The following is a 139,196-nucleotide window of genomic DNA, read 5'->3' as shown; positions in this document are numbered from 1 at the left end:
ACAAGGTAGACCCCAAAAGAAAGTCACCAAGACATATTACAATCAAACTTGCCAAAACCAAAGATAAAGAGAGAAATTTAAGAGCGGCTAGAGATAAACGAAAGTCACCTACAAAGGAGAGTCAATAAGAACAAACTCAAACTATTCAGCAGAAACTATGCAGGCGAGAAGACAATGAGATGACTTATACAAAGCATTGAAGGAAAAAAATTGCCAGCTGAGAAACATATACCCAGAAAAACTGCCTCTCAAATAAGAAGGCAAAATTAGGGCATTTCCAGATAAACAGAAGTTTAGGGAATTTGCAAAAACCAAACCAAAGCTATAAAAAATACAAAAGGAAGTCATCTGGCTAGAAAATCAATAATATCAGGTAACAACCCAAGACTAAAACACAAGACAGAGAAACCAGATATCAACCCAGGTAAGGAAATAACAAAAATAAATCAAGATAAAAAAACACACAAAATGGGGAAACAGACACCATTATGTAAAAGATGACAACATTAAATCAATAATGAGGGACTAAAAAATGTAGTCATAGATCTTTCATATGGAGAGGAAGTCAAGGTGATATAGAGAGATAAAAGTTTGGTTTAGACTTAGAAAAATAGGGGTAAATAATAAGGCAACCACGAAAGAAACTAACAATGATACACATCAAAATAAAATACAAGAAAAACGTAAAGACTCAGTAAAAACAAAATCAATAATGAGAAACAGAAAAAGACAATTTATAAAGAGAAACTAGCCAGCACAAAAAATTACGTGGAAAAAAGAAACTGTCAGCAACACATGAAAAAAAACATCAAAATGACAGCACCAAACTTAGCCATAATTATGCTGAATGTAAATGGACTAAACACACCAATAAAAAGACAGAGAGTGGCAGAATGGATTAAAACAAACACGATCCATCCATATGCTGCCTATAAGAGACACACCTTAGACATGGAGACACAAACAAACTAAAACTCAAAGGATTGAAAAAATTATATCAAGCAAACAACAATCAAAAAAGAACTGGAGTGGAAATACCATATTTCTGACAAAATAGACTTTAAAGTTAAATCCACCACAAAGGATAAGGAAGGACACTATGTAATGATTAAAGGGACAATATACCAGGAGGATATTACCATATTAAATATTTACGCACCCAAAGACAGGGCTTCAAGATACATGAAACAAACTCTAACAGCATTGAAAAGTGAGATAGATAGCTTCACAATAATAGTGGGAAACTTCAACACACCACTTTCAGCAAAGGACAGAACATCCAGAAAGAAGCTCAGTAAAGACATGGAAGATCTAAATGCCAAAATAAACCAACTTGACCTCTTAGACATATACAGAACACTCCACCCAACAGCAGACAAGTATACTTTCTTTTCCAATGCACATGGAACATTCTCTCGAATAGACTGCATATTAGGTCATAAAGCAAGCCTTAACAGAATTCAAAACATCGAAATGTTACAAAGCATCTTCTCTGACCATAAAGCCATAAAAGTAGAAATCGATAACAGAAAAAGCAGGGAAAAGAAATCAACCACATGGAAACTAAACAAAACCTTGATCAAAAATGACTGAAATTAAGGACCGAATAAAGAAATTCATAGAATCAAATGAGAATGAAAGCGCTTCCTTTCAGAATCTTTGGGACAGAGCTAAAGCAATCCTCAGAGGTCAATTTATATCAATAAATGGACACAGCCAAAACAAAGAAGAGCCAATATCAAAGAATTATCCCTACAACTTGAACAAATAAAATGCAACAAAAGGAACCCTCAGGCACCAGAAGAAAATAATAAAAATTAGAGCAGAATTAAAGGAAATAGAGAACAGAAAAACAATTGAAAGAGTTAATAAGACCAAAAGCTGGTTCTTTGAAAAGATTAGCAAAATCGATAAACCACTGGTCAGACTGGCAAAAGAAAAACAGAAGATGGTGCAAATAACCCGAATAAGAAATAAGATGGGCGATGTCACGACAGAACCAACTGCAATTAAAAGAATCATATCAGCTTACTACAAAAAATTGTGCTTTAACAAATTTGAAAACCTAGAAGAAATGGACAAATTTCTAGAAACAAATTACCTACCTAAACTGACAGAGGTAGAATGACTAAATAAACCCATAACAAAAAAAGATCAAAAAGGTATTTTAAAAACTCCCAACAACAACAACAACAAAAAGCCCTGGCCCTGACGGCTTCATTGGAGAATTCTACCAAACTTTCAGCGAAGACGTAACACCACTACTGCTAAAGGTATTTCAGAGCATAGAAAAGGATGGAACACTCCCAAACTCATTCTCTGATACCAAAACCAGGTAAAGACACCACAAAAAAAGGAAAATTACAGACCTGTATCTCTCATGAACTTAGATGCAAAAATCCTCAACAAAATTCTAGCCAATAGAATTCAACAACATATCAAAAAAAATAATTCACCATGACCAAGTGGGATTCATACCAGGCATGCAGGGACGGTTCAACGTTAGAAAAAAAAACAATGTAATCCACTATATAAATAAAACAAAAGACAAGAACCACATAATCTTATCAATTGATATAGAAAAGCCATTTGACAAAGTCCAACACATATTCATGATAAAAAAAAAAAAACCCTCAGCAAAATAAGAATAGAAGGAAAATTCTTCAACATAATAAAGGGCATTTATACAAAGCAAACAGCCAACATCACCCTAAATGTGAGAGTCTAAAAGCATTCCTCTTGAGAAGGGGAACCAGACAAGGATGCCCTTTATCACCACTCTTATTCAACATTATGCTGGCGGTCCTAGCCAGAGCAATTAGGCTAGATAAAGAAATAAAGGGCATCCAAATTGGCAAAGAAGTAAAAGTATCTCTGTTTGCAGATGACATGATCTTATACACAGAAAACCCTAAAGAATCCTCAAGAAAACTACTGAAACTAATAGAAGAGTTCAGTAGAGTATCAGGATACAAGATAAACATACAAAAATCAGTTGGATTCCTCTGCACCAACAAAAAGAACATTGAAGAGGAAGTCACCAAATCAATACCATTTACAAAAGCCCCCAAGAAGATAAAATACTTAGGAATAAATCTAACCAGAGACATAAAAGACCTGTACAAGGTAATCTAGAAGACACTACTGCAGGAAACCAAAAGAGACCCAAGTAAGTGGAAAAACATACCTTGCTCATGGATAGGAAGACTCAACATTGTAAAAATGTCTATTCTACTAAAAGCAATCTATAGATACAATGCAACCCTGATCCAAATACCAATGACATTTTTTATTGAGATGGAGAAACAGATCACCAACTTCCTATGGAAGGGAAAGAAGCCCCGGATAAGTAAAGCATTACTGAAAAAGAAGAACAAAGTGGGAGGCCTCACACTACCTGATTTTAGAACCTATTACACTGCCATAGTAGTCAAAACAGCCTTTTACTGGTACAACAACAGATACTTAGACCAATGGAACAGAATTGAGAATCCAGACATAAATCTATCCACATATGAGTAGCTGATATTTGACAAAGATCCCAAGTCTGTTAAATTGGGAAAAGACAGTCTCTTTAGCAAATGGTGCTCACATAACTGGATATCCATTTGCAAAAAAAAATGAAACAAGATCCATACCTCACACCATGCACAAAAACTAACTCAAAATGGATCAAAGACCTAAATATAAAAACTAAAATGATAAAGATCATGGAAAAAAATTGGGACAATGCTAGGAGCCCTAATACATGTCATAAACAGTATACAAAACATTACCAACAATGCACAGACACCAGAAGAGAAACTAGATAACTGGGAGCTCCTAAAAATCAAAGACTTATGCCCATCCAAAGACTTCACCAAAAAAGTAAAAAGATTACCTACAGACTGGGAAAATGTTTTTGGCTATGACAGTTCTGATCAGCATCTGATCTCTAAAATCTGGATGATACTGCAAAAACTCAACAACAAAAAGACAAAAAAAAAAAAAACAATTAAAAAACGGGCAAAGAATATGAACAGGCATTTCATCAAAGAAGACATTCGACCAGCTAACAGATACACGAGGAAATGCTCACAATCATTAGCCATTAGAGAAATGCAAATTAAAACTACAATGAGGTACCATCTTACCCCAACAAGGCCAGCACTAATCCAAAAAACACAAAATAATAAATGTTAGAGAGGTTGTGGGGAGACTGGAACACTTATGCACTACTGGTGGGAATATAAAATGGTACAACCACTTTGGAAATTGATTTGGCACTTTTTTTAAAAAGCTGGAAATAGAACTACCATAGATCCAGCAATCCTACTCCTTGGAATATATCCTAAAGAAATAAGAGCCCTCACAGGAACAGATATATGCACACCCATGCTCATTGCAGCACTGTTTACAATAGCAAATAATGGAAGCAACCAAGGTGCGCATCGACGGATGAATGGATAAATAAATTATGGTATATTCACATAACAGAATATCAGGCAGTGATTAAGAACAACAATGAAGCCGTGAAACATCTGATAACATGGAGGAATCTAGAAGACGTTATGCTGAGTGAAATCAGTTGCAAAAGGACAAATATTGTATGAGACCACTATTATAAGGACTCAAGAAAAAGTTTGAACACCGAAGAAAATATTCTTTGATTTTTATGAGGGTGGGGAGGGAAAGAGAGGGTATTCACTAAATATATAGTAGACAAGAACTATTTTAGGTGAAGTGAAAGACAACACACAGTACAGGACAGATCACCACTAGTGAACTAAACCAAAAGCAGTTTCCTGAATGCAACCGAAGGATTCAAAGTCCAGAGTAGTAGGGTGAGGGGTATAGGGATCATGGTTTCAGGGGACATCTAAGTCAATTGGAATAACAAAACGTTTGAGAAAATGTTCTGCATCCCACTTTGGTGAGCGGTGACTGGGGTTAAACACTAGCAAGAGGTCATCTAAGATGCATCAATTGGTCTCAACCCACCTGGAGGAAAGGAGGATAAAGAACAAAGACAAGGTAAAGATGAGCCCAAGAGACAGAAAGGACGACATAAACCAGAAACTACATCAGCCCAAGACCAGAATTAAATGGTGCCCGGCTACCACAGATGACTGGCCTGACAGGACACACAATAGAGAATCTCTGAAGGAGCAAGAGGACAGTGGGATGTGGATCTCAAATTCTTGTTAAAAGACCAGACTTACTGGTCTGACTGAGACTAGAGGGACCCCAAAGGTCATGGTCCCCATACCTTCTGTTAGCCCAAGACAGGAACCATTTCCGAAGCCAACTCTTCAGACAGGGATTGGACTGGAGTACAAGGCAGAAAATGATACTAGTAAGGAATGAGCTTCTTGAATCAAGTAGACACATGAGACTATGTGGGCAGCTCCTGTCTGGAGAGGAGATGAGAAGGCAGAGGGGGACAGGAGCTGGTTGAATGGACATGGGGAATACAGGGTGGAGAGAAGGAGTGTGCTGTCTCATTAGGGGAAGAGCAGCTAGGAGTATATAGCAAAGTGTATGTAAATTTTTGTATGAGAGACTGACTTGATTTGTAAACTTTCACTTAAAGCACAATTAAAAAAAGAAAACCCTGTGGAGCACTTCTACTCTGTAACACATGGGGTTACCATGAGTTTGGATTGACTTGATGGCAATGGGTTTTTGGTGTTTTGTTTTGTTTTTATTCATACCAGCAGAAAATTCTTGTGAGACGGGAAGAAAGACATTATGTACAGCTGTGGACAGACAGGGAAGATCAAAACTCATTATAAATTAATAATCTGGCAGTCTGTGAATATAATTTATTTAAATGGGGGAAAATGTACTTGAACTAAAGTCTAATAATAAAATAACATAAAATAAATGAATGTAGCTATCTAGTTGCCACTGATAATTATGCTTTCCTTCTTCCCTGAAATCTCAATTTCGTTCAAGGTGATTCACTAACCAGACAAATGACTATGTATTGAAATCTCCTTACAGGAAGACATGGCTGGTTTACATGATGTGAGACTTCCAGGATGAACCAGTTAGAGGTGGACAGATAGCTGGTATATATCCTTTTCGCCCTCCCCCCTTCGTCCTTCCTGCTGCCTGGAACTTAAACACAATGGCAGGATCTCCAGTAGCCATTTTGGACCTGAGGGACCTTAAGAATAGAAGCTATATGCTAAGGAGGGTGCAGCATAAAAATAGTATGAGCTTAGGTCCCTGATGATACCATAGAGCTACTGTGTCAACTCTGGACTACCTATCTTCAGACTTCTCTGAAAAATAAGCTTCTATTTTGTTTAGGCCATTATAGTTCAGTCTCTGCTATTCATAGCTAAATTTAGTATACCATCTTTAGTAGGAATCCATCCTCAAAGACAAATTTTACATGTGTTACAGAGGAAACCTAGGCAGCAATATCCAAGATGGATGGAAGTTTCCAGAATATCTACAGTACTGGAATATAGCAATAAAAACAGCAACAACAATAACCTGTTATCTAAATAACTGTCTTGAAACAGCTAGCAGAAGAACAATGATCAGCATCTAGTCTCCAAAAAAAAGGGATAGCAAGGACAAAGAAAGTATCTGCATTTATCTCAGTTTTTTTAAGGAAACAGGTCACTGTACTTGTTAAATGCACGTGTTCTGGCTGCTAGACAGTATGCTGTACTGGAGAAGGAGTACATCCATAAGTCTTTTCCACAGCACGGATAAAATTTCCCTCAAGTCTGTCCAATTCCTTTTGGTCTGATCAGTTTTCCCATAACTTAATTAGGGCTCTTTTGATTGCAAGGAATAAGCTCCCCCAAAGTAGTTCAAGCATAAGTGTGTGTATATGAGGGGGAGGCGTTGAAAGAGTGTTACTGTATAGACACTGAGAAGTTTCTAGGGAATCTAGAAAAGGATATTCAGGCCTCAGGTATATCAGAAACCAGGCAGGAGCCTGCTTGTAAGAAACGAACTGGAGGGGGAATTAAGAAGTTCTGGTGGGATGTCCTAGAGGTTGGGGAAAAGGAAAAGGCACCTGCCACACAAAGAGCTGTGATGTCAGCACTAGTCAGGTAAGACGTGATCCTCAGGGAGCCAAAACATGAGCTAGCAGGCAAGTAGGGAGGAGGAGAGGAACTAGATGGTCAAAACAGATTTCTCCCACCCCTGTCCCCACTCCCATCCCCACTGGTACCAAACCTGGAAGATAGAGGAGAAGGGTAGAATCTTTTAATTGGATAGGGGTCAAATTTTGATTTATATTGGACCGGATTCTTTGATTCCTAAGAATTAGATTGTCGTTAAACCCAAGAGTGACCGGTACTGCTGTAGATCTACTCAGCTCCTCGTGAGGTGGGAAGAACTAACAACGCAGGCTTGAAGAAGGCTGTGGTGGGACAGAACCACGTGTTCAGTACAGGGATTACACAAAATAGAGCGCAACCAACCATTGTATTGACGAATGCCAACAGCAGGTTCAAATGAACGGAAAGATCAGACACAGATACCATACAGATAAATCACTAAGATGTACTGATGTAACCTTCTTTAAGACAGAATGAGCAGCAAACTTCCAAACCCTAAAATTCTGATAGAGTGAGGATCACATTGACCTCCTGGAAACAAAATACTCTATCTCCCTCCAGCCTAGTGTAAGGCTGAGGCAGTCCTGCCTGTGGGCTAACCCAGGTAGGTACACTTTGCTGGGCTGGGTGAACCTCCTCAATGTCAGAGCTATAGAGTACAAAATATGATCAGTTGAATATGGTATCCAGCTCCTAAAGACGAGCTAACGCTTCATCCTTCACTTCCATCTTCCTAGTGAATACAGCTTGATCCAAATGCACCTCTGAACTCACGGCTGAAGAACTGGAATGAGGGTTAGCAGGTATCCGGACATTTCTGAGGGTCCGAGGATTCCTTCTGTTTCACGCACACATGCACACACACAACTATTCTTCACTGAGCATTTATTGACCTGTGCTAACTATTTTCATTCATTATTTCTTTTAATCACCTGCAAATAACTCAAGAAAACCCTGGTGGCATAGTGGTTAAGAGCTACATCTGCTAACCAAAAGGTCGGCAGTTGAAATCCACCAGGCGCTCCTTGGAAACTCTATGGGGCAGTTCTACTCTGTCGATAGGGTTGCCATGAGCTGGAAGTGAAGGCAACGAGCCTTTTAAAAATAACTCAGTGGGGTAGATAACTGTAAGTATCACTTTTTATAGATAAATTAAGTAATTTGACTAATGTCACACAGATAGTAGATGGCAGAAATGAGATCTGAATTCAGGTATCTTTGATTCCCGAGCTAGTTCTGATCATATGCCTTCACATTCTAGCATAAAATACTGAGAAATGTAATGAAGTGAAATAGTCTAGCTTTTTTAAATGATTTATGCTTATTTAAGAAGCACCAAGATTAGAAAGTATGATTGCTTTTATACCATTCCATTAGCTGGTAAACAATACACATAATCATAAAAATATCAACATTTGCTTTTTTAAATGTGAAATGTTTTCTCACATGACAATCATAGTATCAGACATCACTTCTAAAAGGGAACTTATTTTTTTTAATAGTCTAAGAATAAACACTAATCATAGGGAGAGGAGAAACTGATTCCTCATTATTTCGAACCACCGTGATTGTTTACTTGATTTTTTGTGTACTTGCTACTTTTTGATGCAAAACAAAACAAAACACTCCATCTTTAATTTAAACTCAGGGCCAATTAAGAAAATGATTTTTTATTAAATTCATCAATAACCATCACTTAATGAATTCAAGTTGTTTTTTGTGGGTACCTATACGGCAAATGTCTAGGTGTCCCCAAGAATGTGGACACTGAAGAAAATTATAATGACATGCATCAAAATGAAAATGATTCAAAGCACAGATGTGTTGAGTCTCCTTTAAAAGACAGCATGGTGTCTAGACTATGGGTGGACAGGAACTTAACTGACTGAGTGGAATATCTGAAGAAAGAAGAAGCTCTTGGAAGATGGGTTGATCAGCAATGAAGCCCAGACAGAGAAATTTGTCTTTGCTGTTGGTACATTTCAATAGTGTATACAAATACATCAAGATCTTGGCTGTTCCACCAGACTGAGTCCAGTGCAACTAGATGGTGCCTGGCTACCACCAGTGACTGTTCTGACAGTGATCACAATAGAGGGTCCTGGACAGAGCCAGAGAAAAATGTAGAACAAAATTCTAACTTACGAAAAAAGACCAGACTTACTGGCCTGATGGAGACTGGAGAAACCCTGAGTCTATGGCCCCTGGACACCCTTTTAACTCAGTACTGGAGTCAGTGACAAGGTTTACCCTTCAGCCAAAGATTACACAGGCCCATGAAACAAAATGAGACTAAAGGGGCACAACAGCCCAGGGACAAAGACTAGAGGACAAGAGGGGACAGGAAAGTTGGTAATAGGGAACCCAAGGTCAAGAAGAGTGTTGACATGTCGTGGGGTTGTTAACCAACGTCATAAAACAATATGTGTGCTGTTTAATGAGAAGCTAGTTTGTTCTATAAACCTTCATCTAAAGTACAATTTAAAAAAATAATAAAAAATAAAAAAGATCTTGGCTGAATGACAATGGCCTCACATGTCAACTAGCTAATTTCCCTTGCTCTGAATTCATGCTAACTAAGCAAACATCTTAATTGCAACTTGCCTTATAGCTTTACGGGAAGACAACACACTAATCCTCAAGCCACTTTGCTTTAAACATGCCTGTGTTTCTCATGGTAAATGATTAAGTTGGTATTCTGATATTCATTGGTCTAGTTAACCCTAAAGAACAGATCTATCCTTGGCTGCTGATATTCTTTTGATTAGTTGCAAGTCACAGTGAACTCTTCTACCATATTAAGTGTAACTATTTCAAGTGCCCTCTTTGCATAAAAGAGGTGATCAGGACAGCAGAGAATATTTAATCTGAGGTTTATTGCAAACGAAGGTTTTAAGGGAAGGCTAGGATTCAGAAACAGTGGTGCACATACAATCTGCTTAAACTGGATCATGTGCTTTATAAACATTTGTAATAAAACAAATTCCAATGAATGGACCTCTGCTCCTTTCTAACATCTCTTTATTTCACTTCAGTAAGCCCTCCCCTCTTGGGGTGACAAGGGAAATGGGGCTCTTTGTGTTTTGCAGTGATCACCAGGGGAAGAGCTAGCGACAGAGAAGCACTGCCATTTGGCCCAGATCATTTGGACCATATATGGTGCCCAACTGGGGCTTCTATTCAGGCTCTCGTACTGCTGCTGACATAAGGGCTGGTTCCAAAGCTCCTTGTTCCTGCTCACAGGCACAAGACATTCAAATACTGCCTTGGGGATCCCCAGAAAAACTGCCAAGTCCCCACTCTGTTGTTCTATAGTGAAGTTCACTATTTAGGGTTAGTTAGATGGATGATTTTCAGAATTCCAATTTAATCATTTACCAAAAGAAGCAGAAGTTGAAAGCAGACTGGACTGAAGATCAGCATGTTCTCTTCCTGCAGCTCTTAGAGAAAAAATTCTGATGGGAAAGTGAGAGAACAAAACCAATCTAAATGGAATGTGTTGTTGCTGGGTGCTGTCGAGTGGAGTCCGAATCATAGTAACCCCATGTATATCAGAGTAGAACTGTAATCCATAGCATTTGTTGGGATGAAATCATTATGGAGGAGCCCTGGTGGCACAGTGCCTAAGAGCTCAGACTGCTATCCAAAAGGTTAGCAGTTCAAATCCACCAGCCACCCCTTGGAAACCCTATGGGGCAGTTCTACTCTGTCCTATAGGGTGGCCATGAGTCAGAATTGACTGGTCATCAACAGGTTAATCTTTACAGAAGCAGATTGTCAGATCTTTCCTGTGGAGCTGCTGGGTGGGTGTGAACTGTTAACCTTTTAGTTAGCAGCTGAGCACTTATCCGTTTTGCCACCAAGTCTCCTTAGATGGAACCTAGAGAAAATAAATATAACTTAGGAAACGAAAGAAACAATAAAAACTATTGTACGCTTAGAGAGATGAGAAGATCTTACATCCACAAAATAAGAACAGGGTGCCATAAACGAAGAAAATTTATGTTTTTTTTTTTTTTAAAAAAAGAGCTCTAGGCCTAGAAGCAACAACATTCCAGTAGCAATGAGCACATCCAGCACCCAGATTTTGGTTTCTAATATCATTCTCCACTGAAAGGAACCTGGGCTCCTTAGACAATGGCTGTTCCTAGGACTGGAGCAGGAAAGATGCAAGATAAGCCTGGAGCATCTTGCAGAGCCAGAAATTTAGGAAGTGTTCCCCACCTCCTACCTCCTACCCAGATGGATGGGGCTATGTCAAAAGGCACAGAAGCCAACTGAAAGAGCTCCCAAGATCAAAGTTGGAACAATTTGAGCAAGAAATAAAGAAATGTTGGACTATAACCTAAAGTATAAAGAAAATCACTATGAGTCCACACTGGTATAAATAAGTGGATAAATACATAAATGGGAGAGAATAAACAAATCTCCCTTGCAGAATTCCAAATAATTTTTGTAGAAACTCCACTCTCAAGTAGTAGAAGCATAACTCTCTGCTCCTTGGGTGTGGGCTGTGCATAATGACCTCCTGCCAAAGAATGCAGCATGGAAATGGGAAGCTGGACTTTATGAAGAACAACACGTGATCAGGATTGGAGGAAGACCCATTAACAATCTGCAATATGCAGATGACACAACCTTGCCTGCTGAAAGTGAGGAGTACAGAAAGCATTTACTGATGAAGATCAAGCCTTCAGTATAGATTACACTCAACATAAAGAAAATAAAAATCCTCACAACTGGATCAATAAGCAACATCATGATAAACAGAGAAAAGATTGAAGTTGTCAAGGATTTCATTCTACTTGGATTCACAATCAACACCCATGGAAACAGCAGTCAAGAAATCAAACAATGTATTGCATTAGGCAAATCTGCTGAAAAAGACCTCTTTAAAGTGCTGAAAAGCAAAGATGTCACTTTGGGAATAAGGTGTGCCTGACCCAAGCCGTGGTGTTTTCAATAGCCTCATATGCATGCAAAAGCTGGACAATGAATAGGGAAGACCAGAGAAAAATTAATGCCCTTGCATTATACTGTTGGTGAAGAATATTGACTATACCATGGGCTGCTAGAAAAACAAACAAGTCTGTCTTGTACAGCTGGAGTCATGTTATCAGGAAGGCCCAGTCCCTGGAGAAGGACATCATGCTTGGTAAAGCAGAGGGTCAGTGAAAAAGAGGAAGACCCTCAACAAGCTAGATTGACAGAGCAGCTGCAACAATGGGCTCAAACACAGCAACAACATGAGGATGGTGCAGTTTTTCCTTTGGTTGTATGTAGGGTAGCTATGAGTCGGAACTGACTTGGCGGCACCTAACAACAACAACATTATTTTAGCACTTAACCATAGAAATTAAAACATGTAAACATAACTTGTTAGAGGCTCAAACTAACCAACACTCTTTTCCAGGAAAATACGGGGATTCTAGGACACTGTATCTTGCTTACTCCTGACTCAGATATTTGAATTCTTTTTTTAACCTCACAAAACTTTATTACTATTGTTTTACAGTCAATGTTTGCTTACATTTACTTATTTATATGCATTTTTACAAATCTTAAAGATAAGCTAGATAACTGGGATCGTCTAAAAATTAAACATGCTCATCAAAAGACTTCACCAAAAGACGAAAAAGAGAACCTACAGACTGGGAAAAAAAATTGGCTATGACATATCTGACAAAGGTTTAATTTCTAAAATATATAGGAAAATCCAACACTTCTACAACAAAGAGACAAATAATCCAATTAAGAAACGGGTTTTCTAGTTATGTAGAGCTACTATAACAGAAGTATCACAAGGGGATGGCTTTAACAAAAAGAAGTGTACTTTCTCACAGTAAAGTAGGCTAAAATTCTAAATTCAGGCTATCAGCTCCAGGGGAAGGCTTTCTCTCTCTCTTGGCTTTCTCATCAATCTTCCCCCAGACTAGGAGCTTCTCTGAACAAGGACCATGGGTCCAAAGGACACACTGTGCTCCCAGCACCTCTTTCCTGGTGATATAAAGTCCCCTGTCTCTCTGTTTGCTTCTTTCTTTTATATCTTTTATATCTCAAGAGGCTGCCTCAAGACACAATCCAATCTTGTAGGTTGAGTCCTGTCTCACTAACACAACTGCTGCCCATCCTCCCTCATTAACATCATAGAGGCAGGATTTACAACACATAGGAAAAACACACAATGTTGGGCATCAGGGCCTAGCCAAATTGATACACACATTTCTGGGGGGACATAATTCAATCCATGACATTGGGCAAAGGATATGAACAGACACTTCACCAAAGAAGACATTTAGGCGGCTAACAGACACATGAGGAAATGCTTTCGATTACTAGACATTAGAGAAATGAAAATCAAAACTACAATGAAACACCATCTCACCCTGACATTATTGGCACGGATCAAAAAAACATAAAATAACAAATGTTGGAGAGGCTGCAGAGAGACTGAAACTCGTATGCAGTGCTGTTGGGAATGCAAAATGGTACAACCACTCTGGAAGAGAACATGAAGCTTCCTTAAAAAGCTAGAAATAGAAACACCATATGATCCAGCAATCCCACTCCTAGGAATATATCCTAGAGAAATAAGTGCCATCATATGAATAGACATACGCACACTCCTGTTCATTGCAGCATTATTCACGATAGCAAAAAGATGGAAACAAGTGCCCATTAACAGATGAATGGATAAACAAATTATGGTACATACAAGCAATGTAATACTATGCAATGGTAAAGAACAATGATGGAGCAGCAAAACATCTCACAACATGGATGAATCTGGAGGGCATTATGCTGAGTGAAATAAGTCATTCACAAAAGGACAACTATTGTATGAGACCTTTATTATAAAAACTCATGAAAAGGTTTACACACAGAACAATCTTTGATGGTTACAAGGGAGGGGAGGGAAAAACACTAGACAATAGATAAGTGCTAACTTTGGTGAAGGGTAAGACATCACACAATACTGGGGAAGTTAGCACAACCTGACCAAGGCAAAGTCATAGAAGATTCATAGACACTTTCAGACTCCGTGATGACCGAATTACTGGGTTGGGCACGGGGACCGTGGTCTTGGGGAACATGTAGCTCAACTGGCATAACATAGTTTATAAAGGAAATGTTCTACATCCAACTGTGGTGAGTAGCATCTGGGGTCTTAAAAGCTTGGAAGCAGCCATCTATGATATGGCTGCTGATACCACCCCATCCGGAGCAAGGGAGAGTGAAGGAAACCAAAGACACAAGGGAAAGATTAGTCCAAAGGACTAATAGACCACAACTACCACAGCCTCCCAGACTGAGTCCAGTACAACAAGACGGTGCTAGCCTATCACTGCTCTGACAGGGATCACACTAGGGGATCTTGGACAGAGCTGGAGAAAACTGTGGAACAAAATTCTAACTCTTACATACACCAAAGACCAGGCTTACTGGTCTGACAGAGACTAGAGAAACCCCAAGAGTGTGGCCCCTGGACACCTTTTTAACTCAGTACTGAAGTCACTCCTGAGGTTCACCCTTCAGCCAAAGATTAGACAAGCCTATAAAACAAACAATAACACATGTAGTTTAACCATGTATACGAGATTGAATGTGTACACCAGCCCAGTGTTGAGGAGGAGAAGGCCGGGGGCGGGGGGAAGGGGACAGGAAAGCTGGACGTATGGAAATGGGGAACCCAAGGCTGAGAAGGTGAGAGTGTTGACACATCACAGTGTTGGCAACCAATACCAAAAAACAATATGTGTATTTTTTAAAAAGAAACTAATTTGCTCTGTAAACTTGCACCTAAAGCGCAACTTAAAAAAATCTTAATTTCTTTTGTATCGTAGGTCTTCCATCTGTGATTACGTCCCTTGTCTTGAAATATACTTCTAGGATGTTCTTTAGTATGGGTCTGCTCATAGGAAACTCCCTTTTAGCAGTATTTGTGTTTCTTCTGAGGCGTGATGCCGTACCAAGACCAGTTTCCAGTTGGCGCAATCTAATTCTTATTACATATGTACCTCACAAGAGGAAGCAATTCCATGACACAGAATGCAGTATCTATCAAGCATCTCCAGTGCTTTGGCAATTTGTCTCAAAACAAACACAAAAAGAAGATCATTTGTATAAAATGAATGAATGAACTGTAGGCAAAGTGAAATAAAATATTTAACTATAAAGGAAAATCAGAGAGGACTCTGTAACAGACACAGTAAGAAAGATATAAGAATTTCCTTCTTTGACTTTTAAAACCAACATTCCCTAATTACAAAAGTGAAACTGCTCAGTACAGAACATTCGGAAAACAGGATTCTCAACCACCGCGCTACTGACATGTTGAGCTGAGAGTTCTAGAGTCCAGTAGCACCCTCTACCCCTCACACAGCTGTACCCCCTGGGAGGCAAAATTGTTCCAGATTGAGAACCACGGACACAGAGGAATTTAAAAAATCACCTATAATCCTACCACTTAAAAATGTTAACTTTTTGTTTACAGAAATAAAAATTACAAAACACGACATTGCACTTACTGTTGTGTAGCTGGTGTTTTTGTTTTGTCTTTTTACTCAGTAATACAGCATCAACAGCTGTTTCTTCTCATTTTGGGTTGTGCCACATCAGTAAATGAAGGTCCCGAAAGCTTTACTACATCCACATCATTAAGGTCAACTCTACTTTGAGGAGGCATCTCTTCCCCAGTCATCTTTTGAGTGCCTTCCAACAACCTGGGGGGCTCATCTTCCAGCACTATATCAGACAGTGTTCCGCTGCTATTTATAAGGTTTTCACTGGCTAAGGCTTTTCAGAAGTAGACTGCCAGGTCCTTCTTCCTAGTCTGTCTTAGTCTGGAAGCTCAGCTGAAACCTGTCCTCCTTGCGTGACCCTGCTGGTGTCTGAACACCGGTGGCAGAGCTTCCAGCATCACAGCAACACACAAGCCCCCACAGTACGACAAACTGACAGACACGTAGGGGCACAACTCAAAATGAGAAGAAACAGCTGCAAACATCCATTAATAATCGGAACCTTGAATGTACGCAGTATGAATCTAGGAAAATTGGAAATCGTGAAAAATGAAACGGAACGCATAAACATCGATATCCTAGGCATTAGTGAGCTGAAATGGACTGGCATTGGCCGTTCTGAATTGGACAATCATATAGTCTACTATGCTGGGAATGACAACTCGAAGAGGAATGGTGTTGCATTCATCATCAAAAAGAAAATTTCAAGATCTATCCTGAAGTACAGTGCTGTCAGTGATAGGATAACATCCATACACCTACAAGGAAGACCAGTTAATATGACTATTATTCAAATTTACGAACCAACCAATAGGGCCAAAGATGAAGAAATAGAAGATTTTTATCAGCTGCTTCAGTCTGAAATTGATCGAACATGCAATCAAGATGCATTGATAATTACTGGTGATTGGAATGCAAAAGTTGGAAACCAAGAAGAAGGATCAGTAGATGGAAAATATGGCCTTGGTGACAGAAACAATGCTGGAGATGGAATGATAGAATTTTGCAAGACCAATGACTTATTCATCGCAAATACCTTCTTTCACCAACATAAATGGCGACTATACACATGGACCTCACCAGATGGAACACACAGAAATCAAATTGACTACATCTGTGGAAAGAGACAATGGAAAAGCTCAATCTCATCAGTCAGAACAAGGCCAGGGACCGTCTGTGGAACAGACCATCAATTGCTCATATGCAAGTTCAAGCTGAAACTGAAGAAAATCAGACGAAGTCCATGAGAGCCAAAATATGACCTTGAGTACATCCCACCTGAATTTAGAGACCATCTCAAGAAGAGATTTGATGCATTGAACACTAGTGACCGAAGACCAGATGAGCTGTGGAATGACATCAAGGACATCATCCATGAAGAAAGCAAGAGGTCATTGAAAAGACAGGAAAGAAAGAAAAGACCAAGATGGTTGTCAGAGGAGACTCTGAAACTTGCTCTTGAGCATTCTGCAGCTAAAGCAAAAGGAAGAATTGATGAGGTAAAAGAACTGAACAGAAGATTTCAAAGGGCGTCTCGAGAAGACAAAGTAAAGTATTATAATGACATGTGCGAAGAGCTGGAGATGGAAAACCAAAAGCCAAGAACACGTTCGACGTTTCTCAAGCTGAAAGAACTGAAGAAAAAATTCAAGCCTCGAGTTGCAATAGCGAAGGATTCCATGGGGAAAATATTAAATGATGCAGGAAGCATCAAAACAAGATGGAAGGAATACACAGTTATTAAACCAAAAAGAATTAGTCGATTTTCAACCATTTCAAGAGGTGGCATACGATCAGGAACCGATGGTACTGAAGGAAGACGTCCAAGCTGCTCTGAAGGCATTGCCGAAAAACAGGGCTCCAGGAGTTGATGGAATATCAATTGAGATGTTTCAACAAACAGATGCAGCGCTGGAGGTGCTCACTCATCTATGCCAAGAAATATGGAAGACAGCTTCCTGGCCAACTGACTGGAAGAGATCCATATTTATGCCTATTCCCAAGAAAGGTGATCCAACTGAACTTGGAAATTATAGAACAATATCATTAATGTCACACACAAGCAAAATTTTGCTGAAGATCATTCAAAAACAGCTGAGGCAGTATATTGACAGGGAACTGCCAGAAATTCAGGCCAGTTTCAGAAGAGGATGTGCAAACGGGGATATCATTGCTGATGTCAGATGCATCCTGGCTGAAAGCAGAGAATACCAGAAGGATGTTTACCTGTGTTTTGTTGACTATGCAAAGGCATTCAACTGTGTGAATCATAGCAAATTATGGATAACACTGCGAAGAATGGGAATTCCAGAAGACTTAATTGTGCTCATGAGGAACCTTTATGTAGATCAAGAGGCAGTTGTTCGGGCAGAACAAGGGGATACTGATTGGTTTAAAGTCAGGAAAGGTGTGTGTCAGGGTTGTATTCTTTCACCATACCTATTTAATCTGTATGTTGAACAAATAATACGAGAAGCTGGACTATATGAAGAACTGGGCATCAGGATTGGAGGAAGACTCATTAACAACCTGCGTTGTGCAGACGACACAACCTTGCTTGCTGAAAGTGAAGAGGACTTGAAGCACTTACTAATGAAGCTCAAAGACCACAGCCTTCAGTATGGATTACACCTCAACATAAAGAAAACAAAAATCCTCACAACTGGACCAATGAGGAACATCATGATAAACGGAGAAAAGACTGAAGTTGTCAAGGATTTCATTTTACTTGGATCCACAATCAACAGCCATGGAAGCAGCAGTCAAGAAATCAAAAGACGCATTGCATTGGGCAGATCTGCTGCAAAGGACCTCTTCAAACTGTTGAAGAGCAAAGATGTCACCTTGAAGACTAAGGTGTGCCTTACTCAAGCCAGGGTTATTTTCAATCACATCATATACATGTGAAAGCTGGACAATGAATAAGGAAGACCGAAGAAGAGTTGATGCCTTTGAATTGTGGTGTTGGCGAAGAACATTGAATATACCACGGACTGCCAAAAGAAGGAACAAATCTGTCTTGGATGAAGTGGGGCCAGAATGCTCCTTAGAGGCAAGGATGGCAAGACTGCGTCTTATGTACTTTGGACATGTTGTCAGGAGGGATCAGTCCCTGGAGAAGGACATCATGCTAGGCAGAGTACAGGGTAGGTAGAAAAGAGGAAGACCCTCAACAAGGTGGATTGACACAGTGACTGCAACAACGAGCTCAAGCATAACAACGATCGTAATGATGGCGGAGGACCGGGCAGTGTTTCGTTCTGTTGTGCACATGGTCGCTATAAGTTGGAACCAACTCGACGGCACCTAACAACAACAACAACACAGCATCAACATTTTTGTTATGTAATGTCCCTCTACAGTATGATTTTTCACGGATGTTAGTGCTAACACTGTATAAAGAAAAACCAAGTCCACTGCCATCGAACCAATTCCGACTCATAGCGACCCTATAGGACAGGGTAGAACTGCCCTGTAGAGTTTCCAGGGAGTGCCTGGCGGATTCAAACTGCCCACCCTTTGGTTAGCAGCTGTAGCACTTAACCACTACGCCACCAGGGTTTCCTAACATTGTATAGACATGCCATAATTCAGATAACTAATTCTCTAGTATGGGAGAATTTGTTTCAAATTTTCCTCTCACGAGTAACGCTACACTAAAAGTGCTTAAAGAGCCCTGGTGCCATAGTGGTTGGGAGCTCTGCTGCTGACCAAAAGGTCAGCAGTTCGAATCCACCAGCCGAAGGAGCCCTGGTGGCGAGGTAATTAAGTGCCAGGCTGGTAACTGAAGTCTTGGCGGTTTGAACCTACCTAGCGGGCTCAGCAGGGGAAAGACCTGTCAGCTCCCTTAAAGACTACAGCCTACGAAACTCTATGATTCTACTGTCAGGTGGGGTGACTATGAGTCGAAATAGACTTCACGGGCACACAAGAGCAACAAATGTATTTGATTATTTCTTTAGAACAAATTCTTACTCGTAGAATTGCCTCTCGAACTCGAAAGAAACTATTTAAATTTAGTGCTGTCCGCTGGAATAGTGATATTCTTCAGTGACATCCATTTTCGCCTTCCCCCTCCAATTACTCTTCACGGAAACATGATCCATTTTCGCGCGGAGAAAAGGCCTTTTCCAGACTCGCCCGGTACTCTCCCGCCCTCGGCTAGCTGGAGCACAAAACCCCACTGCTGCACCCAGCCAGTAACCCAGAGGGCGGTATTTGGACCGAGATTGGTGAAGCGTATCATTCCTCCACTAGCAGGGGGCGCTGTGGGCGCTCGCCTCAGCGAACGCCCCGCCCCGCCCTGCCCCTTCCGCGGCGGCCGGGCTTGCGGAAGTGTTTCTAGGAGACGGCGCTCGCCGGCTGCGCCTGCGCAGTGGACGTTAGCCGGGGCGGGCTGACGGGCTGAGGCGCTGGCCGGCTGAGGAGTCTTGGTCTCTGTCGCCGCTGGTTTTCTCTCGTTTCCTGGGGCGCCCGTGAGGCGGGCTGCCGGCAGACGTCTCCTCGGCATGGAGCACATCCGAACGACCAAGGTAGTCGGGCGCGGGAGAGTTGGCGGAGGCGGGGGGTGACGAAGGCTCGGCCGCCGGCCGGGGTTGGGGACGGCCGGGCGGGGCCGACTCCGGGCGGGGGCCTGGCCGGGCGGGGGCCTGGCCGGGCGCGGGTCTGGGTGGGGAGGCGCGGCGGGCCAGGGCGTGCTCGCCGCGGGCGGGCGGACGGGCGGGCGGGCGCGGAGAACGCTGTGTCGGTAGGAGCCGAGCCTCGCTGCAGCCCCCGGTGTCGGGGTGCGTACTGTTGGGGCTGCGGGGGGAAGTCGCGGGAAATTAGGCGCCGCCCTCGCAGCTCGGCACTTCGTCGACCACATTGGGGGCGGAGGCCAACATCGCGGCTCCCAGCTGTGGGCCGCCTCCGGTACAGGAAAGCCAGTAAATGATACGGTGCTGTAGAGCTTGCACGGGTTCGTGCTTTATTGTCCCGGGTCACAGATTCTTGTGGCAAGTTTGGGAGCAGCCGACATCGACAACACTCCGATGTGGGTCGCTTTCTTGTCTTTCCCCAGTCACTTAGATTTGTTTTTTCCATCTCTGCCGGACTCGTTAAGGAGCTCTGGTGGCACAGTGGTTAAGCGCTCGGCTGCTAACCGAAAGATCGGCGGTTCGAGTCCACCAGCCGCTCCTCGGGAGAACGATGTGGCAGTCTACTGCTATACAGGTTACAGCCTTGGAAACCCTATGAGGCAGTTCTCCTGTGCCCTATGGGTTCGCTAGGAGTCGGAATCGTCTGGATGGCATTGGGTTTGGCTTGACTATTCAGTCGTTGTGTTAAGTGTCAGTAAACCAAACCAGTTGCCGACCAGTCAATTCCGACTCCTGGCGACCCTGTAGGACAGAATAGAACTTTCCCATAGTGTTTCCAAGGTTGTAATCTTTACGGAAGTAACGAAAACAGATCGCCACATCTTCCTCCCGCGGAGCTGGTGGGTTCTCTAACAGCCAGCCTTTTGGTTAGCAGCCAAGTGCACAACCATTGTGCCGCCAGGACCCTTTTTAATTGTCAATAGTCAGCTTTGTAAAGGAGTTATGGAGAAGGCAGAAATATATATTCTAAATGTTACTGTTGGAATTGTTCAGTGGGATTTATTAAATTCCATGCTTAATTTTCGTGTGAAAGACATTTAATTCGAAAACAAATATTTAAAAGTAAACTGAAGGAACTGACATCAACATATTACCCAATTACTAAGAACATTTAAGTTAAACCTCAGCTTTGGGAAGGAGAAAAACATAAACCGGGACCAGAAGAATTGAATCATCTGATTTTAAGATCTCTCTGAGCCTAACAAAATCTGGAAGAGGACCCACCTGTGAAGCCTGACTTTCTTGTTTTGCTGAAACCATCAGTCAGGTAATACTCATCTTACAGGTGCCATTCATTTAGGGGAAAGTCAGACAAAAGTTTTCTTTGTAAGTTCAAAGAAGAATTTGAGATCTGTGCTGTTAAAATGTTCCAAAGATCTTATAAGGTGCACATGGAGTTTTATTAGAGCTCATTTTGACATTGTGTATACTATACTGAAAAAAATGGAAGATGTTAAAAATTGACTCCTTTTTAAAAAAATCACTTTTTTTTTTTTTTTTTAAGAAAAGGCAAAAACTAGTAGGAGGTTCAGAGGTGGAAAAGAAGACTAAAGCATGAATCAGGTCAGGTTCTTGTCCTGGTTCCATGCTTCCAAACCAAAAAAGAAACCCAGTGCCGTCAAGTCGATTCCGACTCATAGCGACCCTATAGGACAGAGTAGAACTGCCCCATAGAGTTTCCAAGGAGCGCCTGGTGGATTTGAACTGCCGACCTCTTGGTTAGCAGCCGTAGCACTTAACCACTACTCCACCAGGGTTTTGCGTATTATATAGTAGTTGTGTACACATGCTTCCTTCTGTACACATGGAACCTCGTCTTTGCACCTTTCATCATGCTTGCTAACAGTGAATACTACATGTAGAAAGCCAGTAAGAGTGAATTAAACAAAAGTTAATTGGCTGGAATAACCCTATTCCTAGGTGATTAGGATGAACAGAATTTTGGAAAATCTGTAGGAGCCTTTGCTTATTTTAAGCCCTTACTCCTTAAGTCTATGGTAAATACGTATCTTTGTTTTTACTTTTGTAGTTGTAGTCCCTCTACTTATTTCCTTGAAGATTGCTGCTGGTGACTTTCATTTCATTTTCATGTTCTTCCTCTACCTACCTATAACTTTCTTCAGTTAATCTTTGATGTAGTCTTATGTTTTCACAATGGGCCTATGCTGATTGTTTAGTAAGGTCCTTTTTTATGCCTTTTTAAAGACTAAAATATTTATGACTAATTTTAAATTAAAATTGCTTCTCAAGTGTGTGATTTTATTACTTCGGCTTATTTTTCTAGCATTTGACTACTACTATGAATAATCTTAAGTGGGTGCATGTAGATGACAGTTAAATACTTACTAGGTACCTATTACTACTAGGTTGTTAGGAGTCGGAATCAACTTGATGGCAATCGGTTTGGTTTGCTTTTGGTTACTATGTGGCAGGTACTGTACTAGACACTGGAATATAATAGTGAACAAGATACACCTCAGAATACATTCTGATAATTGTTGTACAGACTATAACATTTTCTTAAATTATTAAGAATTTATTAGGAGAATAACTTATTCTTAAGAGGCCAGTTTGGACAGCGCCAACTTTTATTTCTGTTGGGCATATCCTTCACCTGAACATAGTTAATTTGCTGCAAAAATAATTTGTAAATATTGCAAAACCAAAAATGGATTGTTTTAGGTTTATTTGCTGTTTCGAACTCTGTAGTTTATAGTCAGTGTGATCAAGAATTAACAGTAAAGTACTGTATAACAATTTGGTGATTTGTTCTATGTTGCTGACATAGCTGTACTTGAAAAGTACTAATTATCATTTATTGAGCAACTGTGTGTCAGTATAGTCAGATACAGTATTATTCTGTTAATTTCACAGTATAATGTGATATGTTAATTTATATAATATTTTAAATAATCCTGCCAGTTGGGTATTATTACATCCATTTACAACTGAGGAGTAGATGTTAGAGAGCTTAAGTAACTTGCCCAATTAGCTTATAAGGAGTAGAACCAAATAACCAAACCCGTTGATGTCGAGTGGATTCTGACTCATGGCGACCCTAAAGGATGGAGTGGAACTGCTCTGTAGGGTTTCCACAGAGCGCCTCATGGATTCAAACTGCCGACCTTTTGGTTAACAGCCCTAGCTCTTAACCACTATGTCCCAGGGTTTCCATAAGGAGTAGACTTGGGATTTGAACAGGTTGTCTAACTGTGAAGACTGTGTATACTTTTTCCATTGCCTCCCTAGTTTTAATTTAATTGTTAAATTTTTATTAATTTTCAGTCATTAATAAATCCTAATAATAGGCCTCAAAGCCTTTCCTTCCCCAAACCTCTTCTTGACAGACGTAAATAATAATTAGTATTTTTAAAATTGTTTGGGGTCACTGTTTAATCTCTTGTTAAACGCAGTGTTTAAGCTGAGTATTAGTTAAATGGCTTTATAGTTCTAAAGTTAAGGAACAGGTGTATCCTCTTGTTTTGGGCCATCAGTTAAAGGAGGAACATGAGCACAAATGAAAGAGCGTTTCCAAGATAGTCTTAGGAATTGTGTAGCTACCGCTTATCACTTGAGCTCTGGTTTTGCTATAGTGAGATAGTCCTGCCAAGAAGCAATGAGAAATATGCAGAGCCAGTTCCCCTTTATACAGCCTTCCTCCTTTCCTGCCTGGCTTTGGAATTTTGGATGACATCATATCTTGGTGTCAAATGATATTGTGCTATTTGTGAATGGAACTTTACAGAATGGAATGGAAGATTGTTTTCCTAAGCCATAGGTAAAAGAGTGCTTCCTAGAGTTTGTTACAGAATAGAATGTCCCATGAGTATCTGACTCTTCTAGGGCTCAAATTGAGTTCTTCCAAAAGTAGTGCACAATTTGTTCTTAATTTATGCCCTCTTTTTGTCATTAGTATGTGAGATCGTACATATATGTATATTATAAATATATTATCTGTTATGAAGAGGGAAGGAGACATAAAATTAAGAATGAACCAATAAGAAGAAACTGATATTATCTTGTCTATGAAATAAGAACCAGTAGGTTTTGTGGAGATCTGAATACCTCCCCAAGTAAACTACTGTTTTTGTCTGTCAGTTTTATTGTCTCCATTTTACAGATGAGAAAAGAGGTAAGGTCTTTGGCCTTATGGTGCTTATGTTCCACTTCACAAAGGGCAACTTGATGTACTCTTTCTTTTTGGTAGTTAATTCTTGGCAAGATGTCAGTGCTATAGGATGTGGAATAAAGATTCTAAGAGTCTCAAATGGGTGCCTGGCATAGGGAGGGAACACAAGCCAGAGGAGAAGAGTATTTTCACTTGATAGCCAATACATTTTTTTTTCTTTAAATAATTTTTATTGTGCTTTAAGTGAAAGTTTACAAATCAAGTCAGTCTCTCACACAAGAACCCATTTACACCTTGCTAAAAAAAAAAAAAAATTTTACACTCCCAATTACTCTCCCCCTAATGAGACAGCTCGCCCTCTCCCTCCACTCTCTCTTTTCATGTCCATTTCGCCAGCTTCTAACCCCTTCCACGCTCTCATCTCCTTTCCAGGCAGGAGATGCCAACATAGTCTCAAGTATCCACCTGATCCAAGAAACTCACTCCTCACCAGCATCCCTCTCCAACCCACTGTCCAGTCCAATCCCTGTCTGAAGAGTTGGCTTAGGGAATGGTTCCTGTCCTGGGCCAGCAGACGGTCTGGGGGCCATGACCATCGCGGTCCTTCCAGTCTCAGTCAGACCATGAAGTTTGGTCTTATGAGAATTTGGGGTCTTCATCCCACTGCTCTCCTGTTTCCTCAGGGGTTCTCTGTTGTATTCCCTGACAGGGCAGTCATCGGTTGTAGCCAGGCACCAACTAGTTCTTCTGGTCTCAGGATAATGTAGTTTCTGGTTCATTTGGCCCTTTCTGTCTCTTGGGCTTATAATTACCTTCTGTCCTTGGTGCTCTTCATTCTCCTTTGATCCAGGTGGGTTGAGACCAATGGATGCATCTTAGATGGCTGCTTGCTAGCGTTTAAGACCCCAGATGCCACTCTTCAAAGTGGGATGCAGAATGTTTTCTTAATAGATTTTATTATGCCAGTTGACTTGGATGTCCCCTGAAACCATGGTCCCCAGACCCCTGCCCCTGCTACGCTGGTCTTCGAAGCATTCAGTTTATTCAGGAATCTTCTTTACTTTTGGTTTAGTCCAATTGTGCTGACCTCCCCTGTATTGTGTGCTGTCTTTCCCTTCACCTAACCTAGTTCTTACCTAGTATCTAATTAGTGGATGCGCCTCTCCCACCCTCTCTCCCTCCCTCCTCTCTTAACCACAAAAGAATGTTTTCTTCTCAGTTTAAACTATTTCTCAAGTTCTTATAATAGTGGTCTTATACAACATTTGTCCTTTTGCAACTAATTTCACTCAGCATAATGCCCTCCAGGTTCCTCCATGTTTTGAAATGTTTCACAGGTTCCTCACTGTTCTTTATTGATGCGTAGTATTCCATTGTGTGAATATACCATAATTTATTTATCCATTCATCCATTGATGGGCACCTTGGTTGCTTCCGTCTTTTTGCTATTGTAACAGTGCTGCAGTAAACATGGGTGTGCATATATCTGTTCGTGTAAAGGCTCTTATTTCGCTAGGATCTATTCCAAGGAGTGGGATTGCTGGATTGTATGGTAGTTCTATTTCTAGCTTTTTAAGGAAGCGCCAAATCGATTTCCAAAGTGGTTGTACCATTTTACATTCCCAACAGCAGTGTAGAAGTGTTCCAGTCTCTCCACATCCTCTCGAACATTTATTATTTTATGTTTTTTGGATTAATGCCAGCCTTGTTGGGGTGAAATGAAATCTCATTGTAGTTTTGATCTGCACTTCTCTAATGGCTAATGATCGTGAACATTTCCTTGTGTATCTGTTAGCTGCCTGAATGTCTTCTTTAGTGAAGTGTCTATTCAAATCTTTAGCCCATTTTTTAATGGGGTTATTTGTCTTTTTGCAGTTGAGTTTTTGTAGTATCATGTAGACTTTAGACATCAGGCGCTGATCAGAAATGTCATAGCTAAAAACTTTTTCCAGTATGTAGGTAGTCTTTTATGAGTCGGAATAGACTCGACAGTACTGGGTTTCTGGTTAGGTAGTCTTTTTACTCTTTTGGTGAAGTCTTTGGATGAGCACAGGTGTTTCATTTTTAGGAGCTCCCAGTCATCTAGTTTTTCTTCTACATTCCTTATAATGTTTTGTATACTGTTAATGCCATGTATTAGGGCTCCTAATGTTGTCCCTATTTTTTCCTCCATGATCTTTATCGTTTTAAATTTTATATTTAGGTCTTTGATCCATTTTGAGTTAGTTTTTGTGCATGGAGTGAGGTATGGGCCTTGTTTCATTTTTTTGCAGATGGCTATCCAGTTATGCCAGCACCATTTGTTAAAGAGACTGTCTTTTCCCCATTTAACTGTTTTGGGGCCTTTGTCATATATCAACTGCTCATATGTGGATGGATTTCTGTCTGGATTCTCAATTCTGTTCCATTGGTCCATGTATCTGTTGTTGTACCAGTACCAGGCTGTTTTGACTACTGTGGTGGTATAATAGGTTCTAAAATCAGATAAAGTAAGGCCTCCCACTTTGTTCTTCTTTTTCAGTAATGTGTTATTTATCTGGGGCCTTTTGCCCTTCCATATGAAGCTGGTGATTTGTTTCTCCATCTCATTAAAGAACGTCCTTGGGATCTGGATTGGAATTGCATTAAATGTATAGATCGCTTTTGGTAGAATAGACATTTTTATAATGCTAAGTCTTCCTATCCACGAGCAAGGTATGTTCTTCCACTTATATAAGTCTCTTTTGGTTCCTTGCAGAAGTGTACTGCAGTTTTCTATGTATAAGTCTTTTACATCTGTGGTAAGATTTATTCCTAAGTATTTTATTTTCTTGGGGGCTACTGTAAATGGCATTGATTTGGTGATGTTCTTTTTTTTTGGTGTAGAGGAATCCATCTGATTTTTGTATGTTTATCTTGTATCCCGATACTCTGCTGAACTCTTCCATTAGTTTCAGTAGTTTTCTGGAGAATTCCTTAGGAATTTTCTGTGTATAAGATCATGTCATCTGTAAATGAAGATACTTTTACTTCTTCCTTGCCAATCTGGATGCCCTTTATTTCTTTATCTAGCCTAATTGCTCTGGCTAGGACTTCCAGCACAATGTTGAATAAGAGTGGTGATAAGGGGCATCCTTGTCTGGTTCCCGTTCTCAATGGGAATGTTTTCAGGCTCTCTCCATTTAGGGTGATGTTGGCTTTTGGCTTTGTATAAATGCCATTTATTTTGTTGAGAAATTTTCCTTCTAGTCCTATTTTACTGAGAGTTTTTATCATTGAATGAGTGTTGAACTTTGTCAAATGCCTTTTCTGCATCAGTTGATAAAATCATGTGATTCTTGTCTTTTGTCTTATTTATGTGGTGGATTACATTAATCGTTTTTCTAGTGTTGAACCATCCCTGCATACCTGGTATGAATCTCACTCGGTCATGGTGAATTATTTTTTTGATATGTTGTTGAATTCTGTTGGCTAGAATTTTGTTGAGTATTTTTGCATCTACATTCATGAGGGATATAGGTCCATAATTTTCTTTTCTTGTGGTGTCTTTACCTGGTTTTGGTATCAGGGATATGGTGGCTTCATTGAATGAGTTTGGTAGTATTCCATCCTTTTCTATGCTCTGAAATACCTTTAGTAGTAGTGGTGTTAACTCTTCTCTGAAAGTTTGGTAGAACTCTGCAGTGAAGCCCTCTGGACCAGGGCTTTTTTTTTGTTAGGAGTTTTTTGATTACCTTTCAATCTCTTCTTTTGTTATGGATCTATTTAGTTGTTCTACCTCTGTTTGTGTTAGTTTAGGTAGGTAGTTTGTTTCTAGGAATTTATCCATTTCTTCTAGGTTTTCAAATTTGAGTATAGTTTTTCATAGTAATCTGATATGATTCTTTTAATTTCAGTTGGGTCTGTTGTAATATCGCCCATCTCATTTCTTATTTGGGTTATTTGCTTCCTCTCCTGTTTTTCTTTTGTCAGTTTGGCCAGTGATTTATCAATTTTGTTGAGTTTTTCAAAAAACTAGCTTTTGGTCTTGTTAACTCTTTCCATTTTTTTTTTTTTTGTATTCTAATTCATTTAGTTCAGCTCTAATTTTTATTATTTGTTTTCTTCTGGTGCCTGAGGGTTTCTTTTGTTGCTCTCTTTCTGTTTGCTCAAGTTGTAGGGATAATTCTTTGATTTTGGCCCTTTCTTTTTGGATGTGTGTATTGATTGATATAAATTGGCCTGTGAGCACTGCTTTTGCTGTGTCCCAAAGGTTCTGATAGGAAGTGTTTTCATTCTCATTGGATTCTATGAGTTTCTTTATTCCATCCTTAATGTCTTCTATAATCCAGTCTTTTTTGAGCAGGCCAATACATTTTTATATGTAGGGCTACAACTGTTGATTACAGAATGTAGATTAAGGATGGCCCTTGGTCCCTGTCTGTCTCCCTGAGGCAATTTTTTCCCCTTGAAGGTAGATAGGAGTCTGGATTTTCTGAATGTGATTCTGTGTGTATGATTTCCCATCTGTTCCATCCCCAACTTTGTAATCAGATGAAATTTGAACTTCCTGCTCAGACCATTAAAGTACCTTTTAGTGCAGGCCCATACTTGGCAGTGATTCCACTAAATGACCCTTAAGGTAAAATGTGTTGGTATTTACTGTCCCTCACAATTACAACTGTGCCCTCCAATTCCTTTCTCCCTGCCCCATTTTTTTCTTCTTTGCTAATTTTTTTCTCATAACCTTCCCACCTTCCCCATTTAGACTTTGCCTGTTGGTAAAACCTGTAATTAAAGGAGCTTAACACTCTGTTAGTGCTTCAGTGATAGTGACCTGAAAGAGTTATAGCTGGTTTTTAAACATCTGACTTAAAACATTTCCAGGCAAATACTAGGGAAAATCTGTAGCAACATTTGTAAATAACTTTCAGTTCCTTGGTGAAAAGGAGAAATATAAAGAAGCAGTTATTTTTTAGAAATTGGTGAAGTCTGTGGTTTGAAATTTGTATGTTGATAATTTTAGGGAAAAAAAGATCCAATTTCTTTTGCTTTTTTTAGGATTTGTAGCAAAGAACAGTATATTTTCCCAGAAATTCTTTTATTTTCTTTAAAACTTTAATTTCAAAGTAATGGGATTATTTTAGAATGAATTTAGGTTAATTTTGTAATGTGTCACATCAGTATAGAGTGCATATTGAAAGTTATGTATAATGATTTTCTACTATTATATTTTCTTGATTTGAATGTAATTTTGCAATTACTAAGGTAACGAATAATCTTTTTTATAATCAAAATGGACTTTCTTTTCTCTCAGACTTAAAATTTTCTTTCTCTATGTTCTGTCTTAGTGGATGACAACCAGTCTGGCAAGTTTAAAACCTAAGAAATGTCTATTTCTCCTTCTTCTTTCTCACATCCAGTTTCATTATTTTCAGATGGGCTTCCTCTTTATCCTCTCCTTCAAGGCTTAGCACAGAGCCTTATCATAGCTCTCCAAGTCGCCCCTAGATTGCTTCTTAGCTTAGTTTGCTTCTTACCTGGTTATGCTGCCACCAGTTTCTTCCCAACTCAGCATTTTCTCTGCCTTGCCACTGGAATGATCTTAAAAACCATATGTGGATATTTGTACAACGTGGTGGATGTAATTGATGTCATGGAATTGTACCCACTTGCATTGAGTCGATTCCGAATTGTACCCTTAAAAAATGGCTAGAATGGAAAATGTTTTGTTATATATATTTTGCCACAATAAAATTAAAAAGAACATATCTGGTCATGGATTTAGTGTGCTTAAAAATCTCTGTAATGTTTTATCTATAGCACAGATTCTTGACTTTAACATATGTTTCTTTTTCATTAGATAAATGCTGTACTCCTTCACTATTATGGCTTCTCTTTTGAGAATTCTGCATTTTCTCTGTATTCCCATTATTCAAGAACATTTTGTTGATATTTGCTTTCAACATTTATATTAGAATGGAAATACTCTATTACAGTAGGAAAAAGGATAGCTTTTTCTAACTGTAGAGCATATTAGAATTTGAATATGCTTTTAAAATCTATGTACACACTTTTGCCTTTCTCCGTTTAAACATAACTGGACAATAGCTTAGCACAGAAAACTGTCAGGACTCAACCTTCTTTACTAGGTTAATAACAATAGGAATTTTTGCAAGTATTTATCTGAGCACCTTACTACTTACTATTTGTCAAGCAAACTGATATAAAGTAAAAAAAAAAAATGTTTTTTTCTTTTTTTTTACCTGACATTTATTATCTGACGTTAAAGGTACTACATCTCTCGAGGGAGAGGTAATTTTTATTTTACAGATGAGATGCAGACAGTTAAAGTAACTTGCTTAGGATTAATGCTTAACTTTCACTTGATAGCCAATAAATTTTTGTTGAGTGAATTAGTAAACTCCCTTGCCTGATATGGTGTATTTGTGTATCTCATGTTCTTCAAGGCTATGGGTGTGTGTATGAGGGAGAGATACAACTGCATATCTTAAACGGTCAACGTTGTAATCAGCACCTTTAAAAAGAGGGAGGATTAGATAAGCTGGGGTAGAATGAGCATCAGTTACAGAAGAATGACCTGGTGAACTCCTTAAAAGTATGAATTCTTGGTTTCTTTCTCATGAGATGATTGAGTAGACTTGAGGTGGGGCTTGGGATTTGTACTTTTGCAAAGTTTTGGAGATGATTCAGATGATTAAGCTTTGAAACTTATATATGGCTGACCAGAGTTAAAGTTCTAATGAAGGGAATTTCAGATATCTTTGAAGGTAGAAACTCAGGAGAATTGGGAAATAGACTTATGGTAAATTGCTGAGAAGAGTATTTTCAACCTCAGTTTCCCATCTTGGTAGGATCTCAGACAGAAAGAACTATGTAGTACTTTGCATCTCTAGAGAGTGATTTTGTCCTAATTGAGTGACAGGATTGGGATAGAAGACTGAGAATCCAGACATGTATAAAAAAAAAAAAAGAAAGCTGAACTATAACTGTACACTCTCCTAGTAATTTGTTTTTCATTTCTTCATAATTACTGAATGACTACTGTTCACCCACTGTGTAGAGAAAAGATAGCACAGAGAACTGAGGAAGAGGTCTGCAGGAGAATCCTGTTTAATAAATCATTGGATGATTTCAGTCCAGGAGGCCTCTGGTAAATTGTGGGTGCCTTCTGTGAAACTATGGGAAATAGTAATAAAAAGGAAAAGCTAGGGGAAACAATTTCTCTGTGGCAGTTCACCTTATTGTCAGACACTATACTAGTCATTACGTACTCAGACATAAACAAGACAGAGCTCTTGCCCTTGGATATATTATATATAGTCTTCAGTGGGAGAGACAGACACCTGAACAGATGATTTCATTGTAATGTAGAAATTACTTTAATAGTGGTGGAAGGGGCAGAATTAAAAAAATATTTAGGGGGTAGAGTTAGTAGGAATTGGCAACTAATTGAATGTTGGGGGTCAAGAAGAAGTCAGAATGAGTTTCAGATTTCCAGTATGGGTGATGTATATGGAATGAAGTAATACTAGCTTAGATCAGAAATGCAAAATAACAGATTTGTGAGGGGTGAGAGGTGAAATTCGTTCTGTTTTCAGTAGGCATTCAAGTGGAGGGAATATAACTTGGTAGAAAGATGTTCAGGCTTGGGATATAAATGTGCTATATCTTACTAGCTGTAAGACCTGGGACATTTACCTAACCTCTCTAAGTCTCCATCTATAAAATGAAGATAGTAATAGTACCTACCACACAGGAATTGTGAAAATAAAAAGAAATAATCTATGTTAAGGACTTAAAGTAAAAAATAACCAAACCAAACCAAACCTGCTGCTGTCAAGTCGATGCCAGCTCATAGTGACCCTATAGGATAGAGTAGAACTGTGCCCTGGAATTTCCAAGGAGCAGCTGGTGGGTTCAAACTGCTGACCTTTTGGGCACATAATAAGAGCTCAGTGCCATGCCGTAGATTATTGTTATTATGTGTATAGCAGATAGTCTGAACTCAAGACTGAGATCAGAGCTGGAGATAGTTTGGGAATCACTAGTGTATAGGCCAAAACAATGACAGGGGGTAAGACTGCCTATAGAGAAATCCCTGAGGAATAATGGTAGTGAATAAGGGATGGGCAGAAGAGGGTAAAAACCCACCTGAAAAGTGGTATGATTGTTTGACATGTATATAATCTTTGTAGATAATTGTGTGTCTTGTAGAGAAATCATAATTTAAGGCTTATGATTGGAGTACAACTAAAAATATTTACCACTTATTTTTAAATCCACAAATTAAAAAAAAAACTTATTGTGGACTTTTTAAAAAGCAAACTTAGTATTTAATTAAATGTTAATAAAATCAGACTTTTTTTTTTTTTTTTAACCAGATAAACTTTTTATTTTCTCTGAGTAGTTATTTAAAGTTATGCAAAGTAATGGTGGCATGGTTTGTTAGCTTGAGTAGTGATGGTACTTTATGATAACATTTATTTCCATATATATTCATTGCTTCTTTTTTTTTTTTTGGCGTCCTTAAAACTGTTTTAATTGCTTAAGGAAATACGGGAGGTGAGATTTATATTATGGTAATTACTGTTATTGGCTATAGTACTGTTAGCCAAGACTAGCACAGTTGAAGAGGAGTAAACAGTAGTTGATTCCATTTGTTTTAAACAGTGTTTAAATTTAAACTGATTTTTACTTAAGAAAGGAATGGCCCTTAACAGTGAAATGAATGTTGAACTATGTCTTAGGCTGGGTTCTCTAGAGAAGCAAAACCAGTAAAGTATATATATACAGAGAGAGAGAGAGTGAGATTTATTTCAAGGAAACAGCTCACATGGTTTTTAGAGACTGTAACATCCCAAGTTTGTGGAGCAAGAAAGAGAATTCTCCTGATTCATATAACCGCAGAGTCTGGTGAACCCAAAATCAGCTGCCGGAGAGCAGAGCCGTAGCAGGCTGTGAAGATTGACAGATCTCAAGGTCGGCATGCAGGCTGCTAGCCCAAATCCCAAGAACTGGAGGTCAGACAGATAGGAGCCAGCTGCAGAATCTAGAACAAGCGAAAGCCCCAGCAAGGTGAGCAGGAAGGAGCTAGGCAGCAGAGGGCAGAGAGATGAAAGGCTGAGGGGACGGTGAGCCGCCACAGGCCCTGCCCCTGCCTGTACCACTCACAGAAGATCCCATTGCGGGGGTAATCATGTATCAAATCTCAACAGGGAGGTGATCACAACATTGTACTACTGCCAAAACACTAAGTATCGTAGCCCAGTCAAGTTGGCACACAATCTTAACCATCACAACCCACCCCTTGTCAACTTGACACCTGTACATGTCTCCCCAAAGCATACATAATCTGTGAATAAAGACAATTACAAAGTCACACTTGGGGCCAACATGATATAAAGAACACACATACAACCGAAAATGCAATAGCCCTGTTTATCTCTTATATTTTATAAGTGAAGAAAACAAAAATATTTGATGCTTACATACAAAACAGAAATACTTATAACAATTACAGTCCTCATTTCTGCAACTGGTCACGTGGCCATAACTGGTATTTATAACTACCTTCTTCTACCACCCATTTCATATTCCCTTTGCCCTCAGCAAGCACCTCAGCTGGTCATGGTTCTTTGCCTGGTGGGGTGACCCCAACCTTCATTCCTGAAGGGTCTAGACCATTAGTAGTCATGTCAAAATTAGGTTGCCCTAGTTTTCCGTTGACTTTAATCACAGGGCATGGTAGTACTAAGAGATGCCCTAAGGGATCTCCAGCATTCCAGACATACTCTCCTTTACCTCCATTATGTTATATCAGTCTGATTTCCTCTTGGTAACCAGGATCAATCGCCAGCCAGTATGGTAACTCCCTTCTTTATCTGTTGATCCAGAGGTATAAGGAGCCCAAAGTGGCTAGGTAGCATTCTTAGCTCCCAGTTCAGTGGAATCAGTGATTTATCTCCATGTGGGAGCATTCCTTCCTTGGAACTAAGACCTCTAGATCTGCAGAGCAAAAGGTCATGGGAACGGGAAGCAAAAATCTTGGGAGTGGGTCACTAGGGGTAATAGTGAGTGGTGCCACTCCCATTTCTACCCCTTGATTCCTGGACCGATGAACCCTGGGTGTGGGAGATATAGCTCCGTATATTGGATGCTGGTCTAGACCATATACAGCCTCCCAGAGAACACTGCCGTAACCCTGCACGGTATTGCCACCTAGCAAGAGCTGTAATTGTATCTTTAGGAGGCCATTCCATCATTCTGTCAAGCCAGCTGCTTCAGGATGATGGGGAACATGGTAAGATGAGTGAATTCCATGAGCATACATCCACTGCTACACTTCATTTGCTGTGAAGTGAGTCCCTTGATCCAAGGCATTGCTGTGTGGGATACCTTGATGGTGGATAAGGCGTTCTGTAAGTCCATGGATGGCAGTTTTGGCAGAAGCATTGTGTGCAGGGAAGGCAAATACATATCCAGAGTGTTTATTGCGGTAAGAAAAAACGCTGCCTTTTCCATGATGGAAGCTGTCCAGTGTAATCAACTTGCCACCAGGTTGCTGGCTGATCACCTTGAGGGGTGGTGTCATATTGGGAACTCAGTGTTGATCTCTGCTGCTGGCAGATTGAGCACTCCACAAAGGCTGTAGCCAGGTTGGCTTTGGTGGGTGAAAGTCCACGTTGCTGGGCCCATGCATAACCTCCATTTCTGCCACCATGGCCACTTTGTTCATGAGTCCATTGAGCAATGATGTAGTAGCTGTGGAAAGAGGATGAGTGGTTCCACAGAACGCATCTTCCTATCCATTTGATTGTTAAAATCGTCCCCTGCTGAGGTCAACCTTTGGTGAACAATTCACATGAGACACAAATATCTTCACTTCTTTGACCCATTCAGAGAGGTCTATCCACATGCCTCTTCCCCATAAATCATTGTCTCCAGTTTTCCAATCATGCTCCTTCCAAGTCCCTGACCATCCAGCCAAACAATTGGCCACCGCCCACAAATCAGTATACAGTCGCATACCTGGCCATTTCTCCTTCCAAGCAAAGTGAACAACCAAGTGCACTGTCCTTCAGGGAGGTCCCAGAAAGGGGCTGTGGTGCTGCTGCTAGTCTGCTTTCAAGCAGTGCCTGCATATCATGCAGAACCACCTGTAAACCAGGCACAAGTTTTCTCTTCTTCAGTCACCTGATCATAAGGAGCTCCCCATGAGGCCATAGGTGCAGACTGGAAGATGGAAGGTAATGTGACAGGAGTGCAGAACATAGGCATTTGGGCCACTTCCTCATGCAACTTATTTGTGCCTTCAGGTCTTATTCTGAGCCTATCTCATATATACCACTTCATTTAATGGTACAGTGCTGCCGTGCACATCCAACTTAATGACTCTGTGGGTCGGATAACACCCAGTTCATGATGGGCAGCTCAGGCCACATGGTGACTTATGTCCCACGCTTAAGTGTTCCATCTCTACTAAGGCCCGGTAACAAGCCAAAAGCTCTTTCTCAAAAGGAGAGTAGTATCTGCAGAGTATAGCAGGGCTTTGCTCTAAAATTCTAAGGATTTGTGCAGCGATTGACCAGTACAGGCCTGCCGAAGACTCCCAACAGCATCTCTGCCATAGACACTTCAAGCACTGTTGAATCAGCTGGATCCTACGGCCCAAGTGACAGAGTGGCTTGTACAGCAGTCTGAACCTGTTGCAGAGCCTTATCTTGTTCTGGGCCCCACTCAAAACTAGCAGCTTTTCAAATCACTTAATAAATAGGCCAGAGTAGCACACCCAAATGAGGAATATGCTGCCTCTAGAATCCAAAGAGACTGACTAGGCCTTGTGACTCCTTTTTAGTTGTGGGGGAAGCCAGATTCAATAACGTTTCCTTCATTTTAGAAGGAATATCTCAACGTGCCCCACACCACTGGACCCCAGAAATTTCACTGAGGTGGAAGGTGCCTGAATTTTTGTGGGGTGAATTTCTCTCTAGCAGGAAAATCTTTTACCAATAAGTCCAGAGTTATTGACACTTCTTCCTTACTAGGTCAAGTCAGCACAATGTCATCAGTGTAAAGCTCCAGCGTGACGTCTTGTGGAAGAGAAAGGCGATCAAGGTCCCTGTGGACTAAATTATGACATAGGGCTAGAGAGTTGGTGTAGCCCTGAGGTAGGCAACTGAAGGTGTATTGCTGGCCAGCTGTCTTAGTCATCTAGTGCTGTTACAATAGAAATACCACAACTGGATGCCTCTGACAAAGAGAAATTTATTCTCTTGTTGTCTAGTAGGCTACAAGTCCAAATTCAGGGTGTCAGCTCCAGGGGAAGGCTTTCTCTCTCTGTTGGTTCTGGAGAAAGGTCCTTGTCATCAGTCTTCCCTTGGTCTGGGAGCATCTCAGCACAGGAACCTCAGGTCCAAAGGACACTTTTCTGCTCCTGGTGCTGCCTTCTTGTTGGTATGAGGTCTCCCTTTCTCTCTGCTCACGTCTCTCTTTTATACCTCCAAAGAGATTGGCTTCAGACAGTATCTAATCTTGTAGACCTCATCAGTGGAACTGCCACTGATCCATCTTATTATATCATAGTGATAGGATTTACAACACATAGGGAGATCACATCAGAGAATAAAATGGCAGACAGTTATGCAGTCATACAAGGGAATTATGACCTAGCCAAGTTGACAGATATTTTGGGGGGACCCAATTCAATCCATAACACCAGCTAAAGGCAAACTTCTTCTGATGGTCCTTTAAAACAAGTATGGAGAAAAAGGCATTAGCCAGATCAATAGGTGTATACCAGGTACCAGGAGATGTATTAATTTGCTCAAACGATGAAACTACGTCTGGAACAGCAGCTGCAGTTGGAGTTTCGATAATTCACTGTCATTCTCCAAGATCCATCTGTTTCTCGCACAGGCCAAATAGGCAAGTTGAATGGGGATGTGGTGGGAATCACCACCCCTGCATCTTTTAAGTCCTTAATGGTGGCAGTAATCTCTGCAGTCCCTCCAGGAATGTGGTATTGTTTTTGGTTTCCTGTTTTCCTAGGTAGGGGAAGTTCTAATGGCTTCTACTTGGCTTTTCCTACCATAATAGCCCTTACTCCATTTGTCAGGGATCAGTGTGGGGGTTCTGCCGTTTGCTGAGTGTATCCGTTCCAATTGTGCATTATAGAACTGGGGAAAATCACAACAGAATGGGTTCGGGGACCCACTGGACCTACTGTGAGACTGACATGAGCTAAGACTCCATTAATAACCTGAACTCCATTATGCCGCAGCTCTGACTAATGGGGCACGCTGACGTTTTGGGTCTCCTGGAATTAGTGCCAGGTCAGAGTAATGCCTGAAAAATCTGATAATTTCCTTTCCCCAATGAATAGTGACTTGTAAAAGGCTGTAGATCCCTTTGGGGAAGGCTGGGAGAAAGAAAGTATATTGGAGTCCTTACTCAAGGGGACCCGGTTGTGGGTCTGTAAGGTTGCTCAAGTCTGGGAGCTGATTGAGGGGCTGTTACTCTCTCTTCTGTTACAGACTTCTGCTGATTCATGTAGCCACAGGGGCTGGTGAACCCAAGATTGGCAGGCTGGAGAGCAGAGCTTTAGCAGGCTGTGAAAATTGATGAATCCCAAGATCTGCAGGCAAGCTGCTAGCTCAAGTCTCAGGAACTGGAGGTTACATGAACAGGAACCAGCTGCATGATCTCAAATAAGCAAAAGCCCCGTCAAGGCGAGCAGGAAGGAGCTAGGCGGTGGAGGGCAAAGAGATTAAGACTGACGCCCCTGCCAGTACCACTCACAGAGAATCCCGTTGTGGGGGTTATCACGTATCAGATCTCAACAGGAAAGTGATCACAGCATTATGCAACTGCTAAAACACTGAAAGCCGTGGCCCGGCCAGATTTTCACACAGTCTTAATTCTCACAACCTACAAAAGAAATCTTAATTCAGGTTTAAAAGATGGAAGCTTTTGTGGTTTTTTAAAGGACAACGTATGATGATCTAACAGTTTTTGTATGTCAAACCAACTATCAGATTTAACCTATATAAATTCAACCATGTTTCTCAGCTTCCAGAGAAAAAGTTTGTAACTGGATTCAATAGAAGATAGAATAAGTGAACTAGAAGACAGAGTAACTGAATTTACTAAGTTTCAAGAAAAACGAGAAAAGAACAGAAAAAAACAAACAAAGCGAAAGGAATTGTGAGATTCAGTTAAGAACTTTTGGAATTCTATAACAACAGGATAGTAAAAAAGACATAGAAATAATTTTCCAAGAGATTATCACAGAGAATTTCGTAGACCTGAATAAGGAGTCAAGCCTGCAAATCCAGGAAGCTAGACAAACCCAAGCATAAGGAATATAAAGAGGGCTACAGCATGACACATTGTAATAAAATTCTTGAAAACCAAAGACAAGGTAAGAATTCTGAAAGCAGTAAGAGAAAATCACAGTATAAACATATCAAGCGTCCTTCATAATAATTAGTGCAGGTTTCTCCTCAGAAACCCTGGAGGCCAGAAGGCAATGGAGTGACATAGGCACAATAATGAAGGAAAACACTTACCAACCAAGAATTCTTTATGCAGTGTTACGGATTGAATTGTGTCCCCCCAAAATGTGTGTCAACTTGGCTAGGTCATGATGTCCAGTATTGTGTGGTTGTCCTCCATTTTGTGATCTGATGTAATTTTCCTATATATTGTAAATCATACCTTTATGATGTTAATGAGACAAGATTAGACATGGTTATGTTGATGAAGTAGGACTTAATCAGCAGGATTAGATTGTATTTTGAGTCGATCTCTTTTAAGATATAAAAGAGAGAAGCAAGCAAAGAGGAGAGGGGCCTTATTACCATCAGGCAAGAAGAGCCAGGACCCTTTTGGACCTGGGGTCCCTGTGCTGAGAAGCTCCTAGACCAAAGGAAGATCGATGACAAGAACCTTCCCCCAGAGCTGAGAGAGAGAGAAAGCCTTGCCCTGGAGCTGGCACCCTGAATTCAAACTTCTAGCTTCTTAAACTAAGAGAGAATAAACTTCTGTTTGTTAAAGCCATCCACTTGTGGTATTTCTGTTACAGCAGCACTGTGTAACTAAGACACTCAGCCAAGTTATCATTCAGAATTGTGGGGGAAAATCAAAACATTCTAAAATAAACAGAAGCTCTGGAAATTTGTTACTGCCAGACTTGCTCTGCAAGTATACTCAAGGAAGTTCTTCAAATAGAAGGGAGAGAATATTAGACAATACTTGAATCTGCATATGGGAAAGGGGGGAAAAGAGAGAAATTTCCAATAACAGTAACCAAAAAACTAAACCCACTACCATTGAGTTTATTCTTAGTCATAGAGAACCCATAGGGTTTCCAAGGCTGTAAAGCTCTGTGGAAGCAGACTGCCACATCTTTCTCTTGGGGAGCCTCTGGTACTATGGAACCTCTGACCTTTCAGTTAGTAGTTGATTGCTTTAACCACTGTGCCACCAGTGCTCCTTAAAGCTAACAACATGGGCAAATACGAAGACCGAATAAACTCAGTAGTTTAGTTCCACAAGCAATGCAACATCAAGTACACAAGAAGTAAAATACAGATTAAACCTATCGGATATAGGCTCTACAATGGTGTAACCGGAGACTCAACAACAGGAAGGGGGGAGAGGCAAAACAGGAGTAAAGCTTCAGTGTGTTAATGTATGTTACTTGTTTGTATGTTAAATGTTGGCAGCAAGCTGAAATAAGTTGCTGCAATTGTATATTATTTAATGTAATATTTGTGGTAAACACCAAGAAAATAGAGAAAATATACAAAAGGGAAGAAGGAAGAAATCAAAAAACCTTAACTCAAAAAAGCTAAATACAAAAAATAACAAATATGGAAATAATGGGACAAAGAAGATAGAAGTCACACACACACACAAAAATCAGCAAAATGAATGAAGTAGATACTTCATTTTCAGTAATTACCTTAAATATTAATGGTCTAAACTCCCCATTCAAAAGACAGTGAATGACAGAATGGATTAAAAAAACCAAAAAGTTCCATCCTTATGATGCCTACAAGAGACACATTAGACACAAGGATACAAGTAGACTGAAAGTAAAAGATGGAAAAGAATATTCCATATAAATGCTGTTAGATGCCCTCAAATCGATTCCAACTCATAGCGACCCTTTGTGCAACAGAACAAAACACTGCCTGATCTTGCCCATCCCCATAAGTCATTGCTATTTTTTAACTCATTATCGCAGCCACTGTGTCAGTCCATCTCTTCGAGGACCTTCCTCTTTTTTACTGACTCTCTACTTTCCCAAACATGATGTCCATCTCCAGGGACTGCAACTAGTAAACAAAAGAGAGCAGGGGTGTCCATATTGATATCAGATAAAATAGTCTTTAAATTAGAGTCTATTATAAAGAGATAAAGAAGGACATTACATAATAAAAAAAGGGTCATTTAATCAAGTAGGCATAATAATTATATATGCACCTAACATCAGTGCTCCAGAATATATGAAACATGCTGTTAGGAAAGGAGTAATAGACAACTCCACAATAACAGTTGGGAACTTCAGCATACTACTTTCAATTCTGGACAGAACATCTGAAAAGATCAGTAAGGACATAAAGGACTTAAATAATACCATAAACCAACTAGACCCTAGTGGACATATATAGAATACTCCACCCATCATCATAACTCTACACATTTATTTCCTGTGCACATGGATCATTTTCCATAATAGACCATACGTTAGGCCGCAAAACAAGTCTCAACAAATTTGAAAAGACTGAAATTATACAAAGTATGTTCTCAGACCACAAAGGAATATTAGAAATTAACAGTGGAAGCAAAACTAGAAAAAAATAAATAAATAAATGGAAATTCAACACCGTTCTGTTAAATAACTATTGGGTCAAGAAAGAAATCAAGAGTGAAGAAGTTAAAAAAACACCTGGAGATAAATGAAAATGAAAACATATCAAACTTATGGGATGCAGCAAAGGCAGTCCTCAGAGGAAAATTGATAGCAATAAACGCCTATATTAAAAAAGAGAAAAGATCTCAAATAAATAGTCTAACTCTACAACTTGAGAAACTAGAAGAAGAGCAAACTAAACTTAAAGCTACTAGAAGGAAATAAATAAGAAAGACCAGAGCAGAAATAGAGAACAGAAAAGCAGAGACAATCAACAAATCAAGAAGTTGGTTCTTTGAAAAGTTCAATAAAATTGACCAGCCACTTGCTAGGTTGACAAACAGAGAGATGACACAACCAAAATAAGCAATGGAACCGGAGACATTACAAGGGACCCAACTGAAGTAATAAGGGCCATAACAGAATACTGTGAACAACTGTACTCAGATAAAATTTATAACTTTGATAAAATGGACAAATTCCTGGAGACACATAACCTACGTAAACTGACTCAAAAGGAAGTAGAAAACCTTGAAAGACCCATAACACGTGAAGAAATTGAATCAGTAATAAAAAGCTTCCCGATAAAGAAATGTCCAGGATCAGACAGCTTTATTAGGGAATTCCGTCAAACACTTAGGGAAGAACTGACGCCAATCCTGTTCAAACTCTTCCAGAGAATAGAAGAAGAAGGAATTCTCCCTCCTTCTTATGACACTACCATTACACTGGTACCAAAACTGGACAAAGACACTACAAGAAAAGACTACAGACCAATGTCCCTTAGGAACATAGATGCCAAAATTTTCAGCAAAATAATGAACAGAATCCAACAGCATATTAAAAAAATTATACATCATGGTCAAGTGGGATTTATTCCAGAAATGCAAGGTTGGTTCAACATTAGAAAATCAGTCAGTGTAATATGCCACGTTAGTAGAACAAAGGAAAAAAATCACATGATCGTCTAATTGATATAGAAAATGCATTTGATGAAATCCTGCACCCTTTCTTGGTAAAAGCTCTTAACATATAGAAATAAAAGGAATGTTCCTCAGCATGATAAGTGCATTTATGAAAAACCAACAGCTATTATTATTATACTCAGAGGAAAAAGATTAAGAACTTCCCCTTGAAAAAGGAAACTAGACAAGGATACCCATTCTCACCACTTCTATTCAATACTGTACTGGAAGTTCTAGCCAGAGCAATAAGGCAAGAAAAATAAGAAGTATTCAAATTGGAAAGGAAGAGGTAAAACTATCCCTATTTGTAGATGACATTATCTTACATATAGAAGACCACAAAGAATCTACTAAAAACCTTATAGAACTAGTAGAGAAATTTGTCAAAGTTGCAGGATACAAGGTCAACACACAAAAATCAGTTGGGTTTCTATACACCAGCAATGAGAAATTTGAAAGGAGATTAAGAAAACAGCTTCATTTACCATATTATCTAAGAGAATAAAGTATCTAGGAATAAATTTACCCGGGGATGTGGAAGAAAGATTATAACACACTGCTGAAAGAGACTAAAGGCGACCTAAGTAAATGGAAAGATGTTCCATGCTCATGGATTGGAAAACTTACATAGTCAAGATGTCAATACTACCCAAAGCGATCTACAGATACAATGTGATCCCAATCAAAATTCCAAGAGTATTCTTTACTGAAATGGAAATACTAATCCTCAATTTTATGTGGAAATACAAGAGACCCCAAATAGCCAAAGCAGTTTTGAAGAAGAACAAAGTAGAAGCCTCACACTTTATGAATTCAGAACATGTTACACAGCTGCAGTAATCAAAACAGCCTGGTACTGGTTTAATGATAGACACATAGACCAACGGAATAGAATTCGAAATCCAGAAATCAAACATCTATGGTCAGTTGGTTTCTGACAAGGGTGCCAAATCTGTTCAACAGGAAGGAATAGTCTCCTCAACAAATGGTGCTGGCAAAACTGGATTTCCACATACAGAAGAATGAAACAAGATCCATACCTCACACCATGCACAAAAACTACTTCAAAATGGATCAAGGACTTATATGTTAAATCTAAAACCATAACATTCTTGGAAGAAAATACAGGAGCAAAGTTTGGAACCTAACTTTTTCAGTGATAGATTATGAAACACAACAACGAATGCACGAGCAATAGAAAACAAAATAGATAAGTGGGATCTCATAAAGGTTAAAATACATTTGTCAAAAGAGTAAAGAGACAAGCTACAGACTGGGAAAAAATGTTGGGGAATGATATAACTGATAAGGTTTAATATCTAAAATATATAGAAAACTTCTACAGCTTAAGAGCAAAGAGACAAATAACACAATCAAAAACAGGGCAAAGGACATGAACATTTACTTCACCAAAGAGGATATTCAGATGACTAACAGACATATGAAAAGCTGCTCAATGATATTAGCCATCAGAAAAATGCAAATCAGAACCACAGTGAGATACCATTTCACTCCCACTAGGATGGCCAAGATTCAAAAAAAAAAGAAAAAGAAAAAACAAGTGTTGGAAGGGATGTGGAGAAACTGGAACCCTCATTCATTGCTGGTGAGCTGTACCAAAAATAGTATAGCTGTTGTGGAAAACAGTTTGGCGGTTCCTCAGAGAACTAGACATAGACCTACCATATGACCCAACAATTCTACTCCTAGGTATGTACCTTGGGAATCTGATAGAAGTGACACAGATATATGCTCATCTCTGTGCTATTCAATAGCAAAAAGATGGAAACAACCCAAGTGCCCATCAACAGATGAATGGATAAGTAAAATGTGGTACATATATACAGTGGAATACTACTCAGTGATAAAAAATGAGTTCCCAAAACATCTTGGAATGTGAATAAACCTGGAAGACATTATGTTGAGTGAAATAATTCAATCACAAAAAAAACAAATATTGTATGTTCTCACTCTTATGAAATGACATGAACAAGTAAATATACAGAAACTAGTATTCATTAGTGATTACCAGGTATGTGGGGGAGGGAGAAGGGATTCACTCTCTAGATAGTAGATACTTGTTATTTTTTGTGGTGGGAATGGTAACACCGAATGAGGGTGTAGTGTACACAGTTTGACGAAGGTAAATGATGTCACTGAAAAGTACACAAGGAAAATAGACCTGTTGGTAATTACTGTGGCATATATAATTTTGAAACAATGACAGAAACAGCCAAAAAATACATGTGCAGGTATATGTGCACGCATGTAGGCATATATGTGTGTAGGTGTCTTAGTTATCTAGTGCTGCTGTAACAGAAATAGCATAAGTGGATGGCTTCAACAAACAGAGGGTTATTCTTTCACAGCCTAGTAGGCTAGAAGTCCAAATTCAGGGTGCCAGCTCCTGGGGAAGGCTTTCTCTCTCTGTTGCCTCTGGAGGAATGTCCTTGTCATCCATCTTCCCTTGGTCCATGAGCCTCTTCACACAGGAACCTCAGATCCAAAAGATGCACTCTGCTCTTGTTACTGCTTTCTTGGTGGTATGAGGTCCCTGTTTCTCTCCGTCTCCAGTCTCTCTTTTATATCTCAAAAGAGATTGGCTTAGGACATTATCTAATCTTGTACGTGTCATCAGTATAACTGCCGCTGATCCATCTCATTAACATCATAAAAAAAAAATTTTTTTTTTGGTGATAGCATTTACAACACATAGGGAAATCACATCAGATGACAGAATGGTAGACAATCATATAATACTGAGAATTATTACCTAACCAACTTTACAGATATTTTGGGGGGACACAATTGAATCCATGACAGTAGGTATGTATATATGGGTGTATGCATATGTATATGCATCAATGTGACTGTACGCATATATTCAAACCAAACCCGTTGATTCAGACTCAGTGATTCATGTGTATAATAAAGCACATGGGGGGCACAGTTAAGGATACTTCTTAGATATAACCAAACACCTCATGGGGTTGTATTCTGGGTTTGAAGGATTAGGACCATAGTCTCATGGGACATTTGGTCAACTGACGTAATATAGTTAAGAGCTTATGTTCTACGTCCTAGCTTAGTGAGTAGTGTCTGGGGTCTTAAAAGCTTGCAAGCACCCGTCTAACATACAACTATTGGTCTCTCTGCTGTCAGAGCAAAAGAAAAGGAAACCAAAGACTCAGAGAAAACTAGTCTACAGGACAAATAGCCTACACGAACCATGGCCTCATTTACCCTGAAACCAGAGCTACATGATGCCCGGCTACCAGTACCATCCATTCTAATCAGAGCCACAATAGATGGACCCTAACAGAATGAGAGAAAAATGTGGATCAGAACCTCAAATTCCTTTAAAAAAGCCAACCAGACCTACTAGACTGGTTGAGACTGGAGGACTTCCCAAGACTTGCCCTGAGATATTCCTCAAACCTTAAACCAAAACTAACCCCTGAGGCCACCTTGTAGCTGAATAGCAGATTGGCTCACAGAACAGTGAATATCACCTGTAAGTAGTGTGCTCCTTTAAAAAAGCATCTACTGATGAAGAGTGAGCTAATTATATCAGGTGGACACTTGAGATTGTGTTGGCATCTCCTGTCTGGAGGGGGGATGGGAGGATAGAGAGAGTGGGAAGCTGGCAAAATTGTCACGAAGGGAGAGACTGGAAGGGCTGACTCTTTAGAGGGGAGAGCAAGTGGGAGTACGGAGTAAGAAGTATGTAAACTTACATGTGACAGACTGACTTGATTTGTAAACGTTCACTTGAAGCTCAATAAAAGTTAATAAAAAAAGAAAAAAAAAGCATCTATGTGAGCCCAAACGGTCAACAATTACTTTAAAACAAGGATAAGAATGTAGGGGGGTAGGGGAACTGAATTAGTGGAAATGGAACAACCAGAATGGAAATAATGAGAATGTTCATGCATTGTGACGAATGTAACCAATGTCACTGAACAACTTGTGTAGGAACTGTTGAATGGGAACCTAAACTGCTGTGTAAACTTTGACCAAAAACACAATGTTATTTAAAAAAAACAAACTCAATTCATTGTCTTACCCATGTGCAAACAGATGCTGCTGTTATAAGCATACACATAAATGTCTGAGCTGGGGAAAAGCTAACCAGCCTTTTAAGTAGTAATTATTGATTATTTTAGAAATCATAATTTCATAATGGAGGCATTTTCTTAAATTTTAATAGGGAAAAGGAAAATATGGGTAAAGAGTATAGAATAAATGAGACAATGGTTAGGTATCTGGTTTTGAAGACATACACAATTTAAAGAACTATCTGTAATCTAGTTCTGTAGCTATGAATTTTTTAAGTTCTTCATGGTTATTTAACATTTTTTAATAAGATAACACCAAATGCCATTTTTTCAAAGCAATATTCTCCTGCATATTTCAGGCCAATCCTGATCCCACTTTCCAAAGCAACCTTCTGTGTGTGTATATGTGGATCTACTACTGTTAATGAAGATGTACAGGCAGTCCCTAACTTAAAATGTATTCGAGTTATGACGAACGGTACTTAAGACTGTCTTTTTTTTTTGTACATCTTATCGTTAGTAATATGTACTATGTATAGTGTTGCAGCACGTAATTTGGTGGTGTTATTCTCATGCCAGCCCCCAAAGACAAAGATTGGATACTGATAATAAAAGAGTGGTAATGAAAATTAAAAAAAAAAAAGTATTCGACTTACATCAGAACCACCTTACAGTGGAGTCGTAGGAACAGAATTGCTTCGTAAGTCAGGGACTACCTGTTCTACGTGCCTCCACTGTCTTGATGAAGAGACTGCGTTAGGAAGGGAGAACAGTATGAGTAAAAGTGCAGAGCTGACACAAACATTCAACATTCGTTGTACTGGTATGGAGAGGAAAGGAGAATACAGAGACTAATTTGGAGTTTGCAACCCTTCTGTTTTTTGATTTAATTTTTCTAGTAGTTTACTTCCATAACTCTAAATAGTAACCTTATGTATTTTTTTTTCTTTTGTGGCCAACTTTAAGTAAAATATTTTGACTCTTGAGTATGAAAAATGTTTTTGCTTATTTGTAACACATGCCTTCATTCTGTTCTCCCTAATGTTTATGCTAATCTTTTTCTAATACAAAATTCTTATCTATTGGTTATATTTGTAACTGTAAATAGTACCTATTTTTTTGTGGTTCATGTAGTTTCCAAAAAGACATGTGAGATTTAACATTGAATATTCAATAAGCTTTTAAGTTTTTGAACAGAAGGGGGAAATAAATTGAAAATGGTGTATGTAGGTTCTGGGATAACAGAAAAATAATTTATACTACTTTTGAAATGAGAAATAATAATCTTGTTCTTTTTTAGGTTGAGCAAGTGAAAGCACTTGACCGATTCAGCACCAGCAACAAGTCATTAACAGGAACGCTGTATCTTACAGCCACCCATCTGTTATTTATAGACTCTCATCAAAAAGAAACTTGGGTAAGGAGAGCCCCACATGTATTGTTTAACAACATAATAATAACAGACTTGCAATAGGTATAAAATGTTTAATCATTGGTATCTTAGTTTCCTAGTGCTGCTGTAGCAGAAATACCACAAGTGGGTGGGTTACAAGAACTGAAACTTATTTTCTCACAGCTGTGGTGGCTAAAAGTCCAAATTAGGACGTCAACTATGTTGATTCCTTCCTTGTTGGTAGCCCTGGGTGTTCCTTGATTCCTTGGTGATTCTGATATGTCTGTCTTCCCTCTCTGTTCTTTTTTAAATCAGAAGTGATTATTTAGAGCCCACCCTACTTATGTTTGCTCTAATTAACACAGCAAAAAAAAAACTCTATTTCCAAACAGGATTACATCCACAGGTATAGGGTTTAGCATTCCAACATGTATTTGGGGCGGGGGGGGGGGGGGAGGGTTTAATCCATAACAATTGGTAATTTATCTCAACCAAATATTTTTCAAAGTAGCCAGATCACTTCTGCCTTCCCTCCTTATAAAACAGTGATATGTATTATGTGGAATTCTTTATATAATGCATTATATATATGTATAATGTAGAATACAAGAAAGACTCTTATCTCCTTAAATTATTGTAAAATACTTATTTCTTTTATTTAAAAAAAATTTAATAAGTACATGTTAGCAGATCAAATAGCATATTCCACAGTATTTTTATGCCAAATTGCAATTAGGGTATTAAAATTTTTTTTTCCTAGTACAGACAGTGTGGAAATGGGCATCTTAGATATGTTTCCTTGTGTATATGTGCTAGAATTTCTCTGGGATATTTGCCTAGGAGTAAAATTATTGGGTCTTGGATAAGTACATATTCAGCCTTACTAAATGCCACCTCTAAAATGGTGGTTCCAATGAGTATTCATATAAGAGAATATGACAGTGTTACATATCCTCAACAACCTTGGGAGTTGTCAACTTTAAAATTTTTGCATATATCTGGCGGATATGCAATTACGATTTTAATTTGCTGACTAGAAGGAAGTTATCCATTCATATATTTCAACCAGTGGTTTCCTTTTCTTTTTCTGTGGGTTGTCTTTATTGATGTTGTGAGTTCTGGTGTTTTAATGCCTTGTCGGATATGTGTGTTATATAGACAGCTTCTCTGTGTGTGGCTTGTCTTTTGTATGTATGTGTATATGTCTTTTAAGTAAAGTTTAAAATTTTAATGCCATAGATTTATCACTTTTTTATGGTTTGTACTCTTTTGTGACTTAAAAAAATCTTTCCCTATGTGAGAGGATTATAAAGACTTTTCAGTATTTTCATCTAAAGGCTTAACTTCTGCCTTCCATGTATGCACATAAGTTTATAATACAGCTAGAAAATATTTTGGTGTCTGGTAGGAATTTAGTTTCATTTTTTCCATATGGATTACCAGCACTGTTTATTGACTGTTCCAGCCCATTGACCTGAAGCACCAGCTCTGCCATAAATAAAGCTTCCATATATTTTTGGGTCTCCTTTTGAGCTCTCTACAGTGTACCAATGCCCCTACCTCCCCTGCCTGCTTAGGAGGCAGAGAAAGAAGGTTTCTGGTATTTTTAGTCTCCTGTGGGAAATTGGTGTTGCAGGTACAGGCAGTTACCGAATTACGAACCTCAAATTTATGTATAACTCATAGTTAGAAACCAACCCCCATAAAGCCTATTACGTTAAATATTCGAGGTACATACAATGGTTCATTATAACAAATGGGGGCCACCTTGTGTGCATCAAAACATTATTATTGTTACAGTATTATTAAACATGTTTTAGTGTAACTGGAAGTGTTTCTTTAATGTTTTTATGAATAGAAAGGTACACTATATAATATATACTAGGACAGATATTTGACTAACTGATGTTAGATATGAACCACACCTAACTGTTTCGATTTACATACAAGTTTGAGTTAAAGACAGACTTAGGAACAGAACTTGTTCATCATCCTCAGACTGCCCATAAGGAAGCTGGAGTGGCAGACCAACAGTGTCTGCCAAAGCGTTTAACTTTGAGACTTAGTACTGCTGTGAAATGGGTATAGCATCTGTTATCATGTAGGACTTTTGTGAATCTTAAATATTAAAAACATCTATACCTAAAACACAGTAGTGACTCAATAAATTGTGGCTGCTCTTATTTGTGTATAGTAAAATCAAGATGAGAGCTCAGTTATGACTTGCAGGTGGTCATGTTGTCCTGTGATCAACCCTTACGGAGCATGCCACATTCTTTTCTGTCTTGTCTTTTAATTGTATTCTTTGGAGTTTCACAGAAAGGCCATCCGTTTGCTGGAATTGCAATAAGTAAGCTAAGCTATTTATATGAGATGTCGATTTTGCAGTTGTGTTCCCTAGAGGCAGTTGATCTCTTCCCCATCCATTGTTTGTCCAGGAACTGTCAGGAGTTTAACCTAGCAATGGCCTGTGGAATCATATTATCATCTACTCTCCTAGCCTTCTTTTGTTCACTCCCTGACTCCCCATGTCTTCTCTGTATGTTATCCATCTCTTAGAGATACATGTGGAAGTTTTCCATATAGCTATTATTTCAGATGTTGATAACTTAGTGTTTGGAGGCCGCTAAAAGATACCTATTTATTCTCCTCTCCTATTGTTATTTTAAAAATGCCTTCTCGTCAGTATATTCCGTAATATCTCTCCTGAATGAAACCTCTTTAGTATCGACAGAAATGAGCATTTCAGATTTAGAAGGGGCCTTATCAATCTTTATTTTTTTGCATTTTACAGGTGATTATTTTTTCAAGATATGACAGCTGGTTAGTAGCAGAGCCAGGACCCTTCATCATTCTCTTTCTGCATAGAATTTTGGATCTTAATTGGAATCATAGTAGTGATACGTATAATATTACTAGCTATTATCTCTTATTCTGTAACTAGATAGTACTCTTAGATCATTTTGAGTAACTTGGCACAGGTGCGCTAAAAATGTTGCTGCTGCCTTTGTTTTTGTTGTTAGTTGCCATCAAGTTGGCCCTGACTCATGGCAGTCTCATGTATAACAGAATGAAATGTTGCCTGATCCTGAGCCATCCTTACGATCGTTAGTGTGTTTGCGACCATTGTTGCAGCTGTTGTGTAAATCAATCTCATTGAGGATTTCCCTCATTTTTGCTGACCTTCTGCTTTAACAACCATTATGTTCTTTTTTTAGTCAGTGGTCTTTCCTGATGACATGTCCAAAGTAAGCAAGCTGAAGTCTCAAGATTCTTGCTACTACAGACCATTCTGGTTGTATTTCTTCCAAGACTGATTTGTTCATTCTTTTGGCAGTCCATGGCATAGTCAATATTCCTCCCCAGCACCACAATTCGAGCTCATCAGTTCTTCTGTTTCCTTTTTAATTGTCTAGTTTTTGCATGCATATGGGGCGATTGAAAAGACCATGGCTAGAGTCAGGCACACCTTAGGTTTTAAAGTGACACCTTTGCTTTTTAAAACTTCAGAGAGATCTTTTGCCATGGATTTTGCCTGATGCAGTACATCACTTGATTTGTTGACTGTTGCTTCCATGGACATTGATTGTTGATCAAAGTTGATTGTAATCATTGACAACTTCAGTTACTTCTCCATTTATCGTGATGTTGTTTATCAATCCGGTTGTGAGAGTTTTTGTTTTTATTCATTCAGGTGTAATCCATACTGAAAGCTGTAGCCTTTGACTTTCATCAATAAGTGATTCAGGTTGTCTTCATTTTTGGCAGGCAAGGTTGTGTCATCTGCTTATCACAGGTTGTTAATGAGTCTTCCACCAATCCTGATGCCATGTTCATCTTCATATAGTCCGGCTTCTTTATTTGTTCAGCATACAGATTGAATAAGTAAAGTGACCCACACAACCTTTCCAGTTTTGAACCAATAGAAATGTTAATGGTGCTGAATTTTAGTCTTAAATATGGGCTACGTATGTGTTAATTATCTTTGTTCTATACAGTTTTGATTTCCATAGAACAAGTTCTTTCCTCATTAGGCTTCTTTTTCAAGCTTTTATTATTTTTATGCATTTAATCTTGCATATAAATTCTAGATATATGCTTAATATATAGTACATTAATATTATAATTATTTGCATTAATATAGATCTTATATGTAATGTAATTATGTAGTACCGTGCATAATATATATAATCATATATAATCGTCCCTCACCCTTCCACAAAAAAAAAAACAAACCCAGATTGGAATTTTTTGTTGGAATTTATTCTGTATTTGTAGACTAGTTTGGGATGACTTGATGTCTTGACACAATTGAGTTTTCTCATTCGGAAACTTGCTATCACTCCAGAATTTTTTGTTCTCCAGAAGTTTCCTATAAATATTTTGAATTAACTGGAATAATATGGAGGAGAGGGAGGATTTTTTTGGTAGAAAACAGAATATTACTGGTTGGCTGAGAATGTTAATCGTATGTTTAAAATGCATCAAGTATGAGTTTATAGTGGAACTTTTTTATTCATTCATTCAGCAAACATTTATTGAGCAATTATAATGCTTCAGGTACTGTGTTAGGTTCTGACAAAGTAATGGTTATCAACTTAGCTAAAGTCTGGGTCCTTACGAAGTGCCCAAAATCTAGCTGGAAAAAGACATTTACCACACAAGTTACTCTTGTGCTAAGTTCTATGAAGGAAAAGTGTAGGTTGATATGTGATAAGAAAATGGGAGGGACCTTACTTACTTGGGAAGAGGGGTAAAGGATGTCAGGCTGTGCTTCTGGGTGGTATTATGAGTTTTAAGTAAAGACCTAAAATATGACTAGGCATGCCTAGGTGAAGAGGTGGAGTGACAGTATCCTAGTTAACGGGAGGCACTCAGAATGTGTGTTAAAGAGCTTGACAGATTTGAAGAACCAAAAGAAGGCTGTGGCAGCAAGAATGTGGTCAACGAAGGGGCTTGAAATGAGGTTGGAGAAATAGGAAGTAACATGACTAGATTGGTTTTTAGAAATAATTTGACTGTATTGTAGAGAATGGATTAGAGGGCATCAGGAGTAGATATGGAGAGAGCATTTAGGAGGTTATTTGCAGTGATTCAGGTGAGAAGCAGTGGGGACAGTACAATTAGGGATGTGACAGTAGAGATGGAGAGCACTAGACAAGTTACAGAGATCTTTAGGAGATGTGGGCCATGTTTCTGACTTGGGCATTCAGTCATTTTAAAAATTTTGAGTGTATAATGTATGTCATTTGAGACTTTTTTGATTGTAAGAGGACATCTCTAACATTTATGTACTCTGGAAGACAGTAAGATAGTGTTCTTGATAATGACAACTTCATTCTTTTCACGCTGTAGATATTACACCACCATATTGCATCAGTAGAGAAACTCGCGTTGACGACTTCTGGATGCCCACTTGTGATTCAGTGCAAGAACTTCAGAATTGTGCACTTCATTGTTCCCAGAGAAAGAGATTGCCATGATATTTACAACTCTTTGCTACAACTGTCAAAACAAGGTATTGTCCTTAGCAAAGCTTACCTGCTTAATTTTGAGTTGGGTGATCCGAGATACATTATTTAAGGTCTCATTACTGTTATTTTATACTTTAAGTTACTCTTACAGTCAGGTTCCTATGCACTCTATGCCAAAGAATATGGCCTAGAAATAACTAGAAACTATTGAGCTGAATTCTAAGGATGGTGTCCAAAAAGGGGGCCCTAAAAGAAAGGAGTAAGTGAAACATTTATAGTACAGACTTAAGAAACAATAGATTCATATTAATGTTTTCTAAGCTTGTTGATAGCCAGTAGCAGAACTTTTTTTTTTTTTTGAAAGCTTATATGCCACAACCAAGAGGAATCACTTGGAAATTGGTATTACTAAACGAAAAGTAAAGAAGGGTCAGGTACTCTGATAGCAGTGGGGCTGCTGTACTTAACTGGTTAAGGTAGATCATATGGGACAGAAGCAGAGGGAAAAGAGAGGTGAATCCTGTTTCCCCGGGTGCTGCAAACAAGATTAACAGCTTGGCTGTTAACTGAAAAGGCTGGAAGTTTGAGTCCACCCAGAGGTGCCTCCAAAGAAACACCTGGTGAGCTACACCCGTAAAATCAGCCACTGAGAACCCTGCGGAGTACAGTTCTGCTCTGACACAATGAGGTCACCGTGAAACGGAGTCAGCTAGGTGACAACTGATTTAGGACTGAGAGGGAGGTAGGCCCGAAAGAGGAATCTGCCACAACTTACGCCCTGGGGATCTAGGGGCCTTGTTCACTCAACATTATTTAAATTACATAGTTGTCTTCAGGAGACAAAACAAACTGGTTACTGAATGTTACCGAGCTTTCTTTTTTTGTGAAACAAACCTGGATTGTAGCGTTAAGGGTTGATCTAGGTGCAGGTCTGTACTTCCTCTTCTCTCCTCACACCTAAAGCCTGTAACGTATATCCCGTCATCCCATACAATGCTAGATGTTCGAGTAAAGATGGTTCCGTGGCCTTTAGGGCTTACCATTGTTCAAATATAAGTACTGTCTTCAGCTCTGTGCAACCATTGCCAGTTTTGGTCAGCACTGTCCTGTAGGAATGTATAATGCAATTTCCTGTTACTTATACCATCTCTAGTTTTCTATTTTCAGCCTTACTCTTTCCATTTTACATCTTGTTTGGGAAAAGTGGTGAGTGGGAAGTGTTTTATGTTCTAAAAATTTTAAGAAGAAGAAATTTTGCAGTAGAGAATTTAACACAGAAAGGTCTAAGTTTAGTAGCTTAACTTTTGATGATGATGTAAATTGAATCTCAGAGTGATATGTGTATACCTTTAAATATAATATTTTGCATCAGAGAATTGACAAACTATTAGGTTCAAGCAGAGCCCTGGTGGTGCAGTGGTTAAGAGCTCGGCTGCTAACCAACAGGGATGGCAGTTTGGATCTAGCAGCTGCTCCTTAGAAACCCTATAGGGCAGTTCCGCTCTGTCCTATAGGGTTGCTATGAGTTGAAGTCGACTTGACTGCAGCAGGCTTGGTTGTGGTTGGTGTGTTCAGGTCTTAGCCATCTCTTGGAAGATTTTAAAGAAGAAATGGGGATAAACCTGAAAACTTGCTCTTATCTGTATTATGTCCTGTAAGTTGCATATCAGTATTTGTGTATTTTTGTATTCCTTAGCAAAATACGAAGATCTGTATGCATTTTCTTATAATCCCAAGCAAAATGACGCAGAACGACTACAAGGTTGGCAGCTTATTGACCTTGCTGAAGAATATGAAAGAATGGGAGTGCCAAATTCACACTGGCAGTTGTCTGATGCAAACCGAGAATACAAGGTAATTTAGTGAAAAAGTTAGTACTGGGTGTTATAGCAGCAATTTGTCTATGTATTACTATGTAATTTTGGATTTAATAACTTTTAAAGTTTTTAAAGGTAATTTTCAACCTCATGGTTTTGAACTGTAAGTAGAATGGTTATATTTTATTTGATATTTACAGATCTGTGAAACTTATCCCAGAGAACTTTACGTTCCCCAAATAGCAAGCAAACCAATAATTGTTGGGAGTTCCAAGTTCCGGAGCAAGGGAAGATTCCCAGTGCTTTCATATTATCATCAAGATAAGGAGGTAGGAAAATTGTCTTTTGGTTTTATAAATGTAGTATAACCCCTATATTTGTATCCAAAAGAACACTAGTTTTTACTGCAAAAGCTCATTATTACAATGTTGGCTAATAGGAAAATGCTGGCTTTTCACTTAATTGCAATTTTGAAGATTTAAAACAAAATGACCCTGAAATACAGAACCTTACATATTTTCTTATTATATTCCCTCACCTCCCCTTCATTCCTGCTTTCCTTCTAGTAGTGACTTGAAAATAATGGGATTAGTGAAAAATAACGCTCTTTTTCCTTTCCTGTGGTTCTCTTTTTATCCTGCTCATATTTGGGGAAAGCAGATAATTTTGAGAAGCCAACCATTGAGGAAAGGGAAAGAATCAAGGCATTTCAGGTTCCCATTTTAATAGTAGGCTCTTCAAATCTGAAGGATTTTGCATTGTGAACAGATGGAGAAAGTATCTTGATCCTGAGATCCTGTAATAGGGATTGCACATTGAAGTAATAATAAGTTTACCTTTGCAGCCTACTAACCGTAGGCCAGGGTGCTATTTATTACATCCTTTACAAGCATGAAGTCCTCATAATAACTTTATGAGGTAGGTTCGGTTATTACCTATAGCTTTCAAATGGAAACTGAAGTTAAAGAGAGTAAATAATTTTCCCTGTGTCCCACAGCTAGTAGGTTGAGGAGTTGATGCCATTTCTAACTCACAGTCCTTTGTGTATGACCTGATTTTTTTCTTCACTGAAAGCTGTTAGAATCTTCTTTCTCCCCAGTGTTCTGAAAATTCACAGCGATGTGGCTTGGCATGTCTTTTAATTTAGTCTGGAAACTCAGGTCTCTCAGCTTTGGGAAGTTGCTACTCTATTTCTTTGGTAACTTCCTCTCTTGTGTTTATTTTCTTTACCTTTTTTTTTTTTTTTAATATGTGTTAGTTGGCAGTTGAACTTCCTGGCATAATCCTCCATTTTTCTTAACTTTGTCTCCTATTTTCCATCTCCATTTTCCGGAAGATTGCCTCACCTTTATCTCTATTTCATGTCTTGGATCTCTAATTTTTGCTGTGCCACGAAAAAATATTCTGAATATTTTCATTTGATTATGTGTCTTCCTAATAGTAGAGGGCCTAAACCAGGGTTTTTCAACAGTGGCACTCTTGAGATTTTGGACCAGATAATTCTAGGTTTGTTGGGGGCTGTCCTGGTGCGTTGTAGGATGTTTATCAGCGTCTTTCTTTGAGTTACACCCACTAGATGCCAGTAGCACCCCTGCCCCTAGTCGTGACAATCAAAATGTCCCCGTACATTGTCCAACATCCTCAGGAGTGTGGGGGGTGGGGGGCAAAATCACCCCTGTTGAGAACCACTAGGGTAAACTTCATATGGAAGTATTTATAAACTTGCCTGATATCAAGTTCACCCATCCACTACTTCTTAAAGATTTTTTTTTTTAATTGAGGTGAAATTCACATAACATAAAATTAATCATTTTAAAGTGAATAGGTTAGTGGGATTTTGCACATTCACAGTGTTATACAACCATCTCTATCAGGTTCTAAAACATTTTTATCACCCTAAAGTAAACCCTGTACCCGTTAAGCAGTTGGTTCCCACTCCACTCTGCACCCAGCCCCTGGTAACTGCCAAAATAAGTTCTGTTTCTATAGATTTACCTGTTCTGAAGATTTTTTAAAATGGAATCATATATCATGTGACCTTTTGTATCTGGCTTTTTAGCATGTATCAGTACTTTTATTCCTTCTTTTGCTTGAATAATATTCTGTTGTATGTATATACCACATTTTGTATGTATATACCACATTTTGTTTTTCCATTCATCTGTTGATGGACATTTGGACTGTTTATAGATAGTCTTGCCTTCTTGAATTGGCCATATTTTAAACCAAATTTGAGTGAAGCTCTTTTCTCTCATTTTATATAAAGATTGCTGATTTCTAGTCCTTTACAGTCCAATGTGAGATCTGAAAAAAGGCCCCTGGGAAGTGCAGTTTGCATTCGACCACTAACTGAAAGGTTGGCAGTTCAAACTCACCCAGTGGTGCTGTGGAAGAAAGCCCTGCCGATCTGCTTCTGTAAAGATTACAGTCCAGAAAGCCTGTGGCGCTCGGTTCCGCTCTGTGGCACATGTGGTCACCCTGAGTTGGAATTGACTCTGGCAACAGATTTGGTTTTTTGGTTTAGAGATTTGGTTTTTTGGTTTAGAAAGCATTTGGAAAGTAAAAAGGTCAAATGTTGCTATTTTAAAAATCCTGTTCTACTATATTGACTAATCTCTTGCTTGAATTTGTGTTGAAAGTACCGTGTAATCTAAATAGAGCACAAAATATGTGTATCTTAACAGTAGGTTGCTTGACCGAGAATCATCCAGGTGTTTTTTCATCAAACTAGAAAGGTGGTATTTAGGTTTCTTAGAAGAAGAGAATATTGGGAAAGCTTAGGGAACATCGAGATAATGAACTAGTGTGTAAAAGTTAATGCCTTCTAACTGTCCTACCAACTTTTAGGCAGATTGCATGATTGATTTTAATGTTTCTTTTCTGTTTAGCATTTTTGAGACACGTTTTAGAGCTCTTTGGATAATCTGTTTCCTGTCTTTTAAAAAACTCAGGCCGCCATCTGTCGCTGTAGCCAGCCGCTGTCGGGATTCAGCGCCAGGTGCCTGGAGGATGAGCATTTGCTGCAAGCCATCAGTAAAGCCAATCCTGTCAACCGCTACATGTATGTCATGGACACCAGGCCCAAAGTATGTGTCTGAGCCCTACACTGTGTGTTAGTGTAATGGTCTTTAGTATGTTAGTTAATGGGAGTTGATACATTGCCCATATTTAAAATATCTGAATCCTAATTTCAAAAAGAAGGCTAAGATATTAAGGAAATTATTGAAGTTATTTTAATTCTTTATGGAAATGTAGTGACATTCTTAACATTATTGTAAGTAACTATCTCTAGCTGACAAAATACATTATACAGGTCTTCAAACGCTTATCCAAAATTCATAATTTTTCAGATTTTAGAAGCTGATATAGTGCATACATTGTGTATTACATAAATCCACTAGTGGGTCTGGGACAACAATCCGTAATCAAACATTAATATTCTCAATTTAAACATACGAGTATTTTTACTAAGTGGGGGTAAATAAAAACTAAAGATTGCTTCACATTAGGTTTTACTCCCAAATGAGTTTTAGAGCCAAATCTAAGAAAAAGTTTTTGGGTCTTATAACTTTTTAATTTCCTTTTGATTTACAGACAGTAAAATTTCACCGTCTCTAAGTTTTGACAGACACATATAGTCATGTAACCCCCACCACCACCACAATCAAGATATTAGAACAATGCCATCACCCTCCAAAATTCCCTCTTGCACCTCCCCTACCTTACCAGCCTCTGACAACCAGTGGTCTGTTTTCTACCCTTATAGTCTGCTTAACCTTTGCCAGAGTGTCATACAAACTGAACCATATAGTAGGTAATCTTTGGAGTCTGAGTTCTTTCACCTAGCATAGTTCATTTCAGATTTGTCTGTGTTGTTGCATGTACCAGTAGTTCATATGAGCAGAGAAGTGGAAACTCTGTGAAAGAATCAAATGGAAATTCTAAAAAAAAAAAAGCATGGTTAAGAGAGGTGAAGAGTGCCTTTATCAGGTTTATCAGTAGACTCAACCCAGCTGAGGAAATGATAAATTAGCCTGAAGAGGGGTCAAGAAAAATTACTCAGCTGAAACACAAAGGGAAAAAGTAGTAAAAACAAAACAAATCAGAACATCCAAGAGATGTGGGACTAGATTAGATGGTCTATTGTATATGTTCTTGGAGCCCCAGAAGGCGAAGAAAAGAGAGAGAAATACTTGAAGAGATAGTTACTAAGAATTTTCCAAAAATAATGAAAGGCATAAAACCACACATCCAAGAAGCAAAGAGAATACAAAGCAGAAATAAAATATTCCAGAGTGTTAAAAGCCAAAGATAAAAAGAAAACCTTAAAGGCAGCCGGAGGGGGGCGGGGGGTGGTGGAAAAGACATACAGAAAAACAAAGACATGTCAGGCAATAGACTTATGTTAGAATCAAACAAGAGTAACAGGAAGCAGTAATTGCTCCTCCCCCTTCAAAATGTATTTATTCTCCAATACTTTTTTTTTTTTTTTACTGTTCTCTGTTGTCTTAGAGATGGTGAGAACCTCAGAGATTAAAGTAACACACTGGGTATGTGTGCACACGCACTGTTGTAAAATGCCAGTGTTTGTCATTTAAAGGACATTGACTTAGAAAGATCAGCTTGGGGACCTCTTACGTCCTCATATACACATGGATTTAGGCAAGCTGAGCTCTTAATTGCGTATGTGTCTTACGGTATTGTGAAGAAATATTGAATAGTATGTGTGTTGTGAAAAACTCGAAATTCTTGTTCTTTATAGAACTTTTAATTAGCACAATACTTTGTGTTAAAATAATGGACCTTCATTAGAAATACTCAAAAAAAAAAAAAAAAAAAACCAAAACAGGTAGTTAACTTAGGAAATACTGAACTAGAGAATGATAAATACTGATCTTGAAATGCTTATTTTGTTAGACATCTATTAAAAAAAAAAAAAAAAATTTTTTTTTTTGTAAGATTTAATTTTTATCATCGGGACAAATGTCAGAATCCGTTTTTCTCTTTGTAAACACAAACATTCAATTCATATAGGATCCTGAACCTAAACTAAAATTTTCCATGACAATAGCTAATGTTACTTTTAATTTTTATTATAGCATCGCATGCAGAGCTGGTGGGCTACACAAAAGGACATTGGCAGAATTATAGTGATGATTCCTTCAAAAATCTGGAATGATGAGAAAATAAGAGAAAGCCATGAGAGAAAGCGAGTGAGCGATACAGAACACGTGCAATTTTAGACAGCTTTGTGAGAGGAATGATAGCTGTTTTAGAAGTAATTCTCATCATTATACAGGCTCATGTGACAAAAATAGTGCAGAAAACAGATTGATTTCAGTGACTTAAGAAGTGTTTAAAAATTAGGAATGGTATCTATATATTCGATAATAGTTAATTATGCCAAAAATAAAGGACTTGCTTAGGAGTGAGAAGCATTGGCAACATCCCCTGTAAGAAAAATCCTTGTTTTACTTCTTTGTATAATGCGGGTGGATTAATTATTTAGAACTATCTTTAGGTAGTAGTAGATATACAAAGGAGCCCTGGTGGTGTAGTGGTTAAAGCAATCTACTGCTAACTGAAAGGTCAGTCATTCAAAACCACTAATGGCTCTGTAGGAGAAAGATGTGGCAGTCAGCTTCTGTAGGGATTTACAACCTTGGAAACCTTGTGAGTCACGATGAGTTGGAATCGACTCAATGGTGGGTGGTAGAGTAGATAGAAGGTGATTACTTTCTGAAGATGAGGTCTGAAGGGGATTTGTTTCTTAGGACCTAACACCCCTTATTTGTATAATTGTCTTCTACATGGAAAATATGTCATTCTATGGTTGTTTTAATAGTCAAGCTTAAAATCCTGTGGAAGCATTTGTAATATATAATTCTTAATTTTAGTTTAGCTGTCATACATGCTGAAAACCAGTGATGTCAGTAGATGTCACTTAACAGTACCTGTTACCAGCCTGAGACCATAATCCAGTGAATGAAAAGATACTCTTTGCTTTCAGTTTAGGTTCTATTTCATTCAAGTTCGTAAGAATGTTTAATAAATGATAATACAGTGAAACCTGTGAGAGCCAAAACTCAACGGGACTGCCTTGTCTTTCCAGGTCCTACAAGTTTTCCACCTTTGACACGGTGCAGCCTTACCACTTTTCTTTCGCTCGTTTTAGTGGAAAATATTTGCATTTTCCTTCTCTGACAGGTTTCTGCCTTACATAGGTTCTGGCTTTTTGAGGTTTCACTGTACTATATTATATGAAATCCAGTTTTGAAAGAATTAAACATGCCAAAGCCTAAGTGAACCTCTGGCAACATGGGTGTATAGGCTGATACCCAACAGGCAAGTTGTGTTCTAAAAACCAGTTTATTTTTGGCTCAGTTCTTGGAGATGTATCAGAATAGAGGATTATGTGTCATACAGCAGTCTTTACTGTGGAGGACCTCAAATAATCTGAGGCATATGGGGGTCCCTGTGGCTTTCTGAATGGTCTGGCACTTCAGGCTTATTCTGAAGTGACTCTCATAGATTGATTCTGTAAAAGTAAAGCTTCTCAAATCTGCTCATCTCTGAATCATTTAGGATTTAGATAGACATTTTTATCTTTTAAATGGTGAGATATTACAAACATGGAAAATTGGCTAAAAACATAAATGAATTAGCTTCATGAATTATTTGTGGGGAAGTTCCTGTCTAGACCTTTATATTATATAGCAATCATATTGCTACTTTGTAGTATCCTTCTTTATTATTAATGATATGTGGTGGCGCAGTGGTTAAGAGCCCGGCTGCTAACCTAAAGGTCAGCAATTCACATCTGCCAGCCACTTGTTGGAAACCGTGTGGGCAGTTCTACTCTGTGCCGTAGGGTTGCTGTGAGTCGAAATTGACTTGACGGCAGCGGGTTTATGGGTGGCATTTTTACTTATTAAAAAATAGTAACTTATTCAGTTTTGATGAGGTCTTTTAAACTCTCTGCTAAGTAAATAATGGTATATTGAATGTTTCCATGACATTTTGGAAAACTAAGTTAAAAGGTAAAAGTAATTTATCTCTAAATTTCTAAAATTTTTAATTTCAGCTAAATGCTATGGCCAACAGAGCAGCTGGAAAAGGTTATGAAAATGAAGACAATTATTCTAACATCAGATTTCAGTTTGTTGGGATTGAAAATATTCATGTCATGAGGTCCAGCCTTCAGAAATTATTGGAAGGTATGATTCCTGCTTATCTTCTCAGTAGCTTTGTCCAGTAGAAATATAATCCTAGTCACATGTAATTTTAAAATTTTCTAGTAGTTACATTCAAAAAGTAAAAAGCAACAGGTGAAATTAATTTAAATATATTTAACCTCAAAACAAAAACATTCTTTTAATGTAGTCAGTATACAAAATGAGTAATGAGATATTTTACTGTTTTAGAAAATCAAGTCTTAAAAATCCATTGTGTATTTTATGCTTTTAGCACATGTCAGTTTGGACTGGCTACGTGTTCAGTAGCTACATTAGGGTAACAGTCACTGTATTGGACAGTATAGTTACAAGGGTTTTGCAGATATTATTGTCCGATAAATATTCTACAGTGAAAATTAATTTATGGTAATGCTGTTCTATTTAAGTATTAAAGGATCTTTCCAGTCATGGTGTGACATTTAAAAAATTAAGATATCAGACTACTTGTAGTTAAATGCTTGTGCCATAATTTTTTTAAAGGAGATTATTTAAGTATAAGAAATGACAGAAAAATATACCGAAAAATTCATTATTGAGCTTCTAATGTTATCTTTTTTTATAAAGAGTCTTGCGTATTTATTTTGTCTTTCTCTTCTCTTTCCCTCCAATTTACTCACCCAGAGATATGTTGAGTAGGAGCAGTGGAGATTCTGTCTCCATTCTAATTAAAAAATTTTCCCGTTTTTTAGTCAATGGTACCAAAGGGCTGTCTGTGAATGATTTCTACTCTGGTATGGAGAGCTCCGGATGGCTTCGCCATGTCAAAGCTGTTATGGATGCTGCAATCTTCTTAGCCAAAGTAACTATTGATCTCTAATATTGGTTTTGGAATTTTTAATGTTTAGAAAGGAATGGACCTGTTTTCCTGGGTGCTGGCATCTGTTCCAGTTATAAAACTTTCATTAAGATTTACCTATCTCTTTAATGAGGCTCAGTTCAATTTGATATTTACGAATAAAGCACTTAATGTAGGCACTTCAAAAGAAATTCTCAAATACTTTGAAACAGGATTTTTGTCATTGTATTTTTTTATGTTTGCTTTGTGTTTTTGTTGTTTTATGTTTTGATTTTAGACATCATGCTGTGGCAATGTTACCTGTACAATTGTAGCTCTTCTTTCTAATGCAACACTGCTTGGTAAGGATCAGCATGAATCCAGTCACCAAAATGTGAGGATTGATCCAGTCCTCACATTGCTACTTCTCCATCTTTGTCTCCGGCCACCCCCACAGCACTCTTTCTGACCCTAGCCTCCTAGAGCTACATCATAACTTAGAAGTTGAAAGGATACTGTCCTGACTTTCTGGCCACTGATTTGGGGCTAGCTTCCCACTACCCTTTTAGGCTGCCAGCCGCAAGCTCAAGAGTCCATACAACACCCTTCCTTTCTGACCTGCTGGCTCCCACTGCCCCTTTGGGTTCTCTGGAATGACTCTCAGCACTCATGGAGTATATCATACTTACAACTATAGATTAATTGTAGCCAAAAGGGATGCAAATGAAGAGACTGACAAGGCGAGGTCTGGGAAGGTTCCCAGTGTGGAGCTTCCTTGTTCCAAGGACACACTACCCTTCTAAGAGGAGATGTTCTTGTCAACCAGGAAGCCCTCTGATCCGTCCTGTTCTGGACTTTTATTCGCTAGTCCAGCATAATAGGCTAAATCATGCCTCCTGAGGCTAGTTGATATTGGGCTCCCAGGTGAGTCTTTTTTGTTTTGGCTAGTCCCCAGCCAGCACAGATCTTTAGGTATGGCCTGGAAGTCCCAGACCAAGGCACCAAAGTTACTCCAAGGAACCAAGGACGAAAATCACCTTACTTACGGTAAAACTAGGTCCTTTACTCCACAAATACCTACTAGTATAGTTTGGAGTAACAGAATACGTCGATTTATCCAAAATGTTGTCTGTTAGAATGTAAGTATGTGATCTTTCTTTTCAGGCAATAATGGTTGAAAACGCAAGTGTACTGGTACACTGTTCTGATGGTTGGGATAGGACTTCCCAGGTCTGTTCCCTTGGCTCTCTCTTACTGGATTCCTACTATAGGACAATTAAAGGATTCATGGTAAGTGTTTATGCGGCTAGGCTGGTGGTTCTCAAATGTCACCGCCTCCCCCCAGGCAACATTTGGCAATGTTTGGAAACATTTTTGGTTGCCACAGCTGAGGGGAGTAGTGCAGCAGGATTAGTTGGTAAGGCCAGGGAGGCGCCTGGACACATCCTTTGTTACACTGGAAAGCCTCCACACCACAGAATTATCTGGCCCAAGGTGTCTGCAGTATTGAGGTTGAGAAACTGTGAGTTAGATTGATTTTCATTTGTGCCTCCTCTTTGACAAAAAGTTTTAGATTTAATTTTTTTGTGAAGTGTTAAGACAAATGTTTGGTATTTCCTCTCATTTTTATCTAAGGCACAGATAACCATACTTAAAAATTATATTCTAGAGGAAACTTTCTATTTAAAGCTCCTTCATTTGTTAAGTGTAATATGTCAGGAGGCCTATTTTATATCTGAAGATTAAATTTCTAGTTGAACAGATTCTCTGTTTTATAAAGATTGGTCTCTGGCTCCTGTTTTTTGTTTTTTAATATATAATCAAATAAATTTATATTTTCTAAATGTACATCTTCACTCATGGTAAGTAAAGGAAATGAAGACATGTCAGAAAGTTTTCATCCATCTAGAATTACTAATTATGGTGCAAAAATAAGGAACAGTTTAAAATCACCAGGGCTTCTTAGCACCATCATTTTATGGTGCTAACATTTTTAATCTGGGGCAGGTCAAATGGGAGGGCTGCTAATAAGAAAATGACACTCAACAGGATAGATTGCCTTGAGAGTGTAACATAAGGAATAGCTTTTTTTCCCATGCTTGGCTTTGTTTGCTAGACATCCAGGTGAATTCGTGTGATAAAATGACCAGGAACAATTTGAGAGCATCCCAGGCAGAAAGATTAATGTGAGTGAAAGCGTAGTTCCTTCTGGTGACTGCAAATCATTTGTTATTGAGGGATCAGGGGAGTGTTAAATTGGGGTCTTAGATGCAGAGGAATGATAGTTGGGATGAGGGCCTGAGAAAGAGAAGGCTGGCAGGCTGGAATTTGGACTTTACGCTTTTTGGTATTGAGAAGCCATTAAAACCAAACTAAACCATTGCTGTGGACTCAATTCTGACTCCTAGAGACCCTGTAGGACAGAGTAGAACTGACCTTTCAGTTAGCAGCTGAATCCTTTAACCACTGCACCACAAGGGCTCCTGAGAAGTCGGTACAGGACTTTAAATAGAGGAACCAGTAACTTGATTAGATCTGCTATTCAAAAAGATGGTTTGGGAGGAGGCGGAGCCAAGATGGTGGAATAGACAGACGGTTCTGGTGAGCCCTCTTTAGAACAAAGACCTGAAAAAACAAGTGAAACGAGTATATTTGTGACAAGCTGGGAGCCCTGAGCTTCAAAGGCAAGCTTAGACAATTAACTGAGGGGCAGGAGGAGGAAGAGACGGTTCAGAAGTGGAGAGGAGTTACGTGAATCGCGGGGAGCCCTCAGGCACCATTCCCAGAGCGGTGGCAGCGGCGGGCTGGTACTAGCGTTTGGCCACAGTTTCCTCAATGGGAAGCAGCCAGCCACATAGCCTACTCACACCTCTGGAACCTGAAAAGAACCACACTCTCGGCAAAAGCTAAGTACTTGCCTATATTTTACCGCGCCCCCCGTCACCCCCAAGCCGGCTTCAGCAGCTAATTCCCTGGGCCAGAGGTAGGCCCTGTTGACCACCTAGAGCCATCCTCCTGGCTTTGGAGAAGGAAAACATTTGCAACTGCGGGAAAACATAATGTGCCAGCTCCACTAACCGGGGGAGCTCAGGACAGAAGCAGCTCCTGTCCAGGCATAAACGGTATGGGCTTTGAGCAGCTTTCCCTTCTGCATGGACCTGTGTGGGCCTATTTTGGGAGAATAAGCCCTTGTTGGCAGACTCCAGCCGTCTCAGCTGTGCAGCGGAGAGGTGGGTGTTTGATGTTTGACATTGCCTATTAAACAAGGTCCTCACCTACACACATCAAGGACCTAAGGACTGATAGCTCCACTCAGGTCACCCAGCCACCTGCGACAGGGGTCCAAGGATAACTGGTACCTCCTAGTCCTTAAAACCAAAAAACTTTGGGTGCCTATGGTCCGTGTGCAGAACTCACCCACCTGCACGCTCTAGGGAACAGAGAACTTCGTTTTCCTCAGAGACACTCAGGGGTTGGTTCTCAGCCCCTTGCCTTGTTCAGAGCATGACCCCCTGCTGCAATCAGATAATGGTACATACACCAATCACCCCTGCCCCTCTAAGACTGTAGGAGAGAGCCTGTACCACACACTTGATGATCAGCTATCTGGACACCTGAGCTGAATTCATACAAGAAAACTGAATGGACTCCTAGACTGATATACCTGATAACAGCTCCAGTCATCTGGGGACAGGACGTCAGAGCTCCAAAGGCGAAAATAATCAAGCCAGCTCACTCAAGCAACCCATTTGGGTCTTTCAGCACAAAACAAAGCAAGAAGCTACGACACAGTAAGCAAGCATAAACTAATATAATAACTTATAAATGGCTTGGAGACAACAGTCAATATCAAGTCACATAAAGAAAGAGACCATGATCAACTCAACAAGCTCTCAAACAAAGTATCCAGGGATCTTCTAGATAAAAGTGCATTCCTGGAATTACCAGAGCCAGAATACAAAAGATTAATATATAGTAATCTTCAAGACATCAGGAAGGAAATGAGGCAATATGCAGAACAAGCCAAGGAACACACAGATAAAGCAACTGAAGAAATCAGAAAGATTATTCAGGAACATAATGAAAAATTTAATAAGCTGGAAAAATCTATAGACAGCAATCAGAAATTCAGAAGATTAAAATTACAGAAGTAGACAATAGAAAGTCAGAGGAACAGAATTGAGCAAGTAGAAGCTAGAATTTCTGAACTCGAAGATAAATCACTTGGCACTAATATATTTGAAGAAAAATCAGATAAAAGCGTTTAAAAAAATGAAGAAAACTTAAGAATCATGTGGGACTCTATCATGAGAAATAACCTATGAGGGTTTGGAGTACCAGAAGAGGGAGGGATAATAGAAAATACAGAGAGAATTGTTGTAAGATTTGTTGGCAGAAAACTTCCTCGATATCGTGAAAGATGAGAAGATACCTATCCAAGATGCTCATCGAACTCCACATAAGGGAAATGTTAAAAGAAAGTCACCAAGACATTATAACCAAGCTTGCCAAAACCAAAGATAAAGAGAGAATTATAAGAGCAGTGAGGGATAAATGAAAAGTCCCCTACAAAGGAGAGCCAATAAGAATAAGCTCAGACTACTCGTCAGAAACCGTGCAGGCAAGAAGGCAATGGGGTGACATATTTAAAAAATTGAAGGAAAAAGATTGCCTGCCAAGAATCATATATCCAGCAAAACCATCTCTTAAGTATGAAGGTGAAATTAGGTCATTTCCAGATAAACGGAAGTTCAGGGAATTCATAAAAACCAAACCAAAACTACAAGATATACTAAAGGGAGTTCTTTGGTTAGAAAATCAGTAATATCAGGTATCAACCCAAGACTAGAACACTGGGCAGAAAATCAGAAGTCAACGCAGACGGGAAATAAAAAAAAAAACAAGGTTAAAAAAAAAAAGCTCAAAACAGGGTAACAGCGATGTTATTATATAAAAGAAGACAACGTTAAAGCAATAAAAAGGCACTAAGAAATGTAATTGTAGATCTTCCATATGGAGAGGAAGACATGGCCATACAAAGAAATAAAACTTTGGTTTAAATTTAGAAAAAGAGGGGTAAATAATAAGGTAATCACAAAGGAGACAAACTATCCTACTCATCAAAATAAAATACAAGAAATAGAGATTCAGCAGAAACAAAATCAACAACAACAAATATGAGGAAAGGACAATATATAATGATGATCTACTCAGCACATAAAATTAAGTGGGAAAAAGAAACTGTCAACAACACACACAAAAAAAATCAAAATGATAGCACTAAATTCATACCTATCCATAATTATGCTGAATGTAAATGGACTAAATGCACCAATAAAGAGACAGAGAGTGGCAGAATGGATTAAAAAACAAGATCCATCTATATGCTGCCTACAAGAGACACACCTTAGACTTAAAGACAGAAACAAACTAAAACTCAAAGGATGGAAAAAAATATATCAAGCAAACAACAATCAAAAAAGAGCAGGAGTAGCAATATTAATTTCTGACAAAATAGACTTTAAAGTTAAATCCATCAGAAAGGATAAGGAAGGACAGTATATAATGATTAAAGGGACAATATACCAAGAAGATATAACCATATTAAATATGCACCCAGTGACAGGGCTGCAAGATACATAAACTCCATCAGCAGTGAAAAGTGAGACCGCTCCACAATAATAATAGGAGACTTCAACACACCACTTTTGGTGAAGGACAGGACATCCAGAAAGAAGCTCAGTAAAGACATGGAAGATCTAAATGGCACAATAAACCAAATTGACCTCATAGACATGTACAGAACACTCCACCCAAGAGCAACCAAGTATACTTTCTTTTCTAGTGCACATGGAACATTCCCTAGAATAGAACACATATTAGATCATAAAGCAAGCCTTAGCAGAATCCAAAACATTGAAATATTATAAAGCATCTTCTGTGACCATAAGGCCATAAAAGTGGAAATCAATAACGGAAAAAGCAGGGAAAAGAAATCAAACACTTGGAAACTGAACAATACCCTGCTCAAAAAAGACTGGGTTGTAGAGGACATTAAGGATGGAATAAAGAAATTCAGAGAATCCAATGAGAATGAAAACATTTCCTATCAGAACCTTTGGGACACAGCAAAAGCAGTGCTCAGAGGTCAATTTATATCAATAAATGCACACATCCAAACAGAAGAAAGTGCCAAAATCAAAGAATTATCCGTGCAACTTGAACAAATAGAGATCAACAAAAGAAAGCCTCAGGCACCAGAAGAAAACAAATAATAAAAATTAGAGCAGAGCTAAACGAAATAAAAAACAGAAAAACAATTGAAAGAATTAACAAGACCAAAAGCTGGTTCTTTGAAAAAATCAACAAAATTGATAAGTCACTGGCCAAACTGACAAAAGAAAAACAGGAGAGGAAGCACATAACCCGAATAAGAAATGAGATGGGCGATATTACAACAGACCCAACTGAAATTAAAAGAATCATATCAGATTACTGTGAAAAACTGTACTCAAACTAATTTGAAAACCTAGAAGAAGCAGGTGATTTCCTAGAAACACACTACCTACTTAAACTAACACAAACAGAAGTGGAACAACTAAATAGACCCATAACAAAAGAAGAGATTGAAAAGGTAGTCAAAGAACTCCCAACAAAAACAAAGCCTGGTCCGGATGGCTTCACTGCAGAGTTCTACCAAACTTTCAGAGAAGAGTTAACACCACTACTACTAAAGGTATTTCAGAGCATAGAAAAGGATGGAATACTACCAAACTCATTCTCTGAAGCTACCATATCCCTGATACCAAAACCAGGTAAAGACACCACAAAGAAAAAGAAAATTACAGACCTATATCCCTCGTGAACATAGATGCAAAAATCCTCACCAGAATTCTAGCCAATAGATTCAACAACATATCAAAAAAATAATTCACCATGACCAAGTGGGATTCACACCAGGTATGCAGGGATGGTTCAACATTAGAAAAACAATTAATGTAATCCACCACATAAATAAAACAGACAAGAATCACTTGATTTTATTAATTGATGCAGGAGAGGCATTTGACAAAATCTAACACCCATTCATGATAAAAACTCTCAGCAAAATAGGAATAGAAGGAAAATTCCTCAACATAATGAAGAGCATTTATACAAAACTAACAGCCAGCGTCATCCTAAATGGAGAGAGCCTGAAAGCATTTCCCTTGGGAACAGGAACTACACAAGGATGCCCTTTATTATCGCTCTTATTCAACATTGGGCTGGAGGTCCTAGCCAGAGCAATTAGGCTAGACAAAGAAATAAAGGGCTTCCAGATTGACAAGGAAAAAGTAAAATTATCTCTATTCGCAGATGACATAATCTTATACACAGAAAATCCTTAGGAATCCTCCAGAAAACTACTGAAATTAATAGAAGAGTTCAGCAGATTATCGGGGTACAAGACAAACATACAAGAATCAGTTGGATTTCTCAACACCAACAAAAAGAACATCGAAGAGGAAATCACCCATTCAATACCATTTACAGCAGCCCTCAAGAAGATAAAATACTTAGGAATAAATCTTACCAGAGATGTAAAAGACTTACACAAAGAAAACTACAATACACGTCTTCAAGAAACCAAAAAAGACCTACATAAGTGGAAAACCATACCTTGCTCATGGATAAGAAGGCTTAACATTATAAAAATGTCTATTCTACCAAAAGTGATCTATACATTTAATACAATTCCAATCCAAATTCCAACAACATTCTTTAATGAGATGGAGAAACAGATCACCAACTTCATATGGAAGGGAAAGAGGCCCCGGTTAAGTAAAGCATTACTGAAAAAGAAGAACAAAGTGGGAGCCCTTAGCCTACCTGATTTTAGAACCTGTTATACTGCCACAGTAGTCAAAACAGCCTGGTACTGGTACAACAACAGATACATAGACAAATGGAACAGAATTAAGAATCCAGACATAAATCCATCCACATATGAGCAGTTGATATTCGACAAAGACCCCAAAACAGTTAAATGGGGGGAAAAGACAGTCTTTTTAACAAATGGTGCTGGCATAACTAGATAGCCATTTGCAAAAAAATGAAACAAGACCCATAGCTTACTCCATACACAAAAACTAACTCAAAATGGTTCAAAGACCTAAATATAAAATCTAAAATGATAAAGATCATGGAAGAAAAAATAGGGACAACATTAGGAGCCCTAATACGTGGCATAAACAGTATACAAAACATTACTAACAATGTGGAAGAAAAACTAGATAACTATGAGCTCCTAAAAATCAAACACCTATGCTCATCCAAAGACTTCATCAAAAGAGTAAAAAGATTATCTACAGACTGGGAAAAAGTTTTTAGCTATGACGTTTCCGATCAGTGCCTGATCTCTAAAATCTACATGATACTGCAAAAACTCAACTAGAAAAAGACAAATAACCCAATTAAAAAATAGGCAAACGATATGAACAGACACTTCCCTAAAGAAGCCATTCAGGTAGCTAACAGATACGTGAGGAAATACAATCATTAGCCATTGGAGAAACACAGATAAAAACTGCAATGAGATTTCATCTCACTTCAACAAGGCTGGCGTTAGTCCCAAAAACACAGAATAATAAAAGTTGGAGAGGCTGTGGAGAGATTGGAACACTTACACACTGCTGGTGGAAATGTAAAATGGTACAACCACTTTGGAAATCAATTTGGCGCTTCCTTAAAAATGTAAAAATAGAACTACCATACGATCCATCAATCCCACTCCTAGAAATATATCCTAGAGAAATAAGAGCCTTTACAGGAACAGATATATGCACACCCATGTTTATTGCAGCACTCTTTACAATAGCAAAAAGATGGAAGCAACCAAGGTGCCCATCAGTGTATGAATGGATAAATAATTGTATATGCACACAGTGGAATACTATGTATCGATAAAGAACAGTGATGAATCTGTGCAACATTTCATAATATGGAGGAACCTGCAAGGTATTATGCTGAGTGAAAGTAGTCAGTTACAAAAGGACAAATATTGTATAAGACCACTATTATAAGAACTTGAGAAATAGTTTAAACTGAGAAGAAAACATTCTTTTGTGGTTACAAGAGGGAGGAGAGAGGGAGGGTGGGAGAGGGGTATTCACTAATTAGATAGTAGATAAGAACTACTTTAGGTGAAGGGAAAGACAACACACGATACAGTTGAGGTGAGCACATCTGGACTAAACCAAAAGCAAAGAAGTTTCCTGAATAAACTGAATGCTTTGAAGGCCTCCGTAGCAGGGGCAGGGGTCTGGGGACCATGGTTTCAGGGGACATCTAAGCCAGTTGGCATAATAAAATCTATTAAGAAAACATTCTGCATCCCACTTTGAAGAGTGGCGTCTGGGGTCTTCAACGTTAGCAAGCAGCCATCTAAAATGCATCAATTGGTGTCAATCCACCTGGATCAAAGGAGAATGAAGAGCACCAAGGACACAAGGCGATTAGGAGCCCAAGAGACAGAAAGGGCCACGTGAACCGGAGACTACATCATCCTGAGACCAGAAGAACTAGATGGTGCCCAGATACAACTGATGACTGCCCTGTCAGGGAACACAACAGAGAACCCCTGAGGGAGCAGGAGAGCAGTGGGATGCAGACCCCAAATTCTCATAAAAAGAGCAGACTTAATGGTTTGACTGAGACTAGAAGGACCCTGGTGGTCATGGCCCCCAGACTTTCTGCTGGCCCAGGACAGGAACCATTCCCGAAGCCAACTCTTCAGACGTGGAGTGGACTGGACAATGGGTTGGAGAGGGATGCTGGTGAGGAGAGAGCTTCTTGGATTGGGTGGACATTTGAGACTGTCTAGAGGGGAGATGAGAGGTTAAAGGGGGTTAGAAGCTGGTGAAATGGACACGAAAAGAGAGTGGAGGGAGAGAGCGGGCTGTCTCATTAGGGGGAGAGTAATTGGGATTATGTAGCAAGGTGTATATAAGTTTTTGTGTGAGTGACTGACTTGATTTGTAAACTTAAAGCACAACAAAAATTATTAAAAAAAAATGTTCTATGGACTTCAGAGAGCAGTAAGAATGGAGTTTGGGAGACAAGCTTAGAACGGTTATAATAATATAATAGAGAGGAGAGGGCCAGCACTGAAGCAGTGACAAGTAAGTGGATGCGGAGGTGATAGTTTCCAAGGCTGTTAAGAAAGTAGTCAGTAGGTGTTGGCCATGGACTGGCTGTGGGTTAGAAGAGAGGAAGGAGGAGTGCTCTGGGATGATTGCCAGGTCCTTGACTTGGTTGCCAAGGGTGCGTGTGGTGCTGTTCTGCTTTTCACGGAGATAAGCAGAGCAATATAGGTCTAGTGAGAAAGGGATTGCATTAAGTTTTTAGATATGCTTGCATATAAGAGTAGTCGAGGGCCCAGTGAAATCTGAGGCTCCGGCCTGGAGGTGATCCCTTAGCCAAGGTCACACAGATACTAAATGGTGGAGCGAGGATTTGAACCTATGCAGTATTGGCTCCAGAAACTGACTTGCTATAGAAATCAGAGAGATGTAAGACAAAATCAGAGAAGTTAAAAGTGGAAATTTTGACACTGAAAAGAATGTGGCTTGTGATTATGTCAGGAAACTATAAATGTGTATTAAATTCTAAGAAGATATGTTTAGATTAGACTGAAAAAAATTAGAAACCTGTCATTTCTGTGAAATTGGTAAATGGAGAAACTGACAGAGAAACCAGATGCTGGAGAAAGACAGTTCAGTCAGGAGGTTAGGTGACAGCATTTAGATTTGAATATAATAAGCTTTATTGTCTGCATTGCTCTCCTACATATTTTAAAGTACTGTAATTAATATACACACAAGCCAAAGATTTAAAACATTCAGTCTAATCTACCACCAAGAGTTAATCACTGCTAACATTTTGGTGTACAGTTTTCTATGTAGGTATCACGTTCATATATATAAAAAATTTATAATACTGCCTTTTCACACATTTTTTACTTAAAATATAATAAATATAACTAAAATAAGTCACAAGACCATTCTTTTTTTCCATATATCATTTTCACTCTTCAGCCATAGCTGTTATCTGGGTCTAGTCTACATTTTTTTTTTTTTTTCCTATAACTATAAATTAAAGGTGTATATAATGCTGATTTTAAGCTATAGGATCTAGTCTGTTCTAAACAAAAACACTGAAGGTTGTTATAAAATGGATTTTACTTCTTCTTAAGGTTTTAATAGAAAAGGATTGGATCTCCTTTGGACATAAATTTTCAGAGAGGTGAGTCACAGTCATACATTTATGTATTTTGTAAATTCAGTAAAACTAGATTGCTAAAACGTTACTGTTCTTTGTGAGCTTGCATATCTGGGGGAGGTGAGAATGCTGAGATTTTACACCATGTTTTATATGAAGACTGGTCTAACGTTTTCTTATGTCTTTTAAATTCTAATGTCTGTTAATTTTCATGGCTGTTAAGTGTCTTCCATTTTGATTGGATTGTAGTATTTAGAAGGTGACAAAATAAAAACCAGTGCCGTCGAGTCGATTCCGACTCATAGCGACCTTATAGGTTAGAAGGTGACAGATCCTTTAAAGTTGTGGTTGAAAAACTCACTGTAAGTTGTTTCAGTAAAACCATTCGTTTCTTTGTGATGATGTAAAGATATTTTAGGTTTTTTTGGGGGGGGGTGTGGGTATATGTGTTTAAATTTAACAATACCTGAATAATGGACTTCTTCCAGAGGCATTTTTAAAAGCTTGTACTTTTTTGTGGGGGGGCTAGGTGTGGCCATTTGGATGGTGACCCGAAGGAAATCTCACCAGTGTTTATTCAGTTTTTGGAATGTGTGTGGCATTTGACCGAACAGTTCCCACAAGCCTTTGAATTCAATGAGGCATTTCTTCTTCAGATCCATGAACATATTCATTCATGCCAATTTGGAAACTTCCTTGGAAATTGTCAGAAGGAAAGAGAAGAACTCAAGTAAGATGATTTGATTGTAATGGACTTTTTTTTTTTTTTTTTTTAAATACTACTTGAGGTCTAAGATAAATCATAGTTAAACTTCATAAAATATATTCACAGGATGAAATAGAACTGATTTTTATTATGAAGGTTTGATTAGCTATATTTCTGAAGGTTAGTACTCTCTGAGTATCCCCCAGACCCTCAGGTTAATGGTAAAATCTATTTTTAAAATTTGTTTTGGAACTGTAGCGTACATACAGAAAAGTACATATAGCACTAACTGTGAAGTTCAATAAACTTTAGCAAACTGACCCACCTCTTTAACCAGCACCCAGATCAGGAAACATTACCAACATCCTAGATGCCCCTCTTTTGCGCCTTTCATTCGGGATATATATTCTAGAACAAAGAAGTCCTTTAACTGTTTTGTTTGCCAGAAAGTACTGGTCATAAGCTTTAAAGTGCTGTAAAAGATTTTATAAGCGTTGCTCTTTTTTAAGTTAAGATGAAACCTATAGCTCTCCTCATATTTCAAAGCAGCTGGTTGGCTGCAGTGCGTCTGTCCCTGAGTTAGGTCTCAGATGAGCTCTGAGACACTGTACTTGATACTAGATCACCTGCTGTTTCCCAACTGGTCTTTATGGATAGTGGTTTCTGGCTAAATTTTGATGCAAGGGAGATCTGGAGTAAGGCTAAGGAGTCATATATATTTTTAAGTTGGGCCTATGAGCTTAGATTTCTTACAGCAAAAGTAGGCAATAAAGAGAAGTTAACAGATTCTTGAACATAGAAGTGACATGTTAGAAGCTAAATCTAGTAGCAGTTTAAAGACAGCCACATACTCTCACTTCCAGCAGAGTGCTGTGTACTACGTGCTCTTAATAATTGAAATAAAAAAGTAGTGGAGGCAGAAACTGCAGTTGGAGATAGTACTTGATAGTTACGAGGTAGTGAGCGAATAGAGTAAGGTGATGGCAGAACTGAGAGGAAGTGGAAAATCCTAAAGATGTTGTATAGGGAATGAAGAGTATAACAGAGAGGAACAAATCAAAGAACATTAAGACTTTAGCTTTGTGCTATAGTAATTCATCATAGTTTATCATAATTTGCAGCAGATGATTCTTTTCTTGTAGTACAGAGCTATTTTAGGAAAAAATAGTCTTCTCAATTAGTGCCAGACACCCTCACAAGTTGAAAGATGGTAATAAGAGCTGATATTCCTGGCAGTCTTTTTCTAAGAAGATAGTTACGGGTTATCTGAGGGGGTCACAGAAAAGTGAGGTGACGCTCCACCTCCTTCAGCCCTGGTCCGTGTGATGTTTGCTGTGTAAACGCACGGTCTCACACCATCTACGCTTTATCCACTTACTCTTAGATCTGAAATATAATTTGGCTTTTTTTTATGTTTGAATGTCCCAATTTTGTCCCAGTTTCCTTGTTGTACCCACTCGCACTTAAATTTGTTCTGCTGTGTAATACTTGGCGCTACAGGCTAGGTATGGGGTTAAGGAAACAAAGCCAAACAGGGAGATGAATTTCTTATTCCACGTATGCGTGTGGTGATTTGAAATAGGTGTAACAGAGACCGGGTTTATGAACTTGTATGAGGTAAGAGAGAAATCTCTTAAAGTACGTGGTTGTGAGAGAAAATTGTATGCCTGTGTTGTGTTTGAGAGCTGTGATTTTATTAATGACATGATTATCGGTGAAAAGGAGAAAAGAGAGAATACAGAGACGTGGTGAGGTTAGACTGAGTAAAGAAGGCCCAGACATAAATCTGCTTTGGGAACCAGTGCCTGAGTTATAAAAATGAGTATTAGTACCTGTACTTTTCATTGATAGGAAAGATCTTTATGTTCTTCTGATTACCATTAAGGTTGAAGGAGAAGACTTACTCCCTGTGGCCATTTCTTCTGGATGACCGAAAGAAGTACTTAAATCCTCTCTACAGTTCCAAAGCTCAGAGATTTACGGTCTTGGAGCCAAGTACAGTATCTTTCAGTTTTAAGTAAGTTGGCGAAATTGAAGTATTTATGTACTCGACTGTTTTGAAACACAGTTCATTGAAACTTTTCTTTTTGTCATAAAGGTTTTGGAGAAACATGTACCACCAGTTTGATCGAACATTGCATCCTAGGCAGTCTGTGTTTAACATTATTATGAATATGAATGAGCAGAATAAGCAATTAGAAAAAGAGATTAAAGACTTAGAATCTGTAAGTATTCTCAAGTATCTGATAAAATATGTATAGAATATGAAATTATTTTATTTCCTTGTGGTGCCAGTGTAAGTTACTGTATACCACAACCTGGTAAGTACACATGGTTGCTTCAAAATCAGGTCTCCTCTACTGTGATTGAGTATCTTTGTTTGAATGACTTTCTCTGTGTTTTAAAATACATTGAAATACTTGAAGTATAAAGAAAAGTATAGAGAGAGATGTAATAACCACCCAGATGGCCACCACCTAGCTTTGTGAGATTTCAACATTTACCATGGTTGCTTCAGACCTTTCTTGTTTTTGCTTTAAGAAATAAAACATTATGGATATTGTTTGAAGACCCCTGTGTACCTCCTACCTAATCCTCCTCCTCGCTTCCCCTCTTGCCTGCTTTGAGGTGGGCAGATTCACTGTGCTGAATTTGTTGTTAATTATTCCATTCATAGTTTTATATTTTTGCTACATGTTTGTATCCACAATTTTTAGTGTTGTTTTGCATCATTTGAGATAGTTTTATTATATACTGAAAAAAATGGAAAAGAATATATTATTCATGTAGGTATGAAAGGCATCAAGCAAAAGAATACCCATATACCCTCCACTCAGCTGGAGAAAACTGCATGTTTTAGAACTTTTAAAAAGGTTTTTGTACTATTGATTTGCTTCATTTTGCTCAGCGTTGTAGCTTTAATTCGTTTCATTAGTAGCTGCTGTATTAGTATCCTGTTCCGTGAATATTATAATTTATCCATTCTACTGCTAATGAACATTGAAATTGTTTTTCAGTTTGGAATCTCCATGATTACAAGTAAAGTTGAATGTCTTTTTATATGTTTGTCAGCCCTTCGTTTTTCCTTTTCTGTGAATGGCCCATTCAAACCCTGGTTCATTTTTCTGTTGGCATGTTTGCCTTTTTCTTATCTATGTAATAGTTCTTTATACAGTAAAAACCTATGAAAGCTGGAACCTGACAGTACTGCCTTGTTTTTCCTGGTCTTGCAAGTTTTACACCTTTGACAGGGTGCAGTCTTATTAAGCTTATTCCAAAAACAGTCAAAAACCAAACCCATTGCTGTTGAGTCTGTTCCAACTCTTAGCAACCCTGTTATATTAGGTTGATGTAATTTGAGTTTTCCTCCTTTTACCAATTTCTGCCTTACAGGGGTTCCAGCTTTCACAGGTTTTCTTGTATACCAGATAGTAATTCTTCATCAGTCATATATATTACAAATGACTTTGTCCCGTCATACCTGTCTTTTCCACTTTATTTATGGTATGTTCTATATAGACATTTAAAATTTTCATGTAGTGAAATTGACCAACTTTTGTTTTATGCTTTCGTTGTGTCTTGGTTAAGAAATCCCTCCCCACCTTAAGGTTTTCCCTATAATCTTTGCTTTGCCGCCATATATAACAAAAAGGGATCAGTAAGTACCTATATATTTAAAAAATCCTAGACAGTTGTTAGAGCTCAGAAAGACTTTCTTGTCTACCTTTCAGGCAGACATGTTCCTTAGCCTTCTCTTAGCTTTGGAAATAACTTATCTAAGAGACTCCCTGAGTAAAGTATAGGAGGGTCTGTGGAAACGGAGGAAAGTCTAAGATATAGGTAATGCAGATAGTCTAGAGATCAGTCCAGGGGTTTGGAGAACATGAGTCTCACCCAAAGAGCATTTTTTTCAATCTTCTACTCTTTGGGGGAAGAAAAAGTTCGGTTGTTTTCACTTAGCCAACCACTGCAGGGAAACTGTGTAAAAAAAAAAAGCTCCTTATAGTCAAAGAGACTTTTAGTTAAATTAGTTTGTGATTGATAAACCATACAGTTGTGATTTCAAAGTGAATGGCTCATATAAATCTCTTTACTAAAAAAAAATATTTACTTGTCATACTTTCTAGGGAACATATGCCTTTTTCAAATGTGAAAGCCTAGCGACCTTCCTTGAGCAAGTCTGGCTGGATTTTTTTTTTTTTTTTTTTTTAAATTAAATGCGAAAACAGTATTTTTACTTACAAGAGTTGGAAACGATAAGGATTCGCACCCGTATCTTATTCATCTGTACTAGATTTTATTAAGGTGTCATTTTGCATTGTACACAGAACACTTGCAAAATCAGATTTTATTTTTTTGACTAACATATATTGCCTGTGTAGTATGTGCAAGTAGTAATTTCTTTTGAATTTGGATTTGTTTTAGAAAATTAAGCAGCGCAAAAATAAACAAACGGATGGCGTCCCCACAAAGGAATTATTACATTCAATTCATCCTGAATCACCTAGTCTCAAAACCTCCTTGTGTTTTAAGGAGCAGACTCTGCTCCCTGTGAATGATGCTCTTCGAACTATAGAGGGCAGCAATTCAGCAGATAATCGTTACAGCGACTACGCGGAAGCGTTTTCCAAGTCAGAACCTGCTGTTGTCAGCTTAGAGTATGGCGTGGCAAGAATGACTTGCTAGAGTCTTTGGACATTTTCTGGATTGGCTGTAGTGCAAGAACTGGATTATCGTGAGGGTGGTCTGTGCCACGTGACCCAAAAGGGATTTTTCTACTAAATGATCTTACGGTTTAACAGTAGGTTAATAGTTAAAGAAAAAATAATAACTGGTCTTGTGAGAGAAACAAGTCAGTTTAATTGCTTTTTGATTAAGGAATAACATTCAGCTCTGTAAGAAATGAGTGGTATTTGGGGGGTTTCCTCAAAACACGATTTGCACTGTACACTAGTGAATTGACACTTCTGTGTGATTTATGTGTTCATTACAGCCAAACATGAATAACCTTCCTTCAAAAAAGTATAACTTAATTGCAAAAAAAGAAACTTGACAAAGTGGGCCTTTATTTAATGATTGACGTGGCATGTACTTTCAATTATGTAATGTAACTGTGAATACCTACAGACATTTTGCCAGATTGTAATGTTTAATATTGAAGTACTATGAAAAATATTTCTAAGAAGGCCTTAAAATAAATTTTCAGCTCATTCTTTACCCTTAAGTTTTATAACCTGAAGCAAAATCTTTTGATTTTGGTCAGCCTTGTTTGATTTGTAAACAAGTGTGTTCTCATTACTGCAGGAGTTGCATGCTATAATAAGAAAAATACTCCTGTGTAAACAGCTGCCAAAGTACACTGTTTAGTTGGTCCGCCTCCATATTCAAACTTAGTCAAAAACAAAAAAGGTTTTCTTATAATTACAATTTGTTTAGTGCTAATTTGATTGCTTATTCCTTACAGCATAGGTAGGTTATTGATTTCTTAAACGTGCCACATATTTGACTGTCTTTTATATACGAATTATTACATTCTGCTGATTTTAATCTTACATTGGCTTTATTCCTTTGATAAATATGTAAATTTAAAGAGATAAAGCTCTATTATGTTCTTAGAAACAAGGAATAGTACATATTTAAAAACAAACTGCTTTATCTCTCAGTGCCTAACTTTCAGTTTATCCAAACACTTCTGGTTAAAAAAAAAGCAGTTATTTCTATATGGAGCGTTTTTTCCTCTCTGTTAACTATAGAAAAGGAAGAAAAAAAGAAAATTAAGGACAGCCTAATAGAAAGTTAATGTTTAACAAAAGCAGTTTGAACCCTGGGAAGGGTTTCATTTTGCCATGCCATTTTTACTGTTTATTCTATCTACATAGTGGTACATATCTTTAGATTACCAAGAAAGAAAGAAAAAAAAATTCCTTGCAGTTGGCAGGGATTGAAATTGAAATGTATTATGCCTATGGGTGACACAAGGTACGATGCAGGGTACTAGGAATCTGCATAGGACCTCTAACGCTCTTACTACACCTGTATCTGTTATATTAGTTTTGAACATAAAGGTTTTTTTCAAATGGAAAAAGGCTTTACTGTATGAGAATTTATCTAATCCTGTTTATTTTTCCAATGCTTTTCTGTAGCACAATATGTAATAAGAAAAATGCGCTGTAAATTATAGTCAGCAATTTAGCCAAACCTGTTTCCATGTTTAAGCATTGGGAGGGGACAGTTTTAATCTCTGTGGTAACAAAGGGAAGGTTTTGTGCCTTGTTACTTGATTCCAGTCACTGGTTTTGGTTTTGGAGTCTTCCGTTGCAGACTTTTTGTATTTAACTCTTTGGTTTACTATCTTAACCTTCAACTTGAGACATACGTGTGTGTGTTTATTTGCTCACACAGAGACTGAGAAATCAGTTAACATCCTAAGTGACCTATAAAAAAAAATAGGGTGTATATATATTGGCAAAAAGCAGATTGTGTATATGTCTTATAAAATTGCAGTGTGTTTGGGAATGTATAGCATGTAAATTATTTCATATATTATTTAAAGGTAATTAAATGTCCATGTTTTACTTTGAATGCTTTTTTTTTTTTTTCCCCTGGAAAAAACAAATGGAATTAAGTTTTAGTTTGTTTTCATGTAAGCAAATGGACCTGCATGTTACATTACAGTAACTATAAGAGTATGAGATTTGAGCAGCTCATGTTCCAAAAGATTGATGTTTATATATTTAATACCTATTAACACAAAAATTTCCTAAATATTTGAAATAGGCGTAGTGGGGTAAAAATTTCAGCATATATAATTAATGACTAATTGGATTTACCTTTTTGCACCTGTCACTTCTGGCTGTTACAATCAGTATTTTATTGTGCCCTTGCCAACTTATTGAAGACAGGTCAGGTGAGCACATATATTTAAGGTAAAATTTCTGGAGGAAAATGGCTGGCAGTGAAGAGTGTAAGTTGATTTTGGAATGTTTTAAATAGATGTCATATAGTTAGGTAGGATAGAAATAATTCAGGGAATCTTGAGTAAAAGAAAAAGGTAAGTCTGTTTTTTGTTTTTGATTTGTTTGATCAGATGACAGAAAGGGGAGGGGTGTTGTCTAGCCTTTCGTGAAAAATTTTTTTGCAGGTCAGCTTGAGAATACTGAAAAATTTCCAGTTGGTATTCTAAACTGGATGAAATGCTGGTTTTCTGCAAAACTATATAGAGCAGTTGCGGACTTTATCAGTGACCTGGAGCCATTCTCATTAGCTAAATTTTAGCTATTTCATTGGCTTTTCCATGTAGCAGTCCAGTTGGCATTAGCATAACTTGATTAATTAAAGTGAAATGTTGAGCCTGTATTTAAAAATCTGTATGATTCTATATAAGCTTTAGGAAGCTATAAGTAGAAAAAGATAGCCAATAATCTAAAATGATTAATTATCTAAAAAGAATATATATATATATACCATTGTATTTGTCATTTTATAAGAAAATAAACACTAATTTTTGCCATTTTTATAATAAAAACAGTATTAATGCTATGCTAGTAATTTCTAGGACAGTAAAATATTTTTTTGCACAGCACCTTTTATATAATAGTGGAATATGTAACTGAAAGCAACTTTCAGAAGCTACTTAGTAGTAGGCTCTAAAGCTTTAGTCTTTAACTTCCTGATTTGGTAACTACAGACTGGGACTCTGGAGTATTAAAAAAAAAAAAAAAAACCCACCTGTATAGCAATAAAGTACTTTCATTTAACAATATTTTAGAGATTCTGATGCAAATGGTCGGAGAGACATACTCTGAGAAATGCTGTGTTAAACTACCCACTACGATCAGTAAGCATCTCTCTTGTTCTTAAAGGGATGCAGAATAACTCTTGTCCAAAGAGCAATACAGTGGGGAACATCGTACTTGTAAAACATTTTATACAAGTGGCAGTGAGAAATAAACGTTTATGTTAAGCTACATAGATTTTGGGCTCTTTGTTACTGTAGTATAACCAAGTCAATGCCAAAACCAGACAAAGACATTACTAGGAAGGAAAAATTTCAGACCAGTATTTCTTTGTGGGGCTGTTCTACCCTGTCCTGTAGGGTTGCTCTGAGTCAGAATCAACTCGACGGCACTGGGGTTTGGGGTTATTTCTTATTAGCATAGATGCAAAAATTCTCAGTAAAAGATTAGCAAATGTATAAAACAAATTATACACTATGACCAAGTTTGTTTTATCCCAGGTATTTAAGGGTGGTTCAACATTTGAAAATCAATGTAATTCATCACCTCAATAGACTAAAGAATAAATATGATCATTATCAATAGATGCAGAAAAAGCATTTGACAAAATTCAACACTCATGATAAAATCTCTCAGCAGATGAGAAATAGAGGGAAACTTGATAATCAAGAATGTCTACAAAAAAACCTATAGCTGTCATATTTAATGACACTAGATACTTTTGCCACTCATACTCAACATTGTACTGGAATTCCTAAGTAATGCAATAAGACAAGAAAAGAAATAAAAGGTATACAGATTAAGAAGAAAAAAATGTCTTTGTGGATGATATGATTATGTAGAAAATCCCAAAGAATCAACAAAAAACTTCCTGAAACTAATAAGTGATTACAGTAAGGTTTCAAGATACAAGATTAATATTATTATGAAAGTCAATTACATACCAGCAATGAAAAATTGGAATTTGAAATTAAAACACACAACCATTTACATTAGGACAAAAAATCAATACTTAGGTCTAAATCTAACCAAATGTATATACAATTTATATGAGGAAACTGTAAAACTGTTGGAAGGATCCTAAGGTCTAAATAAATGGAAAGATACTCCATGTTTATGGATAAGGGAAAAAAACAAACCAGTTGCTGTTGGGTTAATTCTGACTTATGGTGACTCAATGTGTGTCAGAGTAGAACTGTGCTCCATATTGTTTTTAATGACTGAGTTTTCAGAAGTAGATTTCCAGGCCCTTCTGCATGGATGAGAAGACAATATTTTCCAGATGTCAGTTCTTCCCAACTTGATCTATAGATTCAACACAATCTAAATAAAAATCTCAGCAGATTGTTTTGTGGATGTTGACAAACTGATTCTAGGATTTATGTAGAAAGGGGAAAGACCTGGCATAGCCAACACAACACTGAAGAAGAACAAAGACACTAACTGCAAAACTTATTATAACAAGACAGTGTGGTACTGGTGAAAGAACATAAGAATAGATGGTGGAACAGCATACAAGGCCAGAAATAGACCCACACAAATATAATCAACTGATCTTTGACAAAGGAGCAAAGGCAATTTAATAGAGAAAGGATGGTCTTTCAACATGTAATGCTGGAACAACTAACTGGAGATTCACATGCAGTACAAACAACAACAACAAGGATCTAGACACAAACCTTACATCTTTCACAAAAAATTAACTCAAAATGGATTATAGACCTAAATGTAAATGCAAACCTATACAGCTTCTAGAAGATAACATAAAAAATCTAGGTGATGTTGGGTTTTTCAATGAATAGATAACAACACCAAAGGCATAATCCATGAAAAAAAAAATTGACAGGTTCATTAAAATTAAAAACTTCGCTGCAGAAGACACTGATAAGAGAATGAAAAGAAAGGCACAGAAGGGGAGAAAATAGTTTCAAAACACATCTGATAAAACCCTTGTATCCCAAACAAACAAAACTTAAAACTCAACAATAAGAAACCAGACAATAAAGTGGACAAAAGATATGAACAGACTGCTCACCAAAGGAGATTTACAGATAGCAAATAAACGTGAAAAGATGCACGACGTCATATGTCGTTGTTAGGTGCCGTCTAGTAGGTTCCGACTATGTACTACTGCCTGGCCCTGCGCCATCTTCACAATCATTATGCTTGAGCCCGTTGTTGCAGCCACTGTGTCAATCCATCTCCTTGAGGGTCTTCCTCTTTTTTGCTGACCCTCTACTCTACCAAGCATGATATCCTTCTCCAGGGGCTGATCCCCTCTGACAACATGTTCAAAGTATGTAAGATGTAATCTCGCCTTCCTTGCTTCTAAGGAGCATTCTGGTTGTACTTGTTCTAAGACAGATTTGTTCTTTCTTTTGGCAGTCCATGGTATATTCAGTATTCTTCACCAACACCACAATTCAAAGGCGTCAATTCTTCGGTCTTATTCCTTGTCCAGATTTCGCATGCATATGAGGCGATTGAAAATACCATGACTTGGGTCAGGCACACCTTAGTCTTCAAGGTGACATCTTTGCTTTTCAACAATTTAAAGAGGTTCTTTTGTAGCAGATTTGCCCAATGCAATACATTGTTTGATTTCTTGACTGCTGCTTCCACGGGTGTTGATTGTGGATCCAAGTAAAATGAAATCCTTGACAACTTCAGTTTTTTCTCCATTTATCATGGTGTTGCTTATTGGTCCAGGCAATGAGTTTGGTTTCATATGTCATTAAAAGTTAGAGAATTACAAATTAAAACAACACTAAGATACCACTACAAATTAGTTGGATGCCAAACTGACAGCAGCTAACAACAACACACTTCTATCAGAATGGCTAAAATCCAAAATACTGAAAATCAGATGCTGGTAAGGATGTGGAACAACAGGAATGCTCATTTCTGGTAGGAATGCAAAATGGTACAGTCACTTTGGAAGACAGTCTGGCAGTTTCTTAAAAAGTTCAGAATAATCTTATCATACAAGTTAATAATAACACTCCTAGGTATTTACCCAAAAAGTTAAAAACTTACATCCATACAAAAACCTGCCTACAGATGTTTTTAGCAGTTTTATTCACCATTGCCAAAAAGCTAAAATCATCCTTCAATAAGGGTGAATGGATAAATTGTAGTATATCTGCACAATGGAGTATTATTTGGTGATAAAAAGAAATGAGCTATCAAGCTACAAAAAGACATGGATGAACCTTAAGTGAATATTGTTAAGTGAAAGAAGCCTACCTGAAAAATCTACATACTGTATGATTCCAACTATATGATATTCTGGAAAAGCCGAAACCATAGAGACAGTGAAAAGATCAAGGGGAAGGGGAAAGAATAAATAGGTGGAGCACAGGGCATTTTAAGGCAGTGAAATTATTCTGTATGATACTTTAATAGTGGACACAACATTATGCATTTATTAAAACCCATAGAACTGTACAACACAAAAAGTGAACCCTCATGTAAAGTATGGACTTCAGTTAATAGTAAAATGTCAGTTATTAATCGGTTGTAACAAATGCACCACAGTAATGCAAGATGTTGATAATAGGAGAAACTGTAGTAGAAAGAAGAGTATGCTAACTATTTTCTGTGCAGTTTTTCTGTAAACCTAAAAAATAAAGCCTATTAAAAATAATTATGGATCCAAACTAATGTTAGTTCAAATTATCATTAGCACAGTGTTTTTGTTCTTTGACGTGTATTTCTTTTTTTCTTAGAAAATTATGATACCCAATAGCATGAATATATTGACTTTTTTACTTTATTCAACAATGTACAAAATGTAGTTCAAAATTACAGTCTTAGATGGGGGCAAGATGGCAGCATAACCAGCCTCACCCTCACATTCCCCCACAGCAGTGCTAGGAGGAAAACAAGTAAAAATGATGGAAACGATAGTTTGGAGCTTAGAACATCAACTGAAGAGTTGGAGAACTAAAGTGAACACTGAATCAAGAATACAAAAGAATGTAACCAATGTCACTGAACAACTTGTGTAGAAATTGTTGGGTGGGAACTTAAACTGCTGTGTAAACATTCACGAAAAACACAATAATATTTATAAAAGTAACAAAAAAAATAAAAAATCACAGATGGTGGGAAAGCAGAAGTTGTCAGACTGCACTCTACCTGCTAGCCTGACTCAGCGTGGCCACCTTGGAGTGGCTGCAACTGATGCCTCTGAGCAGGGAGCTCAGGCTGGGAGCAGCGTGAAAGAAACAGACTGAGACAGAGATACTGAATAGACAGCCCAGGCACAGAGTGGCAAGGTGGACATTGTGGATACTGAGACCAGGCAGGCTTGGGAGAGAACTGCGGGGGGGCATGGCACAGGTTTGAGTCCCGGGAGGCCCAAGAAGGTGCAATCCAGGTAGAATAGTGTGAACCAGACCGTGTGAGTGCTCAAGCTGGGGACCGGAATGCCAGAACAAGCAGCCCTAGGAAAGGACTCAGGGAGAATGCAGCAGTGTGGGCTTGAGGTTTCATGTCCCAGGAATGTGCAGTACTGGGAGAACAATGTGGATCGTAATTTATAAACACCCAGGCCAGGGGCTGGAAAGACTGAAAGGATGTCCCCAGGAAAAGGACAGATACACTGAATGCAGAGGGTCCAAAAGCTAGACCCAGCAGCCCTGAAAAAGGGACAGGAGAACACAGCAGGTTGTCATTGAGTGCACAGCTCTCTGGCACAGGGGGAGGGCCTTCTTAATCTCCTGCTCCAAAACAAGAATCAGACCTCCAGGGAAAGTGGTGTGGGGAGCCCTCACCCGTCTCCTATTGGGCCAACCCACACTGTGGGGGTGCAGTGCTCCAGTGTCCTGGATCCAAGGTTATAAGAAGGTCTTCAGGACACACAGTTTGAGGGGCTTCCTCCCTCCCCTTTCCCAGTGCAGAAGAGGGAGGCACAGGACAGCCTACTAGCCCAGCTCTGGCAGCTGCCCAGCAGTCTCTGGGATTCACTCAGCAACCATGGAACCCATCCCAGCAGCTGCTGGGACTCACCCCGCTACCAGGAGACCTGTTCAGCAGCCTCTGGGACCTGGCCAGTGGCTGTGGGACTTGCCTACTTAGTAACAGTGGCACCAAAGTCAAGAGCAGATCTCCTGAGTATAACACCTAGAGTGCTGCCCCCTCTGCCCCTTCAAGCACAGCAGAGGAAAGCCTGGGAAGCACCCAACAGTTGCCTGACAGCTGACCCAGGATGCAATGCAGACCACAGTACATGAACAGGCAGCCCTGACCCAGAGAGCTGAAGTCGATGCAGTTCAGCCTAAGACACCTGAGCAGACAGACTTGGGACAGTGCTGCTACGTGAGTACTGCTTGGCTGGGAGTTCTTGTGAATATCAGGAAGTAGCAGTGAGGTGAGCATAGTACAGATTGGTGTTCATAAACAGGACGTGGTAAATCAGCAGTAATTCGTTTCCAAGGTGGAAGTCTGAGGCTGGTGTAGTGTAGCCAGTGTTCCTGGGAAAGGAGTCTTGTGGCATGTCTGTGACAGCTACAGCTCCTGGAGAGGGGAGGGGACTATTACCAGTTGTATGGCTGGTCCTCACAAGTGAGCAGTCAGAGACAGCCAGTAATCCCAAACAGGGGGCAGGTGCTGGAGGGGCATAGCTGGCATCTTTCAGGGGGGAGCCTGGTACTGAAATAATACAGTCAGTGTTCTCAATAGTTGGAGGGAAGGTGACCACAACAAGTACCACAAGTCACAGAGTTCAATGCTATAGTGACTAGACTAGTACCCCACTTAGGGAAACCAGAGGTGAAATAGTGATAGCTGAGGTCCCTGGGCAGGGAGGATAATAGGGAAGCAATAACAGCAAGTGCACCTACATGGGCAGGCTAGAGTAGAAGTAGAGAGCTACAACCTTCAATAGTATAAAGCAATAATAATAATAATAAAGAGGAAGAAGATTAACCTAGAGAAAGGGAAGAATCTAATCCTCTCAAAGAAAAATAGCTTAATGTTCTGAAGATAAAAGACAATTACAAAGCATATTAAGAGGTAGGAAAGGACAGCTTGTGCAAATGACCAAAGTAAGGTGATAGTAACTGTCTCTGAGGAAGGACAGATAATGGAATTACATGACAAAGACTTCAAAGCAAATTTGCCAAAACCAAACCCATTGCCATCAAGTCAATTCCAACTCATAGTGGCCTTATAGGACAGAGTAGAACTGCCCCATAGAGTTTCCAAGGAGCACCTGGTGGATTTGAACTGCTGACCTTTTGGTTAGCAGCTGTACCTCTTAACCATTACACCAAAGGGTTTCCTCAAAGCAAATTAAGTATGGCCAAAGAAATAAAACACAGAGATCTACAGAAAATCAGGTAAACATTACAAGAATAAAACAATTTCAACAAAGATATAGAAATTAAAAAAAAAAAAATACTGGAGCGTAAAGTAAAACAACAGAAATGAACAATTGAAATGACAGAGAGGATCAGTGAACTTGAAGACAGGGCCATTGAGATTGTTCAGTTAGAAGAGAAACAAAATAGAGTGAAGACAACTGGACTAAACTAAAAGCAAAGAAGTTTCCTGAATAAACTGAATACTTTGAAGGCCAGTGTAGCAGGGGCGGGGGTTGGGGACCGTGGTTTCGGGGGACATCTAAGTCAATTGGCATAATAAAGTCTATTAACAAAACATTCTGCATCCCATTTTGAAGAGTGGCATCTGGGGTCTTAAACGCTAGCAAGCAGCCATCTAAGATGGATCAATTAATCTCAACCCACCTAGATCAAAGGAGAATGAAGAACACCAAAGACACAAGGTAATTACGAGCCCAAGAGACAGAAAATGCCACATGAACCAGAGACTACATCATCCTGAGACCAGATGGTGCCCGCTACAACCGATGACTGCCCTGTCAGGGAACACAACAGAGAACCCCTGAGGGAGCAGGAGAGCAGTGGGATGCAGACCCCAAATTCTCATAAAAAGACCAGACTTAATGGTCTGACTGAGACTAGAAGGACCCTGGTGGTCATGGCCCCCAGACCTTCTCTTGGCCCAGGACAGGAACCATTCCCAAAGCCAACTTTTCAGACAGGGATTGGACTGGACAATGGATTGGAGAGGGATGCTGGTGAGGAGTGAGCTTCTTGGATCAGGTGGACACTTGAGACTATGTTGGCATCTCCTGCCTGGAGGGGAGATGAGAGGGTAGAGGGGATTAGAAGCTGGTGAAGTAGACACAAAAAGAGAGAGTGGAGGGAGGGAGCGGGCTGTCTCATTAAAAAAAACCCAGTGCTGTGGAGTCAATTCCGACTCATAGCAACCCTATAGGACAGAGTAGAACTGCCCCACAGAGTTTCCAAGGAGCGCCTGGTGGATTCGAACTGCCAACCCTTTGGTTAGCAGGCATAGCGCTTAACCGCTAGGCCAACAGGGTTTCTGGCTGTCTCATTAGGGGAGAGTAATTGGGAGTATGTAGCAAGGTGTATATGGGTTTTTGTGTGAGAAACTGACGATTTGTAAACTTTCACTTAAATAAAGCACAATAAAAATTATTTTAAAAAGTGAAGAAAAATGAACAAAACCTAAGGGATATGTGGGACACTATCAAGAGGAATAATGTATGGATTATGAAAGCTCTAGAAGGAGAAGAAACGACCCAGAAAGAATTTTTGAAGAAATAATGGCAGAAAGCTTCCCAAATATGATGAAAGATGTGAATATTCATATCCGAGAAGCTCAGCAAACTCAAAATAGGATAAATCCTGAAAGAACCACAAAAAATATCATAATCAAATTCTTTAAAACCAAGGACAAAGGGAAAATTTTGAGAGTAACACTATGGAAACGAAGTATCGCATACGCGGGGTCTTCAATAAGATTAAGTGCCAATTTCTCTTCAGAAACTATGCAGGCAAGAAGGTAGTGGAATGACATATTTAAAGTGCTGAAAGAAAAGACGTGTCAGCCAAGAATATTATACTCAGCAAAACTGTCATTCAAAATGAGGGTGAAATTAAGACATCCCCTGTGTCCTAGTTATCTAATGCTGCTGTAACAGAAATGGCACAAGGAGATGGCTTTAACAGAAGTTTATTCTCTCACGGTTTAGGAGGCTAAAAGTCCAAATTCAGGGTGCCAACTCCAGGGGAGGGCTTTCTGTCTCTGTTGGCTCTGGGGGAAGGCATTGTCGTTAACCTTCCCCTGGCCTAGGAGCTTCTTAGCACAGGGACCCTGGGTCCAAAAGATGTGCTACACTCTTGGTGCTGTATTCTTGGTAGCATGAGGTCCCCTGTCTCTGCACGTTTCTGTCTTTTGGATCTCAAAAGAAATTGACTGAAGATGCAACCTAATCTTGTAGGTTGAGTCCTGCCTTAGTAACATAACTGCCTCTAATCCTGCCTCACTAACATCGTAGAGGTAGGATTTACAATGCATAGGGAAATCACATTGGATGACAAAATGGTGATCAATCACAATACTAGGAATCATGGCCTAGCCAAGTTGACACACATTTTGGGGGGACACAATTCAACCCTTAACATTCCACCCTCTAAAAAAAACTCTAGCCCCCCCAAATTCAAGTCCTTACCACATGTAAAACACATTCACCCCATCATATCACAGAAAGAGTCTTAAATCAACTCCAAGTCCAAAATCCAAAAATTCCTCTTCATCTGTGAAATCTAGAATACAAGTTATCTGCTTCCAAAGTACAATGGTGCAACAGGCAGGCACAAGCTAGACATTTCCATTACAAATGGGAGGAATTGAGGAAAAAAAGAGAGAGCAGGCACCAAACAAGTGAGCAGAATACATTAGCTCTCAAGGCTTGAAAATAATCCTGGGTTCTCTGAGACCATTTAGATAATGGCCCTGCTGTTAAGACTCTGGGTGTTAACCACACTCTGGGCATTCTGGGTGGAGGCCTTTTGGACCTGGGGTTCAGCTCCACCTTAAAGGCCCACTGGAATGGCAATTCTGCTCCCTTTGGGAAGCCCCATTCTGCTAGTCCATCTGAGTGGCAACCCTCAGCCCCAGCAGGTATTGTTCTTCTACCCCTTGGACATGGTAGCCTGGCCCCCTCAGCTTTGGGCTGCAAATCTGGCCTTATCCCACTGGCACTCGTGAAAGGCAGCCCCGCGCTCTGGAACCGATTTGGTGAAGATCTGACTCTTTGAAACCTAAGAGGTTGTGGCCCTGTTCTTTGAAACCCTGGAGACCATGGCTCTATTCTTTGAGACCTCAGAGGTCATGGCCCTACCCTTTGAGAATGAGGCAGCTCTACTTCCTGTTTTCCTTGTCTCTTCAGCTTCTGCTTCCTGGTTTCCTGGCTGCTTAGCCCCTCAGGCCCTTGGGCTGGCCTGGTGTCTGCCCTGCTCCAGCCAGTGTTCCAAAGCTCTTTAGCTCTATTGATAAATGCCTGGAGGCACCCCACTCCGCCAGTAAACGTTGACTGGAAGGCACTCAGCTCCCTTGTTCTGTGGGTCACCAAGCCCAGTTAGCCCCCAAAGGCACTCCACTCCGCCAGGAAGCCAGGAAGCCTCCTGCACAAAGACACTCAGCTCTCTCACTCCGTGGGTTGGCTCCAACACTGTCTCACACTGGTCTCCTGGTTCTGCTGCTGTTGTTTCTCTGCCACTGCTCCATCTACACTGTCTCCAGTGTTATATCTCTCCTCGCCTCTGAGCCCTCACAAGAATTGCCTTTGGTGTCCATAATTTCATCAACAGTCTCTTCAAAGCAATCTAGTCCTTTACTATTATGCATTTTAAAACTCTTCCAGCCTCTATCCATTCACAGTTTCAAAACTGTTTCCACATTGTAGGTATCTGTTAGAGCAGCACACTACTCTTCTGATACCATATTCTGTCTTAATTATCCAGTGCTGTTATAACAGAAATACCACAAGTGGATGGCCTTAACCGAAATTTATTCTCTCACAGTCTAGGAGGCTAGAAGTCTGAATTCAGGGTGCTAGCTCCAGAGGAAGACTTCCACTGTCTGTTGGTTCTGAGGAAAGGTCCTTGTCATGAATCTTCCCCTGGTCTAGGAGCTTCTCAGTGCAGGGACCACAGTCCAAAGGATGCACTCCTCTCCTGGTTCTTCATTCTTGGTGGCATGAGGCACCTCTGTCTCTCTGCTTGCTTTTCTCTTTTGTATCTCAAAAGAGATTGACTGAAGGTACAAACTAGTCTTGTATATTGAGTCCTGGGCTTGTTACCATAACTGCCTCTAGTCCTGCCTCATTAACATCCTAGAGATAGGATTTACAACACACAGGAAAATCACATCAGGTGACAAAATGGTGGGCAATCACACAATACAGGGCATCATGGCCTAGCCAAGTTGACACACATTTTTGGGGGACACAATTCAATCTGTAACACCCAAGTAAACAAAAACTAAAGGAATTTGTTACTACTACGGTGGCTCTACAAGAAATACTAAAGGGAGTCTTCCAGAAGGACAAATAACCACACTAGGCGGTAATCTGAGGTGACATATATAGGGGAAATACTTTGTTAAAGGGAAAGTCTTGATAGTAAAAAGATTAGATTTAAGATATTCCTGGTTGGTAAATACAACAGATACGTCCTTCATGTTTTACAATGACAAAATACAGGAAAAAGGGAAAATAAAAACTATATACATATTGTCTTAGTCATCTGGTGCTGCTATACCAGAAATACCACAAGTCGTTGGCTTTAACAAAGAGAAATTTATTTTCTCACTGTCTAGTAGGCTAGAAGTCCAAATTAAAGGTGTCAGGTTCAAGGGAACGTTTTCTCTCTCTGTCAGCTCTGGAGAAAGGTCCTTGTCATCAATCTTCCCTTGGAATAGGAGCTTCTCTGCGCAGGAACCCCAGGTCCAAAGAATGCACCCTGCTCCTGGCACTGCTTTCTTGGTGGTATGAGGTCCCCATGTCTCTCTGCTCGCTTTTCTCTTTTATATCTCAAAAGAGACTGGCTTAAGACACTATCTAATCTTGTAGATCTCATTAGTATAACTGCCACTAATCCATCTCATTACATCATAGTGGTAGGATTTACAACACATAGGGAAATCACATCAGATGACAAAATGGTAGGTGATCATACAATACTGGGAATAGTGACCTAGCCGAGTTGCAGATATTTTGGGGGCATACTATTCAATCCATGACACATATAATAATAAAACAAATTTAAATTTGTTACAAGGAAACCTAGATGTGAAGATATAATTGATAACATAAATGGGGGAGGGAGGTTGATGTAGGTGTAGAGTTTTGTATGTTAATGAAGTTAAGTTAGTATCAGTATAAACAAGGTTCTTATAAATGTAAGTTGTTACATATAATCCTCATGGTATCCACAAAGAAAGTAAATAAAAAATTATACACACACACACAAAAAGGAAATAAAATGGCTCAGCACGTACAAAAAGAGACAGAGAGACATGCACAGAGAGAGAGAAAAAACTATACAGAAAAAGAAACCAGCACGTGAGGAAAAGAGGAACAAAGATGCCTAAGTCACACACATGAAAAAAAGTATAACAAAATGGTTGAAGTAAATCCTCTTTTATTGGTAGTTACCCTGCGTATAAATAGATTAAATGTTTCAGTCATGAGGCAGAGAGTGGCATAATGGATAAAAAACACGACCCATCTATATGTTGTCTACAAGAGATACACTTTAGGCACAAAGGAATAAATAGGTTAAAAGTGAAAGAATGGAGAAAAAAGACATTCCAACCAAACATTAATCAAAAGAGAACAGGTGTGGCAATTTTAATATCAGACAAGTTAGACTTCAAGTCAAAATCTTGTAGAAGAGACAATGAAGGACACTGTATAATGATATAAGGGCTAATTCATCAAGAAGACATAATGATTATAAATATTGATGCACCTAACATCAGAGATCCAAAATTTATAAAACAAGTTGGCCTTCTCATTAATCTTCCCCTGATCTAGGAGCTTCTCCACACAGGAACCCCGGATCCAAAGGACACCCTCTGCTCCTGGCACTGCTTTCTTGGTGGTATGAGGTTCCCCTGTCTCCCTGCTTGCTTCTCTCTTTTACATCTCAAGAAATTGCCTCAAGACACAATCCAATCTTGTAGGTTGAGTCCTGCCTCACTAACACAACTGCGGCCCATCCTCCCTCATTAACATCATAGAGGCAGGATTTACAACATACAGGAAAATCACACAGTACTGGGAACCATGGTCCAGCCTAACTAACTGGTACACACATTTTTGGGGGGACATAATTCAGTCCATGACAGCAAGTATTAAAAAGATTGAAATCATACAGAGTATCTTTTCTGAACACAAAGGAATGAAACTATACATTAATAACAGAAGGAAAACTGGAAAAAATACAATTATGTGGAAACTAATTGACATACTACTCAACAACCAATCAAAAAAACTGTTACTGTTGAGTCAATTCCTACTCATAGCGACCCTATAGGACAGAGTAGAACTGCCCCATACGGTTTCCAAAGAGCTCCTGGTGGATTTGAACTGCTGCCCTTTTGGTTAGCAGCTGAGCTCTTAACCACTATGCCACCAGGGTTTCCAGCCACACAAATAGGTCATAGAAAAAAATCAAGAGAAAATTAAAACAAAACCTTAGAGTTGAATGAGAATGAAAGCACAACATACCAAAACCTGTGGGATGCTGTGAAAGCATTGCTTGGAGGGCCATTTTTAGAAAAAGCAAGAGCAAACCAAGCCCAAAGCTACCAGAAGATAGAAAATAATAAAGATAAGAGCAGAAATAAATGTAGAGGATAGAAAAACAATAGAATCAACCATACCAGCAGTTGGTTCTTTGAAAAGATAAAATTTACAAGCCATTGGCTAGACTGACAGAGATAAGACACATATATCTAAAATTAGAAATGAAAGTGGGAATATTACAACTGATCCTACAGAAATAAAAAGAATTTTAAGGGAATACTATAAACAATTGCATGCTAACAAATGAGATAACTTAGAAGAAATGGACAAATTCCTTGAAACTCATAAATTCCATATGCTGACTCTAGAAGAAATAATGGATCTCAACAGACCCATGACAGATTGAATCAGTAATCAGAACTTTCTGCAGAAGAGAGATGACTTCTTGGGGGAATTCTAGCAAACGTTTATAGAAGTGACTCCAATCCTGTAAATAAACTTTTCCAAAGTAATCGAAGAAGAGGGAACACTAACTCATTCTATGAGGCGAGCATTATTCTGATACCAAAACCAGACAAAGACACCACAAGAAATCTACAGATCAATATCACTAATGAATGTAGATGCAAAAATGTGCAACAAAATACTAGCAAACTAAATCCAAAAACATATTAAAATACCATGACCAAGTGAGCTTTATCCCAGGAATGAACGGCTTGGTGAACATTAGAAAATCAATCGGTATAATACATCAACTTAATAGAACTAAGGAAGGGAACCACATGGCCATCTGAATTGATGTAGAAAAGGCATTTAACATAAATCAACACTATTTCATGATAAAAACATTCAACAAGATAGGATTGTTAAGGAAATTCATCAAAATGATAAACTCTATGAAAAACCTATAGATAACATCATAGTCCATGAGGAAAGATGGAGAATATTCCCATTAAAATCAGGAACGTGACAGGGATACCCACTCTCACCACTACTACTCAGTTATCATTCTCAAACTCCTGAATTCCAGAGTATTTAGGAAAGAAAAATAAAAGTATTCAAATCAGAGAGGAGGAAGTAAAACCATCCCTTTTCACAGATGACAGGGTTCTATACATAGGACACCCCAAAGAATCCACAAGAAAGCTATTGGAACTAATAAGTGAATTCAGTAAAGTGGCGGTTTACAAGGCCAACACAAAAATCAGTATGGTTTTTAGACATTAGCAATGTATAATGTGGTAGTTTATCATACCAGCATTTGTTTTTTTCTTGGCTTATTGTTCGGCCTATTTTCCTTTGTAAAAGACTTGAGTTTTTGCCTGGAGGCACAGTAGGTTTTTTTGTTTTTTGTTTTTAAATATTTAAATTTTCATAGTTTTAGAAGGTTATGCCTTACAGTTAATTCTTCTGGGTCAGTTTTTCCAAGTACATCAGGGGCCAACTCAATGTATATACTTAGGTAGCCTTGTGTTTCAGGGAAGTTTTCTTGAATTGTACTATTAAATATTAGCTCTCGTCTGTTTCCTTTCCTTCTTCAGGGGCTCAAATTATATGAATGTTGGATCTTCCTTGTCTAATATTGCTTTCTTTCTGATTCTTTTATCATTTTTTTGGTTAATATTCTTTTTTAATTTTTGAGCAGTTTTTATTTCTTTCCTCTATGCTTCTTATTGTGTATTCAATTATTTATAGTTTTTCTTTGAAACCTTATAATTAATCTTTTTTTCTGAGAGTTTTTATTTCATTTTGCTTCAGTTTCTTTTTTGAATTCAGGAGATTCTTATTTCACATCTTTCTGTTTGTCTATTTCTAAGTTTTTGATATGGCAATTTATCATATCTGCCTTTGCTTTTTTACTTGGCTTATCACTCTGCCTCCTACAATCTCTGCCTCCATCACCACATGACCATCTTCCCTCTGTGTCTCTTCTCCTCTTTTATAAGGACACCACTTATATTGAATTAGGACCTACCCTACTCTGATATGACCTCATGCTAACTTAACTGATAACATCTTGAAAGACCCTATTTCTAAACAAGGTTATACTCACAGGTAGTGGGGATTAGGACTTTAACATACATTTTAGGAGACACAATTCAAAGGAAAGTGTTTTAACTTGATTTAATTGACTGTCATGGGATAAGACTGAAGTTTTTGGTTACTGATATTTTCGTATCAGAGACTGACCCAAGATATGGTATTGTAGAAAGAGGCCCAGGTTCCTATATGTGAACTTAATCAAGTTAACCTCTACAACATCGTGGTTTTCTATCTGCAGAAAATTCATAACTCACTGGGTTTAAATTAGTTGAAAGTTATGTGTGAAATACATAATCATGTTTAGTGCCAAGTGTTTGATGTTTTAAAAGTATAAAAGCTATTTTATGAAGAGTAGTCTTGTGTCAGTGTATTGAGTAGTTTGGAAAGGAGCTGGTAGTTCAGTGTTTTTCAAAATATGGTTCTCTGATCAACTGTGTCAGAATCAATTTAACAATTACATTGTTAAAAATGTGTGTTCCTAAGCCCAATCCCAAATCTAATGAATCTGAATATTGGAATGGGTCCTGGAGATCAATATTTTAACACCTTCTCAGGTGATTCTTATGCATATTTAGGTTTGAGAATAACTCTGACTGGTCAGCCCTAAGTAAATGTTCTTTTTTGCTGTTCTTGTTGTTATTTTTATTATATAGAGATAGGTTTGTTTGTTTGTTTTTATATAGAGAAGTCCTAACCCTACCTGGGGAGAGGTCATCAAAAACTTCTTTTGTACTGAGTTTGGATAAACCAATAGGCTTTGAATGAATGCGTAGGCTTTAGCTAGGTAAAGAAAATAGGAAAATTTTCCAGTTAGAATATGTGCAAAGGCAAACAGGTATGGGAAACCATGGCTTTAGAGGGGAACTATAATTAGTTCAGGATATAATCATAATAAAATTGTGACTAGAGAGTAGAAAGAATTGATACTGGCTGTTATATTGAAGAAGAGGGAAAGGCAATTTGAAGCTTTGGTTTTAAGTAAGAGTGATATAAGATTAGTATTTTATAGGTTGCTCTGGACTAGATGGAGTAAAAAAGAGGCTTCTGAGATAATCCAAGAGAAAAATTATGAAAGCATGCAGTAACACTTTGATGATGAAGTTGGGAGAGGAATAGGTAAAGATATAGAATTGACAGGGCTTGTGGACTAATACATTGTTGAGAGTCTGCATGTGAGCATAGACACAAATCAGTGATGACTTCCAAATTTCTTTCAAGCGTAATTGGATTGGATGGGGCTGCCATTCACCTAGATAAGGAATAGAAAAAGCAAAACAGATATGTAGGGAGAAAGATGCTTCTGGTTCTATGAGAATTCTCAGTATAAAATATAGATTCAAAAATTGGAATATGGGACTGGTTTTAAGGAAATACCACCACCAATCTGCCAGTTTGTCGTACTGTGGTGGCTTGCATGTTGCTATGATGCTAGAAGCAATGCTGTAGGTATTTCAAATACCAGCAGGGTCACCCACAGTGGACAGGTTTCAGCAGAGCTTCTAGACTAAAACAGACTAGGAGGAAAGGTCTTGTGATCTACTTTTGAAAATTAGCCAGTGAAAACCATATAGATCACAACAGAATATCGTCTGATATAATGCTGGAAGATGAAGCCCCATAGGTTGGAAGGCACTCAAAATACACAATAGCAGCCACAATGGACTCAAGCACACCAACGATTGTGAAGATGACACAGGACCTGGCAATGTTTCATTCTGTTGTACAGAAAAAGGGAAGAATCCTTAATTAGAGAGGGAGGTCTGGAAGCCATCAGCTTCTACCAAAAAAACAAAAAAAACCCCAAACCTGTTGCTATCAAGTCGATTCCGACTCATAAGGACCCTATAGGACAGAGTAGAACTGCCCCACAGGGTTTGCAAGGAACAGCTGGTGGATTCAAACTGCCTGCATTTTGGAAACCCTGGTGGCATAGTGGTTAAGTGCTATGGCTGCTAACCAAAGGGTTGGCAGTTCAAATCTGCCAGGTGCTCCTTGGAAACTCTATGGGGCAATTCTACTCTGTCTTATAGGGTCGCTATGAGTCGGAATCGACCTGACTGCACTGGGTTTGGTTTTTTTTTTTTTTAACCTTTTGGCTACCAGCTGAGCTCTTAACCACTGCGCCACCAGCTTATAGTGGTTGATTAAGCTGTGGATGTGCATGAAATTTATCAGGGGTCTTAGAGAAGTAATCTGAGAATGGAATCGTGAAAAGCAGGAGCCTGAGAAGAAACTGCAAGAGAGTATTGGAAAGCTGAAGAAAGACAAACTCCAGTGAGTTTGATTGAGAATGTTATCAACTATGTAAAATGCCACATAAAGGACATTTAATTTAAAGACTACTATAAAAATTTTTTTTTTTTTATCTCAGTCATCTAGTGCTGCTGTGACAGAAATACCACAAGTGGATGGCTTTAAGAAAGAGAAATTTATTTTCTCACAGTCTAGTAGGCTACGAGTCCAAATTCAGGGTGTCAGCTCCAGGGGAAGGCTTTCTCTCTCTGTTGGCTCTGGAGAAAGGTCCTCATCATCAGTCTTCCCTTGGTCTGGGAGCATCTCAGCCCAGGAACCTCAGGTCTAAAGGACGGGGTCTGCTCCTGGCACTGCTTTCTTGGTGGTATGAGGTCCCCAACTCTCTGCATGCTTCCCTTTCCTTTTATCTCTCGAGAGACAGAAGGTGGTGCAGGCCACACCACAGGGAAACTCCCTTTACATCGGGTCAGGGATGAGACCTGGGTAAGGGTGGTGAAACAATCTCACCCCAATCCTCTTTAACATAAGATTACAATCACAAAGTGGAGGACAACCACAGAATACTGGGAACCATGGCCCAACCAAGTTGATACACACATTTTGGGGGGGACATAATTCAACCCATGACAACTACCAATTGTCTATGTCATTGCATTTGGCCAGAGAAGCTTCAGTATTAGGTAGTAGAGGAAGAAGTAAGATTTCAGTTGCTTTATAGTTGATTGAAAGATGAGTAAGTACAGGCCATAAATGTAGACTGCACGTAAGATTAAGAAGGGGGAAAAAATCCGAATAAATACATCTTATGGACTGGCTATGGAAAAAGAAAAATATCTCATAGGGAATTGGTTGTACTTGACACTAAGCCCTTCAGTGACAAAAGTGTCTTCCTCTTTCTGTCTACAGTGCTGAAGCACAAGATCTAGCACCCTGAAGTTTCTTAGTAGACCTCAACTAGATTGGACATATGTGGGTGGATGGATGGATGGATGGATGGATGGATGGATGGATGGATGGATGGATGGATGGATGGATGGATGGATGGATGGATGGATGGATGGATGGATGGATGGATGGATGGATGGATGGTTGGATGGATGGATGATGAGTGGATGAGTGAATTGATGGATGCATGTGGATGGATAAATGAACAGATATATAGTTGGGTGGATGGATGTGGATCGATGGGTGGGTGGGTGGGTGAATAGATGGATGGGTAGGTGGGTGGATGGATGGATGGGTGGGTAGGTGGATGGATGAGTGGGTGGGTGGGTGGATGGATCAGTGGGTGAATGGGTAGATGGAATATTGGATGTCCAGGCCAAGATTTTTTAGGGTTTTTTTGTGTGTTTGTTTTAATTTCAGGTGGAATTAAAAGGGAATAAAAAAGAACCATGTTAAAACATCGCTACATACCAAAAATAATATTTTAAAATTTCAAATAGCCTATAATTTGCTGGCAATCCTCTCTTAATTTGCTTTCTCTTCCTTTCCCCACGACCTGAGACAAATACTTAATCTAAATATGTTAGCACCTTATAGAGCTTGGAGGTAAATTAAGACTTTAACATTTGAATGTTGATACTAACATAACAGGAATATAAGGCCTTACTGGGGGTGTATTTCACGCTGCTAAAAGCCTTTGTGCAGACTGACAGAGATTCTGTTTCAAAGGCCTCTTGTGCTGTGGAGCCAGCCTCCTAGCAGTGGGGTGCTTGTGTCATGGCTCCAGGAGTCAGGCCAGGTGGCTCTTTGCCAAATGGTTTCTGAAAATGGGTAATATTAATAAATATTTAATGTCACTCCTTTTTATGCAGCTGCAAGATTAGTGCTATTCTCTCCACGAAGGTCTGATATTTTCGTGCCATTTTCCTTGATTGTTCTCAGGAAACTTTCTAATCTATTTCTTGCTCTTCCTTGCCTTTCTCTGCACTGATGCTTTCCCAGTGCGTTTCACTTCAGAAACTCTGATTTAGTATCCATTTTCCAGTTCCCAGTGCTTTTGACTCGAACTAATAAAATTTACAGCAGTTGCTCTCACCGGATTATATTTTAAAGGGTAAAATATAAAAAGAAAAGAGAGAAAGCTGCTTTTTATGGCAGAGAGGAGTAAGTGGTAGAGGAATGGAACATTCAGCTATTTATATCTGACTGTTCATTTAGCCCCTTTGCTTGACCACATGTTGGTAAAAGTTTTGGTTATACTTGATTTGAACAAGTTTTTGGATCCTGCATGCATTTAATGAGACATGTATTAAATACTAAGCAAAGAGGCTGGTGCATAATAAGCAATTCATTCATGTGGTTATTCTTCAGGAAATATTTGATGAATGACCTATGGATCCAGCTTTGTTTAAGACACTGAAAATATGAAAATAAATAAGATGTAGTATTTCCTGCCCTCAACGGTTTCATAAGATAGTAAGGAGAAAACCAGGCATGTAATCCAAGAAAATTAATAGGTGGGATAGCAAAGTTATACATATTATCCCATTATAACATTTCCTTGTACTTATTTGTTATAGGGACAAAAGAGGGGAGCTTTGTAGGAGAATGTGGGAGGAGTCAGAAAGGTTCTACAGGAGAAGTGGTATTTGGGTTGAATTTTAGGTGGTGAGTAGAAGTTCACCAGGTAGAGATGGAAAGGAGGAACATTCAAGACAGAAAGATGACCAGAGAGGAATGAGAAGAGTCAGAATTGCTCAGGACGATGCAGGTGTTTAGATGGGGCTGCAGCCCAGGGTACTGGTGGGGATGGGTAGCTGGGGTACAAGGTCAGAAATGAGACAGTGGCTAGATCGTGAAGGGCTTTATGGTCTATTCTACGGGGGTAAGTATTGTGTTGTAAGCCTCGGTGAACTGGAGGATGTTAAACAGGCATGTTACATAATCAGATTTATATTATAGAAGGACATTTTGGAGGGTGGACTAGGTTGGGCAGGTCTGTGTGGCCCCATATCCCTTCACCCCTGGAAAGCCATCGCTGTGGGTGCAGTCTATGTGGCTTTGACTCATCCGACACGGATGGCTTTTGTGTCAGGTGTGTACTTCACACCTTGTGCCCTCTGTTCCAGATGTTCTCCAGTGCCATTGGCCCCAGCTAGGGCCTGCCCAGCCGTGTAGCTCAGTAAGTAGGGAGGGATTTAACAGCCTCAGGGGCTACTGCTCAACAGTGGGAAATGGGACCCAGTGAATCAAGGTTTCTTCTGGTTAAATCTCAGTGCCCAGTGTTGAAAGGTGACCCACGTGTGTCAGAGCAGAACTGTGTTCCATACGGTTTTCAGTGGTTAATTTTTTGGAAGTAGATTGCCAGGCCTTTCTTCCAAGGCACCTCTGGATGGGTTCAACTGTCCAACCTTTTGGGTATCAGAAGAGTGTTAACTGCACCACACAGAGACTCCCCTCCTCCCTTAGGTACCTCCCAAATAAACTCCTTGCTCACAGGTTCTAGTCTCAAGCTCTGTTTTAGGGCCAGGCTCTGTTTTAGGCCCAGGTTGGGACAGCAGGTACCAGTGAGGAAGCTATTCCAGTTGTCCAGGTGAAAATGCTAAAAGACCAAAGCAAAACACTGACTGCCAGGATACCAAGTTGGGGCAAGAGTTAAGAGGGTTGTAGGAACAGAATGGAAGGCTCTTGAGAGCCAATGAAATGTGAAGGGTAGAGAGGAATAAGGAACTGCTGGTATCTCCTGGATTGCTGACTTGGGTGGTGGTGTCATTAACCAAGCTGAGAAACATAGATGTCAGAGTGGGATGCATGTGATAGTGGGGAGATAGTGGGTTCCATTTCTGACATGAAGACTTTAAGGTGCCTGTAGGAAATGCAGGAGGAGATGGTGAGTGGGAAATTAGACGCAAGAGTGTGGAGCTCAGGAGAGAGGTCTGGATCTGTCAGCCTTGTTGACTCATACAAGAAAGAGAGGGTGCCTACATTTATTACCTGTTTTCGGTGAAACACAGCTCTTTTTCCAGGCTTTCAGGAAGAGGAGGGGTGGTAAGGCTGAGAGTGCTGTGAGAGTGCTCCTTATTTCCTGCACCCCTCTATTTAATTTCCCATCAGCTCTTTTTTTTTTTTTTTTATGAGAGCATTCATTCATTAACAGTTGTATTTCTGTTGCTGTTAGGTGCTATCACAAGGTTGTGTCATCTGCATATTGCTGGCTGTAAATGGGTCCTCCTCCAATCCTGATGTCACATTCTTCTTCATATAGTCCAGCTTCTCGGATTAATTGCTCAGCATGCAGATTGAATAAACATGGTGAAAGGATACAACCCTGATGTACACCTTTCTTGATTTTAAGCTGTGAAGTGTCGCTTGTTCTGTTGGAACAACTCCCTCTTGCTCTACATACAGGTTCCGCATGAGCACAATTAAGTGTTCCCATTCTCCGAAATGTTATCTGTAATTTGTTATGATCCATATAGTCGAATGTCTTTGTAGTCAATAAAACACAGGTAAGCATCTTTCTGGCAATCTCTGCTTTCAGCCAAGATCCATCTGACATCAGCAACGATATCCTTCATTCTACATCCTCTTCTGAATCTGGCCTGCATTTTTGGCAGCTCCCTGTTGATGTATGACTGTAGTCTTTTAAAAATTATATTCAGCAAGATTTTGGTTGTATGTGATATTAATGGTATTGTTCAATAATTTCCACATATTGCATCACCTATCTTTGGAATGGGCAGAAATATGGATCTCTTCTAATCGGAAGTCTAGGTACTGTCTTCCAAATTTCTTGACATAGATGAGTGAGCACTTTCAGCATTGCACATGTTTGTTGAAGCATTTCAATTGATATTTTGTCAATTCCTGGAGCCTTGTTTTTTACCAATGCCTTCAACACTTGAAGCACTTACTGATGAAGATCAAAGACTACAGCCTTCAACCCAAGGAAAACAAAAATTCTCATAATTGGACCAATAAGTGACATCATGATAATGGTATCATGGTATCGGAAACCCTGGAGGTATAGTAGTTAAGAGCTATGGCTGCTAACCGGAAGGTTAGCAGTTCAAATCCACCAGGCTTCCCTTGGAAACCTTATGTGGCAGCTCTACTCTGTTGTGTAGGTCACTATGAGTCTGTTTTTTATCATGGTATCAGAGGAAATATTGAAGCTGTCCAGAATTTTATTTTACTTGGATCAACAATCAACAACTGTGGAAGCAGCAGTCAAGAAATCAAATGACGTCTTGCACTGGGCAAATCTGCTGCAAAAGACCTCTTTAAAGTGTTGAAGAGCAAAGATGTCACTTTGATGAATAAGGTGCACTGGACAAAAGCCATGGTATTTTCAATCACCTGGTATGCATGCGAAAGCTGGACAATGAATAAGGAAGACCCCAAAAGAAATGACTCATTTGAATTATAGTGTTCACGAAAAACAGTGAATATACCATGGACTGCCAGAAGTATGAACAAGTCTATCTTTGAGGAAGTACAGCCAAAATGCTCCTTAGAAGGGAGGATGGTAAAACTTAGTCTCACTTACTTTGGACATGCTTCAGGAGGGACCAGTCCCTGGAGAAGGACATCCTGCTTTGTAAAGTAGAGATAAAGTGAGGGAAAAAGAGGAAGGCCTTCAGTGAGATGGACTGACACAGTGGCTATAACAATGGACTCGAACATACCTACTGTTGTGGAGATGACACAGGACTGAGCAGTGTTTCATTCTGATATACTTGGGGTCACTGTTAGTTGGAACTGACTCAATGGCACCTAACAACAACAACATGTGCTGTCAAGTTGGTTCTGACTCATGACAACCTTATGTATAACAACAAAACTTTGCCTGGTCCTGTGCCATCACCATGATCATTGGTATGTTTGATTCCATCGTCGTGGTTATTGTGTCAGTCTGTCTTATGGAGGGCTTCCCTTGTTTTCACTGACCCTCTACTTTACCAAATGTGATGTCCTTCACCAGTGATTGGCCTTTCCTAATGATTGCATCCAAAGTAAGCAAGATGAAGTTTCACCATCCTCACTTCTAAGGTGCATTCTGGTTGTATTACCATAGTTATTAGTGCATTTAATTTTGTCTCCCTAAAAAAAGAGGGTTAAAGATAGAGACAAAAGCCCCTTTCATTTCAGGGTAGAACATGAAGGAGGAATAGGAAGATAAGCATATTTGCAGGCTGGGAGTTTGGATTTTATCCCAACTGCAGTAGGAAGCCATTGGAAGATGTACCATTCAAGGAGGGTATGTGCTGGGGAACTTAAGGGACCTGTCTATAATTTGGGGAAAGTTTATTGTCTCTGTCAATGCACCCATGTTCTTATTCTCACCCTTGTTCTTCTTTTTGACTGGGTAACTTCTACTCATCCTTCAAGTTTCATCTTAGGCTGATTAATTCTTTAATTCATGGCCAATAAGAGGACTCCCCTTAATTCCCAGTCAGGGCCAAGTGGTCCTCTTGTGATCTCCTAGCCACCCGATGTATATTTTTATCATAGCACTTAGCATAGGACTGTGCAGTGAACTATTTTCATGACTGACTCTTCAAATACTCTGTAAATTCCTTGAGGATAGGGACCAAGGCAGGCTGATTTCATCTTTGTATCCTCGGTGTCTCTGACAGATATCAGGCACTAAATCACCATTAAGGGAACATAAGGCATGGATAGTGGAAGAGACGCTTGAGGAGACTTAGTGGTGTAGCTTTGTAGTCAAGATGAAATACTGTAGTTCGCTCTTGGAAAATATACTGGTGGTGTCTGTCTCTTCATAGGATTACAGTTCATGCATATGTGCAAATGGAATTATGGTCAAATAATCAAATGTCCTTTCTTAAAAGCTATTAGGTAAAACCCCCTCAATTTAGGATGCTAGTACGGTATTTGGCATTCACCTTCTAGGGTCAATTTATAATCAGTTGTCTGCTGTGGAGACATAACATTGTAGGGAATATGTGTGAGGAGAATCTCTTACTCTTTTAAAAGGGAAAGCTAGTCATCAGAAAGCCAAATGACAAGGTTAGCAGGGTTGCCTGGGGCTTATAGGCTAAAATGGAAGCCTTTTAACATCTGGGGTTCATTTTTAGTGGTGTTATGGATTGAATTATGTTTCCCCAAAATACATGTTGGAAGTCCTGACCTCTGTACCTGTGTTTATAATCTCATTTGGGAATGGGATTATGTTAATGAGGCAGTATTAGTGTGGGAGGTGTCTTAAATCAATCTCTTTTGAGATATAAAAGAGATTAAACAAGCAAGCGAGCAAGCAGAGATGGGGGAGGATAAATGTGACACCACCACCAAGGAACCAAGGAACAAGGACCTTCCCCCAGAGCCTAGAGCTGGTGCCCTTAATTCGGACTTCTAGCCTTGAAAACTGTGAGAAAACAAATTTCTGTTTGTTAAAGCCACCCACTTGTGGTATTTCTGTTATAGCAGCACTAGATATCTAAGACAGGCTATAAAGTACAGTCGTTTTAAGAGCGAAAGCCTGCATTTAGTTACCTCAAATACTGATGTACTTGACTTCCTTCGAACTCATCCGTAGATGAGGAGCACATTGAAAAGATAAGCATTTAAACCACAGAGGGACTTACAGACCCTGATGGAGAATGCTAAAGATGTGTACTCTTGAGTGAGAGGAAGGAGATATATTTTATTCAGTACAAGCAAAAGTGCCTCCACTAGTTTTTGCAATTATTGAGATATTTGGAAAAAATAGAAAAATATATTGAAGGTCCACATCAGTGACATTCAAGCAATTTCCAAACATTAAATGCAGTTTTCCTCACAGAAAATAGGAGGTCCTGCTGAGTGATGTGGGCAGTGTATCGTCCTCTCAACCCACTTGACCTGCTTGTTTACCTGAGGCATCCTGGATCTCCCTCTGTAGACTCTAGGGATGTGATGGCCCCTCCGGGAGCCTTCCCAGCCACTTAGGGGTTCTCTTCCCTAGTACCAGCTCTAAAATGTTGTTAGTTGGATGCAGTCAGGCCCCGATTCGTGGCAACCCCGTACACAATAAAATGAAGAGCTGCCTGGTCCTGCATTATCCCCGTGATCCAACCAATTGGACTGTTGTGGTCCAGAGGATTTTCACTGGCTGATTTTGGAAGTATATCACCAGGCCTTTCTTCGTAGTTCACCTTAGTCTGGAAAGCTCCGCTGAAACCTGTTCAGCATCAAGCAACATGCAAGCCTTCACCGACAGATGGGTGATGTGGCTATGCATGAGGTGCTCTGGCCAGCAGTTGATCCCCGGCGTACCACGTGGCGGGTGAGAATTCCACCACCAAACCACCATTGCCCCCGTGGCTCTAGAGTAGGTTGCAGTTTATCCAGCTTTTCTATTATTCTTACATTCTTTGGAACAAATCCAAGCACATGTTATAAGGATTTACTGCTAGAAACAATTTTAAATGTTAGGGAAGTTTGTAAATGCACTCAAGTGGCTGATGGTCTCCCTTTCGGTTTATGGCCAAATGCCTTTCTTCCTTAGCCACCGAGAAAGCACCGGTGCAAACAGAAAGAGGTGCCTCAGCTTCCCATAGCCACGTGCCTCCCCGTGGCCACGTGCGGTGCTCAGTTGTCTTTGCTCCTCTTGTTTGATCTTTGTATTAGTTTCCTGGAGCTGCCGTAACAAAGGACAGGCAGTCTCCGGTTATGAACATCTGGCTTGGACAACTCATGCTTGGCCTTTAATGTTATGTAAATCTGCCCTCACTTTGAAACAATTGAATCAACCTTTACTCGCAACAAAGTCTTTATCACAATCACCTTCACTTGCTGCACGCGCACCTTGTAAATCATTGAAAAGACTTCGAGCCTTTCCTTGCACTAAAGTGAGGCTAAATAAGAACAGTATGCGCTTGCTATTGACTTAGAAATTTGGCTTAAAGGCACAGTCAGGAACGGGTATCATAACACGAGGACTGCCTGTATCACCAAGTGAGTGGCTTAAAACAACAGAAATTTATTGTCTCCTAGTTCTGGAGGCAAGTAGTGTGAATTCAGGCTGTCTGCAGGAACATGTTCTCTCTGGAGACTTTAAGGGAACATGCTTCCTTGTCTCTTGGCTTCTGGTAGCCCTGGGCGTTCCTTTGCTTGCGGCTGCAGCGTAAGCCGTGGTCACATGACCGCCTTCCTGTTGTCTCTCTTTTCTCTTGTGCAGGATACCACTGTGATGGGATCAGGGCTCGTTCTACTCTGGCATGGCCTCACGTTAACTGATGACATCTTCGAAGATCCTATTTCCAAACAAGGTCACATTAACAGGTACAGGGGATTAGGACTTCAACATACCTTTTGGGAGATAACAGTCTTCTAAGGACATTTGGCACGTTTGGTCATCTTTCCTCATGAGACTTTTTCTGCAGTTGTCTTGCAGGCACTACTAGCCCTTTGCCATACTGCTTCTGGAAACTGTGTGTGGCTGTGCTCTTCTGCCTCCTGTTCCAGCACGGCTCTGGGCAGACACCAGTGCTTCCTATCACTAGTTCTGATTCAGGGTCTAGGTCCATGTACTAGTACACGAGAAGCTAGGAAAGCACCTGGGATTTTCCTTTTACATACGGCAGGCAGCCAGGTTCCAGGTAGCTGGGCAGTGCAAGTGGTTTAGCACTTGACTACTAGCTGAAAAGTTGTTGGTTCAAACCCACCCAGAAGCACTTTGGAAGACAGGCCTACTTTCAAAAGGTAACAGCCTTGGAAACCCTATGAAACAGGTTTACTCTGCACACAAGGGGTTGCCATGAGTCGGAATTAACTTGACAGCAACTAACAACAACAACAGGCGGGTTCTGCTTCTTATGGCGTGGAATTCCTAAAGCCTAAGAGGATCAGAATGAATAATGGTCCACATGAGGACTTGACGCAGTGAAATTTGTGTTATTGATATGACCTTGTTAGTTCCAGACTGGTCGTGTTTGGTGAAATTAAGGTTTTGCCACCTATCAGGTTATGGGATATACTTAAATCTCTAAATGTTTTTGTTTTTAAAGAAAGAAATAAACGAGCTAGGCATGAGAATCAGAAAAGAGCAATAAGGACAAAAATTGAAAAGTAGACAGCAAGCAGTGATAAAGGTAAAAGTATTTTATGATTAGTGAAAAGAGAAAATCAGAGAAGTAAAGAAACCCAAAAGCTGTTTCTCAGACAAAAGTAACTACAGATGCAAACTTCCAGAATATCTACTCCAAAAGAAAAAAGACAATGAAAATAAAAGTGAGAAAAGCCACATGACAACATGTTAGCAACCACCATCTCCTCGTGCGTGGGCAACCACAGAACTTCTTAACTAGTTTTCTAGCTACCACTCTGATTTGCTGTCTCAGTCTACACTCCATATATCAGAGTGATCTTTGAAATTTATAAATTGGATCATGTTGCTCCCCTCCATAAAGTCCTCCAATATCTTTCCATTGCCTTAGAATAAATCAACCTCCTTGTGATGGCCAGTGAGTCCTTTTGTGATCCCACTAGCACCTATGTCTTTGATCTCAATTATCGTGAGCTGGCTTCCTTTTTTTCCTACCCTTCCTTTTGCTCTTTAACTTACCAATCTTGAGCTGGCTTTTGCATCTTGGCATTTGCTATTCTACCAGCCTAGGAATGCTCAGGAAAGACCAATCACTAGAAAAGGACATCATCATTGGTAAAGCAGAGCGCCAGTGAAAACTAAGGAAAGGCCCGATGAGATGGATTGACACAATAGCCCAAACGATCCTACAATGGTGTAGGACTTGGCAATGTTTTGTTCTGTTGTACAAAAGGTCGCCATGAGTCTGAGTGGACTTGATGGTACCTAACAACAATAACAACAGGAATGCTCAGCCCCTAGGACTTCACTTGCCTGCTTACCATGATCTCAGCTCCTTCTCATCTCCTGAGAGATGCTCAGTCCAAAGCAACCATGCCTGCAAGTCTCTATCGCATCACCTCTTTTTGTTTTCTTTATATTGTTGTTTAAATTCTATTTTCTTGCTTCATTTATGGTTTTCCCCAACCAGAATTAAGCTCTATCAGGACAAGACTTTTCAGTCCTGTTCACAACTATATCTCCAGTAGCTAAAACAGCACCAGGTACACTGTTTAAGTCTTAAATGCTAAGTCCTTGCTGCAGACACCTAGTTATGAATTGAATCTATAAAGTCAAACACCCCCCAAAAAACTGTTGCTGTTGAGTTGATTCCGACTCATAGCAACAGGGTAGAACTATAGAACAGAGTAGACCTGCTCCATAGGGTTCCCAAAGAGTGGCTAATAGATTTGAACTGCCCACCTTTTAGTTAGCAGCTGTAGCTCTTAACCACTCCACCACCAGGGCTCAAACATACTCAGTAAATATTTGTTGACTGAAGGGATGAGTAAGTATAAAAGAGCTTTAAAAGACTATAAAACACAATAAATGCTAATAAATAGAAAAATCTTTATTAACTTGACAAAATAAGAAACTTGAATAGACCGATAATAAATAAATTCTTAAAATTTTCCCAAATTTGGGGATTAAATGATTTTACTGGTGAATTATTTCCAGCTTTCAGCTTTCAGGGACTAGATAATTCCCTGAAAACAGAAAACATTTTCTATAAATTATTCCAGAAAACAGAACATGGTTAAAGCTATTCAATATTTTTAATAAAGTTAGTACAACCTCAAAAGACAGCCCTTAATAGAAAATTGCAGACCAGCTTCACCTTTTAACATAAATGTGAAATTTTACATGAAGTACTGTCTTCATCATCTAGTGCTGCTATAACAGAAATACCACAAGTGGGTGGCTTAACAAAGAGAAATTTATTTCTTCACAGTAAAATTGGCTAAAAGTCTGAATTCAGGGTGTCAGCTCCTGGGAATCATGGCCCAGCCAAATTGATATACACATTTTTGGGTGACATAATTCAATCCATGACAAATAGCTAACTGAAATGTCAAACACTAGAAGTATTTCCTGTCAGCGTGCTCATCAATCTTCCCTCGGACTAGGAGGCTTCCTCGAGCAGGGACCCCAGGTCTAAATGACGAGCTCCGCTTCAGGCACTGCTTTCTTGGTGGTCTGAGGTCACCACTGTCTGCTAGCTTCCCTTTTCTTTTATCTCTTGAGAGATAAAAGGTAGTGCAGGCCACACTCCAGGGAAACTCCCTTTACATTGGATCAGGGATGTGACCTGGTAAGGCTGTTACAACCCCACCCCAATCTTCTTTAAAGTAAAATTACAATCACAAAATGGAGGACAACCACAGAATACTGGGAATCATGGCCTAAACAAGTTAATGCACACATTTTTGGGGGAACATAGTTCAATCCATGGCAAGTACTAGCAAAGTAAATTTAACAGTACAATTAAATAATTTACTATGATCATGTAGTATATAACTATATTAAAAATGTATTATATCAAATCAATAGCTCAAATAATGCAAAATTTATCTCATTAGATAATGAAGAGATATTTATGAAATTCAGTGCTGTTGTCCTACTGAAATAAAAAGAAAAATCCTTAAAACACTATGGATATGAAAATACACTTTTATCGTGGGGTAGAATATATAATAAACAATGACGTCTTTGTTACCTAGTGCTAAAAAAAAAACAAACCCATTGCCATCGAGTCAATTCTGACTCATATTGACCCTATCGACCCTATAGGATGGAGTAGAACTGCCCCACAGAGTTTCCAAGGAGCACCTGGTGAATTCGAACTGTCAACCTTTTGGTTAGCTGTCGTAGCTCTTAACCACTACACCACCAGGGTTTCCTGTCTAGTGGGGCTATAACAGAAATACCACAAGTGGATGGCTTTAACAAAGAGAAGTTTATTTCCTGACAGCAAAGTAGGCTATAAGTCCAAATTCAGGGCGTTAGCTCCAGGGGAAGGTTTTCTCTCTGTTGACCTTCTCATCAATCTTCCCCCCAGACTAGGAGCTTCTCTACTCATGTACCCAAGGCCCAAAGGACATGCTCTGCTCCAGGCACTGCTTCCTTGGTGGAATGAGGTCCCAAACTCTATGCTTCCTTCCCTTTCCTTTTATCTCTTGTAAGATAAAAGGTGGTGCAGGCCACACCCCAGGGAAACTCCCTTACATGGATCAAGGATGTGACCTTAGTAAGGACGTTACAATCCCACCCTAATCCTCTTTAACATAAAATTACAATCACAAAATGGAAGACAATCATGTAATACTGGGAATCATGGACCAGCCAAATTGATACACACATTTTTGGGGGACATAATTCAATTCATGACAAATAGCTAACTGAAATGTCAAACACTAGAAGTATTTCCTTTAAAATCATGGGGAAGCACCCAAGAATGGCTGCTACTACTATTATTGTTAACATCTGAATGTTCTGGGCAATGCAATTAGATATGAAATACAAATTAGAGGCAAAATTATTTAAAAGAAGAAAAATTTTGCAGCTAATATTGTTGTCTACCTAAAAACCACTAGATAATCAAATAAGAAGGAGTCAGTATCAACGGGTGCCAGCTGAATAATTCAAGACCTTTAAGTGTTTCTTTTTGGATCACTGGAAAGAAATTAATCACACAAGGCTGTGGAACTGAGTGGAAGAAAAAATGAAGAGAGATGGCACCTTGTATCTGAGCAAAGGCATCAAGGAGATTATGAGTTTAACAGTCTGTTATGTATTGAATTGTGTCCCTCAAAAATTTGCATTGATGTCCGGGCTTCTGTACATTTGAATGTGATCTTGTTTGAAATACGTTTGTTTTTATGTTAATGAGGTCATACCAGAGTAGGGTGGGTCCTAAACCTAATTACTTCTGAGTGATGAGAAAAGCAGAATAGATACCAAAAAAAACCCCAAACCAAACCCAGTGCCCTCGAGTCGATTCTGACTCATAACAACCCTACAGGACAGAGTAGAACTGCCCCATAGAGTTTCCAAGGAGCACCTGGCAGATTTGAACTGCAGACCCTTTGGTTAGCAGCTGTAGCACTTAACCACTATGCCACCAGGGTTTCCAGCAGAATAGATACAGACACATATACATGGGAAGGAGGAAGTCAGACAACAGAGACAGGTGCATCTACAAGCCCAGGAGTGCCAAGGATTGCTGGCAGTTACTAGAAGCTGAAATAGACAAGGAAAGACCTTCCTCTCAAGCCAGGCCCTGAATTTGGACTTCTAGCCTCCTGAACTGTAAGAAAATGAATTCCTGTTCTTTAAAGCCAAACATGTATATTTTATGGCTGTATCAGTCAACTGTTCGTATCAGTTAGCCAAAATTTATGTATTGTATTTCAGCAGGTTAAGTTCTCCACTGCTAGCCAAAATGTTGGTGGTTCGAGCCCACCAGTTGCTCCACGGGAGAAAAGCAGTCTGCTTCTGTAAAGATTACAGCCTTGGAAACCCTATGGGGGCAGTTCCACTGTGTTATATAGGGCCACTATGAGTCGGAATCGACTTGAAGCAGTGGGTATGGCAGCACAGTAAGTAAGACAGTCCTTGTCTTCTAGAGCAAGCATTGCAGAGCAGAGTTGTACTTTCAAGGAAAGACCAACATGCAGGCAGTGTACAAAATTCCATTACTTCCACTTCATATTTTCTGTCCCTCCAAGGCAGAGAGGAGGGTTTCTGTCGGTAGTCATCCTTTGGCCAGTGGCTCCAGACATCAGTTAGCCTGTGGGCTGGTATTGGCCTCAGACCATGACAAATTTTTGCCTACACTTTGGCAAAATGCGTAAAGGAAGGACAGTGTGGTTTGTAAATACGTGTTGGGATACAGTTGTTGACTATCCTCTCTTCGGATGATTATTCTTTTTTCTGAGAGCAGTCATTTCTACATTTTTGCTATTACAATATCCGTTGTTTGTTTCTGTTTGTTGTTTTAATGACCTTAATTGCAGTGGTGGATTGCTACTATCTGCCAACCCACTTATCCTTTTGTTCTGTTCAGTACTACCACTGCTACTTCCTTTTATTATTATTTTTTAAAAATTTATTTTATTGTTGTTTGAGTGTATTTATTTATTATTTCATTCAACCTATGTTAACTGTCTACCATGAGACTTTAGTGGAGCTTAAGCCAAAACACAAACGGGCTTTTCACTGGTTAGATAGTGGATAGGAATTATTTTGGGTGAAGGGAAGGACAATACACAATACAGGCGAGGTCAACACAAATTTTAAAACTTAAAAGAAAAAAAGAACAAAAAAATCACCCACCCAAAATACAAAAACAAAACAAAACACTTTTCTCTCCATTAAAACACACTTCTTCGAGCTTCCTCAGCTCTTTAAATCTCCATGTGATAATATCAGATGTTTCCCTGAGGGCATTGAATGGGGTAAGAGATTGGAGGATCCTAAAGGGAGTGGGAAGGGCACAGAAAGATGAATGGGAGAGCATCAGCTCTATAGACATCAGAAGGGATGCAAAGGCAAATGGCCGTTGACCACGATAAATTCATTGTGTCAACAGAAAACGTTGTTCTTAAATCACACACACTTTAAAGACGCTCGAAGGACACTTCAAAACATAAAGAGCTGCAGAACCTCACTAGGAGAAAAAGTTGGGGCATCACTCCTGCGATGTTTAAACTGAGGGTAAGTTTATAAAACTTGTAAAATCCAGATGAAATTTTGCTGTCAGGATCATCGGAACCAGTTTTTCCCAGCTGATACCCACTTAATGCTTCTCTCCAAATGTCTGAAGGGCAGGGGCTGAGCCTTCTGCATCATTATTCCTAGTGTCTAGCTCATTGCTAGTCCCGAATAAATATTTATTAATTGACTGAATGAATAAATGCAGCCTGATGGCCTTTCCCAAATTCAAACTTGATTCTTTCTAATGGTAGAATCCCATGAAAATAGCTGCTTGTATGCATTCGCCTATTCCAGAGATCTCATACAAGTGAGATCATACAGTATTTGTCCTTTTGTGGCTGACTCATTTTACTCAGCATACAGTTTTCAAGGTTCATCCGTGTTGTAGTGTGTATTAGGGCTTCATTAGAGATCAAAGGTTATTAGCCATTACCAGGGCGAGGGGAAGAGGGAGCTATTGCCTGGGGGGCACTGAGCTTCTGTTAAGGGTGATGGTTGCACAACATGATGAACATAATTAACGTCACTGAATTGCAGATGAAAAAAATGTTGAAATGGCAAATGGTTTATATATACATACACACAAAAAACATAGAGTCATCCTTTGGCCAGTGGCTCCAGACATTGGTTAGCCTGTGGACTGGTGGTGGCCTTAGACCGTGATAAATTTTTACCAGACTTTGGTAAAATGCATAAAGGAAATGTGAAACACTAGAAATATTTCCTTTAAAATCATGGGGAAGCACCCAAGAATGCCTGCTCTTGCTATTATTGTTAACATCTCCCGAATGTTCTGGGCAATGCAATTAGATATACTATGTATATGTGTTTTCTATAATTAAGAAAAAAAAAAGCTGATCATACTGATTGTGGGGAAGATACTTTCAGGGAAATTGACTTTGAGAAATTGTTTCTTTGATTCCAATTTTTTACCATGTCATTAAAATTTACGAAAGTAATGGCAGAGCAAATAAATTGTGGGCACGACTCCTGAACGCCCCAGCACGCACAGTCCTTGAATGCTGACCTTGCAGTGATTTCGAAGTGCCCTGGGAGTAAAGTCAACATCCCTTATGGAGGCAGGCATCACCTTCTGACTGTCTCCCCTGCCCCCTCCCTCTCCTGTGCTGCACTAGATTGTCATGAAAGGAACCGTTATCAACATGAATCCTTTCTTAGGAAGACAATCAAATACACTATCAAAACCATGATATTAGCACTGTTAGTGCATGAATGCCTGCTTATTGAAACAGACAGTGATGGGAAATCAAACAGTGGGGGGCAGGAAATAATGGGCACCCTCCCAGCATCCCTGCCTCACCGCCCCACCCCCAGAAGGCCTGGGAAAAGGGCAATATTTCTTTACTGCGTTGCCTTGAAGAGCAGGGGCTTCATTGTGCTGCTCCGGGCTTCCCACTGAGCTGCCACTCACAGGGCAGCATAATTGGAAGCAGACAGCCCCGTTGCCATGGCCAAATGAGCTTCCAAGTACCATCTCCACCGAGAAACAGCTGTGGGAAAATCCGGTGGCCATCACCAGCATTGCCGCCACCAACTTCATCAGCACTTTTGGAGTTAAAGGCCCAAACCCCGCTCCCGTAGCCTAGGCTGTGGGTGAAACTCCATCAGGCAGTGGCAGTGCACCAGAGATGACTAGGCATTGATTCACCATGCTTTCAGGAACCCAGTCATTGCACCAGAGCAGAATATTCTCATCCCAGTTCCTTTGCTGTCATTGCAAATGCCACTTACAGCTCAGAGATGTGTTCAACTGGGATTACATAGGAGAAGAAGCAGCAAAATTTGAAACTCATAATTTCTATGGAATCATAGTCCAGTTAATCTTTTCTAATTACTCCATGTGCAGTCGCTGATAATTTCAGAGTCTCAAATCTGAGGTAATCATAATTTGGTAAAGTCGTTATCTGCTTTTGATTCTATTTGTGTCATCGTAATTGCTGTTTTAAGTAATAATATCCGGGTGCGTTAACCTTAGGAGCGGAGCGAGTAACCGTTTCTGACACCCAAGGGCTTCCCCACCCCTCTTTTTTTGTTTTTGTTAAGCCTAGACTTTTTTTTTTTTTAATCAGCTTTCTTCTATTCCTTAGTTTTATGTAATGACCTAACATTAGTTTAGTTTGGATTCATCTAATTTTTTAGATAAACTGTTTTTTTTAAATAATATTTTATTGTCTTTTCAGTGAAGGTTTACACAGCAGTTTCGATTCCCATTCAACAATTACTACACGAGTTGTTCAGTGACATTGGTTACATTCTTCGCAATGTGTGAACAGTCTCATTATTTCCGTTCTGGTTGTTCCATTTCCATTAATCTAGTCTCCCCCGCCCCCTTACATTCTCATCTTTGTTTAAAGTAATTGCTGATCATTTAGCCTCATATAGGTGATTTTTTAAAGGAGTACAGTACTTATGGGTGATATTCATTATTTTTTTGAGCCCATTTGTTATGTAGCTACAAGGTGACCTCAGGGGTTAGTTTCGGTTCAAGGTTTGAAGACTATCTCAGGGCAATAGTCTCAGGGAGTCCTCTACTCACAACCAGTCCAGTAGGTCTCAGTTCTTTTCTTTAAGATAAACTTTTTATTTTAGAATAGTTTCAGATTTACAGAAGAGTTGAAAAGACGGTACAGAGAATTCTGTATACTCCGTACCCATTTCCCCTAATGTCTTCCATTACTGTGGTACATTTGTCACGACTGAAGAACCAACATGGGTACATTACTATGAACTAAACCCCATACTTTATTATTCAGATTTCATTAGTTTTTCCTTAATGTCCTGTTTCTATTCCAGGATCTCACCTAAGATACAGTACATTTAGAAGTCATTTGTCAATTTATTTTCCTCTTGGTTGTGACAGTTTCTCAGATTTTCCTTGTTTTTGATGACTTTGACAATTTTGAGGAGTATTGGTTAGGTATTTTGTGGGCTGTCCCTCAACTGGGATTTTTCTGTTGTTTTTCACATGGTTAGGCTAGGGTGAAGACTAGGGTGGGGGAGGACCACAGAGCTGAAATGTGGCACTCACCACACAGCATATCAAGGATGTCGTCATATTACCAGCTGTCTTAGTCATCTAGTGCTGCTATAACAGAAATACCACAAGTGAATGGCTTTAACAAAGAGAAGTCTATTCTCTCACGGTCCAGTAGGCCGGAAGTCCGAATTCTGGGTGCCAACTCCAGGGAAAGGCTTTCTCTCTCTGTCAGGTCTGAAGGAAGGTCCTTGTGATGCATCAATATTCCCTTGGTCTGGGAGCATCTCAGCACAGGAACTTCAGGTCCAAGGGACACGCTCTTCTGGTACTGCTTTCTTGGTGATATGAGGTCCCCCATGTCTCTCTGTTCACTTCTGACTTTTATATCTCAAAAGAGATTGACTTAAGACACTATCTAATCTTGCAGACCTAATCAATATAACCGCCATTAATCCATCTTATTACATCATAGTGATAGGATTTACAACACATAGGGAAATCACATCAGATGGTAAAATGGTAGACAATCATACAAGGGAATCATGACCTAGCCAAGTTGACAGGTATTTTGGGGGGACACAATTCAATCCATGACACCAGCATAACTATCACTGAGAATGTTAAAATTGGTCACCTGGCTGAGGTAGTGTTTGTCAGATTTCTCCACTGTAAAGTGTCTTTTTCCCTCCTTTTCATATTCTACTCTTTGGAAACAAGTCAGTAAGCCTAACATCTACATATATTATTTGGAATTCTTTTGTAAGAGAGATTTGTCTTTTCTCCCCCACTTATTTATTTATACAATCATTTATTTATAATGTCATGGACTCATGAATGTTTTGATATTTATTTTATGTTTTGGGTTGTAATTCAATACTACATTACTTATTTTATTGCTTAATTTGTTTCTGCTTGGCTGGAGCTCTTTCAGGTTGGAGACTCATCTATTTTTAAAAAAGTAAAATTATTTTGAAGGTTTGAACATAAATTGGAGAGCAGCCCATGGCCTCAGCGCTCATTCCTTGGGGTGGCCAACCCAACGGCATCTGACAGCAGGTGTGTAGCTTCTCTCTAAGACGGCTGCCACCCATACCTTTTCCCAGTACACACAAACCATTTTCCCTTTCAGCATGGAATCTCCTCCCTTTCCTTGAATCTGGGCTGTCTCAGGGACTTGCTGGACCAGTAGAAGGTGGCAGGGGTGACATTCTGGGACTTCCAGGTCTAGGCCATAAAATATTTTGTAGTTTGGCTGGGACTCTTGGAACACACACTCTGGAAATGCTTGCTCTGTGGGAAGCAGTCACCATGTAAAAAGTCTGACTACCCTGAGGCCACCATGCTGGAGAAGCTCATAGCACCGGGAGAGGCCTTGGAGAATGAGACACCATGGAGAGAGAGGGGAGGCCAGCGAGTGCTGAGGTGCAAACATATGAATGAGGAGCTATCTTGGAAGTGAGTCCTCCAGAGTCCAGCCCCATCTACTGCAGCGGACACCCTGTCAATCAGAGAAGGCTACTCTGCCACACTCCCTGAATGGTGAGCAAAACAAAACAGCTCTTTCAAGTGACTAAGTTTTGAGGTAGTTTTGCTATGCAGAAGAGCAGGAGTGATGGTGGGGGACTTGATCTTTGCCTTGAGCTCTGTCTCCTGGACTCAGGAATAGCAAAACTAGAGGAACTGGGTATCTTCCCTCTGACCCTGAGTGGACACTGCGCTCAAAGACATTCATAATTTCAACACATTCTCACATTTTAAAAAAGGATCAATCAATGCAAATGGCCAACGAGCACCACGGAAAAATGCTCAACATCGTTAGTCTTTAGGGAAACACAAGCCAAAACCACAATGACATACCACCTCACCCCCACGGAAATGACAATGGTCAAAAAAACTGGAAACTAACAAATGTTGTTAAGGAAAAATGTAGAGAAATTGGAACCTTCATCCATTGCTGGTGGGAATTTAAAATGGTTCAGCAGCTGTGATAAATAACAGTTCTTCAAAAACTGGACAGAGAACTATCGTATGACCCAGCTATTCCACTCTCGGGCATATACCCAAGAGACTTGAAAGCAGTGATGCAAACAGATACAGGTACACCAATGTTCATTGCAGCACTGTTCACAACTGCCAAAATGTGGAAGAAACCTAATGTTATCAACAGATGAGTGGATGAACAAAATGAGGTATACATATTCAATGGAGTATTACTCAGCCATGAAGAGGAATGAAGTTCTGATACATGTAACCACTTGCATAAACCTTAAAAACAGAGTGCTGAGTGAAGTACCTTAGTCATCTAGTACTGCTATAACAGAAATACCACAAGTGGATGGCTTTAACAAAGAGAAATTTATTCTCTCACAGTCTAGTAGGTTACAAGTCCAAATTCAGGGTGTCAGCTCCAGGGGAAGCCTTTCTCTTTGTTAGCTCTGGAGGAAGGTCCTTGTCCTCAATTTTCCCCCGGTTGAGGAGCTTCTCAGGCACAGGGACCCCAGGTCCAAAGGACACACCCTGCTCCTGGTGCTGCTTTCTTGATGGTTTTAGGTCTTCAACTTTCTGCTTGCTTCCCTTTCCTTTTATCTCTTGAGAAATAAAAGGTAGTACAGACCTCAGCCAGGGAAATTCCCTTTACCTTGGATCAGGGAGGTGACCTGAGTAAGGTGGTATTAGAATCCCACCCTAATCCTCTCAACATAAAATTACAATCACAAAATGGAAGACAACCACACAATACTGGGAACCATAGCCTAACCAAGTTGATACATATATTTTTTGGGGGGACATATTTTAATCCATGACAGTAAGTCAGACACAAAAGAACAAACATCATATAAGCCCACTTATATAAAATAAGCAAATGTATAGAGACCAAAGATTATTAGTGGTTACCAGGGGTCTGGGGAAGAAGGAATTTTTCCTTAGGAGGCCCTAAGTTTCTGTTAATGGAGGTGGAATAATTTGGAAATGGATAGTTGTGATGGTTGTACAACACGATGAATGTAACCAATGTCACGGAATTGTACTTATAAAAAGTTGCTGAATTGGCAAATGTTTTGTTATATATATTTTTAGCACATTGAAAAAAAGGACCAAGGAGGGTAAACAACAGTAACCACTTGGATAGAGACTGAGCAGCAGGTAGCTGGGGCTGAGGTGTGGACACATCAGAGATTCTGGTAGAAGGATGAACCATGTGCTGTGTGAGCAGAGAGGGGGAAGGGAACCTACCCTGCTGGCAGCTGGTGTGGTGTTTAGGAACACTGATGTCTGGAATCTTCACTTTTAATGTCTTTTTGATGGTAAATTGATTCCTCACCTCTCAGTGAGGGAAAGGGGCTAAAACTGTGACCTGGGGTAGAGTTCCCCCAACACCCATTGCTTGTCCATTGTGTGGCACTGTCCTACTTGAAAGGAGCCCTGGTGGTTCAGTGGTTAAAGTGCTCAGATGCTCACCAAAAGGTCAGCAGTTTGAACCCACCAGCTGCTCTTCAAGAGAAAGATGTAGCAGTCAGCTTCCGTAAAGACTTACAGCCTTGGAAACCCTGTGAGGCAGTTCTACTTTTTCCTACAGGATCTCTATGAGTCAGAATTGACTGGATGGCAGTGGGATTTTTTTTTTTTAGGTCCTACTTGATAAACATATACCACAGGAAGCATCATCAAGTTAATCTTCCCCTTGCCTTTGGTGAAAAACAGTTTTTCTCTGAAGGTATCTTTGTAAGTGACCCCTTCTAACATGGTGTGAGGTGACGACCAGCAGGTCCTTTGGGAATGAGGGTCCTTCAGTATGTGATGTGCCAAGGACCCAGGTGTGCCCTCATGTTGATGAGAGGCCCATGGATGGCAAGAGCCTAACACCAGGGGGTGGTATCTTAGCTACCTTGGGTTCCTGTAACACAAATACCACAAATGCGAGGCTTTAAAGAGCCGACATTTATTTTCTCACAGTTCTGGAGGCTAAAAGTCCAAATCAGGGTCACGGCTGTGTAGATTCCTTCCTTGTTGGTAGCCCTGAACATTCCTTGGTTCCTTGACTTGTAGGCGACCCTCACGTGCCATCTGTCTTCCCCCATATGTGCATGTGAGAGTTCTGCCAAATATCTATTTGTAATCTGGAGGAAGAACACACCCCTAGGAAGACTCACATTTGAACTGATCGGTTGATTACATTACATGATGGAATGTGATTACATTAGATTATGTTATCAAAGGAGATTATATTGTATCACATTGCATTAGATTTCATTATGGAAAGTGATTACATTACATTACATTGCATTACATTATGGAAGGTAATCTGCTCTACCCAAAAACCCACTGCCGTCGAGTCGATTCCAACTCATAGCGACTCTATAGGACAGAGTAGAACTGCCCCATAGAGTTTCCAAGGAGCTCCTGGCGGATTTGAACTGCCGACCTCTTAGTTAGCAGCCTTAGCACTTAACCATTACGCCACCAGGATACCCAAGGTCAACTGATTTAATCAAATATAACTATTCCATGACAGCAACTAGACTAGAGTTTGGCCAACCAACTGGGAACCACAGCCTAGCCAAGTTGACACAGAACATCAAGCGTAACAGGCAGTAACAAGGAGTCCTGTGGAGGGGTCAGCACACCCTCCTGCCAACAATCCTGACTGGCCTGTCACATTTCACACTGCCAAAACTGGTGTTAGCCCCCACTGTCACTCTGCAGTCATGACCAGGGAGTCTCCAGAGGACCCCAGAGGAAATAAGACTCCCAGCTATATGTGTGGGCATCAGCCTCCCCCACACTCGCTATCTTCGAGAAGAGCAGGAAGAGGGAAAACATATCTGAGAAACTCAACATTTTATCTTAAGAGCTCGAGCATGTGCCTTAAATTATTACATCAGACTGAACTTCCTGAACCTGGTAAATTAGTCCCTGTGCCCCTTTCCTCCAGAGCATGAAGCCCATAAGCACGCAGGTTAGACATGGAGAAAGGAAGAGGCTGTTTTCTCAGCTTTTTTGGGGGAAGGGGTAACTCTGCATACCTGCTGCACCTGCCACGTTTTCCAAATACAGTTTTTGTCCTGTGCCACAGCTACGTTTCCCAAGTTTTCATCTATCCAGTATGGGCAGTATAGATGGACTTCTTTATTGCCTAGTTATAAATGTCATCTTTAATCATCACTCCCACAAAAGACACTCAATATTGATTTCAAGATAATCACAGAATAATGTGACAAATACAGCCCAGAGTGAGAGACCTATTTAATGTGACATGGGAACCATGGCTCGCCTAATGAGTTGGAGGGTATATTTATGACTCTCATGCTTCACTACCAACCAAAAACTTAAAATATTTCAGAAATATTATTTTATCTCTAAGCTTGCAAAATCACTATTCCAGAAATATTTTATCAGTGATGTATTTTCTCTCGGAGGTTGTTCTCATGCAATCTGACTTGTGTGTGATCGCACATCCACGTGAAATTGCAAAGCTTGAAGTGTGGTCACAGAGCAGGCGTACTGGAGAGCCGCCCATGGAATAGAAGCGTGGCATTCAGTCCAGTCTATTCACATGGACCAGATGAAGTTTTCTTTAAAGTTTATTTTGTTGCCGTTGTTGAGAATATAAAAAAAAAAAAAAAAAAATTTTTAATACAAAAAAAAAATTTTTTTTTTAAATACATAGCAAAAAATACACCAATTCAACAGTCTGTGCACGTACAATTCAGTGACATTGATTACATTCTTCGAGTTGTGCAACCCGTCTCATCCTCCTTTTCTGAGTTGTTCCTTCTCCATTAACATAACCCCACTACCCCCTCCCCCGCCAATGTTCCTATCTAATCTTTCAAGTTGTTGTTGTCAATTTGATCCCATACAGATAGATATGGAAAGAGCCCAGTGCTCAGGGCAGACATCCCTCACTAATTAAGCTAAACTATTGTTTGGTTTTAAGAAGACATCAGGGCGTATTTTTTTATTTAAGGTTTCAACATGATCTTAGGGCAATAGTTTCAGGGGCTCATCCAGCCTCCATGACTGCAGAAAGCCTGGAGTCCACGAAAATTTAAAATTCTGTTCTGCATTTTCCCCCTTTTGATCAGGATTCTTCTATGGCTCTTTGATCAAAATGTTTAGTGATGGTAGCTGGACACCATCCAGTCCTTCTGGTCTCAGGACAAAGCAAGCAGTTGTTCACAGAGGCAATTTGCCACGCATTTCATCTCCTCCTCCTATTTCTGACTCTCCTTTCTCTGTTGCTCCAGGTGAATACAGACCAATGATTGTGCCTTGGATGGCTGCTTGCCAGCTTTTAAGACCCCAGGCACCATGTAACAGACTAGGAGGTAGAACAGAAGCATTAAACACGGTGTCAGGCCAATTAACTGGGATTTCCTATGAAACCATGACCCTAAACCTACAAACCAAGAAAACAAGTACTATGAGGTTTTTGGTTGTTCAGATGAACTTTAAAATATTGTTGTTAGTTGCTGCAGAGTTGGTTTCAGCTCATGGCGAATTTGCAAATAACTGTAGACTCTAAAAGTAGACCCTAGGACAGGTCCATTTCTCCCCCTGCCCTGGGGGTACACGATGAAGCGATTTACAGTGCTATGGGGGGAGGGGAGAGAGAAGCAGAAAACCCTTCCCCCCAGGAGAAAACAATAACATCTTACATCTGGGGAGGACCTTACAGTTTATAGCTCCTTCCCAATCGTTCTCGTTTTACCTGCACAATAATCCAGGGGCGCTGGTGTGTTCTCATGGATTATTCTCACTTAGGACTGAGGAAAGAGAGGCTGAGAGGATCGTGGATGTGGATTAGGGTTCCATGGCTGGTAAAACTCCTGTGCTTCTTGGTACCCCAGAGCTACCTCTAGACCACAAAAAAAAAAAACCCAGGCTTCATTTGTACAATGCTTTACAGTTTACAGGGAGTTTTACCATTTGTCCTCACATCTTATTTTCACTATAGTTCTATAAATTATGTACAACCCACTTAACAGTCAAGAAATCTGAAGGTCAGAAAGATGAGGCAACTTCCCAAAAGCCACACAGCCATAGGTGAGAGTTAGGGTTAAGATTCAGTCCATTTCCCAAGCAAGTCAGGCGCTACTGGGTTGTTGGAGATGTTGGCTGAGTGGCTGGTGATTCTGGTATTTTTTACACTCCAGTTTCTAAATGGGTTAAGGAAACACTGGGCTGGAATTTTAGAGCCAGGGCTGTTTCTATCCTCTCTTCCCATCAGAGCTGAGTGAATAAGAACATAGACTTTATGGCACACAGATCTGGGTGAGAATCCTGACTCTGACATTATCAGGGTCACTTTTGGCAGGAATTTTTTTTAGCCCCTCTCCCTCTCAGTTTCCAACTCTGTACAATGAGGATAATGGATAAATAAGCACACACACATGCACATAAGCTCTAAGTTTGTTTTGAGGAGGTATTAAGATAATTTGTTGAACAATAACAGTAGTTATCTTGTATCGAAGGCTTTAAAAAAAAAAGTGTTGTTGTCAAGTTGATCTCGACTCAAGGCGACCCCGTGTGTTACAGAGTAGAACTGCCCCATAGGGCTTTCTTGGCTGTAATCTTTACAGAAGCAGATCGCCAGGCCTTTCTTCTGCAGCATTGCTGAGTGGGTTCAAACTGCCAACCTTGGCATGTGAATGGAAAGTTCCTCGGCTTAGTCTCTTGCCAGGAATTTTTCATCCTGGATAAGTTTAAGTTTCTTCATGGATAAGTTTAAGTTGGGTAGAATGGTTCTCACTTGTACTAAGAGCTGGATTGTTGAGGGAAATGAGGAGTAAGCGCTTCATGTGCTATTACAGAGCTTCGCCACCATCTTTGAGCAGGCCTCCCCTCAGCCCCCCGACAAGTGTAGGAGCCCACAGTGTGAGACACAAATAGTCAATATGAGCACCTAATAAAGCAACATCCTCTGAGTGTCAAGTCCAGCTAGGGCAACGAGTGAGAAGAGTCATCCCTGGCTCCTTTCGCGTGTGCTGAGGATGTTTTTCTCATGTGCAGGTTTGAAGGATTCTGTGAGGACAAGTGAATTCACTGGATTTTTGAATGATGCCATTTCCTAAAAAAGATCATTTCAGAGAAGTTCAGTAGAACTAGCATCCAGCTTTGATTTTGGCCTCGAATCAGCCAGCCCATTAGCAGCAAAAGATCATTCTCAATTATCCAAAATGCAACCAGCAGATGCTTCAGTTCAATGACTCATTCCAGGAAAAGCTTTCATCTGACACAGAGGTCACATTTCCTTTCCTTGTCATGTAGCTGAAGCCCTGGTGCACACACGGTCACACATCCAGGTGGCTCGTTTGGGTACCTCAGTTACAGCACTCTTATTGGTATCTTTGGCTTCATACGCCTTTATTATTTTCCAATTTTAAAAGCCAAACACACAGACCCACCGCTGTCCGGTGTGTAGGACCTGCCCCAGCCACCCGGGGCCATTAAATGGAATGCTTAGACCCCACCTTGAGCTGGGGCTTCTTTCTCTGTCTGCAGTTGGCATCCAAATGACAGAGCATCCTACACCAGGGCCTGAGGGTGGTAGGTCTGGATAGGGGACTGCTTGGTAGGAGTTTCAAGTAGTCCCCAGAGAACAACTGCTAAAGGAGTCTCTGGGGGGTGCAAACGATGAACCCACTCGGCTGCTAACAAAAAAGTTTGTGGTTGGAGTTCACTCAGAGGTGCCTCAGAAGAAAAGCCTGGCTATCCACTTCAAAAAAATTCAACCATTTAAAACCCTCTGGTGCACAGTTCTACTCTGATATGCATGGGGTTGCCATGAGGCGGAGTCAACCTGTCGGCAACTGTTTTTTTTTTTTTTGACTGTTGTAGAGGATAAGCCTCTCCTGCCTAAAGGGGACCAAGTGGCCCTGAGGGGTAAGCACTGCCACTCTGCCCTCAGGGACCTGGACACACCTGGTGATCTCTGTAGTTCCCATCTCCTCCATCCCCACCAGGGCACAAGTGGCTGGTGTCCCTTCTCATGTCTTCTTCCTTAGGCCCGGGAACATCTTTTTAATCTCTTCCTCCCTAGTTCTCTTGCTTTCACTTTTAGTTTTTCTACACCCTTTGCTAAGGTGTAAAATGCTCTGGAGAGAACTGTAACACTTTAATGCTTTCATGTGTTTATTTGTTAGCATACCTGTCCCTGTCATGGACTGAATTGTGTCTCCCCACAATATCTGTCAACTTGGCCAGGTCATGATTGCATGACTGTGGACCTGCCATTTTATCTTCCAATGTGATTTCCCTACGTGTTGTAAACCCTATCACTATGATGTAATAGTGGCAGTTATACTGATGAGGTCTACAAGATTAGATAGTGTCTTAAGCTAATCTATTCTTAGATATAAAAGAGAGAAGCGAACAGAGAGACATGGGGACCTCTTACCACCAAGAAAACAGTACCGGGAGCAGAGCGTATCCTTTGGACCTGAGGTTCCTGCGCTAAGATGCTCACAGACCAAGGGAAGACTGATGACAAGCACCTTCCTCCAGAGCAGACAGAGACAGAAAGCCTTCCCCTGGAGCCGGCACCCTGAATTTGGACTTCTAGCCTACTGGACTGTGAGAGAATAAACTCTTTGTCAAAGCCATCAACTTGTGTTATTTTTGTTATAGCAGCACTAGGCTACTAGTCCTCTTCCCTGGACTGACAGCTCCTTGAGGGCCCAGATGCCATCTATGCATCTGTGAACTGTGGTGATTTAGGGGTACGACCCTTGCCTTCCAAGCAGGAGACCCAGGTTTAATTCCCAGCCAAGGCATCTCATGCGGAGCCACCACCCATCTGTCAGTAGAGGCTTGCATGTTACAATGATGTTGAACAGGTTCCAGACTAAGACAGACTAGGAGGAAAGGCCTGGTGATCTGAGCCTGAAAATCAACCAGTGAAAACCCTGTGAATCATGAAGGTCCCATCCTGTTGTGCATGGTGTCACGACGAGTTGGGGGCCGATTTGACGGCAGCTAACAGCACATGTTCAGTAGATGTTTGATGAATGAATTGATTTTTTTTTTGGCCACATGGGCACAAATCTCAGCAATAATGTCATTCATGAATCAGGAACTGGAACATATTTCACCATCATGAAGATCTTATTATTGATTTGGGATCAAAGTTTAGAAGCAATAAATTGAAGAAGGTTAAAATTGAAGAAGGTTAAAGCATGGTAAGTACCAACCAATGAGTGTGGTAAGGAGTTTTAGTGCTAGAAACAGGCACTGCTCTAGTCCCTTGAAGTGAGGAGGGTTTGTTAAATTATGTATGACGAAAAAGAGAGACAAGGAACCCAAGCCGTGGCCAGGCGACCTTAGGAGGACAGGGTGAGGCTTCTCTCCTGAATATAAAGCAGCTCTCACACAAGGTGGTCCGGTGCCCCCTCAGGAGCAGGAATTAACTGACTCTACATGACCACCTCCTCTCGGTCTGTGACACTAGCCCTCCCTTCTCCTCCATGGAATGACCTCTTTTCCCCTTGACTCTTTGGGCCACTGCTGGCTCCATGCTTTGTGGCTTTGCTTGCGTGGCACCCTGCTGCCTCCTGGGCTCTGCTGGCTGGCTGTTTTTCACTTGGCTTCAGCTACTATCTGTGAACCTTTTCTCTGTATTTCACGTTCAAAATCCCCAGAGGGAGAGAATCTGATTAGCTTATTACAGTGGGGAAAATTAAATTAACCCCAAACCCAGAGCATGGATATTTTAACTAATTAAAACAAGACACGCTAGAACCTGCTTAAGCGTTAATTAGCAAACAGAAACCAGTAGAAAGCGGAAATAGAAGTAAAACCTCTCAAAGTTCATTTCCAAACCTGGAGTAAACCCTCCTTTTCTCTCTCCTTCTCCTTTCTCTCATTGCCCCTCCCTTCCATCTGCTCTTCCTCACTTCCATCGAGTTTGATGTCTACCCTTCCCTCCACCTGGCCACAGTAGCAGCTGCATCTGCCTTGTGAAGGAGAACTGAAACACCCTCTTACTTGCTCCGGGCTGATTTTCACAGGACTTCCCAGCCCTCTCCCCACTTCCTGCCCTCTCCTGTACGTATTCTGAATGCGGGTTGGGTTTACATTATGGCTTCGCAGCTGTACAGCCCTTAGCAGCAACCTCCCTCCCCGCCGAAGGAACCCAGACTTGCAGCTGGGGAGACTTTGGGGGCCAGGATACTGGGGTTTCCCAGGTGAGATGGGGAGGGCACAGCCTGCTCAGCGAGCAGTTCTAGCCAGCCTGGGCACACACCTGGGCAGCCATTGTTTCCTGCTCTGAATCTGCCTGTCCAGGAAGGTCAGAAGAGCATCATGCAGGAGCAGAACTCTTTGAAGTGGAGAACACAGCTCAGTGCCTACCCCCCAAATCGCTCACTTGTGTGACTGTTATTTTTCAAGGGAGAAGGACCGATGGATGCTGCCTGTGATTTGCCCCAGGCAGTCAGGAAGTAGAAGAGGGTGATGTTCGTCTTTGGTGCCTGTGGCGGACACCTCGGTAACCTGCCAACAGCCATTTCCTACTTTTTCCTTGCTAACAAAGCCTGAATTTTGTTCTGGGAGTGGCTGGCTGAGGGAAGATGGAACCAGCTCCAGAGAATGAAACCTGACTAGCCTAAGCCTTTCATGATAGTGATGGGAGTGGGGCTGCAGGGGCTGGGGGGCAAGGGCATGTGACCCCATTCTGACCAATGAGATGAAACGGAAAGTCAGCTGGGAAATTTCAGGGAAGATTTTCCATTCTGGTAAAAACAGAGGTACATGAAGAGAATTTATTCTTTATTCCTATCTCTGCAGATGATGTGTGTGATGATGTAACGCTTGGAACTGTGGCTGCCATTTTGTGGCCATAAGGAGAAAATCTAGAGAAAGCAGAGAAGCTGACCCAGAGCCCTGATATTGTCAAGCCACTGGATCAACATGGAATTTCCTGCCTCTATACTCCCTATTATATGAAATAATAAACTTCTATTACTTAAGGCATTCATAGTCAGGTATTATGCTACTTGCCACAAGCTCCCTGACTGATGCAGTATGAGGCACTGACATGCCTCAGGACCTTCTGGGAGAGGCCGTTATGATGGATTTGGTCTGAGGAAGCTGGTTGCACACAAGGCATAGAGGAAGGATGGACAGGAGAGGATGGAACAGGCTCCTTTTTTGATAGCCTTTAGCCAAGAAAGAGCACTAGCCCCCCCAGGAAATGCCAGGATCTGCCATTGTCCCCACCTCCTACCCCAAATCACTACCTCAATCTTCTGTGAGAATTTGGAAAGGAAACAAATGAGGAGCCCTCAGGTTGAGTGATCCCCTGTAGCCTGCTGCTGGGTCATTAGGCTTGGATAAGTTGTATTGTACATGGAAGAAGAACCAGCCTGGAGCCATCTTAAAGGGAGTTTATCTGAGAGGGCCATGGGGAGGGACATCAGGGTGCCAGCAGAGGGTCTGGTAGGGGAGGTGAACTGCTGGATATCAGGAAACTATGGGGCTGGCGGTGGAGGGAAGATGACAAGTAGCAGATAGTGGAGGCACTGCCCACATTCAGGAACCTGTGAGTGAGAGCACCCCAACAAGGGAGTCGTTGTTGTGGACTGTGACTCATAGCGACACTAAAGGACAGTGTAGAACTGCCCCATAGAATCTGCTAGGCTGTAATCTTTATGGGAGCAGATCGCCAGGTCTTTTCTCTTGAGGAGCTGTTGGTGGGTTCAAACCCTGACCTTTTAGTTAGCAGCTAAGTGCTTCACCACTGCACCACCAAGGCTCCTCAACAAAGGAGAGGGTGCTAAACATAAATTAAATCCACTCCCCTTGCCCCAGTAAGAGAGTCAGTTCAGGACACCTGCCAGGCCCAGAAAACACCAGAATTCGATCACAACGGCACCTGCAGATGAGACATTTCCTGCCCCTTCTCCTGTCTCCTCCGCCCAGCCCCAGAGGGGCAGGAAGATCCTCTCAGAGGTGGAAGGATGTCTTGTGGGGAAATGGAGGAAAAGCTGATGAACTCTGCCTTTCCCGCAGCCTTCCAGCCTGAAGAAGAACCATGCTGGGGGTGGGCATTTTAACTTTATTTTAAAATATTTTAGTTTTTCCTGTACATTTTCAAATGTACACAGAAATAGAGAGAATAGTATAATAAACCTCCATTTGAGTAAATCAGTCCCTGGTTTCAATAATTATGAATAGGTGGCCTTTTATGCATTATTTTCCTAAGTATTTTAAAGCAAACCCCAGACATTGTATTGCTTTATTGATAAATACTTCATTATATGTCTCTAACTCCCCCCAAATCCATTGTCATCAAGTTGATTTTGACTCATACCGACCCTGTGGGACAGAGTAGGACTGCCCCATAGGGTTTTCAAGGAGTGGCTGATGGATTCCAACTGCTGACTTTTGGTTCTTAACCACTCAGCCAAGTTCTTAACCACTGCGCCACCAGAGCTCCTTCTAAAATATATTTTTTGACATAACCACAAAGCCATTATCACACCCAGCTGAACTAATGCAATCCCTGTAATATCTGATAGCTCGTATGTAGCCTAGGAGATTCTGGATGGTGCTAATGGCTAATGCGCTCAGCTGCTAACCAAAAGTTTAGGGATTTGAGTCCAGCCAGAGGTTCCTTGGAAGAAAGACTTGGAGATCTACTTCTGAAAAATCAGCCATTGAAAATCCTGTGGAACACAGTTTTACTCTGACACAGGAAGGGTCGCAGTGAATTATAGTTGATTTGATGGTAACTGTTTATGGGTAATATGTCGTCTATGTTCAATTTTTGCTCGTGGACTCAAAAATGAATTTTTCAATTGAGTTTTTCAAATCGAGATCCAAACAAGGCCCTCAGATTAGATTTGTTTGCTTTGTCTCTTGGGTCTTAACTTTTCTCCTGACTGTTTTTGGCAGCCATTGATGATGGTGGTCTAGCTCCACCATTTCCTTAGGAGGCTGAAAAACTCTGATTTTCTAACTATATCATTCTTTCAGAGTTAATTAACTGGGTTCTTCCATTACGAAGAATTTCTCCTTACCCACTATTTGTTTATTCTGAAATACAGTCTATACAAGAAAGGCAGAACAGATGCTTGATTCTTTCTCTTTATATATCAATTTTTCAGAGTAATGTGAAGGTGGCCTAGTGTTGTGAGTCCCTGGGTGGTGCAAATGGTTACTGCGCTTGGCTGCTCATGGGAGGGTTGGGGGATTGAGTCCACCCACAGGTGCCTTGGAAGAAAGGCCTGGTGATCTGCTTCTGACAATCAGCTGTGGAGCACAGTCCTACTCTGACACACACGGGGTCACTGTGAGTTGGAGTTGGCGCCGCAGCAACTGGTACTGGTGGTCCTAGTGTATTAGTTGCCTATGGCTGCCATAACTAATTAATACACAAACCTGGGGGCTTAAAACAACAGAAATTTATTCTCTCACAGTTCTGGAGGCCGGAAGTCCAAAATCAAGGTATGTGGGCAGGATCGTGTTCCCTCCAAAGGCTCCAGAGGAGAATCCATTCCTTGCCTCCTCAAGCTTCTGTTGGCCACAGGCATTCCTTGGCTTGTGGATGCATCACTCCAATCTCTGCCTCCATCTTCGCATGGCCTTCTCCTCTTCTTCCTGTGTATCTCCTCTGTGTGTCTCTTTTAAGGACATCATCTGGAACGATCTCATCTCGAGATTCTTAGTTACATCTGCAAAGACTTGTTTTCCAAATAAGATCACATAGCCAGCTTCTGGGATGTGGGCATTATCTTTTGGGGGTTATCATTCAAGCCACTCCACCTGGTGATCTCTGAAGGTAGGCAATAGCTTTGATTTTTGTTTGTTTTAGTATTATTATAAACCCATAGATTATTATATATTTGATTGTCGTCATCATTCTTTTTGATGTTCACGTTGTCCAGTCTTGGCTAGTGGGCACCCCTTCAAGTTGGCTCCTGTGTCAGTGGAAAATACTCTGCAGTCTTTGATGCTTTCCTGGCTTTCAGGCTCAGGATGTCTTAAGCTCATTTTGTACCTTTGCCCAAATCTGGCACCATTCATGTGTCCAAGGAGCGCTGGTTCCTTCTAGTGGAAACTGGCACTTAGAGAGCAAGTCTGTGTGGAATGCTTTTATTTTAAAATGAATTTGGAACTACAAGTATTTCATGGATTTTGACATGTTTTATTTACAGGAATGAGACTGTGACTAAAACTGACCAAAAGACCTTTATTTTCTGAGGACGATGAGAATAGTCATGAGACCTGCCCTGTCTAGCTCTGGGCAAGTACTTAGAATTTCAAACTTTAGTTTTTCTCATGTGTGAAATGGGAATAGCAGTATCTGCCTCAATGGCTATGATGAGAATGAAGAAAACATATGTATAAGGTTCTTATTCTAATAAAGGTTCGCCAAATGGTGGTAGCATTGATAATTGTTGTTATCCCTAAAACCCAGGAGTCTTAGATACCTAGTGTTGCTGTAACACAAATACCACAAGCGGGTGGCTTCAAATAACAGAAATTTATTTTCTTACAGTTTGGGAGGCTAGATGTCTGAATTCGATGGCACTAGTTTTTTTTTTTTTTTTTTTTTACTCTAGGAGAAGGCTTTCCCTCTCTGTCAGCTCTGGGGGAAGATCCTTGTCTCTTTCATTCAGCCTCTGTAGCCCCGGAGTTCCTCCGTTCCTTAGAGATCTTCACATGACAGCTATGTCTCCTCTCCCACCTCCCACCCCCATTTATGCTTCTGCATCTACTCTGCTCTATTTATAACTCAAAATTGATCAGGTCTGAATGGATAAACAAAATGTGGTATATTCATACAATGGAATACTACGCAGATGTAAGGAACAATGATGAGTCTGTGAAACGTCTTATAACATGGATGACTCTGAAGAACATTACGCTGAGTGAAATAAGTAAAGCACAAAAGGACGAATACTGTATGATTACACTTTAGAAAAAAAAGGTGTACACATAGAAATCAACATTTTTAGTGGTTACCAGGGATGGGAGGGGGGAGGAGGATTCACCGTCTAGACAGTAGACATTTGTTAGTTTTGGTGATGCACCAAATGTTGGTGAAGTGAGCACAACTTAACCAAGGTAAAGGATGACACTAAGAAATACACAAGAATAAGGGACATTATTAGTAAATGCTATAACATATTCAATTTGGCAACGACAATAGCAATAACCAAAAAATATGTGAGTGCTACATAGATAAGTATGCATATATGTGTACAGGAAGGTATATGTGTGTATATATGTGAGCATATATGGGTAGGTGTATCTGTCGGCATATATATATACACGCTTGGGAGTGCTACACATACATTCATACATATAATGAAGCACATAAGGGACACAGTCATGGTTAGCCCCCAGACATAATCAAACACCTCACAGAATTGGTTTACTAAGTTTGAAGACTTAACAACCATAGTCTTTTGGGACATCTCGGTCAATTGGCACAACATAGTCTATAAAGTTTATGTTCTACATCCTAGTTCGGTAAGTAGTGTCTGGAGTCATAAAAGCTTTAGAGCAGCCATCTAAGATACAACTACTGGTCTCTACTCATCTGGAGCAAAAGAGAAAGAAGAAAACCAAATTCTCAAAGAAGAAACGAGTGTACAGGACAAATTGCCTACACAAACGATGGCTTCCCCTATCCAGAGACCAGAAGAACTAGATGGTGCCCAGCTACCACCACCTACCATTCTGACTGGGGCAACAATAGATGGCTCTGGATAGAATGGGAGAAAATTGTAGAACAAAACTCAAAATCTAGTAAAAAGGCTAGAGTTGCTGGCCTGGCAGAGACCTGGGTCACCCTCAGGACTATAGCTCTGAGATACCCTTTAAACCTTGAACTGAAACTATTCCTGGAAGCCACCTTTTAACTAATAACAGATTGGCTTATAAAATAAACAGTATCACCTGTGAGCATTATGTTCCTTTTATATAAAGAAACAAACAAATCATTTATTTGAGACAAGTCAACATTTACCCTAAAGCAGAGAAAGTGGGGGGCGGGACAGGCAGGGGGCAGGAAAGCAAGAATAACAGAAACTGACAACTAGAATGAAAGTAATGAGAATGTTGACACAATGTGGAAAATGTAACCAATGTCACCGAACAATATGTGTAGGAATTGTTAAATGGGAACCTAACTTGCTGTGTAAACTTTCATCAAAATCTCAATAAAATATTAATAGGTTTAGGACATAGCCTACATGATATGGCCTCATTAACATAACAAAGAAAACCCTGTTCCAAATGGGATTATAGCCACAGGTATAGGGGCTACGATTCCAATAAGTTGTGGGGGAACACATTTCAACCCATAACACCAGGACCAAGGAAAATTACACAGAGGATTGAGGATTCAAAAACTACGGGCGGAACAGAGCTGACACAACCTGTCTCTCTCGGCCAAGGGCTGACCGCAGATGCACAAGGGTGCACAGACACGCTCACACGCACACAGACACCCAGCTCTGTGGCAGCGGACCCGCACTGCAGGTGGAAGGTCCTGATAAGGTTGCATGTCAGGCATTCTGAGGGGCGAGCTATCATTAATAGTAATTACAATAATCACCCACAAACCCAGTGCATGAGCTGCTACCAGCGCCCAGAGGATTGGTGGGTTAGCAGCCAGCCTTTTGGAATAATGAACACGTGATTGCTTTTGTGTGTGTCTCTGGCGGGGGGCGGGGGGGGGGGTGGGGATTGGCACTACCTCCAGTGAGAAAACAAAACAAAACAAAAAAACCCACTGCCGTTGAATCAATTCCAACTTATAGCAATCCTATAGGACAGAGTGGAACTGCCCCATAGAGTTTCCAAGGAGCCCCTGGTGGATTTGAACTGCCGACCTCTTGGTTAACAGCCATAGCACTTAACCACTATGCCACCAAGGTTTCAACTCCAGTGAGAGGAGAGGCAAAGAACGTGGGGCCACCTTTAACCACCTCAGTGTGCCTCAAACATGCTACCCTGAGGTGAGTGGCAAAAAAATTTCTGTCTCTACCATCTTGTATTTCTTTCCCAGAAACTCCTCATGGTGGTAGTTGTGTTCGAACTGGTGGCCTCATTTAGAAGTTTGTGATTTTGCCCACTGCTTCATATATATATATATATTTCATATTGTGCTGCTGAACACGGCAGGTCGGATGGCTCTCCAATCACAGTGAGGAAACACAAGACTTCAGACAAGATGAAGCCAGCTCCCTAAGGGAGTCCCCCAGGTGTGCAAAGTAGTTATAAATGCCTGGAATATTTCTCCTTGAAGAACTATAGGTTCCAGTCCTTTGGCCATTTTTTCATTGGGTTGTTTGCCTTCTTGCTGTTAACTTGTAAGAATTCTTTACATATTGTGGATATTCAACCCTTATCAGATATATGGTTGCCAAAACTTTTCTCCCAATGTATAGATTGTCTCTTTACTTTCTTGATAAGTCTTCTGATGAACAACAGTTTTTAATTTTGATGAGGCTCCACTTATCTACTTTGTCTTTTGCTGCTTGTGCTTTTGGTATCATATCTAAGAATCTTGTTAAAAATTGGGTCCCAAAGCAATACCCTTATATTTTCTTATAAGAGTTTTTATGTTTTTACTTCTCACATTTAGATCCTTGATCAGTTTTGAATCAATTTTTGTATAACGGAGTGAGGTATGGGTCCCAGTTCATTCTTTTGTTTGTGGAAATCCAGTTAACCCAGCACTATTTGTTGAAGAGACTATTCTTTCCCATTGAATGGCCTTAGCACCCTTGTTGAAAACTAGTTGTCCACAGATACATGGGTTTACTTCCAGACTCTCAGTTCTATTCCGTTGGTCTGTATGTCTACCATTATGCTAGTACCACACTGTTTAGATTACTGTAGCTTTATAATATGTTTTGAGATAGGAGAAAAAAAATTCTTTATCTACTCACACAATTTTTATCCTTTGACTTATGTGCCACACAAATAATGTCTTTTTTTTAATAATTTTTATTGTGCCTTAAGTGAAAGTTTACAAATCAAGTCAGTCTCTCACATAAAAACTTATATGCACCTTGCTACACACTCCCAATTACTCTCCCCCTAATGAGACAGTCTGCTCTCTAACTCCACTCTCTCTTTTCGGGTCCATTTTGCCAGCTTCTAAAGCCCTCCACCCTCTCATCTCCCCTCCAGGCAGGAGATACCAACATAGTCTCAAGTGTCCACCTGATCCAAGAAGCTCACTCCTCACCAGCATCCCTCTCCAACCCATTGTCCAGTCCAATCCATGTCTGAAGAGTTGGCTTTGGGAATGGTTCTTGTCCTGGGCCAACAGAAGGTCTGGGGGCCATGACCACCAGGGTCCTTCTAGTCTCTTTCAGACCATTAAGTATGGTCTTTTTATGAGAATTTGGGGTCTGCATCCCACTGTTCTCCTGCTCGCTCAGGGGTTCTCTGTTGTCTTCCCTGTCAGGGCAGTCATCGGTTGTAGCCAGGCACCATCTAGTTCTTCTGGTCTCAGGATGATGCAGTCTCTGGTTCATGTGGCCCTTTCTGTCTCCTGGGCTCATAATTACCTTGTGTCTTTGGTGTTCCTCATTCTCCTTTGATCCAGGTGGGTTGAGACCCATTGATGCATCTTAGATGGCTGCTTGCTAGCGTTTAAGACCCCAGATGCCACTCTTCAAAGTGGGATGCAGAATGTTTTGTTAATAGATTTTATTATGCCAATTGACTTAGATGTCCCCTGAAATCATGGTCCCCAGACCCCTGCCCCTGCTACGCTGACCTTTGAACCATTCAGTTTATTCAGGAAACTTCTTTGCTTTTGGTTTAGTCCAGTTATGCTGAGCTTCCCTTTATTGTTGTCCTTCCCTTCACCTAAAATAGTTCTTATCTACTATCTACAGGGTTTAACTAGTAAATACCACTCTGCCACCATCCCTCCCTCCCTCCTCTCGTAGCCACAAAAGAATGTTTTCTTCTCAGTTTAAACTATTTCTCAAGTTCTTATAATACTGGACTTATGCAATATTTGTCCTTTTGCAACTGACTAATTTCACTCAGCATGTTATGAAATGTTTCACAGATTCATCACTCTTCTTTATGGATGTGTAGTATTCCATGGTGTGAATATACCATAATTTATTTATCCATTCATCTGTTGATGGGCACCTTGGTTGCTTCCATCTTTTTGCTGTTGTAAACACTGCTGCAATAAACATGGGTGTGCATATATCTGTTTGTGTAAAGGCTCTTATTTCTCTAGGATATATTCCAAGGAGTGGGATTGCTAGATTGTATGGCAGTTCTATTTCTAGCTTTTTAAGGAGGCACCAAATAAATTTCCAAAGTGGTTGTACCATTTTGCATCCCCACCAGCAGTGTATAAGTGTTCCAATCTCTCCATAGCCTCTCCAACAATTATTATTTTGTGTTTTTTGGATTAATGCCAGCCTTGTTGGAGTGAGGTGAAATCTCATTATAGTTTGGTTTGCATTTCTCTAATGGCTAATGATCGAGAGCATTTCCTCATGTATCTGTTAGCTGCCTGAATGTCTTCTTTAGTGAAGTGCCTGTTCATATCCTTTGCGCATTTTTTTAATTGGGTTGTTTGTCTTTTTGTGGTTGAGTTTTAGCAGAATCATGTAGATTTTAGAGGTCAGGAGCTGGTTGGAGGTGTCATAGCTGAAAACTTTTTCCCAGACTGTAGGTGGTCTTTTTACTCTTTTGGTGAAGTCTTTAGATGAGCATAGGTGTTTGATTTTTAGGAGCTCCCAGTTATCTGGTTTCTCCTAGGCATTTTTAGTAATGTTTTGTATTCTGTTTATGCCATGTATTAGGGCTCCTAACATTGTGCCTATTTTTTCTTCCATGATCTTTATCGTTTTAGACTTTATGTGTAGGTCTTTGATCCATTTCGAGTTAGTTTTTGTGCATGGTGTGAGGTATGGGTCTTGTTTCCTTTTTTTGCAGATGGATATCCAGTTATGCCAGCACCACTTGTTAAAAAGAGTATCTTTTCCGCAGTTAACTGACACTGGGCCTTTGTCAAATACCAGCTGCTCATATGTGGATGGATTTATA

General features: G+C 39.8%; 1 protein-coding gene across 2 annotated transcripts; it reads left to right on the top strand.

Moving 5' to 3' along the window:
- Positions 1-19,975: 19,975 nt before the first annotated feature.
- Positions 19,976-82,353, top strand: MTMR6 (myotubularin related protein 6). Of its 2 annotated transcripts, XM_049867162.1 has the most exons (15): positions 19,976-20,124; positions 47,582-47,698; positions 53,030-53,192; positions 54,845-55,002; positions 55,166-55,294; positions 57,917-58,051; positions 60,065-60,178; positions 62,050-62,182; positions 62,890-62,999; positions 64,140-64,265; positions 74,209-74,258; positions 74,764-74,964; positions 76,826-76,957; positions 77,039-77,165; positions 79,366-82,353. In XM_049867162.1, exons 1-15 carry the CDS (start codon positions 20,101-20,103, stop codon positions 79,624-79,626), a joined length of 1,980 nt encoding a protein of 659 aa, XP_049723119.1. In that variant the 5' UTR covers positions 19,976-20,100; the 3' UTR covers positions 79,627-82,353. The 2 variants fall into 2 exon arrangements, with proteins under 2 accessions (XP_049723119.1, XP_049723118.1); XM_049867161.1 differs by lacking the exon at positions 60,065-60,178.
- Positions 82,354-139,196: the final 56,843 nt, after the last annotated feature.

This window comes from Elephas maximus, chromosome 23, assembly GCF_024166365.1.
Source record: "Elephas maximus indicus isolate mEleMax1 chromosome 23, mEleMax1 primary haplotype, whole genome shotgun sequence".
In the NCBI taxonomy this organism is placed as follows: Eukaryota; Metazoa; Chordata; class Mammalia; order Proboscidea; family Elephantidae; genus Elephas; species Elephas maximus.
Note: the sequence above shows the minus strand (reverse complement) of the source record. Positions and strands in the feature narration are given on the sequence as shown.

Excerpts from the sequence above, each read along its gene's own strand:
- MTMR6 (XM_049867162.1), top strand. The coding sequence starts at position 20,101 with ATGGAGCACATCCGAACGACCAAG. Across the intron at positions 47,699-53,029 it reads CTCATCAAAAAGAAACTTGG|ATATTACACCACCATATTGC; the intron begins GTAAGGAGAGCC and ends TTCACGCTGTAG. Across the intron at positions 74,965-76,825 it reads AAGGAAAGAGAAGAACTCAA|GTTGAAGGAGAAGACTTACT; the intron begins GTAAGATGATTT and ends ATTACCATTAAG.